General features: G+C 41.9%; 4 protein-coding genes across 4 annotated transcripts; 1 reads left to right on the top strand and 3 right to left on the bottom strand.

Annotated features, from left to right (window-relative positions):
• Positions 1-1415: 1415 nt before the first annotated feature.
• Positions 1416-22737, bottom strand: etnk2 (ethanolamine kinase 2). Its single transcript, XM_030051273.1, has 9 exons — positions 22388-22737; positions 13939-14076; positions 13595-13716; positions 12149-12286; positions 9175-9317; positions 7492-7575; positions 7224-7384; positions 7052-7125; positions 1416-5882 (listed from the first exon to the last, which is right to left on the bottom strand). The coding sequence occupies exons 1-9, from the start codon at positions 22532-22534 to the stop codon at positions 5810-5812; spliced, it is 1080 nt and encodes a 359-aa protein (XP_029907133.1). The 5' UTR covers positions 22535-22737; the 3' UTR covers positions 1416-5809.
• Positions 22738-32841: 10104 nt separating this feature from the next.
• LOC115359043 (EF-hand and coiled-coil domain-containing protein 1) lies at positions 32842-40520 on the top strand. Its single transcript, XM_030051272.1, has 9 exons — positions 32842-33451; positions 34061-34493; positions 34625-34759; positions 35592-35671; positions 36391-36535; positions 37510-37666; positions 37933-38040; positions 40016-40085; positions 40218-40520. The coding sequence occupies exons 1-9, from the start codon at positions 32857-32859 to the stop codon at positions 40385-40387; spliced, it is 1893 nt and encodes a 630-aa protein (XP_029907132.1). The 5' UTR covers positions 32842-32856; the 3' UTR covers positions 40388-40520.
• A 963-nt stretch (positions 40521-41483) lies between these two features.
• slc41a1 (solute carrier family 41 member 1) lies at positions 41484-71872 on the bottom strand. The gene is made up of 11 exons (XM_030051168.1): positions 71567-71872; positions 68115-69299; positions 61273-61380; positions 54007-54078; positions 51720-51864; positions 51154-51300; positions 49200-49347; positions 48596-48675; positions 47652-47786; positions 46627-46775; positions 41484-46483 (listed from the first exon to the last, which is right to left on the bottom strand). The coding sequence occupies exons 2-11, from the start codon at positions 68601-68603 to the stop codon at positions 46298-46300; spliced, it is 1659 nt and encodes a 552-aa protein (XP_029907028.1). The 5' UTR covers positions 68604-69299; positions 71567-71872; the 3' UTR covers positions 41484-46297.
• Positions 71873-83358: 11486 nt separating this feature from the next.
• klhdc8a (kelch domain containing 8A) lies at positions 83359-117146 on the bottom strand. Its single transcript, XM_030050814.1, has 8 exons — positions 116913-117146; positions 100556-100961; positions 98763-98973; positions 95288-95452; positions 94457-94675; positions 87481-87582; positions 85616-85764; positions 83359-84642 (listed from the first exon to the last, which is right to left on the bottom strand). Exons 2-8 carry the CDS (start codon positions 100718-100720, stop codon positions 84589-84591), a joined length of 1065 nt encoding a protein of 354 aa, XP_029906674.1. The 5' UTR covers positions 100721-100961; positions 116913-117146; the 3' UTR covers positions 83359-84588.
• Between the last annotated feature and the right edge of the window lie 27033 nt (positions 117147-144179).

Below are 144179 nucleotides of genomic sequence, written 5' to 3'. Positions count from 1 at the left end.
TCCATGCTGTTTGCTAGTCAAAATATCAAACTGGACTGTATTCATAGGAGAACAATTTACACTCAGCATTTTGTTCTAAATACTTTCATTGCCTCTCCTTAACTAATACGTTTTGCTCTTGGAATGAGGGATGGATGAACTTAACCAGCTCGAAAAACACATTGTTAAATGTAACCCCATTCTTGTTGTGAATTTTCCAACTTTGTCATGTCTGTTATCTAATCCCTGAACCCCAACTCAAACCAACAAGCATTTTCTTTCATAATTCTGTGGTAGGACTGCACGTTTCACTTTCACAACTACAAATGATTTTACATTCATACAAACTCAAGGACTCAAGCGGTTGTGTATTCAACTACCACTATTATCTTTGGTACAGCTGCTGTCATAAATAACTTTTGTTTAAGCCAGTCTGTAGTAGTAGTGGCTCGGTTTCCCAGGACTATTGGTTTAAATGTTCAAACCCACTGTGCTCATACATTATGGATGTGAGATGAGTGTCTAGATCAGCTTGTGTTACTGATATGACCATCGTCTTGTTCCCTGGCTTGTGTTGTGCCTCTTGTAAAATAAACCCTCCCATGAACATATTATTTCAAAGTTAGTTTTTTGATTATCAAAATCTGAGGGAAAATGTTGCAAAGGAAAAATATTTAAACCATTTTGTATTTGCTGTTTATGCACCATTTTAATGAAACAGTCTGAAATTAGTGATGATCTGCAGATGAGTGCAGATTCAGTATATGCCTTATTGTAATATATATAGTATGTATTTTTTCACATTACTGAATGATCAGTTAACTGGGGCTTGGGACTCTAACAGAAAGGTATGTTTGTTGGTGCATTTGTTTGTTTGTTTTTTTTTATATCTGGTACCTGATAGTCATGTTTGCATTTGTACTTCATGTCATGTTGCACTTTGTTCCTTTTTACAGCTAACATTTTTCAGTAGCTCTTTTTTTTTTTTTTTTTTTTTTAAGTTTTTTAAGTTTTTTTATACCCACTTTCAAGCCAGTATTATAAGCTGGTGTTGTGTGTGTTTGGTTAGAAAGGGCCAGATGAGGGCAGAGACCTGAAAACCTCAATGCCCAGGATGTCGAAGTCATTTCAGTGCTCAGAGGCAAGGATGTTGCAGTGGTGTGTGTGTGTGTGTGTGTGTGTGTGTGTGTGTCAGGATATCCCCCAGCAGTGGATTTCCTCTTCCTTCCTTCACTCAGGGCCAGAGACCAGGGTCATCTGGCAGACAGACATGGGAGGAAACTGGAGTGTCAACAGCAGCTAATCCGCCAAAAACTGAAGCTCATCTCAAGACCAAGGCAAATACAGAATAAAAGTCACTAATGATATCACGGATTATAGGAAGTTTTGAAATTTCCCGACAAGTTCACCACACTATATATCCAAGAGACGCAAACTGAAAGCATAATTTTTTATTGTTTTAATTTACACATTTTAATGGAAATTATTTACTGACAAATGTTAAGTCTCCTTGCCACTCCTACGGGGGCGTGAAGGATCACTGTACAGTCAGATTTTCATAGTGTTTCTTACAGTATTTACACCTTCCATCTCTGCTGGCCTTTCTCATTGACACAGCATCCCCTTCTGCAGTGGATGAGTACACAGACAAAGTCACATCTGCACGCCAAATGCTGGGTCCCCTTAGAACCGCTCTCTAAGTTTCAAGTCAAAGCATGTACAAAAAGTAAATATAGGCATAGAAAGGAAAAAAATATAATCAAAGTTATCTGTACAGTGTGTTTTAAAACTGAGTCAAGTTAATACATTCGCAAACACAAAAAAAAAAAAAAAAAAAAGTTAATCTCAAATAAACTGCAATGCAAACTCCATGAAGCTAGCCATTTTGGTACTGAATGCTGATTAGAAAACAGAAGAGAAGGTGGGAGAAATACATTTTCACACAACCAGATTCACTCAATAAATATCCTTATTCAAAACTGCCTTTAAATACTCTAAAAATGCGAACATAAAATGACAGAAATCTTTCACAGCCAGCATGGAATAGGATACTGAGAGGGCCGGTCTGGAGTGATTAATGATCATAAAGTGTTTCCTACACTAGTGCACGCTTGAGTTGCTTCACATGTTGGTCTTTAAAAAAAAAGGGAAAACCTTTCAGTAGCTTGAATGAATATCTTAAAAGGATTACTCCAAAGCTTTGAGAGTTCATCCCACTGCTCTCTGTGCTCCTTCATACATGATAACGACTGGCACCTAAATCACCTCTGTCTCTCCGGTAGAAAGCCCGGTCCTAATGCTAAAACTTTACCATATTGCACGCAAACAGCATTTTCAAAAGTATGAATATACTGTAAGCCTTTTAGTCATCCAATTCTCCTCTGTGGCCTGCAGATTAATAACCTCTGAAAACAAAGAATTCCTTTCATCATCAGTTAAGTCTTTAAGCTTTGTAATGTAAAATTACAAAGTTACATTTAGCGGCCAGAAAGCTTTGTAAGCTCCGTCACAACTTCTGCTACCAGTTGCTACAAGTTCTTGTTTTCTCTCTTTTAGAATAATGTTGAGACACTAACCCTGACTCCACTTGCTGTATGATAAAGCTTTAGCACATGCACAGAACAATCTAGCAGAAACATGGAGAGCTGATTTTGGTGCCAATCCTCTTGTCACATTATTGGGTAAGGTGACCAATGAGCCAAAGTCCATAAGAGCACAATGCAGTCCTTTAAGAGTGCAATATTTTCAGGACAACGTACCACCACAGTACAACTGTTATAACATCATTAAGGTGTGCTATATATCGTCGTGATATAACAAGCAAAATATCCCACGACTAATTTCCACAAAATAGGGACCATTTGGCTTAATCTCAAATCAAAATTGCACTATTGCTGCAAATGTTTTTCAGCATCTCAAGACAATTTCACTGGAAGCTATTTGCTCCTAAGTCCCAACCTGTGCTTTGGTGAACAGACAGTTTACAGCCGCTGAGTCTCGATTCCCACTGATCTGATCATTCAGAACGGCCTACTGTTAAATTTACAGAGCTCTCCTGCAAAAGGGCACTGTTAACACAAAACAGTGCATTTGAAACAGTCACGATCACACGCACATCTCGCACTCGACGGCTCTTCACTGAACCCTTTTAGGCTTGCACAAACCACATGCAGCAGACACTGAACAGGACACATTTTAAAATATGAATCTGAATGTCAACCTTTGATGAGCGCCTGTGTCTGCTCTCAGGTGAACTGTCCTGACTGATTAACAAAGCTCCAGCGAGCATCTGTCTGTCCTGCTCTTCTGAATGGCTGATAGTCTCTCGTGGTAAATTATTAAGCCTGTCAGTTACATGAGACCAACAGCAGAGGACAAAGGTCACAGCTCAGTGTCTCCCCCTGCTGGATGCTCAAGAAGCTAAAAACACTCATATCCTGGCATGAATACATACCTTCTATAGATGTAAACACCAAACAGCAGCTGAGTTTTACTATTTAATTTGTGGAGTTGAGGTTCTCTGAGAGGCTTCAGACTGAGTACCAGTGTCAGAGTATCTTCAGGTTTGAGAGAGACAAATTTAAGACTTTTTAATTCCGACTGGAATAAAATGTAAGAGCAAAATAAAGCAAAAACTCTGGCTAAATGGCACACTTCTGATTGAACATAGCTAATGGAAATTAAAACTAAACTGGCAGGATAACAAAGCAGCATGGCATTCATGGTTAACAAACATGAAATCTTAATGTGTTTAGTACCACAGATAGGATGTATACCATATTACTAACCCTGTTCTGTAGTAATGTAAGAGGGGATAAGCAGCACCAGCAAACCTGGTGAAAAATATTTGGTGTAGGACTTCTGCCAACTAATGTTCAAACTTTTTTCAGATCTGTTAGGGATCTGCAGTTACTTTGAATGTCCTAATAAAGGTTTTCTCCTCCTGACAAGTTTCTAGAGTCTCCACCATCATTTTCCAACACCTAAGTAGTGCAGTAAGTAATCTCAAACACCACTACTACAGCACTGGATAACCCATTCCTGCCTCTTTGAAGCCGAGACTTTCTCTGACTGCAGATTAAATTTATGCAATGTTTGATTATGTAACACAATTTGGCTCCAACTCTGGGATGTTGTGAATGCATTACAGTGTGGGGTGGAGACCAGACTCTGATGTTAGGTGGCAGCAACCTCATGAAATAGGTATTAATGCCATAATCTCAGCAAATGAGGAGATACATGCACAAAACGGGGTGGAAGGAGATCAAGGAAGAGTGACGTGGGAAGGGGAGAGCAGACGGAAAAGTCCAAATATGGGGGAGACTGGGTTGGCAGAGGGTGACCAAGGTTGTGATTTTCCAAGTGGTCTGCAAGGAATGGAAAGTTTAACGGAGCGATTCGCTGTAACCATAAAAGCCAAGAAGGTGGAAAACGGCTTAAGAGATGACAGACACACACTGAGTTTGGAGTGACATTTAGGTCCCTTATTTTTAACCACTTTTATAAATGAGGCTGAACTCAGTTCATCTCTCTCCACCTCTTCAGTATCATTTCCCAGTTCAAGCACTTACTAAAACAACCCAAACTAAGTGGTTTTTCACCTGAGATGTTTAAGTAATAATCAACAACATTTTCATATGCCTAAATGTCCATTTTGCTACTATCACTGAACGCGTTAACACAACACAACCTCTATCCAGTTAATGGAAGCTTTTACTTTTTGTTGTTAAACACTCATTGTCCGGTAGTTCTTTCAAGATGAAAATCCTGTAGAGAACAGGAAATAATGCGTTTTATGTTTCTGGTTTGTCTTGAATAAACAGAGGAAGAATTTGCTAGTTAGCATGAGCAGCAATAGCCACCATGGCTGAACAGATGAAGAAACGTACGCCACGTACAGAAACCCAAACATCATCGCCAGAAAATCCAAAGAGAAAGATGTCACAGTCCCACCCACACTGCTTGATTGACAGGTGATCTCTGGAAGGTGCAGAAACACCAAATGATCCAAGAAGATGGAGACAAAATGAAAATAACCAGGATTAAACTTTTAACAGTTAAAACTGATGCTGGACACAAGTGGGAGATGCGCTTCCAGCACATGCTTTATAAAAATGAGGAATCTCAGGTGAAATGCCTCTCTAGTCAAATCTATAAACACAAGAGTCTGAGCAGTCATGGCCTTGAGACGTCACACACAGGTCAGGACAAACTCTTTCAATGCAGCATCAGACGCTCCTCAATAGTATGGTCCCTATTTTGACCTTCATTACCAGTGTTTTTGAACATTTTGGCGCCACTATGACCGACACTGAAGTAGGTCATAGGAGCTGAGCCCCGTCATGATCAGCTCAGTGAGCTCTATTTTAAAGTCAGACTGCTGTGCTCACTAGACCTTCATATACTCATGTTTCAGCTGCCCAATTAGGGAATGCATAACATTGGGTCAATCATTTCTTCACAAGATAAATTAAGATCAGCACACACACATGTACACATACAAAAAACACACACATAACCCATGGAGGTTTTGGAAATCTTGAGCTAGAGTTGTGAGACAGACATGGACTAAACTGAGGAGGAATGAAATAATAATTGCGCTTGTAAAAGGACATTGAACAGACCGAGCAGTGGTCTGTCCATACCCGGCTCCCTAAGAAGAATTCCCAACCCGCAAGAAGCCCCGGCCCAAAGCCCAGACCCGTTTTACCTTCTCCAGTACTCAACCCAGCCCATGCCCTCAGCTCAAAGTGCATCTACTCCTGTTGTCAGTTGCCAGTGATGAGCCCCCCCACCCTTCTCTCCTCAGTTTATCCACCTTTCTCTCCTATCATTCTGGGATCTGCAGGGCCATGACCGCAGGCTTGGTCTTGAAGTACTGGTTGAAACGCAGCACAGCATACCTGCAAGACAGGAGAGCAAGGATGAAATGATGAGAGAGGCAAGATTTTTTATATACAATCAGTCCAAATACACAGCCTTTTGGTCCAGTAGCAGGCAAAACAAGTGACCAGACAGCGTCCAATTAAACACAATGACACAGGGGGGCGACACATCTGGGAATGGTAAGGTTCTTGGTTCGATCCCCAGCTCCTCCTTGAAGTGTCCTTGAGCAAGACACTCAACCACCAAACTGCTCCTGATGGGCAGCTTGGCACCCTGCATGGTAGCCTCTGCCATTAGTGTGTGAATGGGTGAATGTGAGGCAAAACACTGTAAAGCACTTTGAGTGGTCAGTGGACTAGAAAAGAGCCATAGAAATGCAGTGCATTTGCCATTTACTTATGCCTCTTTTAAAGTGACTTTAAATCCCACAGCCACCTGAAACATAAGCTCAGTGTTAACAGGTTAAAAAGGCATTCCAGTCCCACGCTCTGAACCCTGCAGTAGTGCCAGGCAACTATCAGCTTTGACGATCAGTAGAGGTATGAACAGGCTGCCTGCTAATTTGCACCCCACACAGGAGCAATGCTTCAGGACTTGCTCTACATTTTGGGTAGACAAATCTAACCATAGTCTAATTTTAATCTATATGTAATGATAAATTACCAATAACTCACCATCATTTGCACTCGACTTAATCTGTTAGTGAAATACACGGAACAGGGCTTTTGATGACATCCACCTATTTTTTCTATGAGCTCTGTCTACCAGGTGGAAGTGATTGGGTTACAATGTACAGACCTCCCTTGGTTTGCTTCCTTTCTGTGAAACCCAAGGGGAGGCAGGCCAGGTGTGTGTATACGTGTGTGTGCACATCCCCCTCCCCTAACAGGCCCAGCATTACAACAAATACAATGGGGATCAGCAATATATGTGATGACAACTGGCTGATGGGAGGATGTACATTATCACCCAACTCTAATGGAAACAGAAAAATGAAAAAAAAAAAAAAAACAAAAACCCACACATGCTGGCTTTTGGGGTTTGAGTTTCAGTCATTCGTTACATGCTATTTAACCCACACTGACAGATCCTTTTCAGGCCTATAGTCAAAGCTACCACTTATGTAATACTTTTCAAGGGGGGGGCACCACCCAGCTCGCTCACTATCTCACACACACAAACTTACCCTAGAAAGTCAAAGTCGATGGAGGAGTACTTTGCTTGGATGAGTGACCAAAAGCCCCAGAAGAAGTGCGAAGCCTTGAGAGACGAATCACAGATAAAGTTCAGCAATATGAAACACTGTGTGTGGGCAAAATGTGTGCGTGTGGATGTGCTGCCGGGATGTTCTTCCTCACCAGAGCGAATTTGTTGACCTGTACATAGAGCGTCTCCAGCTCTCGAGCGCTGACCTCCTCAGTTTTCTTGGTGAAGAGTTTGTAGGCCTGCAGGTAAACTCGGAGCCAATCCATCTGCAGCTCTCGGCTTGGGTACAGATTGTAGTCGGGCTCACTCATACCTGAACAAGTGCGCACACACACACAGACTTAAAGCTGGAAAAGGCGTATCATGTGTACATAACATAAACTTTGGCATCATAAGCCTCCTAAGAGTAGTTTCACAAACCTGCAAACTCATTGAAGTGGTTGCCGATATCAAAGGCCTGGTAGTTGTAGCTGGAATATTCATAGTCTATGAAGCGAATGTGACCTACAGGGACAACAGGACACATCATACATATTAGGTATGTAATGGTTTACATGTTTAGGTTTTTTTTTTTTTTTTTTTTTTTTAAACCATCTCCATCCCCAGCAACTCACCAAAAAAATTTAGGTATAAGGCATAGGGTTTAACCAAATTATCAGGCAACTGAATACCTGCCTTTTTTTAATATTCAATATGATATGACATGGTTATCCTCTCGGTCTTTGTATTATTAAAAGACTAATATTGTGTGACATCTTTTTTATTTTGTAATTGCAATATTCTCTTTATTAATTTTGTTTATTTGGACATGTCATTAAAAGATACTTACTCTGGTAATAGTTTTCTTGATTTTTTTTTTTTTAAATAACAGGTATTTTTTTTAAATTTAAAGATATTGAATATTGGCCCAAATATCAGCTATCAGCTGTCTCAGTCAAAAAAAAAAAAAAAAAAAAAAAAAATGTCTGAATGGGTCTTTAAAAATGTCATTTGATAAAATACAGGGAGTTCACAGTTTACAATAGTTGGCAGTAGTGTTGATTTCTAGATAATAAAGATCCTTCAAACTTAAAGCTATCATTGGCTGCCACTCAGGTCTGCCGACATGAGAAGTTGCCCGGTGAAGCTTTAACTGTATATAGCAAACTGCATTCATCAGACACTTTCAAAAGAACTTGATTAGCTACAAAGAGAGACAGGTGAGTTTTAGATGAAGGCAGAGTGATTTTCTGAACTCTAACAGCTCTACCACTCAAAGCATTTCTCAAAAACTGCCTATAATCCTTCTAAAAGCTTCTAAGAAAGAAAAAATGTTTTTAAAGTTTTTTTTTGTTTGTTTTGTTTTTTCCTTGGGAAAATGATTAAACAAAATTCCTTTAGGGGCGGCACGGTGGTGTAGTGGTTAGCACTGGCACCTCACAGTAAGAAGGTCCTGGGTTTGATTCCCACCCAGGGTCCTTTGTGTGTGGAGTTTGCATGTTCTCCCCGTGTCTGCGTGGGTTTCCGCCGCGCACTCCGGTTTCCTCCCACAGTCCAAAGACATGCAGGTTAGGTGAATTGGAGATACTAAATTGCCCCTAGGTGTGACTGTGTGTGTGAATGCCATTGTGTGTGTGTCTGTCTGCCCTGTGATGGACTGGCAACCTGTCAAGGGTGTTTCACTGCCTTCCGCCCAATGAGCGCTGGGATAGGCTCCAGCAACCCCCCGTGACCCTTGTGAGGATAAGCGATTTGGAAAATGAATAAATGAATGAAAATTTCTTTGGCTGGATTTGGCCGCTGGCTCTGTTGCATACAAACAAACTTCAGCGTTAAAACGATATCATGTTTCAGCTATGGAATTTAAGTTTTTGCTGCTTTTTTTTTTTTTTTCTTAAATTTAAGGAGAGTGGGCATTTGACCTCCATTTGTTTTCTCTTAGCTGAGACTGTAGGGAAGCTGAAAGAAACAGGAGGGAAGGCTCTTCTGGGATCTGATCCTAGGCAACCAGGGCCCATGTGGAATCTTAACCACTACACCTAATCTCTGGGCACTATGAAGATGCTTTAGATTTCCCTCTGACTGATCATTTGGGCTGTTGTGGCTGGCTGACGCTCGACCTACCCTCCTTGGTGTTGTGGATGATGTTCTTGCAGAGCAGGTCGTTGTGGCAAAGCACCACAGGGGATCCCAGCGTAGACAGATGCTCCTTCATCCATAGCATCTCCTGCTCCAGCACTGCCTTGCTGGGAACCTCCTGCTGGATCCTGGATAGGGGTAGCCAAAAACAAACAAAAAAAAAAAAACAGAGAAAGACATGGCAAGTCAGAAAGACCAAACGTAAGCTGAGATTCAACACGTTGATTAAAAATTGTCGCTAAAAATAAACAGCACTGGCCATGTATAGACAGTAGAGTGACAGCTAATCTAGTTTTCTTGGGTTGTTATTGGCCAAAACAAGCAGCCTTGCCCTTGTTTTGGTATCATAGGAAAGCAGAATGGGAACATGAGAGAGATAAAAACAACCGAGGCCAACATGCACAGGCAGCACACAGTCATCAGAGGATTGTTGGCCTGCTGGCCCCCTGGGGAACAGAGGTACAGAGAAACAAATTCTCAGCAGACGATCACACAGTCATGGTGCAGCATTGTGTTCCTGAGTCCCTTAGGCTGCAGTTACACGTCTCATTTTGGCCCAAATTTTGATATTTAAATGTTAAAATATTTAAATACCGCTGCAGGCTTTGTGTCATTAGGATATGTCAAACGAGCTTAAAAATTCAGAGCGTGGATAATTTTTTCAACTCTTTAATAAAATTAATCTTGTTATCAAGCACCTAGTCTAGCCAACTAAAGCGCTAGGCTATGTTTTCTTTTTTTATGTGTGCATGACCTCCTTTATTTTATGAGTCATGCAACTGCAGTATGTCCACTCTTCAGCTGAAAACGCTGTCCTGCACCACTTCTGTCTGTATTCACTTGTATCTATATGTTTGTCCATGCTATGTCCATGTCTCTGTTCATTGCTTGTATGTGCCATGTGGCTGAACTATTTCTAATCCACCCTGGATTCCCACTGAATCACTGACTTCCATGAGTTTTGAAAATGTGGAATGATGGTGGCATTAAGAGCGAAATTCACTTTTTTGTCCACCCCAAGACTTGCCACTTAGTGTGTCCTGACTTTACCGGATAACCAATAGCCTTCTGACCGCTCTGTCAGTCTGTTTCAGTGGACAGCACAGAAAAGGTTAAGTCGCTGGGGAAGTGTCTTGACCAATCAGACTGCCTCACTGAGCAGAGACCCCTCTGCTCAAGGTAATGGGCTTACAGGGATAATCTACAGTCAGCCTGATAGCAGGAGATGAGAGAAAGAGAAACAGGGTACTCGAGGGAAACACACACACACACACACACACATCCTCTCACACACCTTTTCTGCTAAGACAGCTGGGTACCTATAGCGAGTCTGTCTTAACCTGCTGCTGCATCTTTTTCAGACTTATTTGCTCAATCTCTGTCTCATATAAACCCCAACTAATAAACCGTGGATCTGTTGCAGGCAGCTTTATTATACCAGCCAGTGTGTTTTTTTTCTGTGTTTACCGAACGGCTCACAGCAGGCAAGCACAGTTTAACAAAACAGCGAGACAGATCTTTCACAATTCTTCAAAGACGGATGTCAACATCTGGGCTTCCCCCCTCTTGTCTGCCTAAGACCACTGTACAAAAAAATGTCTGCTATCCAGGACATTTGAGCTGTCTCTGTTACCGAGGAGGAGAGCAAAGTGACCTGATAAACAGAGCTATGCAAACATCTGTTGGCCCACTGCATGCCTCAGCCTCCCTAATCCAGCCTGCTATTATGGTTACAGTTATATAAGCCACTCGCTGGACTTAACCTAATAGCCATCAGAACAAAGTTATCAGCTGGAGCTGGGCAGCGGGCCAGGTTATGAACAGGCTCATCTTTGATAGCTCTACAACGTCTGGTGCCAAGTCAGAAACTTAGGGCTGTCTTAGGGCTGAACTCCCTTGGCTCCCTTGGTCTATTCTTTGGCCAAACTAAACTGCTTTGCTTGGACAATCAGTTTTCTCTCCATCTTTTCATAAACTTTCTTGCCAGTGGTTTTTGGTGACTTTTCCCTGACTTCGCTATACATTTGAGCTACATTTCCATGCCAAAAAGAATCTTTTTTTTTTTTTTTTTTTTAGAATTGCCACTAAAAAGATCTGTTTTAAATGCTATAAATGTTGTGAAAGTTTGACCAAAAAAGTAGATAAGGTAATAAGCTATTTTCAACTTTTTTCACCAGACAGATAAACTGATGCATAAAACACACACATGAGAAATTCCAAAGCACCACAATGATTCTTTCACCAAGTCATTACTGTTACAGTCATTTTCCTGTAACTTTTCCAGGGCCTGGAAATTATTACTTTACATTGCTGACCCTCACAAAAATCCAACACGTTTCATCTCCAGTGCAATTCCATCTACCCAAATGTCTGCCTGAGCCTAAAGATCAAAAGCTGTCAGACTCATAACATGTTGCCTTTGACACCCTTGGAAGCTAAATCACTTTTCTTGCATTTAGTGTTTTTTAAATGCAAGGAAAAAGGCTTTAAATATTTTTTTAAAAAAACTAACACCACATGTAATGCCTGCATGTCTAAATAAAAAATGCACTATCATTGTCAAACAGATTAGTTTCTTGAGTGCGCAAAAAGAAGGCTGTTTTTGTGCAAAATGCAACTCTACCTTTGTTTGATGTGATGAGCAAGATGTCAATTTTATACAAAGAGCTAGATAAACTAGTACAAAAAAATCAAATGCAAATCCAATGTTTAGATGGAAAAATCAATTTTTACTTGTCAACCTAAGTTCCTGTGTTGTGGAGAGCCCAGTTGTTCAACAATGTCAAAATGCATTGCAGATGATTGATGAAGCCAGCTGACAAAGTGCTCTCAGATCATATCAGGGTCATGGACGGCTGCCTCTATCCAAATGAGGTTGTGCTTGCTGTGCTATTTGCATCTTTATTAATTTGCTTAAAGAGCTAAAGGCAAGAGCACAAACCAAGAAGCCAAATCTCACCTGACATTGGAGGCCTGCTCGGTGAACTCGGTGGCCACTAAGAAGTATTTACGCATCGTGATCCAAAGGCTGGGTTTGGGGATGCAGCCGTTGTGTGCATGGATGGCGTGGATACGAGCCATCTCCGTGGCTATCAGTCTGACAAGACACACACACACAGTCAGAAAGAGTTCACTCTCAGCAACAGACAACACACTGATATCTGACAGAAAGTTAAATACAGTTATAATACTATTACATATAAAATACAGAGACAGACAGTCCTGCTTCAAGGCTAAGACACTTTTATCTCCAAGGTTGGATGAGGAATACAAACTCTCTCAAACTTCCTGGAAAGAGCCTGATGGTAAATTAATATATCACACATATTGTATTACACACTCAGTGCACACAGAGTAAAGTGTTTAAGTACCAAAGCTGATTTCAATTTGCATAAAATGATGAACTGGTAATTAATAAATGTATTATAAATATGTTTACTCTGGTTGCAGACTCAAATTCATTCTGATTGGCTATGACACTGATACTTAACATTGGATTGATGAGTGCCTAGTCAAACCAGTACTTTTTAGCTGCTGTTACTTTGAGAAATGCAGCAATAAAAGTGAAAATACACTCAAAATGGCAATAAAATATATATTTCCCTGAAGTGAAGTCGAGTAATTGAGCTTAATGATTATGATGACATTTATCTAAATGATTGGGAAATGCAGGATGAATCTGAACACGTTAATGCACTGTTCATCCAACACCTCGGCCTGTATTCATAAAAGGCACCAGCACTTTTAATCCCGCTTAAGTGCACACTATCATGATGGCAGATATTCTCCTGATTCATAAAAGGGATTTACCAGCTGTAAGCGATTCATGAAAAGCATGCAGCTGCATAACAAATACTATCAGCTTTGGTCAGACGGTAATCCCAGCTCAAGTTCAGACCTGGAGATGAAGTCAAGTTGGGTATTACTCCAGATAATAATTAATACATGAAAATCAGGGCCATTGATAAAAATAAGGCCTAAACTGAGACCACTGTGTTAGATTTATTATTCATCATACTTTCTATCAATAATAACCGTGATAATAATAATAATATTACTAATTCTAACTGATTTGCTGGTGGAGGAAAGATTCACCAGCAACTTGTCACTTAAAACACAGTATTCTCTTGATGAACATGTTGGTTTTCTTCCTCATTCTGTGCCTCCAGACACAGCTGATTACTACAGATAATAAAATATGTATAAGCTCATTAACGTGTTGATTTTCTTTGGCTTTCACCTGGGACACACCTGACAATGACGCCCAGGTAACACGAATCCACCCAGCTAATCAGCACCACTGTAACTTTATCAATCACACCAAATTAACACACTGTTGGAAAAAAAAAAAGCTGAAAAAAAGGCAAAAACAGACAAAACAGTGAGCAGTGCGATGACCCCTGACCTGAGCAGGAAGGGATCGCTGAGGTCCTGCGTCCTCAGGGCGTCACCCTCCATGAACTCGTAGCAGATACCGTTCTGGAAGGTGCAGTAGAGGCGAGGAGCGCAGCCATTAGCATGCAGCACCTGGATTGTATACAAACACACAGAAAGATTAGAGAGGAGCAGCAAGTCTGGAGCGCCGGCTGATTTTTCCACTGAGACCGTTCTGCTTGTCAGCTGGTCATGCAAGACTAAGTGAGTTTGCCCCAGTGGTCTGTCATGTCTGTTTCACGTCTAAGGGGGAAAAAATTAAACTGATTGATTGAACCCGGCCTTACATTCCAGTTTGATTTCTGTTGTTTTTACCTGGAAGCTCTTGAGCTCATTGTCTCGGTCCACAATGAGCTCCGTCTTGTTCCCGTACACTCGGACTAGCACCATGTCCTCAGGGGTGTCCTCCAGGTAGCAGCCCACCAGCTTGTTGGTGGTCCCATCAGTGAAGAGCTGGGAGGGGAGAAAAGAAGTCACGTCATTCCTGCAGATATCTGAGCTACACAGAGGAAATGATATGATGTCCTTGGCCTCTGTGCAGCAAAGTGACAGTCACAAGAGGAAAGCCCTAGCAGGAAGATTGTTTCATCAGGCCTATCTCTGTTGAGTCTCGCTCACTTTTTTTTCTTTTAAAAATGCAGCTATCAGCTCTGTTTAGGTCAGGAGTATCAGTGCAGATGGCCGACTCTGGAAGTGTAACTGTCAAAATGACATCACCTCTGACCTACATGAGATGAGTGAGTCACACGTTGACACGCATAAGGCCAATGTCCACTGCCTTGATCCGTGTGTTCCTGCTCCATGCCAGTCATGTCACGTTCAGGTCGCTGACGTAATGTCCTCCAGCTATTTTTATAGCACAGATGTCGCAGAGCAGCAACAGTCAGCCTTAACTGGGACTGGGACTGTTTTTAACAGAGCTGAATAATTCATCTAAGCATTATTGAAATCATAATATGGCCAAGTGCATTATCCAAATTGCAGGTGCTGCAATTTTTTGATGAAAAAGGTAAAAAGGACGAGAAAAAACAAACAAACAAACAAACAAAAAAAAACAATTGTAAATGAAGTATTGCGGTGCTGCAGAGATGGCCTGGCCATATTCTCCAGACATTAGAAAATATGTTTGTTTGATATAGACCCAAGCAAAAAAAGACTTGTTTTGTTTGTTTTAGAGAAAATGAAATTAATATTGTGGTGCAAAATCATCATTCCCATATTAACATTCCCATTACCATACTGTTCAGACTGGATGTTTTTGTTTGTTTGTTTGTTTGTTATTTACCTCAGTTACAAGTGAGCCATGCATCTAATGGATTGTATGTCCTTTTAGTATTTTAATTTTTCTATCTTCTCACTTTTTTCCATTTCAGTCAGTAGCTTCAATCGAGAAAGTAAACTCTGGGAAGGCTGGCACAATAAAGATTATTTTTTTATATTAAGTTATAGGCACAGACCTGACCAGCCAGGTAAACTAGGCTACAACAGCGCGATCTAACCCCGAGAAAATAAAGTAGACAAGTGCAACCGATCATTCATTTCAATTGGTAAACTGAAATTTGTTGCTCAGCAAATAATGAGATCATATAACATATTGAGATTTTGTTTATTTATTGTGAATATAAACTCACACTAATCTAAATAGCGTAGTTACACATTTCACAGTGAAGCTGGTTCAGGAAAAAAAAAAAAAAAAAGAAGTATTTTAAAATAGACCAGCCCCAAAACGCGATCAGAGGCAGCCGCAACTGCACCAGTGGATACAAAAACGGTGCATAAAACGGCTCTGTGTCGGCTCGATTACAAGTGCATCTAAAAATGAGATCAATCGTGGGCGCTGGTCTTCAATGAGGGAGTACCAAACATGCTCTCACCCCACAGATATCTGTGTCACTGCCTGGCGGTTTCTCAGTCTACATTTAGCTACACAGCTGTGTCTCAATTCTGATTTTTTTTCCCCCACATTAAATAACACACATCTAAGTTTTTTGACGCACAGTAGATGAAAAAAAAAAAAAAATCTGATGTTTAAATTTTTGGTCTGTGGCCATGAGTCAACAATCATGGCTTTGAATGCATGTTGTCAGTTCCAAATAAATTAACATTCACATACTCATTGTCAATAGGCGTCTTCAAAATTCCTCAAAATAATAACATTCAGTGTGTCAGTCTGTTTCTTAAGTCGGCACTACAACCTGATCCTCAAAGCCTGAAGTGCAGGTTAATTATTGCATTTCAAAGCACATGCAGCAACTACAGACACTGTTAATAATACAGCCTGGTGTATATTTCCTCTCCAGCTCTTTGATTTCAGATTATTAACCTTCATTAAACTTCACTGATCCAGTCATATGACAATTTGAGGTGGCTCTTGAATATTTTGTACTGAACTTACTTAATTTGGTCTAGCATTTGCATCATACATTATGGATGTAAACATTTGGTTCTAGACATTTTCAACTGTGTGAAATAACTCAGTGATTAACTGCATTGGTTCCTTTGCAGTGTATGTGGTTAGTGGACAAACTAATGCAGCTTCACTGATTTGTCAGAAAATGGACAGAATATTTGATCATATTCATCTGTTGATTGATTTAAGAGAATGAAATGGTAAGGAGAAAACATGCCGAGAAGGCATTGCTCATAACAGCACTACCTTACAGAGATATGAAAAAAACTGTACAGTATTTGCAAAAACTGACCTGGATACCCTTTAATTATCCTAAGATTATACCAGGCTTTCACATTTCTAATTGCTTCTATAATCCTTTGATGGTGTACACTGCATTGTTTCAGGGTTCACTACGATTTCCCCCAAAACAAAATAGATGGAGGCAAATCCCTGCATTTTTTTTAAAAAAAAGTTAAACATGACTAAACTTTCTGTTTGTCAAATTGGATGGAAATCTGATGGATGGGACCGATGTGTCATCAGCCCTGTCTGGACAACGGACAGTGCTCTTTGAAAATTAATTGAAATGAATGTACACAGACAGACAAAACAGATCACTGTGGCTACATTTAGGAGCTGTAACATCACATAGATATGTTTTTTTTTTTTTGGAAACTGGCTATTAACTATACATTTGCATTATTTACAATTTACTGGATCTACTTTCCCGATCCTCCAGATTACCAGATCAACTTTCTGGTTGATCCAGTAGTTTATGAAATGTTAGGACCTTTAGAGGTCAACATTCAAAATCTTAGATCACAGCTTCTTTATTTGATGCTCATTGACTCATGTTTTGAACTTGTTCATCTTTTTGGTGAGAATTATGTTGCTGGCATTGAGTCTCCTACAGGGAGATGTTGCGGCATCAAGTCGACAGGTGCAATGACTCTTCTAAAATGAAACATGAGCAAAAAGCAGTCTCGTTCTGGAGCTGGGCTTTCAGTGCCGCGACAGCATCACTCCAGTGGACACCAGTAGCCAGTGGGCTAGTAGATCCCACCGCGGTGAACACAATAACAACATACACACTGCCTGCGTCTCCCCCAGCGCAGTCGCCCATCCACACATTACTGGCATTCCACACGTGGCTGACCACAAAGATGGGCACACAGGCATCCCTGTTATGACTGTACATACACAAGCATACACGCCTTTCCTACCACATGACTGATCCTGTCTACCCGCCACACAATGCACCACTAAGACCAGCGATCAATATGTCGACAGACGGCGATAAGCTCAGACCCAGACAGAGGTAAACATTCAGCCATATACTGCCTGCAGAGGACAATGGCAGTGCCATCATGTTTGTCAATGAAGGACAGTCTGCGCTCTGTGGTGTTCGTGTTTTGCTCTGAATGCACAGTGATGCTTGTCTTTGGCAAAACTCATTCCTTTTGCCTAATGCATGAGACAAAACTGGCTGTAAGAGGACACTGTTGTTGTTAGTATGTTGTGGTGTTTTTTGGAACTGGCTGTGCATACTGAAGATGTTTGGGAAGTGAGCAGTGTGTTTTTACAGTAAATGTCTTCCTGTCCAGGTGGCCAGGCGAGTCAGGTGTTTGTGTGAACAGTGCTGCCCTGCCCATCTTTACCACACTCTGCTCTTAGTATTCCCATCAAAACACGAACCGCGCCGCTCAGTAAGTTTTCATCTCAACCAAATGACCCGGTTCTGCTCTCATCTCACACACGCTCCTCACTCCATCCTCCTCTGTCTACTGGTTTGTGAATACACTGCCAGTGGTGCAGCTGTGCTGGTCTACACGAGGTCTGTTAGACAAAAGGCATCAGCAGTGACAAAGCCTGTTTGGGTGGCAGTCATTGAGAAAAGCCCTGCTGGTCTGGCCTATAGAAAAAGAGATAAACACGGTCACTGTCACGTTCTCAGTCACCACGGGTCTGAGTGGGTGGGGTGTGGGATCCCTTGATGTAAACACACAGTTACCCCAGGTGCGTTTAAAAACAGCTCAATCCTCCGTCTTCGTAAAACGTAATGATGCCATCATATCCGCATACGCAGCCGTCCTAAAGAGTTTGACCTTGCCATGAAACACGAGTCACCTGATCCTATTAGTGGGAATCAATTATGCATTTCCCTTTCCCTGACCGGGTGAATCCCTAAAATGGATTGTTCACCAGCACACTGAGACAAAGTGTAAGTTTGAGAGGGGGTGACAGGTTGCATAGACTCAGTGTTCTGGGAGTTTTACTATGGTTGAAGCTAAGCATAAAACTCTGCAATTTCCATATCTTAGCACAAACACAGAAAAAACAACACTGAACATCTGCATCTAAACCTATGCAGACAACTTTTAAAATCAACAACCTCTATTGTGGCTGAAGAACAGCTATTCAGGATCAAATGGTTACTGGTAACAAAATTTGTGTTTCCCTGTGAACCTCACAGTCTCTATCACCTGAACTAAACGCACACTGCAAACACAAGACGAACTCCAATTTACATCATGCAGGAGCTCAGGCAGGACTCCGGCCGACACACCTGGCGTATCATGTTTAATCCACTGTTTCTATTTTACCACTTGTAAAAACACATTATGCAATAATGCCGCATTTTGGAATAACTTCCCAAAATGTAATAACTTTTGTTAATTTTGTAAAAACACCCCCATTTTTGTAATAACTTGCCACATTTTGTATTAAATGTAATCAAATCAAATGTAATCAATTTTACAGCATTTTGTAATATTATCTGCGGTCTGTCTATTGAGGGCAGGAGACGGGGTGATCATGTATTATAAACACTCCCCTCACTCTTCCCTTACCTTAACCTCTCTCTGGTGGTATGTAAATGAAGACAGCAGTTGTGGCATATTATAAGAAAGAATAGGGCAACTCCCACATGAACCTATGTAGTAACAGCCATAATATGTTTACAACAATATGTGAGGAAATTTATTAAAGCTGGGACTGATCTAGTCCAATATTGGTATTGGGTGGCAATACTGACAAAATTCACCCATCAGATATTGGACTGACATTACTGATCCATTAACGAATCCAGATTTCATAGTCAGATGTTTTTATGAATAATAAATTTGTTATAATGTGTTGTCTCCTATCATGCTATGCGTCAGACGCACAGGCGGAGCTCACAGTGGACCATGAAAGGACTTTTAGGTGGGGGACAAAAAAAAAAAAAAAATTATGTAGCTCCATGCTACCGCTCTGCTGTACTCGCCACGTCCTGGGTCTGCGTGTTGTAACCATAACAACATCCAAAGCGCTTCAGGAGCAAGGAGAAACACCAACAGTAAGCACTTTAAAAAAAAAAAAAAAAAAAAAAGCAAAGTAAAAACTGTAGGTGGTTGTGGGCTGTGGGCGGAAGACCCACGCAACAGGAGGGAGACGACCAGTTTAGTTTTGTTATGATAACAGGGGTACCTCCTGGCTGGCTTCCATACCTGCATTTGGTGAATTTTACCATTTGATGGTACCCCTTGACATGATAGGACACACCGAGTGTTCACTGTCTGGACAAATGGGCGATTTCTGCGCCACAGTAGTCCAGGACTCAGGTTTGTTCGAGGACACGGGTGTGTGAATAGGCGCGGCTTTTTTACGAGGGCCAGCCCACATTCCACTCCGCCCACAAACAACGCTCACCTGCGCTCACCTCTCACTGAAACTGAATTAAGGCCAAGCGATTTTCTTCACCCATTTAAAAAAACCCTTTAGTCTGCAACTGATAGAGCTAGTTACCTAAGAAGAGCTGTGTGGTTTACTACAGTCTCATGTAACCTTAATATAACCTTAACACAATACCACCAACACCAACAACAATAGTTATAATAACACTCAAGAAAAAAGAGCTCTGCTATTGGTATCAGAGATGTAGTGGCTACCAGATACCGCCACAAGTCACTAAGGGGAGAAATAAGGAGATGTCACATGTTGTCGAAAAAACTCATCCCCTTTCCCCTCGCCATACAGGTGAACAGGTGAATATACTGTAGGTGACTGTGCAGTGTGCAATACAAAAGACAATATATACATTTAATAGGATGCTGCATATTGCTCACACAGGCAGATATCAAAATTCAGGTAAGAGAATCTGACTGTAAGTGAACAAGTGTATCAGTGCATCTCTTAAATTTATTACATTCTGCATTCAAGGTTTTTATAACAAAATGCAGCAAGATATTACAAAATGAAGGATTTTTTTTATTACATTTGGTAAGGTTATTACAAAATGCTGCATTACCATATAATGTGTTGCTCTACCACTGTTAAAACTTTTGTTCTGTGACAAGAGAAAATGATTATTTTTTTTCCTTCTTCTTTTCAGCACTAAGTAGGCAGACCAAAGTGATCGGTGAGTCCACTGTCCACTGTAATTTTCAACAGAGTACGTATCTGATCTGGAAAGAATAAGGCCGATCAAGGAATGATTTCAATCAAGGGAAGCCAAATTGTTTCATATCAAAGACGTCTAAATGGATCCAGACTACCCACTCTATTTGATGGGATTGTGTCATGTGGAATCCCATTTGTCAAGATTTTTTAATTTGCTAGATATGGATCAAATACATGACTATTTAACTGTTCATACAATAGGCAGAGAGGACAGTAATTGGGAAATGTGAAACCTATAATAAAAACACTCATCCTCATGCATTATCTTGTGCTAACAACTAGGAAGTGAAATATCAATTTAAGTGATATAATAATTATACTACTCCTTGGTAGACCATAATGCCATGTTGTTATCATATCATATCGTTACATAAATATGGACATGCATGATATTAATATCTCAAAAGCCAATGACATGGATGATATCAAATTTAGGGTTAACCTAAAACTGTGATTAGTCTGTTCTAATCAAAAAAAATATTCTGTGAAGCAACTGCTTTTTCTACATGGATTAGGCATTACTATGTTGTTTTTTTTTGAAGAATGCTCGATTTTCACTGTTGTTACACTTAAAATATTGTCAAAGCATTGTGTTGACACAGAGGTTGCAGCAAAATGTTTTATTTTGTTTTATTATTTTATTTTATTTTATTTTGAATGCAGCCAAAGACAGTGATTGCTCTGATCAATAAACTACTGTGTGAAGTAAGTGCAGTTTGCTTCATTTTCACTGTGGCCACACTTCAAGTAAGTGTGAACCCATAGACCTACCATATCACTATCGAGATATTTGATGTGTATGTATATCAAGGTTTGAAATTTTGTCCATATCCTGCAGGCCTGCTCCTTGGCCTGGTTGAAATCCCTGGAAAACTCTCACTACACCTCTGATGGTCCCCAAACCCCACTTTAGGAAACAGTGTTCACTTCACCATTAAAACTCAGTCCTATTAGCACGGACTCCCAACTCACACTGATGACAAACCGTAGATAGACATCGACTGCAGGACCCAAGGTAATACCAAGGAGTCAGTGTTAGCTGTCTCTTGGCCAGGCTAAGGTGGTTAGGCCTCCCTACAAATTTGATAATATCCTGCACCCCTACTCCCCAGTCTGGTTGAGATCCCTGGAAAATTCTCACGACACCTCTGGTGGTCCCCAAACCCCACTTTAGGAAGCAGTGTTCACTTCACCATTAAAACTTACGTGCTATTATTAGCACGGATTCCCAACTCGCACTGATGACAAACAGTAGAAAGACATTGACTGTAAGACGCAAGGTAACACCAAGGAGTCAGTGTTGTTAGCTGTCTCTTGGCCAGCCGAGGTGGTTCGGCCTCCTTAAAGCTGACAGGTAACATTCACCATCTTTCCACATCGACTTGAAGCTTTTCACCACGTCACACCCATCTGGCAACCCTGTGCCGCTAACCCAGCAGCGTGACTCTCCAGACGCTCACCATTCACGATGAATAAGACGTAACCTTAGCTAGCAAACTACATACATTGCACTAAGGACATGTAGCTAACGCTGCATGCAAGTAGGATACTGAAGCATACGAATAAATACATAATACATGTTTCTGATAACCCTTGGGTGAACGACACCCAGCTTAAGGTGGTGTTAGTTTACCGGCTTCTTAGTTTGTCAGCACCTAGCTAGCTTAATATACACCGAGACGCTTAGTTGGTATAAACTCGTCGTAGCAGAGAATATACATCAATAAATGTAGGTTTCTATTCAGGAAAGTTATCGAAAGCGTCTTATCGTTTGACTCAGTGGAATAAGGCTTGAGCTAATGAGCGGCTAGCTACTTAAGGGCCTCCTCCAGCTGGCAAGTCAGGGCTCAATTGATGCTACCGAGCTGTCAATCTTAGCCTAGCATGATGCTACGGCATAATCTGCACAGCTAGCATGGCGGCTCACGGTACCTTGGTTTTGACGTGGTTCATGTCCCACGCCGGTCTCAGCTCTTTAATAATCTTCATCGCCCCGTCCGTTACGTTGTGCTCGTCCACGAAAATGGGGATTTTTTTAATGACCGGCGACCCGACGGGCACATGTATTTCCGTCTCCATTCCGTGTCTTTTACGGTAATCTTCGTTTTTTTTACGGTTGTTTCTGGGAACTGGAGCATGCAAGTTAAAGTTAACCGTTTTTTTTTTTTGCTGTTTAGGCGAGTGACGGGCCGGTCTTATGGAGACACAGGGCGGACTCGTCGGCTGTCACTGTGACGGTGAAGTGCAGCCGGAGGATGCTGGCATCAGACTGCCGGTGTGGATGCTCGTCGCCGGGTTTCTTCTTTGGCTTCTTCTTCTTCGTCTTTTTATTGGCGGGTGGCTGCCCTTTAACGGAGCATTACCGCCACCATCTGTTAATGTGCAGTATGCGCAGATTCTGGCGGATAAGAAAACATACCTAAAAGGGTATATAAACAAAGAGTAGATTAACCCTCCTGTTATGTTCACATTTTTGAACATCTTTTATGTTTGGGGTCAATTTGACCCCTGAAGTTTAAACCTCCACTAAATTATTATAACTAAAATTGTTATCAAAGTTTATGTGTCAAGTACTTTATGTTTCTTTGTTGACGACCTAAATAGCCCTTTAAATAAAACATAACTCCCCACCACCCCTACTTATACATCCAGTATTCCTATTACACGACAATGGAAAAATATTCAAATCACCATAAAATCTCACTGATTGATCTAAAATTGGAAAGAAATATTAATTCTTGGTGTTTTAATGGCTTTATATTATTTCTAAGTAACGATTTTTGTTATTTATAACCAATGCGTTACAAAGTGTGTACAGGACATTGAAAATATATCATCATGTCAATTTCATGTTTACCTGGTAGTGCCCATTACATTAGGAACACTCATTAAATATGAAGCAAAAAAAAAAAAAATGATGTTAATCATTTATTTAGAGACGTTAAACATTGGCTGGGGTCAAATTGACCCCAAACATAATAGGAGGGTTAATGGCAGTGGTTCAAATCAGGGGAATAGTTGATATTTTGCTGCACTGTTCATAGCTACAAACTTGAATCAGCTTCTGCCTTAATATTCATCTCCTTTTTCTTTTGATATACATATGTTGTAGTACACTGATGCTGAGGCGGATCTACGGGTGGGCCTGGATGGGCGTAGGCCCACCCAGATTGACAGCTTGCCCACCCTATCAGATTCAAGACCAAAAAATAACTAACTAAATAAATAAATGTTTTAACGTCCTTTTTCCAACGTGTATTTTATGTTCGTTTACAACCTCTCGGCTTGTTTACACAAAATGAAATAACACGCCCATCCAGAATTTTTTAGGCCCACCCATTAGCCGTGTTCTGTATCCGCCACTGCACTGATGTCATGTATTTGCCATGGTGGCTGATCCATTTCCTCCTTCTTAGCTCCGCTCACTTGGGGTCATCCAATTTCATCACTGATCGGTGCTTATTTCATTTCTCGATTTCCTGTTTGTGCCTTCTCCTCTCCTCTCTGTCGATCTCAGTGTATCAGACTTTGAAGGATGTCTCATTTCCTAATATACATCTGGAGGTGAGAAGAGTGAGGAAGGAGGAGGCTTGCTGGAGGAGAGAGGAGCGAGGATACACAGGTGGATCCTTTGCAGATGTCTTTTTGTTTTTTCCTGATTGAATAATGTAGGCTGTGATTTCTCCAGCTAAGGCCTTCCTCATTTCTCAGTTGTACATCCTGAAGTTGAACTTCAGTTCTTAAATGATGCAGATCAGTTTGCATTTGGTCCATCACCTGACAATTCAGCTGTATTCTGCAGAATCAGCAGGATATTTTTTGTATTGGAAAAATGATGGGTTGGGCCGGTGACGGGATTAAAACACAGGGTGTTTGTTTGGACCAGAGCTGATTCTGTTCAGGTACAGATATGATGCTTAAGCCCCTAAAAATCTCTGAAGAATAACATCTTGATCTTTGCAGCAAAAAAAAAAAAGAGAGATCCTTAAAGATGGCGCACTGAGATTGATTTCCAGGTCAAGGCAGAAGGACAGAGAGGGGAGGAGACAAAGAGGTACAAAAAAAATCCCTTACTTTAGGAGGCGAGAAATGAAAAAGGCCTTAGGTAGCAGCATAAGTTGGGCCAACATCACTTCCACTGAGCCAATGACAATTTGTTTTCATGTCACATCAGGGTGGGATGCCGCTTTTTAACTGCTTTGTGTCAGTGTAGGTTAAAATGAAATCTGCGTTTTAAAACCACCTGAATGTCAACTGTGCACAAGATATCATTAAATTTAACAAGCTATTTTACTCGACAGGTACATTCATATTCCCCGAAAGATGATCCACTCCACCCGTCATTATTCCTCTGGCACCATCCTCAGGCCTCAATGTCATATTTGCCAGCTCAAAATCTAGTGGCTGGGTTACCATGAGATTTGTTTTGCTATCCAGTGGAAGAAAACTTGTCAGTTTTGGTGAGGTCATGACTTTTCCTCTAGCACCATCTTCAGCCCAAAATGTACAAACCCTGTTCTCCTACAACTTGATTTACCCGCACAGGCACCAGGCACACTTTAACACAACACATCTCTCTTATGCCAAAGTATGCCTTCACTCCTGTGCTCACTTTAGATGGCAGTACCGATTTTCAGCCAACAGGTGGGAGTATAGCAATGAAAATGTCTAATTCTTCTCACTCTGAGTGTGTCCCATGACTGTAGATGCTCCACGAGACAGCTTCTCAAATACAATTATGTCAAGTCAAGAAATTAATACAGTTTAGATCATAGACCCCTGTTTGATACAGGTTTTGTTTCAGGTGTGCCATTTGAGAAGATTTTTTTTTTTTAGATATGAATATGAATTGCAAACATACTAAATAGGTTCATTTTGCCTACAAATTTAACTTAGGTTTATTTTTTCCTTCTAAACAGGCTTAAAGTTTTTGTGTCATACCTTGAAATTTTGACTGCTGTCTCTGCAGTCATCATCAGAAGGGTCACGTGATGTTGCTGTGACGTCTGATAGGTGTGTTAATATCCAGGTTGTCATTCCACCTGAGTGGTGGGATGACTATGCCCCCTGGTGCCAGGTACCAGAGGGCGTTTCTCCCTGCTGTCCATCGGTCCTTCTGCTGACAGGGTGTGGGGCCCCCTGTTGGCTGACGGTCCTCCAGACGGTAGGGTCCGTCTCTGTAGAACTGTGTCCCAGGTGTGGGAAAGTTGGTAGGCTCCTTCATCCCGGGTCATAGTTCTGGGGGCACGCTTTCAGATCTCCACCTCTTCAGCAATCCAACGATGGTATTTGTTGCTTTCTGTGCGGATTATCTTTGCCTCCAGTACATGATGTGGTTCTCCCTCTTGCAGTGATCTAAGATGGCTGACTTCAGATTTTCTTGTTCTGCCTTTTCTTTCGTTGCACGGGTTCACGCTCCAGCTGTTTCCCCTTTCGCATTCTTTTCTATGTTCCTTCTTGCGTGAACTGAATGGCCTCCCTGTTTCTCTGATGTATGTTTTATTGCATGATAGGCGCGGGATCTCATAGATGACATTGCACTTCTTCTCCGGGTCTATCTGGTCCTTGGGATGCACCACTCAGGTGGAATGACAACCTGGATATTAACACACCTATCAGACGTCTCAGCAACATCACGTGACCATTCTGATGATGACTGCAGAGACAGCAGTCGAAACTGTCAAGGTATGACACAAAAACTTTACGCCTGATTAGAAGAAAAAATAAACCTTCATTGCAAACATTTTTACGGAAACATTTTTAATGAGAAAGAAGACACGGAAGACACTAACTAAACTCATGTAAATGTGCATGACAAGGAAAGTTTGTGTTCATGGACACAAAGTAAATTGGTGTCAATGAATATGAAAAAAATGACAATTTGTGTCTGTGGAAAGAAAACTGTAGATTAAATTTCATGACTATTGTACAAACTTCCATGAAACAGGGTTGGATATGCCCCAAGCCAGTGTGGGACCAGCAGCAGAGCAGCAGAAATAGTAAAAACAGCATTAGTAGTGTAAGTAATTTCAGTAGTAGTAGCAGTAGTAGCAGCAACAATATGAGTAGTAATAGAAGTAGCTTTAGCAGCAGTAGTAGTAATAGTCATAGTAGTCGTTGCAGTAGTAGCAGCAATTTCAGCAGCAGTAGTATTTGTAGTAGTACCATTAGCGGTACAGCAGTAAAGCCCTGTTCAGGTAGGATGTGCTGGTGTCTGCGGTCACACCCAGCCGTGTGAACGCAGCAGCTCAGACCTGCCGCTCTGCCTGCAGCCACATGCCTCATCTCCTCTCCCTCCATGCAAACCGGGCTCTTCACTGGCTCTCAGGAATGCAGCTTGCAAATTGATTGTGTGTGTGTGTGTGTGTGTGTGTGTGCATGTGTGGTTGTTTGTGTGTCTTTGTGTGTGTGCAAGTACATGCATGCATGCGTGTGTGTCTCAAGCCATGACCTTGTACACGGGTGGGACAGCTCAAAGGTAGACCAACGCTCCTTCAATATCTGAGGAATGAGGAAATGTTTACTTTGTCACACACTTTTTACAATGTCACACACACACACACACACACACACACACACAGAAAATAACAGATCGTAAATCAACATCTCCACTGAAAAAGTGCACTCCAACCCCCACTGCTCTAACCTAATTTCTCATGTCAAGGTGCGTGTTGACACACACTTCATTTATCACATGTGCTGTGATTAAACTGAATAGGAGTGTTTGGGAAGTCAAACTGCAGCACTCTACCCTGTGAGGAGCTGCTTTCACACACAGGTTCGTAACAACACTCACTGAGAGGTTGCGTCTTGGTTTTAAAGGTGACAGATGTCCTTTGGGTGACTTAACAATGTGCACAGTTGATGATCAGTAACCAAATAACTGGAGTGTGGGTCATTCAAGGACGTCTGACCATCTGGACGCCACAGAAGTGTTTCCACTGAAGGACTTTGAGAAACTGTCCTGTCTGTCTGCTTTGATGTACTTTGCTTTGTCGCTGTCGTCTGTTTTCACTGTGTTGGGTGACGGTTGTCAAATCGAGGCTGCAGATGATAGTGTACTCATGCTCACCCCGTTCATCGTGGCATTAGAGGAGTTAAAACCTCGCAATTAAGCACAAGAAAATGATAATTTTCACTTAAACCAAATTAATAATCTTTAGAAAATATTCTCTTGTGGACTAAAAATCTCATCTTTTTATGAAGTCCCTTGCATTGCTCTATTCCACTGATGATATCCCCTCTGTACTCTCTCTCTCTTCTCTATAAAAATCCTTTATATCTCTCTCTTTAACTCTTGTACTCTTTATTTTTGGTGATCTGCAGGAACTGACACATATTCTACTTTGCAGTTACGGGTGCCATCTAAATCGACTAAAATCTAAAAATCTGTTCTTTCCTCCACACTCCCTGTCCTCTTTTCTGCCTTTGTGTTTTTGTTGCAATTCTTTATTCCTTTTTTTCCCCACCACAGCCTCCCTCTTTTAAACTATGTTACCATCTCCAACATTTTCAACCCGCACCAAGCTTCGGTTCTCCGCTTTGCTGGCTGCCATATTCAAAGCGTAAAGCCTCCTTGATATTTCAGAGTTAAAAGTTTTGCCAGAGATTTAGGTCAGTGATTGTCTCATTCCAGACGCTCTAGATAGCCACACCTGAGCACACAAAGTAGTGAGATCACCCAAACACTCAGGATTTGTGCTCCGCTGGGAATAGCTTTCTTGTTCTATCACAAAATAAAGCGCGGATTACACACTATAGCTTTTATACAGAGGCTCTGAAAAGCATTCAAACCCATTATCTCTCCGCACAGGTACAGACTGTACACTATCACTGATCTTTCTATTCTGTAATTTTAAAGCAAATGTCAATGAGGTAAATGGACAGAAAAAAAATACTGAAAAGAATGCCATTTGTACTTTCATTATATATACTTATGGAATGTGGATAGTTTATTTTTTCCCTTGAAACCACTTGAACTGGAATCAAATACCATGCCACAGGTGTGCCACACTGTGCTGTAAACTACACCCTAAAATCCCAATAAGATCTATTGAAGGGAACAATGATAACCCTTCCATGTAAGAAACATGATAATAGAACAGTCTTTATTAACTTCAATGGAGGGATTAAACGCTTTTATGGATTGAAAAAACTCTACCATCCTTTGGTTTAGGAAATCTGCGGAGACAGAGTCAATAAACTCTATGTTTGTCAAGCTAAATACATGCCTGTTTTACCTAGAATTTGACATTCAAAGTGTTTATCTACTACCATATGTGATGAACTGTTTTAAAACAATGGTTCTTAATTGGTGGGTCACGATCTCAAAGTGGACCGCAGGTTGATTCTCACTGCAGAACCCATAGGTACACTTTGTATTTAAAAAAAAAAAAAAAAAAAAAAAAAATCAACTTAATGTAGAATAGTGGCAAATATCCAGTACAGCATTTTCATAAGATGGGGAGAAAGCTAGCTGTCTCCTCAATCTGGCCAAACACAAATATTACACTGAATGTATAAAGTAATCTATCATGTATATAGTATAATATAAGTAAAACGTATTCCCATGATTGAAGACACCATAACATAACAACATAACAAGCCACAGACAGCATAGCTCAAGAAAAAGTCTCTTTTCTTTATCCTATTCAACTAAATATTTTGCTGTCCTGATGTTGTTCTTATAAGGCCTATTAATGTTTTACTTTTAGAACTTACAAATTTCTGGAGGCCTGAATTAATCCATAGTTGCATTTGCAATGTCTTTTTTTTTTTTTTTATTATTCCACTGAGTTTTAAGTCTTCATAGCACCTTCTGTAGTTTGTCTTTTAAAGGTGTATTGCACTTTTCACTTTTCTCTTTCCAAAATAAAATTGAATTTCTCTGAAGTTAAACTATGTATGTGCTGTGATGTAATGACTTTGGGTAAATATGGACACTAGACCAATTGTGAACCACTGCTTTAAAATTTAGCACAGAATGGGAGTCAATACTTTTATAAACTCTATTTTCCTGTCATTGAATTTTACACATTTTTAATTAATTTTGTAGCATGGCAGCATGCACAGAGAGTCAAGGTGAGTGGATGCTTTGTGTATCCACTGCACCTGAAAGCCACTGCATCACTGTATCTTTGCAAAGGCGGGTTTAACACTATTCAAGAACTATGTAGATGGTTGTGTGCAACCCCCAGTCTGTCCTTGACATGTGACACAGTCCAGAACAACAAGGATGTGGCCACAAATCACTAAACTGAGGATGGGCCAACCAAATGCTGAAAACTGGGTGAGTATCTGCGACCTCACGTTTAGAGACCTTAAGGTCCCAGCAGAGTTAAACTGGGACAAGGCCCCCGCTGAACTGGGCATGGCATATCGGTCAGTGTCACCACTTCAAAGCAGCAGCATGTGTGTGTTTGTGTCAGGAGTGTGTGGCTGCCTTTGTCCAGTGTTGACCCTCGGTGGGCCATATGGCAGCGAACACAAAGCCTCAACCCAAACCCCTATCAGTGCTGATACTGCTTTACTCCTCCTCTCGAAGGTGAACGACAGGCCACCGAGGCACGCATGCATGAGCACACACACACACACACCTCCATTACACCCCCACCCCCAACCCCACTTATTTACCAGCCCTCTGCTTGTTCCTCTCCATCCTTTCATTTTCAGATTAGGCCCTTTCAGCCAGAGCAGGCAGCAGCTGCAGGTTTGGCTCTCAGAGGGAGGCAGGCTGACAGCAGGGCTGAATGAGCTGGCTTTAAGCAACACATTAACTGCTAATTACCCCCCCTTCCCACACACACACACACACACACACACACACACACACTGGAATGCATGTACGCACACAGCAAGAATACACTAAGCGAGCACATATCCTCACCAAAACACACATTATGTCTTTAGCATAAGCCTTTTCCTTCTTTCATGGTGCTCATCATTGAGTCTTCAAGTCTTTAAAAGAAAAAAAAAAGCTTCTGCGCAAAAGAAAATACCAGTGAAGACAGACAGAAGGAGGGTGTCACACAGGATTTGACCCACTGTTGCAGGCTACTTCAGTAAGCACGTTATAACACACACGGCTGCCAGGACAGCATGGTTCTTTATGAAGCCCTCGAGTGACGACTGATCCACTCAACCCATTACCAGCGGTGATATTTCCGGCTGCTATCGGTTGGGATGTGTGGCTACAGGTTTAAAATGACAAAAAACCCCACCCTCTCTCTGACAGCTAATGGTTAACTATAATAACTACACTGAGGGGTGTTCACTGCTCCTTGTGTGTGGGCAATTGTGTGAGTGTATGTATGCAGGTATGTGGTAGAATGAAAATCCACCCCAAACAAAGTTTATTCAGCCAAAGATAAATCTCTGTTGCATAAATTGATGCTATACAACTCATTAAATCTGAAAAAAACAATGGTGATCATCTGGAAGTCAAAGGTCCCCCCTCATTTTAATTTACAACTGCATTACTCTATGTAATAAAGTGTGTATGTTTCCTTGTCCTTAGTGCCCAACCTTGAACAAAAACATGATAATCTTATCGCAAATGTTCCCCTAGAAGCCTGGAGGGAAAAACGTACTTTCCAATACACTGCTTTAGGATTGCAGCTAGATTACTGCTGCTAAGCTTTGCTTGTCTCCACATGTCTGAGAAAAGGGGTCAGTGAAACAGTTGATAGTCTTTTTTATATCTTTTTTTATATGTGTGTGTGTGTGTGTGTGTGTGTGTGTGTGTGTACTGGAAAGGGTAGTGTAATCTTCTGAGAACATCGTACAGCAGGACACACAGAGAGCAGCCACACACCTCTCCAAGTGTAAAACCCCCAGGTGAGTCACTGTAAAACATAAAATTCTCCCTTAAGCGGATGAATCCTGACTACCAAAACAAAGACTAAACAACTTCGGAGGTTTCCCACTGTGAGTGTGTTTGCACTGGGTGACTCACCTTAATGGGCAGTGCATTAAACATACTGTAAGTGTGTGTGATGTGTGTGTTTGGGAAAAAAAGACTAAGCTCTGACAGCGTTACACATTACTAGACAGTCCCTTGATAATTTGGGTATTTTAGCAGTACCATCTTTAGCTTCCCCTTGTGCTTTTATTAAAAAATGTAAGGCTTGTGGAACTTAATTTTTTTTTTTATTATATGTGGGCGTGTACAAAACAATTTTCCATTCATGGACAATAAATAACTTTTTCTTTATTTGCATGTTCAGCTTTTTGTAGTGTAGTGTGGTATAATGCGGTATACTTTAGTTGAGTCTGGTGCATCTGATGTAGCATAGTATTCCTTATAGGGTGTTGTAAAGCAGTGGAGTACAGTACTAGTACATAAAGTGTAATATAGTGTGGTGTAGTGTAGTTCAGTGTGGGAAAGTGCAGCATACTATCAGTTCAGTACAGTGTAGTTCAGTGTTGTGTAGTGTGCTGTATTTTTGGGGGGCTAGTTAAGTGCAGTATACTGTGGACTAATGTACAGCAGTGTCTAGTTTAGTCATGCTTAGGTGAGTGTAATCCTGGACAGGCTCTTTGTTTTGGCTGACAGGTGTGTGAGCAGTGGTGATCTCAGGGTGGGGAAAGGTATTTCCGCTCCAAGCTGCTCAGTTTCCAAACTCTGAATTCACATTTGACTTCTAGGTGAAGGTATGTGTGTGAGAGAGTGGTGGCTGGGAAGGCACTACGTATCAGGTGTCCTCTTGTTTTCTTTTTGTTCCTGTGGCACAGGTGGTGACTCAGAACCACTTAAGATAAATTCCAGTAAAGATGCAAACTGAGACCTGGCATGACTCTGGACCCTTTTGTTGTGTTTTTGTCAATAGATGACAGAGGTGTCACTTCACTAAAGCCCTAAGTTGTGGCAAAACTTTTGAATTTACAAATATGCGTGTATGGAATACATTTCTAATATCTAAGATACAATCTAATAAACAGACTAATAAGTCATCAAACTCTCTGAAAGGGAACAATGGCCTTCAGTGTTTGCCCTCATGTGAATTTAAAGATTTGGTTTCCAGATTGCTTTGTGGCAATTTCTGCTTCATGCTTGATCTCTTTTATAATGGAAATTAAAACACACAAATGACGCTCATGCTGGATAATGTGAAAAACCTCAAACATTGCCAGTGCGCAAAAGGGTGGAGTCGAGAGCGCGCGTCCTTAATTGGGCCGTTTTCAGCAGATGGGATCGGATGTCATTCTTGACTTGATGCGCCGTGGAGGAAGGAATCCAAGGTGAGGTTTCCTGGGAATGACTTGTCATCGGAACTCACCTGAATGTGTTTCCACGTCATTTTGGCTTTTGGCTTCATAATATTCGGTGCATACTTTTGTCATCCCCCAAACCTGCTTGTTTAAAACTTGATAACACTTAAAAAAACATTTTAAATATAGGCATGGAACGAGGCGCGGTGGCTCCATCGTGGCCGCGGGCTGCGCGTAAAAGTGAGTGGCTGCGCGGCACCCTGGCCCACTACCACTGCCCTGATCCCAGCGTGGAGAACGAAATCGTCGTCTTGGCCACCGGGATAGACCAATACTTGCAGGAGGTTTTCCACCACCTGGCCTACACCAACCAGGACGACACGGTGTCGGCGGAGGATTTCACTGCGCTCTGCTCCGTGCTGGGGCTCACCGGAGAGGAAGCGGGAGAGAGCAGGAGGAGAGGAGGACCTGGAGATGGAGAGGAGAAGGAAAATGATGAGGAGTTTAGGGATGTGTGTTCGGGACTTCCTTGTGAGTTGTCCTTTAAAGACTTCCATTCCCGGCTCTGTGGGTATTTCCGTGTGCGCAGCGCGCGTAAAGCCACCGGGGAGAGCGCTTGGCGCTTGCCCGTCACCGAGCAGACCGAGCTGGTGGAGCGCCAGATACGACTCCGGTGGCCACGCGTCCGGCGACGAAAGTGTGTCAGTTTCGACATGACAAAGGAGCAAACCGGCCTGGGGAACAAAAGTGCTAAAAGTAGAATCGGTGCTGGAGACTACGAGACAGGTATTTGTGTGTTTTCTTCTATTGTGTCTATGTTTTTACATCGGAAGCACTCTCATGGTCTCACGGTTATTTTCTATTGCAGGGTAAAACTATATGAGGTATAGTTTAAATGTTAACTATTATCTCACTCCCTAGAGGGTATCTTAATGAAAGAATGCTTAAGGGTGTTTTTGTAGGTGTCACTTTGCTCTGCTGCTGTATGGACAGTTATTAATTACTATAGATTGGTTATTGATTATTATTAACTTGTCAAAATAGGGCCCTTGCTCAAATGTGTATCTATTTGGGGTCCTTGACATGAAATATTTAGGGATTGAGCCTGATCTGTGATGCCTGAACTATGGTCAGGTAGGCTGCCCCTCACTGCTGGATGACTCACTGTAGGAAGGACATCCTATCCACGGGGGACACATGATCTGTTCCCATTTTCACTGGAATGCTGTTGTTTCTCAACCAGGATCAATGTTTAACTGAAAAATGAACCGAGCTGACATTTAAGATAAAAACTTGAGATGCAGCAGCTCTGGAACTACAGTGGTGCTGATTCTCTTTAACAGGTTTAACCTCTCCTTTCCTCTCCTCTCGTCTCCTCTCCCCCTGTGGCTCCAGAAGAGGCAGCAGCTCTCAGGGAGTTGGTAGAGGACCTCCGCTCAGCACTGCAGGGGAGTGATGCTCGTTGCTTGGCCCTGGAGGTCGCACTCCAACGGGAGAGGAACCGCAGCCCCCCAGTTCCTTCTGGCCTTGACACCACGGTAACTCCCAGTTCCCTCATGCTGGGAAAACTGGCAGCAACAAACAGAGTGAAGGGACAGAGGAGTGTAGCAGAAGGAGGAGATGGGGTGAGGAAGGCAACCAAGAGGCGGGACAGCAGGGATCCCCTCCTCAGGGAGCTGAAGCTGATCCGCTCCTCACGTGACGGCCAGCTGGAGGAGGCGATGAAGTTCAATCGGCGGCTGGAGGAGGAGCTGAGTTGGGCCTATCAGCAGGCTCGCAGGCTTGAAGGAGTGGAGTCTGCGCTGCGGAAGGAGAACACTCAAATCAGGTTTATTAGAACTGGAACTATTTTCAGAATTGTCATTATTACGTAGGCAAAAATTGATATGCACACCAGGGGAAAGGTGAGGTCATGGATAGATGGAGGGGACTGATGACATGATGTTGAATGTTGATCAGGAGGCGAGCAGAGGAGGCCAGGGAGGCTCTGAGGCTCGGTTTGCAGAGAGTTCGGCTGATCCAGGAGCAGGCTCAGTCTGTCCCAGAGCTCCAGACCAGGATCACCCAGCTGGAGGCTGAACTGCATCGGTACAGGTACCCAAACCCTGGAGACATATGTTTGTATGTGTGTGTGTGTGTGACTCTGTATGTGTGTGTGTGTGTGTGTGTGTGTGGTCTTGGGTGCATGATGGAAAGTGCATGAGTGTGTTTTTGCATGCATTTACACAGCATTTGCTTCCCCGCCCCACTGATTTGTAATTCAATGTGCTGAAGCTCCCAGGTTAACTTACACAAATTAAACCTGATCTAAATAAAGATGTGGGGTAAAAGCAGTTGGGGTTATTTTTCAACAACACACAACTGAAGAAACATCGAACACAAACATCCATCCCACTTCACATCAACAACTGATGCAAATAAAGCATCCTGAACAGGTGGGATATTAATGTACCTGTCAAAATGGATTGTCAGGTTCCTCATGCATGTGGAACACACAAGTTTTTATCAGTGTTTTTATAGTCAGTTTCAAAGAACTTTACGATAACGAGGGAAAAAATGAGGGCTTCTTTGTAATGTCAGTGATTTGCAGCAATGCCAAACAAACATATGTGCATTAGCCAAGTTTTTGTACTTGCAAAATATGTAGCCTAGAAATAAATAGCACATTGATCAAGTGGGCCTAGATCTCTGTTGGTGTGCGGCAACAATTTTTTACTTGAGCATATTTTGTGTGTGTGCCTTCAGTGTACAGGCCCAAACCTGCTAATGGAGCCTCAGTACAGGCATTCATTAATACATACACTCACACCCACGCCCACGCCCACACACACACACACATTCAAAGAGAGGGAATCTCTGAGAATTGGCTACAATATTAGCTGATTGCCATGGTATTTGAAGTATGTCCCACATTTGCCTGCCTCAGATCCTGCTGCACCTGCATCCCTGACCCCGCCCATCAATCTCGCTACCCAATGGGAGCAGACGACACCTGCAGCAAGACAGGTGAGTGGCAGGAAACCTGACAAATCACTGAAACGAACACAGATCGGCTGCACAGCGCAATGTGAGGTCCAACATGACAACTTTAGGTTTTACTACAGGGGATCTGCTGTATCATTTTTGCACAGTGTGGTCATCAAGAGGCAGAGTTGTGCTAGTCAGTCAAGGTGAACTATATTGCTTTGGTATATCTGGCCACTATTAAAGATACAGTTCACCCAAAAATGAAAGTTTTGTCATCCCTCTGAAGGTTGGGATACAAGTGAAGCATGTTTTTCCCTAAAACACACAGGTAGGTGACTAGCGTAACCTCTTAAAGGATTTCTCTAAAACAACTGAAGTCAATGAGTGGCACTTTTTAGAGTTTCACAAAAGGCAAGAAATTAAAACAAAATTACCCCATACAGCTCGTGCATCACAATCCAAATTTCCCAAAGCCAAACCAATATTTACACTGTTGTCTGTGCAAATCTTCACTACAGCCTTTGATGGCAACAGAGTTAAGCATTCAGGAAAAATACACACATTTTCAGAATATTGTCAGAAGAGTGTAAAATATAAGAGAGTTTGTCACGTCAAGTTCACATTTCAAAAATGAACCTATAGCTGCAAATTCTCTATCACTGCTTCAGTCCTCAACACGTATACCTGGCAATTCTTCACCACTGGATCATTTTTGTCCAGCTAATCAGCTCTGGATATCTATCTCCTCTGTTTTTTAGATGAAGAGTGTCTGCAAAGAGCAGTGGAGGGAAGAGCTGCATCTGATGAAGAGGAGGAGGACAGGGGGAAGAAGAGGGAGGAAGGTCAACACTGCCTGTTGGAGGTGAAGAAGCTCATCAGCCGACTGCATGGCTGTGGCAAAGGGTTAGCTAACACCAAACACACACATATTTGTATTATTGCTGTATACCTGTGAGGACGTCCTGGTGACTGCATACATTTTCTAACACCTCAATCTAACTTTAAAGGACTACATCATTTTTTTTTAGGGATTGGCACCAGATTTGTCTTTGTGTCTCTGAGAGATTGCAGTTTGATGCGCATGATAATGCCTCCTTCAAGCATATGTTTATAATAGAGTAAACAATACTTTTATTGTACAGCTTTTCAAATTTTTTGAACATGAATAAGTGAATTCGGGTAAGTTAGCCTTGACTTCTAAGTTACCAAACATATTCTGTACACACTAATGCAACCAATATTTGTGATGAACAGATGCAATCATGTTTCTTGACAAGACGTCAAAATAGGACCAGTATGGTTTCTGAAGTAATTACAGGATAAGAAGCATTATCCTAAAAATGAGAAAACAATGTTAAATGCCAGAATTCCCTAAACGTCCGTGTAGTGCTTTACCTTCACTATTACACGGTTAAGGTTGTTAACCTTTACATAAACTAAATCTAGTCCTAATTCTAATATTAACCTTAAACCCAAATCCTAATCTTAAAATGTTCCCTTGTGAAAGTGAGAGCCAGCAAAATGTTGAGGTTTTTTTTTTTTTATTATTATTATTATTATTTTTATTTTTCTATCCTTGTGAAGGTATTTCACACATACAATACACACACACACACACACACACACACACTCACACACACTCACACACACTCACACACACACACACACACACACACACACACACACACCGGAATGCATGTACTCACACAGCAAGAATACACTAAGCGAGCACACATCCTCACCAAAACACACATTATGTCTTTAGCATAAGCCCATTCCTTCATTCACACACACACACACACACACACACACACACACACACACACACACACACACACACACACATTCCGCTCCAACGCCTCTTCTTCTTCTTGCAGATGTCAGAAGCCTGGCGTCCACCATCTTCTCTCTCAGGGTCATCTGCATGATAAAAACCGCATCAGCACTTCTCTGGACAGCAGGGGGCGCTGCAGCTGGAGGGGAGAGAACCAAACCCAGCCAGAAGTCACCAACAGAGCCTTTGAACTGGAGAAGGTGAGAGAGCAAACATCACTGGCTCTGCGCATGTAAACTCTATTTACATGCATGAAGAAAATGTTCCTTATCTTGGTTATTCAATAACCTGGCCTTAGGCTCACACATTAACTCTCCAAACATTTGTCAGAGGCAGAATAAATCTCTTTGGCTGAGTTAAACCTCAGAGACGTTTTTGCTGAAACTGAAGTTGTAATACCTAGACGGCTCAAATAAACGTCTTGTAGTTTGTCTGACGTTCCTCCATCCCTCCCGGTGTTTGCCAGAGGCCGGAGGAGGAGGCCAGGCTGGAGGACCAAGAGAGGAGGTGTCTCACCCTGCTGGAGGAGACACTGACAGATGCCCTCACACTCCTGCTGCAGCTCCGCAACAAGGTACACACACACACACACACACACACACACACACACACATACACACACACATAAACACATGCACACCTTTTTAAACGTTCTTTTGTTTCATTGAGATTTAGATTCCAGGTACGTCTTTTCCAAGACAAACCAAAATATAAAAGTGGCATAAAGAAAATACACATAGAATTCAATTAACAACACAGTGGGCATACAGTTACATTCTAAATCAAAGAAAACAGAAAATGTGGTAGTATTGCTTTAGGAGGACAGGACGATTCTTGCATTAAAGTGCTTTGCAGTCTGTTTGAATTACAAAGAGCATACAAATTCAGCTACAGAAGGAGCAACATGAAAATACAAAATGTTTCCATAATCACATACAAACATGCCTGAGGGTTATACAGTGTGCAGAACTTCGTTATTTGAATACACATACAAGGTAGTACAAAGTTCTACCATTAACCTGAACTACGTCGACTCTCAGCTCTTTAGTGCCCTCTAGTGTTTACACTCACATCCGACGTCTCTGTTGTTCTGGGGCCTTTCTGCTTCATCCCTGAGCTGCTGTATTCTGTCCATAAAAGTGGCATATTTAAATGGACTGGACCATCATAAAAGTGCATTGTATTTTGTAATTCTGAAATGTTCCAGTTAGTGGTATCTGAATTCTCTTCCTCATAGAAATAGATTGAAAAAAATAACACACGTGAAAGGATGTGCTGCCACGCCAGAAAAAAACAAACAAACAAACAAACAAAAACAAACAAGACACATCAGTATCATGTTATATTATCAATATAAATATAACATAAATGGTAAATAATAGAAATAATATAAACACATCAATATCAGATTATAATATTCTGTATGATATTTTATTTAAAAAAGGCTGCACCTTCATAGACCAAAGTGACAATTTCAATTTTCAAATATTTTTAAAATAAATATAGTTGCACAGAGGGATTTAAAAAAAAAAATGCATTTCAAAATAAAGATGTGAAGAAGACGAAGACGAAGATGTGAGTGTCTTGTCCTCCTTGACTTGATGAATTGGGATGTGCTACTTTTTCACACTTTGTCAGTAGTGAATTATGACCACAGAAATAATCAGCTTTGCCGATCTTATAAGCCTACACAATATTGGCTGTTGTTGTTAGCTACACCCTGAGACGCTGTGGCTCTATCCATGGTGCTGAACTGTAGTTAATATTAGCGGTATAAAAGCTGTGGCTCTGTCCATGGTGTTGAACTGTAGTTACTGTTAATGGTGTACAAGCTGTGGCTCTGTCCATGGTGCTGAACTGTAGTTACTGTTAGCGGTTTAAAAGCTGTGGCACTGTCCACGGTGCTGAACTGCAGTTACTGTTAGTGTACAAGTTGAGGCGCTGTCCATTGTGCTGAACTATAGTTACTGTTAGTGTACAAGTTGAGATGCTGTCCGTGGTGCTGAACTGTAGTTATTCAATACTGACTTTTGTGTTAAATTAGTGCAACTGTACACTTATACTTACTTCTCTTCTTTCTTTAATATTCAACTTCGTCTTCAACTCCCTCCATGGCGTTCCGGCGTAGTGGATGTCTGAGCAGATTTTTTTAGTATTTGTAGTTTTTTTTTTTTTTTTTTTTTTTTTTTTTTTTTAAATTAATTTTTCAAAAGTATTTTGGCCCTATTAAAGTCAAGCATTTTCAGTGATTTAGAACTGATTCTGCAGATTTGTAAACTTTTTCTCTTCTTTCATACATTTTTGTAGAAGCTCCATTCAGCTTTTCAAATGATCAGCTTATTTTTCTATATTTTGAACTTTTTCAATTTTTTCTTATGTACTTTGTTAAATATTGTTTTACCTGCAATTTTACTAAAAGGCTCTGACTGTATTTTAATGCTGATTGTGTGAATGGAAAGGTTTTTTTTAATGTGATTTTAGATATTTTTGGCCTGTTTTGTTGTCATCTCTCATCAAAAACAATAAGTCATAAATCTCTCTCCTTGCAGAATGAATCTTGCAGGGCTCTGGGGAGGATCCTGATGGACACTCTGGATATGTGCAGCAGGAGTGGACATGGTAGGCCTCGTCTGTAATCTTACAATCCCCAAAATACTCTGATGCACTCATAATTCACTGAATTAAACATCTTATATTATGTGTGCACTACATAGCTTCTCATTCTTGTTCTCCTTTTTTTCACCTATCGAGGTCCGTCGCAGGTCCTGCAGGTGGCCGATGCACTCTGTGTCCAGCTGTCCTCCAGTGATCTGCTTAGAGACCAAGCTGACGATGAAGGCGCAAAGAGGACAGAGAAGCACCTGGCTCCGTCTGCAAGCCGCCAAACCAGCAGCATCAACCCTCTGCTCATCTCCTGCTAATAAACCTACTATCCGGGCTTAGCCATTTGCCACTAATGAAGCACTTATCCTGTACTGTAGATCACCTTGACACTATACACTGCAAGGACCAATCACTGTATTTATCCTGGGCCTTTTTGCACCCATGCATACACATACCACGTGTGTGTTCCAGATTTTGAAACTTGTTTAATGTATTTAAAGATTAATTTTATGTACTTTATTAAAACTAATAGCGGTCTATGCTGTATTTATTTAATTTTAGTAATTAAAATTCTTTTTCCCAATCCAGTGACTCCCTTTATTTAGAAAAAATTATGCTAATACATGGACCAATATTGAGACCATTTTCAGAGTTTACTGTGACTAAAACATGGGGAGTACCATAGCATTATTTGCATTAGTAATAATGCTCATTTATTATCATTATAAAGTTACTAGGTAAGAGATTATCTGATCATATGTTTTCACAAGTGGTGACACCTACTCAAACACACCTCAAACTTTTCAACTGTAGTCACTATCTTTGATTCATCCAGGTTTTGTGCTTTGAGCTTCAGCAGAGGAAACAAACTGAAGGAAAATTACATGAGATCAGGACCAGTATATATAAATGCATAGAACGACACAAATAACTGTTTTGAGTTATCCCTTTCGCTGTATTTCTTCGGCAGAGTTTGAGGCATGAGTTAAGTTTCATTAACAAAAAAAAACAAAAAAAAAAAAACAGAAGCCAATCATTCTATTAATCAAAGGGCAAAAATAGGACTTTAATGTGCATGTAAATGTAGTCAGTGTAGTCTCTGACAAATCCAGAAAAGCATTAATTTATGATTTTTTCCCTTTAACTTTTCCATAATTTCATATACTTACAACAGATGTATACTAATTATGACACTATCAGTTCATGCAGTAAAGATTTATCTCAGCCTGAAAAGGTCAAACTCAGTTCTGGAAAAAAAAAAAATGTAGTGTGAACTGAGCTTTAGCGGGCTTTCCTTCCACAACGTCCCTGTATTTGAAAATGTGTCTGGTGGCTGGTTATATGCTGAAAAAACTGTTGGATCACAGACAAACTAAAAAATAAATCAAAGAAATACACAGTGCTGCAAAGGAATGGTATGAAATAATATAGTCCTTTATTTCCAGCAATTTACAAAGTCCTGCAGGGAGAGAGGCTCCCTCCAGCCTCACAGAGGAAGGGTGTTTACATGAGAACACACAGGGAACGCAAAGAGCTCGGCCTGAGTGGGACGGCACAGGTTTTTACATTATTTTTTTTTGTAAAAGCAGCTGCTGTGAATCCAGAACAGTTGATAGGATGGAGTCCAGGTTTGCTGCCAGACATGCATTATGGGAGTCTGAGGTTTGATTCTGCAAAGTGCTGTGCTGCACATGGAGAGCTGCAGCCTGAGCGTCAGCATGGTTCCCTGTGGGTTCAGGGGTCAGAAGCTTTGAGGTTAACAAGGCAGAAGGTGGGTGATGGGTGGGAAGGCTGGGTGTTACACTGGTAATACAAGGTGCCGGAAGAGTCTGGAATCACAGGGAGCAATGACACAGTGTGTTTTGTCTTGTTGCACATGTTTTCCAGGATTTATGTTCTTCAAAATGTAAGCGTGGCTTCAATTCAGCTTCTTTTTCACATTGGTGGTTAACTTAATTCCAGACTTTTCGAACACCCCGCACATCCAGTCATCAGAACATTTTCAACCTTTGAGTCCTTCACAAACCATGGATCACAGTCAGAGCCCTCTGCTGACGGGACATTTTAGCAAATTCATCTGAACAGAAGGTTGTGACTGCAGGGATCCCCGACCAGCCCCCTCTGCTCCATAACTGCACCTTATAAAGTCATTATTAACATTACAACATCACAATCAATCTACTGTACATCTTTTATTAATCAAAGCTAATTATAGAGATGCTACTCTGTGGTGAGCGTAGCTCCTGATTGGTTACTCTGAGTTGAGCCTGGCTCTGATAGGTTAAGGCCATTCTATGTCTTCTGAGTATGGTTTCCCTGTGACAGGGCGTGTGTGTTTGTGTGTGTGTGTGTGTGTGTGTGAGTGTGTGAGGTGTGTAAGTGTGGTATGTTTTTTTTTGTCTGTTTTTGTTTTTTTTTCTTCTTTTTGAGACTGGTATTAGGCACCATGCCATTCATTAGCCTCGCCACCAACCTATTGTGGCTTGCGCCCAAAAGCTCTACTGGCCTGTTAAAAAAAAAAAATAGCAAGAGAGAGAGAAAAGAAAAGTGACAATTACAAAATACATGGTGACAAAGAAACTGAGCCAAAATGAAATGATAAAATAAACAACCTTATTTATAGAATAAATATCCTATGTACAATTTGCTTTGTGTGCATCTAAAAATAAATAGACAAAGTGTTGCTTGCCCCCACAGAAGTATTCACAACTTTCCATTGACTTAGAGGCAGAACGCCGGCACCTGGTCAGTAAGATAGCAGTGAGACTGAGAGTGAACAGATTTAGGGATGAAACCTTTACAGCAGGATAAAGTCACAGGTTGTAGAGACAAAACAATGCGGATATACGTGGTTTTGAATCCAGAGGTCACAGAGATGCACAGAGAAGTTATACAGTGAACTCCTGCATCACAGTGGCACCCCCTGGTGCTCATTTTATAGATTACAGTACTCTGCATATGACCAGCGCTTTAAAGTTGCTTCATCTTACAGTGGTTGCTTGCTTAAGTCCGTGACACAAAACAATAATCATGAAGGACAAACCATAAAGTTAAAAGGATTAGGGAAAGGAAGAATGTATAAGAAAAAAAAATCACAATTTTAAATGTAAAATCTCACAGATTTGACATAACTTTTCATCGGTGAGACCTAAACATAAGATTTTTTTAAAGGATAAAATAATCAACAAGTTTTGCATATCCATACTATGTGCCCTGCACATGCATTCTGCTGGCCCCTTCAAAACAGAACAAAAGTCTGACAAGCACCGGAAAAATCAACATCACATGCAGGTTTCACTCACAATCACTGGGCTTCGCCTCTGGGCCGACATCTGTACTCGGTACAGTCTGTCAAAAGAGCCGTGTGCTTTTACTCTTTTTATTCTTCATGACTTTCCTCTCCATTCTCACCTTATGACCTTACAGAGAGACTTAGCTGGAGGCCATCAAAGCACAAGTCTGCTGGCAGACACAGTTTATGTGTGTGTGTGTGTGTGTGTGTGTGTGTGTGTGTGTGTGTGTGTGTGTGTGTGTGCTCGAGGGTTGGACTGATACACAGCATCAGGATGATATTGAACTCTGATTACTTATTGGCAGTCAGTGTTGTCCAACTTTGATTTAAAGGAGCTTTCTCTCTGATCGCAGTGAATTAACATGTTTTTTTTTTTTTTAATTTTGTTATTTTATTATTAATTATAATTTTTGTACTGCCAGAGAACTCATTCCATTGTGGCATGGCAGGATTTTACTCAACAGTATCACTACCAACCTTTCGGGAATTTAGCTCACTAGTCACCTTACCTAATATGTGGCAAAAGAGCTGGCAGCTACATCAGCTCTGTGATTTCAGTAATTAGCTCCATTCGCATATTAACGCTTTAGCGTGTTAAGTAATCGTAGCTGATTAGCTTTATCCTGAAAATGAGAATTTGTAGCAGCCCGGAGTCTGGACGACGTGTGTCTAAACCTGCCAGGGTTGTTTGGGGGGATTTGTAAAACATTTAAAAAATTTAACTAAAAATGTTCTTTCAGCGGAAAAGTTTGTGTGTAACTTGTTTCACAAGCAGTGGGCACAGTTGGCCAGACAGCTTAAGGTTTTGGACTGTTGGTGAGTAAATCAAATCCCTGTACATGCCTGCATCATCAAATGAGTTGGCGTCCGTGGCTGATTTGTGGTGCCTGCAGGTCCTAAAAAACTCTGAGTGAGATTTTGTTTTGCTAAAGTGTTAGCACATACTAGGCAGAGCTATCTACCAGACACTAAGAGATGATTTTGGCAACAATTCCCACATCACGTATTGGGTAAGGTGACCAGCGAGCATAAGTTGCCAGATGCCAATGCCAGACAGATTTTGAATATTGAATTATATTGCTCAGAGATATCAGTATCAGTATTAGACTCTGAAAACCTGTGTCAGTCGAACCCTGGAGTGCACATCCTGAGTAAGGCAACTTTACACACTTCTGCAGTCTGAACCGTGTGTGCCAGTGCAGAGTGTCCTGATTGCAATGCCAGTCAGTTAGCTGATCTCTGCAGGCTTGTTCCAGTACACAGCTGAGTGTCGACCTTCTTGTCACTTACTGTAAGCCTGGGTTGGGCAACACAACAGCCTGCCTGTTCCAGTGGATGGTTTCTACTAGGGGACTAGCACTATTCTCACCTGGAATAGCTCGTGGCACAATACGACCCCTCTAACCTTTTGGCTTGGACATGCAAACCCTGGTGAACTCAACAAACAGCGAGGTGTGCGTACGTATGTGAGAGAGGGAGCGTGAGTGTGTGTGTGTGTGCGTGTACCCAACCAGCACTTTATCCAGCCGAACAAACACATACCATTTTCCACTGTCTCTGTGTGTTTGTGTTTGCTCACTGAGTAAACAAGGAAGAAACACAGTCTGACTTTGCACGTTTCATAACCGCAGCACTTAGAGGATGTAGGCAAAAAAAAAAAAAAAAAAAAAAAAAAAAAACTGCAAGGAAGTAGTGCATGTCTAACCTCTGCAGACTCAACAGGAGATTCGAGGGTGGAAAGCAGAGAGACTCTTGGGTGTGAAACTCTGCAAAATCCTCATTAATTGCAATTTTTAGATTTGATGGCCCCTGTTGTGTGTGACTTTTCGAACTGCTGAGGCCATCACGGGGACAGGTGCTACATCCATTTCTGCTGTGGTTAACGTTAGAAGGAAGTGAACCGAGGTCTGAACCCGGATCTGGTGGACGCTTGAGGGCAGCTTCGCACTTCAGAGGCTGGGGATTGTGAAACAGTGAGAGTGGAAGTTACATTCTCAATTGCCTGCCCCTGTCCCGACTAAAGTTAAGCCATCCGGTGATAGAGATGTTGCCGAAAGGGATTAAAGTTGTTACGTTTCTGGTCCGGACCCTTGTTGTACAGCAAAGCCCCTGTTCCTACAGTCACAAGGCCCAAGAGAGACAGAGAGAGAGAAAAAACAGCTCTGCCATAGCCCTATGCACTCAACTAAAGCACATATATTAGATTCACATTTCATATAATTTTCATTCGCTTCTCTATACATAATATAGCACTTGGTGATTAAGCGTTCTAGGCTTCTCTGTGTATGTTTTTTTTTTTTTTTTTTTTTTTTTTTTTGCTGTCTGTGTTTCTATTTGTCTTGGTTTCAAGTGTTAAAAGTTGATCTTTAAAAATGGTCGGGCTTAACGTCCCCATTGAAAATAATGAGGATCGGCCCAGCAGATAGAACAGATATCAATTCATATCAAATGCATTACTTACCAACAATAATAATCATTGTCAAAATAATAATATAATAATAACAAAAGTAGTAGGACTCTGTTATTTAGTAAAATAAAGAAGGAGCAGTGTAGTCCGTGGAGCTGGGGAGGGGGCTTTTTGTGTGCCGGTTCAGTGGTTGAGGTGGCGATATGTTCATTCAGATTGCTCCCGGGTTCAAACACAGATGTTACCCGGATACTGAGATGCTGTCGCAGTGTTTCAGTGTCCTGGCGTCCCGAAGATGAAACATTACTGCCCTAGGACAGCGCTACCGTTGATTGGAGCCTTACACGGGACGGGACGAGGTGTGGTGTATCGTTTGAGATTAGCCCTTGTACATGTTGTCCAGTTTCAGATCACGTTCAGGCGTACAGAAGAGGTTTGTCAATGTGTGTGCGTGCCAGGGTGTTTATTTTTGCCTGTGTGTTTGAGTGTGTCTGTGTGTGTGCGTGTGTGCTTGTGTGTCGAGTGCGTTCAGTCGCCCACATTGGTGTCTCTGTCCCCAATCAACCAGCGCATGTGGAAGCAGAGGGCCAGGAAGCCGGTCCCCAGCAGGTCACCCAGGGCCGTCAGGTACGGTATGGAGAAGTTGTCAGGGTCCATCCCGCGTCCCCACATCCAGTGGACCATCCAGTCTGCCAGGTAGAGCAGGATCATCACCTGGAAAGAGACAAAGCATCGCCACACCTGGTTTATAGGAGGTGCCGAACATCAGACAACACACAGCCTGTGATGAACGGTCTGGAACATCACCACATTTTCGTTTTCAAGATATTTCAATCTCCTCAAGAGTGTTTAGATACCTGTAGTAGTGCAGCAGCCAGGTAAAAGGCGATGAAGATGGGCGTCAGGGTGGTGTGCCCCCCCCTCATGGAGTTGATGGTGTAGAGGAAGACGAGGTGACCCGGGGCGACCAGGAGGAAGAGCACACGGGCCGAACGAGAGTTCACAGCTGCAGAGAGTGAAGGAAAAAGGAGGCACTTTTTAACCCGTCACACATTTACTTCCGCTGTAGCTTCAACAGGTCTAATGTGGCATATTTGAGAAGACTCTGTGTTCGTTTAGGATAAATGCTGAGTTGTTACTGATAATTAAAAACTATTTTGACTTTAAAAACACACGTTCACACCAGGGCTGTGGTGGCACAATGTTTCTGCAACTAAGAGAATGGCTGAACAAAATCTTTAATTCATGCATTCATGCAGCCACTACAGTGAGAAACATCACAGAGCTACTACACCACAGTGCCGCGGTCTGGGCTGTACTCTGTTATCTTTGTTAGCTGGATAGCCTCAGCTGACCCTCCAGGTTCAAACCTTCCTTCATGTAGAACTTAGTCAAATAAGATAAGCAAGTTAGCCAACCTGCTGACTTTCTGAGATGAAGGTCCATGAATGTCATGGTTATAAATGAATGAGAAGTAGAGGTTTTACTATTTTGATTTGTAGGCTATTTGTATTTTGACAAGAGTTCCTTCTTTGGCATTCAAAATTGTCAGTTCCCTAAGTTTTGTGGTTCCTAGGCGCCACCACTGGAGTTTAACTCAACCAATAAGGTTATTTCGGCCTCCAAAGCAGCTCTGCCTCTGAGAAACATCTGTATGACTGAAACTGCAACACACTGTGCTTGATAGGTGGAAATATCTTTTTACAGAAATGCAGCATCTACAATGGCTACCAATTAGAAATACACTATGGTTTCCACATTGATGTGTACTGTGTATCACTCATGGAATTCCTACAGGGAAATAATTGCGGAAAAAAACAATTTATGAGCGAAAACAAAGAGAGAAACAGTGGAATATTCCAAGGTCCACCCAGCAACTCACTGGAACCGAAGAAGGAGGTGCAGGGTGTGGGACACTTCCTAGGCGTTGGGTTTGGATCCCCCATGGGAAGACCGTTCATGTGCAGGTAGGTGGAGATCCTGCTGGCCTGAACTGCAACTAGGTTACCGCCCACACCTGGGACACACACACACACAAACCGTGTAACATAAAACCATGGGCAAAATGACGACTTTGTGGAGCAAAAGTGGAGCAGATACAGTACATGAAGATAGTGAGTAACTAGAATACACATAAACATGTTATTATGATTACGCACATGAAGAGAAAATCATCATGTTTTAACCTCATTTGCAGGATTATATGGTCTTTCAAGAGTTGAGAAAATTCTTTGGTTTACAAAATCTGTCATAAAACTAATAACATAAACTTTAAAAGGCATGGCGGTCAGGCTAAAAGCAATCGCGTCTGTGTTGCTACCTAAAACGCTGACGTTTTGGAGACACAATGTTTTCGGCCAAACACAACAATATGTTAATTCCATCTGCCACGTTTGGATGACGGCTCATGTTGCACATGTGATCATTCTGCACAGATTTCTGCACACATTTGTTGACATTTGCTACATCCATCTGTTAGTTTTCAACACATATTTGCATGTTGGGACACATTTCTCTATATTTGTCCTCCCATCTGTGCGCTGACAATGTGAAGAGGAAGGGGTGCACACTTGTAACATCCACTTCAAAGATGTAAATCTGCCAGTGTAGACGCTGTATTTTCATCCCTGTTAATTTGCTGTATTATAATTTGGCTGTTATAATCTCACTGCTGTAAAATTGTGTTTTATCTTCACAATTCACTATCGGTCTTGTTCTTATCTATGACTTATTCTCCGCTGCTATAGTGACCCAATTTTTGCAAAGCTGTGTTTAAAGTTTAATCAAAATCTACAATCTTATCTCATTTTTTTTATGAATTCTCACCATTGATGACTGGAGTAAAGACAGCCATGCCGGCAAAGTTAGGGTTGGTGACAGTCTTGTCGAGGATCAGACCGCCGACGCTGAAGAACAAACGAGAGCGAAGAAGAAGAAGAAGAAATGAGAGGCAGAGAAACACAAGCTGACGTAAAAGCTTTGTGCACTTCACAGCATGTAAAAGATAAATCATACAGAAAAAGTAAACACAGTAGGTCATTATGTGGTCATTTCAGATAAGTTTTACAGCAGAACAAGACATTTATAAAGACAAATGACAGTTTACACAGGCTGAAAATACTTTATTATGATTCTAGGCAGTCAAACAGTTTTTAAGTTGAAAGCTTTGTGTAGCTTTTTATTTGTTCAACTTTGAAACTAAAGAGAACAAAAAAGATGTTGTCCGATAGTGTTTTTGAATCAGTAAAACCCACTAGGTTATGTTGCCGGATAAAAAAAAAATAATAAAAATTGTCAATTTTCTGAAAGATATTTTGTTCTCAAGTCTCCCTTAAAGTAAGATCTCAATCTCAGTAACACTACCTGATTGCAGTAAGGAGAAATGGGTAAAAAAAAAAAAAAACAAACAAACAAACTGTGTGCACACTACCTGCTAATGGCCATGGCGATGATGACCGGCTCCCAGCCTGAGTAAAGGACCTCCCTGGTCGATGGGATCTTCCTTGCTATCAGCACCCATAGGGGGCACATGGCCACAAACACTGCACACACCAGCGGGTTGGCGTAGTTGTTGTACTCTGCAGACAAACAAAAGACTGGGGTTACACATGTTCACTGAAATCCCCTTAAATGTGGTCTGCTGTTGGTGTGTGTTTTCTTTTCTTTTTTGAATCTTTTTTTGAGGATTTTTTTTTTTTTTAAGGAATGTGTAATGATGATGAACACAGGTGATTTTTTCATGGCTTAATAAATGACTAGAGGGTGATTTTAATCTGAATTATATTAAATGGAATGGATGAATCAAATCAAATCAAATTAAACTGAATCAAATCAAACTGAACTGAACTGAATTAAGCTGAACTGAACCGAGTTGACCTTCCCTGACCTGATCTGGACATGGCCAGACTGTTCTGTACTGTAATTACATGTTATCCTCTGGTTGGGTCTCTCTAGGAGGCAGTGTTACTGCTGAACAGGACAGCAGGCTATATTTACCACAAACATTATATTTAAGTAAACAGCCCACACACACAAGACACAGACATCAACTGTATCTGTGTGTCAGCCAGAGTGACCCAAATCAACACATACAGTATCATCTTAACAGACAGATTGAGTAAGACTCTTGCTGTAGCAGAGGAGCTGAGAAATTATGGGATTACTCCTGGCCACGGACAGAATGGCTTCACTGCCTCTGTCTGTGTCAGTGTGCGACTGTTTGTCCATCTGTCTGTCTGTGGTGTGGAAACTATGGCACTGTGGAGAGCTCAGTAAAGCTGGGTGTGGTGAAGACACTATCACTGAGCTAACAATAGAGCAAATAGCTGTGGGGTTTCTCACCCTAACACGCAGTGAGGTTAGGTGTGGGCGGCTTTCATCAAAAAGCTGCCCTTTTTTTTCCCTCACACACGCCCCACGCCCCGGCCAGAAACCGGTCATGGGGCCAGAGTGTTTCTTAACGGATTTGACATATTTCTGCAAAACAGCCTCAGTTACACTGCAAAAAAAAAAGTGCTTCCTTCTTTTTTAGGTAACATCTTTCTTACAGAAGCCAAACACTGACATCAAAACTACACAAACATCAAAGAAGGCTTTGGAGTTGCATCGCAAAACTGGCACTCTAACCGAGAGAAGCACTGGCACGGACATTAAACGCAGGCAGCTACATCTGAGAGGATGGTGTATGAAAGTTAAGAAATTAGTTGAGTTAAGAAACTCAATGTTGAATGAGAACTTAAGTTTTTGTATTTCTTGAAATGAGATGATATTTTCACCCTGCATTTCATTGTCCTCTACATAATTCCAATCCATGCTCTGCTTAGTAAAAAAAAAAAAAAAAAAAAATCACTTAAAATACACAGACAGTTGGAGCTGAAGCAGAAATGAACATGACAAAGCAAACATGTTTCCTGTGTCAACAACATTTTTTTTTTTTAACTCATGCACCCATTTCAAATGGTGTGTGCAGTTTCATAATTTGTAACAAAAAAAAAAAAAAAAAAAAAAAAGGCAGAATTACTATTGCAACATTTCTACCTCTAAGAAATTAGTGTTTTCTGGGTTAACATTCATTGTGGGTCTTTGTTTGCTGCATTTTACATTTGGACTGCTTGGAAAATACATAGTAAAAAGACTAAGAGGGATATTAGATTTTTATTATTATAATTATTAAGGATTAGCATGGCTGTGTCAACTATTTTGAGAGCACTTTTAGGATGAAACACACATTAAATTAGTTGAGAAAAACAGCAGCATTTGGTACTGTGACCTCATTGAATATCACACATCAGACACTTCTCTATCTATCTATATGCACGACATATACACACATGAACTAGGCAGTATATTTTGTTTATGTATATAATATGATATGCATATCTCACCTAGTTCCTTGTACAGTCCTGTTGAGATGCCTGCCAGCAGAGACAGGGTGATCAGGTCTCCCAGGCTGGCGGCGATGGGAGTGGCCACGTTATCGGGGTTGATGCCCACCTTCCTGGACGCCACGATGACCCCGATCATGATGAGCCCTGACAAGATGAAAGGTGAGGTTTCACATCAAGCAAACACATCAAACACATAACGCTTTGCAGATATGAGACACCTGAAGGCACTTCCTGCACTCCACATTTGCATTTCAGCCGCTTGCAAACATCTGCGGTATTTTTTGACCTGCTAACTTGAAACCTGTGTAAGTCCGTCTGGAGCAAAATGACTATAAATGTTGTGTCTGCGGGTCCAAGAGGATGATTTTTAGGTGAAAGTTTAAAGTTGCCCCAGGTAATGTAACATAATAGATAATTTACTTATTATAACAGATCCTTCACTTATTTTACTTTCAGGTCACTGGTAAAAGGAACTTAGTTACATAAGCTGTGTGTGTTATATATACATGTGGTGAATGGAGCCTAGTTTAACCTAGATGGAGGGGGCTAAATTTAAACTGTACCTAGCAGCAGAGAGGCTATGAAGGCAGTGGCCACACTGGAGGCACACAGCAGCACAGCATGGCCCAGCCTGAAGTGGCCCTCGGGGATCCAGCCGAAGATCACAGCAGCGATGGAGGCCAGGAAGCCCACCACTGTGGCCTGGACCTGGTCACACACACACACACACACACACACACACACAACCACACAAACATTCGATACACAAATTATATTCCATCAAATGAGGAACTTAGTCTTGTTTTTTTTTTTTGTATTGTCATTATATTCACCGCTTAAAATGCACACTATAAATTTGCTTTTGTGTCAACGATTTCATGCTCACCCACATTTAATCTTATTTTTATGGCATTTTTTAAACTCTTAACTTTCTTTTCAGTTCATGTATTGACGCATTTCAGATTATTTCAACCGGCTTTTGTCACGATCCCAGTCTGGTGTAGTGTTTCGCCGCCACCCAGCCTTTTCTTAATCTGTGTGGCGATGGTGTGTGTCCTCATGTCATCGCTACCCGTCTTCTTAAACCCTGCGCCAGCCACCACTCCCTGCCGGATCACTGTGCTGTTTGCTCTGCCACGAAGCCTTCAGCCACGCCAGCCACCTTCCTCACATTCCCGGTGTGTTTACCGTGTTAATAAACCTCACCTGCCTCTTGTGGCACCTCAGCCACGTGACAGCTGTCTCCCCTTTTTGCGTCTACTATCATTTAAGAATAGATTAACCTATGCAGTCGTCAGGCACACTCTGGAAGAGTTCACATAACCTTTAAATATCACAAGTCATATACATTACATCTATATATCTAATCCATTTAAAATATCTACTATGTGGGTGTCCGATAATACCATAAGACCTATAAACCACCATTAGAGCCACTATAAAGTGGCTCTAATGGTGGATTTCACTTATTTTCCAGAGGTATTGATTGATAAATGTCATACAGAACAGGTTTCCAGAGTGTCACATTTTTCACAGTGGTTATCAAATTATCTAAAAGCTTGCAGTCGGCTCCAGGCAGGAGGACGTGGAGCCTCGCAGTATGACCCAGACACGCTGAACCCATATGGCAGGCCGTGTCAGCGCTCAGCACCCCTGTTCAAATGGCAGACGCCCAGTATGTAGGGTGTGCAGCGTTCAACTGGGCCAAATGAGGCGTTTGTTGACAAGGTAGGACGCATCCATTTTGGGAAAAGGAATCGCTACCCCGAGTTTACTATGTTCAAAAGAGAGGATAAAAATAGAGGATCCAGTCTCCATAAAAGCAGCTGTCACACTTACACAGTGTGCATGTTTTGTATGCATTTTGTTTGAATTATTCTATGCGGTTGTCGTTTTGCATTCTTATTTCGAGTTTAACTTCAGGTTTAAGTTTATTTAAAGTCCCAAATCACCAGTCTCAAGGGGTTATTTCTTTCTTATTGTTCAGTATTTATTAAGCAATATTTTATATTTTTAATTATTTTGTAAAGCGCTGTTTTGAAAATTGCTCTACAAATAAAGATTACTATACAATTTCATATTTATTATCATTTCTACTATTAGAATTAGTCTTAGCAATAGCTGTAGTGTTAAATTAGAATTTCTGGTAATTTAATTATGATGATCATCTATTTATCATCTATTTATCATCTGGGTGCTATTTATTTATCATCTGTTTATACTGTGAATTTGCACATTGCCCTCATCTATGCACATTGTATACATCGATGCACACTGGTTTTATTGGTTTTTTTGCACATTGTTTTTTTGCACATTGTTTTTTTGCACATTGGGTACTTAGATCTTCAGATCTCGAGGGTCATCTTTTATTCTTTATTTTTGATTTACTTATTCTTTATTTTTGATTTACTTAATCTTGTACTCTGTGGATACTGCTGAAAACTGTGAATTTCCTTCGGGATGAATAAAGTATCTATCTATCTATCTATCTATCTATCTATCTATCTAATTTAATTCTATTTTATTCCAACTAAGGGCTTCAAATAGTTATACTACGACTCAAGTAACACTAACTAGTATAAAAAAATAAGTATCAAAAGTGCAAAAACTGTGCTCTATTTGTTTTAATTGATCTACTTTATCTTTTTGGAATTTCATGTGATTTGATCTGTTTTTACGATAAAGTGTGCCAAGAAAAGCACTATACCAATAAAATGTATTATTATCATCATTATTATTGTTATTTTTAAATCTTGCGCTGTCACTCATAGCAGGTGTGTGTGTGTGTGTGTGTGTGTGTATGTGTGTGTGTGTGCTGATGGGACACTGGTGTTCAGGTGTTTCGTGTACCTGGATGAGGGCCAGGTTCCCCATGATCATCTTCCACATGTCCTTGGCTGTGTCCATCTGACCAATATTGGCCTGCAGGAGAGAGCACAACACACATTGTTAGGCCAGTAAAGCTCCACACATTATCATCTGGGTGTGAGTGTGTGAGTGTGTGTGCGCGCATGTGTGTGAGCATCTGTGCATGCTGTTGCCTGTTCATCCCATCAGAACAAAAGGCTGTCAGTTCTGCAGACAAAGACACTCTGATCTCTGATCCCCAACCCTGCGGCCGACTCCATTTATCTCATCTCTCTCTCTTTCACACACACACACACCCACACACACACACACTCATGGTCTCAAGCGTCAAGTGGCTGCGGCTACAGTGGGCCACTGTGTGTGCGGGGCTATGATCCTGGTGCTCATCCACAGTGAGAGGACACAAACAGAGGATCTCCTCTTCCTTCCTGTCCTCGCAGCTCTATAGGCTGCAGGAGACCCGAGGAACATCTGGACACACAAAACAACACACATGCAAGTCTCTGCGTGAAAACGCTTCATTTTCACGTCAGGCACCAGTTACCACCTGGCTTTAACTGATCAGTGTCGGCTGACCTAAATGAGGTGGACGTGGAGTCTGTGGAAAAAGACTAAGTTCAATGTAAAAAATCAAAATCTTCCAGAATGTTGGCTGCAGGTTTTAATTCCCGGTTTGAACACTGAAGTCCATAACCTGCAAAATACAGCCTGCTTCTTAAAAAAAGGATTATAATGCATTATTACTGATGCTTGTATAGGCCTCTATAGGAACTTAATATTGATGTCCAAGTATCAATTATAATCTAACATCTAACATTGCATGAATTCCACAGAATTGACAATTTGAATCATATTTTTTTTTTTTTTTTTTTTTGAGAACAAACTGGGATTGTGACATAATTTGTGCAGGAACTAGAAATACCACATTCGTGTCAAACAGCGCAATTCAGTTTATCTTGGCCGGAACAGGATTTCCTTAATAGAATAAAGGTAAAATAATAATACAGTACTAGATTTCTATGCACTGATAAATGCTCCAAAAGTTGGATGTTGTAAGCTCATTTTGGAATTACAACATGCCTTCAAAATCTAATACCAAGAAAGAGAGAGACAGTTTCTGGTTTTCAGTTCCTGCTGTGGGTAGTAATGGTAATGTTTTGTGTTCTCTCTCTCTCTCACTCTCTCCCTCTTTATCTCTCTCTCACTATGTGTGTGTGTGTGTGTGTGTGTGTGTGTGTGTGTGACTGTGACTTCCGTCGAACGTCTTCCTAGTCAGCTTGCAACTCAAAACACAGACAACATCTGCTGTTCCTGGCAGTGGCACTTGAGAAACCCGCAAGCCTGACTGATGTAGAAAGTGTGTGTGCATGTGTGAGAAAAGTGTTTCAGCGTACGTCACGGTTTCTTGTATTTCTGACATCAGCAAAGCGTCACGGTGGAAAAAAGCAGCTCCTCGCCCACCGGGGCCATGTAAGCAAGCGCACGAGGCCGCATCACAACAGTCATGTTGCAGATCAGCGAGGGGCAGACTGCCACAAACGGTGATAAGAGGGTTTAGGGTGGACAGATAAGAGGAGAAGCTCAAACATCTGGGAGGGCTTCTCACACACACACACACACACACACACACACACACATACACACACACACACACATAGCACACTCCCTAGGAGATGAATATCATTGCTGATGGATGAAAAACCTTGTACACTGCAAAAATATCCACGTTGGCAAGCTGTTTCATATTCAGGCCTCATATTCAGTGTTAAAATCATGTTTTTCTTATAACAATTTCTGAAATTGACCAGTGGGATGAGATAATCCCACTTGCTTCCAATGCTAATTAACTTGTTTCCAGCATTTTTTGCACTAGATCATGGTCTCGATCTGGTGATCTAGTGTGCTGATCTGCCTTATTCTGCCTCGTTTCAACATATAAAAATCCCTGAAACAAGTGAAATTGCACTGGAAACAAGTGGGATTATCTCATCCCAGTGGCAGTTTATTTTTATTTATTTTTTTTTACCTTGTTTGAAGAAAAACAAGATTTTAAGGCTGAATATATGACTGAATCACTTATTTAAAAGGGGGATATTTTTAGCAGTGCATATCCAAAATGTCAGGAAAAGCAGCCTTGTTTTTAGCTTAATGGCGGTGCATTTATGACATTATCCAGCGGCGTTCTGAAAGGATTTCATAAGCCCAAGATGTCAGGGAATTTTCCCAACCCATAGAGGACCGTGTAATCCTTTAATTGAGGCTAAAAACCTGAAAATCACCAAAAATTGAAGCTGCAAGATTTTCACACGAAAGCAGCGCCATGCAAAGCGGCGCGCTGCACAGATGACGCTTGAAAGATGATCGACTGCTGTTACGTGATGATGTGTGATTATGGTTTAAAGACTCAAATTTGGACGTGTGCGTGGGTGGCTGGATTAGTACCGTCTGGCACATCAGAGAGAGATGAATGTTATGAAAGTGTCATGAATCATGGATGATATAAGATGCTGGCTACATGACAGCCCGAGAAACCTTGAGTGTGTAAACTTTGGTTCATGTTTCTGTTGAAAACACAAACAGAAACTGATTTTGAGTACATTTTTGAGTTGTTTTTTTTTTTTTTTTTTGACTTTCCACTTTCACCACACTACATTTCAGAGGGAAATCTTTACTTTGCAGAATAAACTTGACATGCCAAATGTCAAACGTGACGCACTGTTACGGTTTAAACTAGACAAAATGATATGGAAGTTAAAACTAAACATTAAAGTACTTAATTCATAAATAATTCAACACTTTGAAAGGAATTGCTCTTCACAATGACTACATTCACTTTTCATACTTCACATTTGATTGCCAATATGTCTATACTTTCAGTTGAGTAACATTTTGAGTGCAGAACTTTTACTTTTACTGGAGTATTTTTCCATAATGACATTGCAACGTTTACATAAGCAAAGGATTTGAGGATTTTTTGCACTGCTGGTTGATTAATAGTGGACTTTCTCTTCATCTTGTTAACTACAAAGTAAATCTGTTTTATTTATTTATTTTTTTTTGACTAAATTTGAACCTGAACATAAATTAGTTGAGTGTGTGTTGAGACTCTTCACATGCAGTGAGCATAAAGCAGGCTTGGGCACAAACTGTTAATCTGTGATTATAGTGCATTTCACGCAATGTGGATTGCGTTGCATAGGTGCTGCCAAGTTTGAGTAATATATCTAAATATATACACTCAATTAGGATCAACGGCACACAGGGAATTTGAAACAACCATTTTTTAAGTGAGATAAAAGTGAAAAAAGAGGAAAAACTAGCATTTAATACTCAAAGACAAAGAGGTCAACCAGACTCAAAAAAAAAGGAAAAAAGAAAAAAAAAAAAAAAAAACGAGCGACAGAGTGAAGTCATGTGAAGTGAAAACTCCCATAGCCAGCCGCTGCCGGGGGATTATATTATTTTTTCTCAGTAATAAGCGCATTAGGAAACTTACAGTGGTCCTAATCTGCACATAATTAGTGGCGGCATGGAAAGAAACGTGGTGCAGTGGGGCCAGCCAAGAGAGGGGAACAGAGCCACCAGACTCTGGCCTACTTGGTGATGGTGGATGTGAGAATCCCTTCATACTAATCTGAAAAACATGCATGCTGACAGATGATTTTGGGACCACGGCGAAAAAAACACCCATTCTGGGGGTGCTCCGGAGGCACGGCATGTACCACATACTGCTGAGGCGAGTTCTGTCCCGGGCCCTTTGCTGCGTGTCATCCCCCCTCTCTGCCATGCCTGTCCTGTCTCCCTCCACTGCACCTGCCTAATAAACCAGAGCCATTCATTTTGAACAAATCAATTAGTCTGGTATTAAAACCACATTTTCCTTGACATCATCAGCGACCCCCATCTTAAAAAAAAGAAAAAAAAAAGATGTTTTTGGTCACTCGTTCCCAATGAAACAAGAGTTTCCATGGAAAATCAAGACTTAGTGTTATTGATTCCAGTGGACTGATCTGTCATTTTCTGCCTCATATTCACACTTACTGGGCATGGCACTGTGCCACATCTTAGCTTAAGTTAATCAAAGCTTGCTTTTAAAGATTTAATGATTATAATTGAGTGCAGACATCAGGCAGAACTTGCCTACTTGCCAGGACGAGTAAAAGAGAAAAATTACATCCAGGGAGAAATAATGCTCCCACTAAGTTGCGTGTTGATCTGCTCAAGGTTAATGTCTTTAATTTATCACATTCACCAAATGATCCATGTTCCACTTCCTCTCTTGTAATTTAGTTGACATAAGCAACTTTAGTTGATATAAGGAGACATTTTGGTGGTAAAGCATATCTGACGTCAGGACCTGGGTTTGCTCAGCTGACTCCACTGATGACAGTGACACTTGTTCCCATATTCTCACAGACAAGTGCACTAGAAAAAGAGTATTTTAAGGGAGTAAATGACTTGTTAAGACATATTAAAACCTGAACCCCGGCTCTCCATGCTGGGTGGGCCGCTGCTTGCGATGCTAATCAGCTTCGTCACTTGTTTCCCACAAGGCAATGGAAAGAATGTGAGGATTGGTGCGCTTAAGAGCAATACTGGTCTAATTCTCTTCTAATACATAACTGTAGGGTGAGCCACTGTGGCAGCCTGTCCTGCTGGATAGCAATGCTGCCGGGTCAATGACCTCTGGGTCTATACAATGGACAATGGTACTGTTAGCAGTTAGCTCGCGGTGAAGTGTTAGCAAAGAGCTCAGCGGAGATAGAAAATCAAAGGCCGAGGACTTAAAGATCAAGATAATAAACAACCTATTCCTGCCGATGGAAACAGTCGTGTGACGATCTAAATAGGAATGTCAATTAACTGTCAGCTATTTGGACAACTTGTAATTTTGTGAAAGGAGCACGGCGTCTTAAGGTGCACACACAAAAAAGGTGCACAACAAGTGGGTGAAATAAATGTGGGTCGAGGTGCCATTGTCAGTCTGGTGGATGGGTAAAAACCTCAAACTCAATTCCCAACTCGTGTTGGCCTAAATAGTTTTTTTTTTTTTTTTTTTTTTTTTTTTGTGGTTTTTGTGGTGAGTTAAATTTGAATTTAAAGTGTTTTTATTTAACGATGACCAAACACTGCCAAAACATTAATTAACTTGTTTTGCCTCACAAATTTGCCTCACATAACTAACCTTAACCTTAATCATTACCGAAGTCGCTTTCAAACTAAAACTAAGTTACTTTAAGGCTAAAATTAACTGCTAGCTAATCTTTGCACATGACACATAAGAGAAAGTGGCGTGTCCTCTTGCAACATAATCCAGTTTGCGCTGGAGGATTGTAACATTCACTTCATTCACATGCACAGCAGGTAATGTGTGCATCACAGGTTGTGCTCATTTCGTAACATTTGACTGCTGGCCAGCAGGATAGCTGAGCAAAGAGCACAGAAACAAAACAAAACAAGAACTTTCATGTATTTTCACACGGACACATATCAGACACATGCAGGAGACACGTGCGAATTTAAAAACTACATCAGACGTGTATGGATCTTAAAAGTCCATCAGAAGTGCAGGCCTGCAGTTTTACCCTGTTTGGCACAATCCCATATGACAAGGTACTCAAAGAGAGAAAACATTGGAATGAAAGTGAGATATTCTCATTAACTCCCGGCCAAAAAGTAGCAATCTAATCTACCGAACAGGATTTTGCTTTGCCTCTGCCTTCTGAATAAACACTGGAGTCAGGTGCAACAATGCCAAGGCCTTTGGTTTGGCTTTTTGGCCAAACGAGCAAAGCAAACAGCAATCTGCCGCTCTGTCACGCAGCCAAGCTGATGTAGGAGGCAGCCAAGACAGAAAATCTATAGCAGACTGATGACTGGAACTTTCCACCAATTTTACCTTTACCTCAAAATATACAGAGGGGTGTATTTCAAAATATTTAAAAAAATGCACTATACATGTAGTAATATATTCTGCACAGAAGAAATATACATTTTTTTATATGCATTGTTGTCAAATTTACAAGTGCACACAAAATATACATTTGATTATTCAAAATATGATTTAGATGAGTATCCAGAATTTCCAGAATTTCCCTGAATTTCCAGAATTTCCCTGGTTGGGATCAATAAAGTATATCTATCTATCTATCTATTTATATATGCAAATACATTTTTCTTATATTTCAAAGCATACGTTAATGTGTGAAAAGTCTTTCCGCAAGAGTTGAACAAAATATGCTTGGTTGATGTTGCCAAGTGTTATGTCAGAGAGATAACAGAAATAATAAATTAAGAAAAAAAAAAAAAAACTAAAACAATTTGAGTCACCCATTGTTTCACTGAGGCTAGAGGAGATGATATGAAATCAGTTTTTGGGGAATGAACAGGAGAAAAAAACGACGTGTGTGGTGACCAGGTGACGCAGGCCGGGCAGGGTCATTAAGGATGTTATAACCCAGAGAGGAGAGAAGGAATGCTGCTATCAGTGCCTCCAAAACACAGGTCATGTTTGGCAATGCGACCTCTGACCCCGGAAACAACCGGTCACCTTGGTCAATCAGTTTCAGGGCTGCCAGGAAACTAGACTGAATAGATTGGGCAACTTTTGAGGGGGAAACACTTGACAGAAACCCGAGGCAAAACCCGAGACTTAAAATCAGCCTAAGTAGGATGATGAAACAGATTAGAATAGAGAAAACAGCATTTAATATATGCAAAAATGGAAACATCTCAACAAGTCATCTGAGTATTAAATTTATGCTAGTGGGGTGAGATAATCCCACTTGTTCCCAGTGCAGTATATCCTAGAATATCTTTAAACAAGCCGGAATAAGGGAAATCATTACCCGAGTAACAAGAAAATGACTCAAAATGGCTAATTTAATTTGTTCAGAGAAATCAAACACAATTTCATTGTTCAGCGCTTGATAAAAGGATTTTTATGACTGAATTTTTTTAGTTTTTTAGATAGTTAATAGTTATATTGTCTTTTGTTTCGGTCAGAGGACTTAGCACAGATAATTAGTATTTATAGACAGGACTGCTAGAATAGAATAGAATAGAATAGAATAGAATAGAATAGGGCAGAATGCAACTGAACAGAACCACATCCCGTACCTGTGTGAATTTATTGGTTCACAGTGATGAAATGTAGCCAGTATAATAATAAGGCCACTTTCACATACACACATACACACACACACACATACACATTTAGAAACACAAAGTCACGAGTGTGTGTCTTACCGCTGTGGAGAGTCTGGAGGCTAGTGTCATCTCCAGGTTGCCTTTGAGCCCGAGGAGAGCTGGAACCAGGATGAAAACCTCTGTCACCTCCGTGAACACCGTCCAGTGCTGCAACACCCAGCAGACACACAACATCACGTTAACGAACACGCCGCCACACACACACACATCAGATTCACGCTGTCCCCTCCTCAGATGTGTATTATCACAGCTGGGGAGCGGGGCGTCTCTCTGGGTCTCGCTGACCTTGTTCTCTGTCCATGGCTTATCGATTTGGTGTTGAAACCAGACCTGTTTGATGGGCCAGATTCTCTGTCTCTACAGACCTTTCATATATAATAACGGCTCTCCTTCAGCAGGGACAAGGTCACCGGGACTTCATGCCGCAATGATTTATCATCCCCCTCCGATCCCTGCCCCTCTCCTGGCCTCCCCATTCTTCTGTTCTTCCCTTTAATTCCCCTCCACTGCCTTCACCTACTTTTATTGTTCCATCTACTGCAGCTTTAAACAACAGCTATCTTGTACCTTGTATGCATAATGAGTCCATTAATTAAGCTAATTAATGCGGTAATTAACAGATGTTTCTATGTCAACATCTTATTTTCACAAAACCACATGGGTGGTATTAATTTGCAACTTACAGCATTATGCAGTTAGAGTAATTTCTAGAAACTCCGTTTTTTTTTTCTTCTCACTAATATGAAGGTGCTCCAAAATCTACTGATGGAATGATGGAAAACTGTGGTGTAAGTATGTATTGTTCCTGAGTTATGGTATTCATAAGGATGTGGCTACACATAGAAACACAGAGATATGTTTTTGGAGTGCAACAGGGATATTTAATTTGATATCAACCTATTTCTCTGGCATTTTCTTTTCTAAAATTATTCATTCATTCATTTTTCTGGGGTGGACTTTGATTTGTTATGACTACCTTGTGAAATACATGATGGACTGAGAGTTCACATAAGAAATGTAGAGATGGTTGTGTTTATGTATAATGGGGTGGCTCTACTTTACATTATTCATTCTATTGGATAGTATAAGACAGTATAGTATTGGTATGGTAGAATGAGGGGCTTTTGAATATCAAAAGCTGATGAGGTTGGCTTCATTGGTGTAGAGTTCTTTGTTTTTATGCATGCTGAAACACCTGCACCTAAAAATCATTTTTAAGACCCGATGAGAGGGCTGTCCTCCTTGAATTATGAAGTTTTGTTAGGATTTGGTTACCAAACAGTAATGTCCTACACCATGAACCATGGTAGCAGCACAGAAAAAAAACAAGTCATAAATTAAAGGTACTGTATGTCAAACTGTACATTACTGTTCGGCATGCCAACGATCTGCCTCAAAATGCTTCAGCGTGAGTGCAATTGCCGTGCCCATTCTGCCCAGCCTTGACGTCAGCATTAAAAAAAAAATTTGCTGTGCCAATTATCTCCAGAGCCAGTGATGTAGTAAGAAACGGAGTCAGCCAGGATTTAGCTGGGCCAGCTAAATCTGAAGGACAATTTGGGCTGGTAGTGGGGCATAAGAGTCACTCGAGATATATGTAATAAATCTAAATCATATAAAGCACGTGCGAGAGGATGTGTGCATGCGCTCACATACACATCCGGATCCAAGTAAATTGCCCCTAATGAAATTTGCAGTTGGTGATTGTGTTATTAGGTATGACCTCAATAACCTTCCTCCCTGGCTGTCATCCAGTCCTTGAGAGGCAGCTTTCCTGTGAGTCTCCGAGTCCCTGGGCTTGTCACTGTAGTGAAGTGCCTCTCTCTGCTGCGTCTCCATTAGAGCCCGTGCAGCAGAAGCAGTTTTGTGGTCTAGCGTGGCCAAAAACAGAGCTATGGCTGAGGCTGAGGCAGAGGCTGTGGCTCGGGCCATCGATCTATATCCAGTAAAAGTGCTTATCTTTGGAGCCTGTCCCACAGGCCCCTAGCACTTACAGTCCAGTCCGCCCAGAACTAAATCAATACTCATCGAGGCTGACACAGAAAAGAAAAGAGGAGAGGTTGTGGGTGAGGAAAAGAGAAGAGAAGAGAAGAGAAGAGAAGAGAAAAATAGACTTGGGAGAAAACAGCAGAGAGGAGAGGAGGAAAACAGAGAAGGAAAAATAGACAAGAGGGGGGTAGAAGAGAGGAAAGAGCAGGAGAAGAAGAAAACAGAGGTGAGGAGGAAAACAGAGCAGAGGAGAAAAAAAACAGAGGTGAGGATGGGAGTGGAGAGGAGAGGAGGAAAATAAAGGAAAGAGAATCGGGAACAGGATGTGAGAACAGAGGAGAGTGAAGTGCAGTGTTCCTCCAAGCAGAGAAGAGCGCACATTTATTGAAAACTTGTCTGCAGGCACTTCTCAAACTAACTATCTCTCATTTCTGCTTAACCCTGTCGCTCCAGATGTACAGGAATGATAAGAGGTGTCACCCACAGTGCAGTATCTATTCAATCAGTAGGTGTGGCACCAAGAACCCAGCATGGGTAAAACTACTGCTGTCTAGCCCCTTCTTGTCAGCGGGCCAAGCCGAGCTCCTTTCAAACGAGCAGCGCCTCGGCTTGGCTCGCTGCCCCCCTGCCAGCCCAGCAGCCCTTGTGAGCACCTCTGTGAGCGCTGCGAGCCCCGAAAGCACTCCTCTCTGCTTTCACAGCCGCATGTTTTCATGCTTTCCCTCTCTGTACTTCTGTCCCGCTCCCCTATCTCCCTCCTCTCCTCCCCTGCGGTGATATATGTTGTTGTCTCCATGGAACATTGGCCCCTAGCCAAACAAGCGCTCCCTCCCCTCTATCTCCCTCTCCTCCCCATCGCTGCCTCCTTGGTTCTGGGAACTCCACTGGACAGTCCCAGTATCTCGGCCTACAGGCCTGTAGGCTCTCTGGTATGTGATCCCTGGAAGGCTCAGGTTGCCCAGTTGAGTAACATGCACCCGTTTATTTGAGAGCACTGTACTTGCTGTATATGGACAGCAGGCAGGAGGCCGAGCGCAATGGCATTCAGCAACGGCATTCAGCCATGCAACGCTTGCAATGCCTGCAACATCACAGCAGTGACATAACAGAAGTCCGTTTGGTGTTTGTGGGGTTGCACCAGAATGCTCGACATGAAGTCTGACTGACAACTGACATCTATAGGACTCCAGGTCCCCTGGCATACTGGGACCAGAGGACTGTGTATGGTGGTTCGGTGCTGAACTGTGAACTATATGACTGGTGGGAGTGCAAACATGTAGCCTGGGACCTTCCATAGGATTCCTGAGGATCCTGGACATAGTGAAAGATTAGCCAGAGCTTAGAGACACACAAAAGCAGGCTAACCCACTAATCCTTTCAAACCCAATCACTCAGACACTAACCAGGTAGTTGTCTCGGCTATTGTCAGGTGTTAATAGCCAAGTGCTGATACGACGTTAATGATTGGCCGTGATGCAACTTTGCCGTCTGACAGAAATGGCTGTGCGATATGAATAGAGGTCCTGAAATAAATGAGCACTTCAGGACCACAGTGTGCCAGAAAGGGAGCATCATTACATCTAAAACAAATGATCCTCTTTCAGCCATGGGTGCAATAAGGAAGAACTGTTGAGGCTGAGAACGGAAGCAGTAGGAGGCCGTGAATGCAATGAGTTTAAAAAGCACCCAGTGAAATGGTTCCTGGTTCGGGCTCTGTGATCGCGCTATTCCCTCTTTTGGTGGCATTAACGGGCAGGAGACAGTTTTCTCCCTCCTCCATTGCAGGGCTCTGGAATTGAAAGTCAGTTACTAGATGATGAGTCAGTGCGAGTGAATGAGCCCACGCTTTGGTTTTTACGGTAGTTACAATGAAATCCAGGCAACCGGATGTGGCTGGACCGAAGTGGTGTCTAGTGGGCAGAGAGGGCTAAGCTGGTGTCAGAACTTTGTGTCAGTTGTGTTTTCCTGTTTACTCGTGCTTGTATTTTTAGACTGTTTGTTTTTGAGGCTGAAGCCTTGTCCCACATCTTTGCGTTATTTTGGTGTTGGGGATGTCTACTGACACCACAGTGTGGGACAGACGACTAGACTCTGAGGCAGACACATGGTAAGAACGAGGCAGGTTTTCTTGCATTCCTTCAGTCTGACTGCGTAGAGGGGACATGAACACGTCTGATAAAATCTGAAACGGCTCCTTGTGACTGATAGTCATGCAAAAGTCACGTTTAGCCTCTGACACTGGCGTTCAAAAGAAAAAGAATACTCGGTGACGTTGATAAACTACGCATAACCTTTGCCTTGGCTGAGTGGTCACCCTGCGAATCCTAAGCTTCTGGCTCGTTGGCAAGAGATTGACAGTTTCAGGCCATTCTGCTGCCAGGTCACTTAGCTGAACTATGCAGATCTTTCACTCCTCCATACCAGCCTGGACTGTCCGCTCTTGGACAGTCATGGGAATGAGGCCAGAAGCACTGTGAGTGTGCATGTGTGTGTGTGTGTGTGTCCCTGTGCAGTAGAGAGGCAAAGTAACCAAAGTTAAAGAGGTCACATTTCAAAAAAACCTTATGGAGAACGGTGCAGAGAGCCAAGTCATGCACCAATCCAATCCGCAACTTCTAAAACCAGGCCAGCCAGACACATTAACTACAGGCTCAGGCACTTTACAGTTTTCAACTGTTCTGGCTTACTTTTAACAGAGGAACTGGTGCACTCTAACCAAACCAGAGAGACATCAAGACAGAGAGACAGAGATAGAGAGAGAGAAAGAGGGAGAGAGAGAGTCAGACAATTACCTTCCTGCAAGGACAGGGGAGGATTAGCTGAGTTAGCGTTTCACGGTGTCAGGGAAGAGGAATTAGACAGAGAGGGAACCTGCTAGACGCTCAGCCAAACTTGCTAGAACGCTTCACTTCACTGCAGCCTCAGATCACATCTCCCTGCCATCCTTTCTTCCTGTAGGGCTATCTTCCGAAAGGTTTGTGTTCACATTTGCCACAATCTTTGGCTAAAGATTGGGCACGTCTGAACACAGGGGAATGATACAGCCTTTCTTCCTTTCTGTCTCCTCTTTCTCTGACTCACCTCTGATGGAATGGTGCGCCCAGTGTTTTGGAAAATGGAGAAACCACAGCAGCATGGTGCCTAACTTGAGGCACTGCAAAAACTTTTGACCTCAAACCTCTGCATTCCTGGTTCGGTGAGAACACCTAACCACACAGTAAAAGAGGCTTTGACACCATATAGCATTGTTTTTTTTTTTTGCCCCATGTATTTGCAGGATGGTACTGTCACTACCATTCTGCGTGCTCAATTAACAGAAAGTACACTTTCCCTCCATTCTCCTGCCCCCTCTTGCCCATTCTAAGTCCCTGGGGTCCACCATGCTGGCAACAATGTGGGTAATGTGTGCCAGGCCTTGTCTCCTGGCAGCCAGACACCTCGAGCTTTATCTGCACCAGAATCTGACCTTAAAGAAATATATGACCTGTCAGCTTGGGCTTGACTTTGGCCTGCATTTCCACACTGACACCACTGCATTGCATATACATATAAGGCAGGTAAATGAAGATATATAAGGCACACAGTAAAATACACACACGCACACACACACACACCAGATACACTCACATAAAGACAGACAGCAGCTACAGCAAGTCAACAGGAAAGGAAGAAGAGTAATTATAACTTGAGTTATTTTCTTTTGTGGGAGGCAGCGTGGACTCAGCTGTACTCTGACTGCATGCTGTTCACTTATTCCACACTAGAATTACTCTTCTATTGTATTCTATTGTATTGTTTTCTACTCTACTCTGAGTACTACCTCTTTACTTGCAGGGCTGACACAATGAGTAAAAACAATGTCTGAGGCCAATGTGCATCTCCCTGTGTAAGCATGTCAGAAAATCAAATGGAGGGGTGTGAGTATGATCATCAAAGTGCACAGTGTGTACCAGCATGTGCCAGCCCTGGGGACAGGCGGGTGCTGGAGGAAAAACAGGTTATGTAAACACCCCCATGGTCTCTGACCGCCCCTTTAGCCCATCCTCGAAGATGAACCATTAGGATAGGCCCCCAGGAGGATGACTGACACATGCCAGGGCAAACAGGGCTCACTAAACCGGTTCATTCAAACACTCCCGAGGCAAGCCCATCCCTAAGCATATAGGTACACATGGCCTGCCTTTAGCATGCGACACCGGCTGTGTGGCCACAGCTCTGCTCAAAAGGATAGCGGTCAGTCTTAATGAGTGCCAAAGGCTTTTTTGACAGCAATCCATTGGTCTGTCATTTTAAACTGCATCCATGAGTGTGGACTATTACCCTGCAGGTGATGTGGTTGAATGCTACGGGGTGTGTAAACAAGGCTTAACTTCTTTTAGTTTACAAAGGAAGCTGGCTTATGACTAAAGGAGGTTGAGTGGAGTTCAGGTGAAAACACAACCTCTGTTGTGCAGGTACTCTTGTACTGAATGCTTGAGTGATGTGTCCAGGCAATCCTGTGATCATACATTAAGGCTCAAATAAAGCCAGTGTCAGTGCCAAACTTTTTTGTGTGCCACCAAACTAACATTCACTGACAGCTCAAAATATTTAGGTCATAATGTCCATAAATGTTTCATAAACATATGTTATATATATATATGAAGGGTTCTATATAGTATCACAAAATGTTTTTGGGGCTTGCACAAAGGCAGCTGAATCAATGAAACATTCAAAAAGGTAATACTGCAAGATCCTTTGTTTGAGTTTTCAAAATTAGAATTAATTTCTAAACCAACCACAGAAGCCCTGAAGCCTTTGCAAACAGCTGACCAGGATACATTTTGCATAAAATCATATGACCTGTAGTGTGTGTGCTCTCATTATGGGTGGGAAGTGGCGGGATACCTCACCTGGACAATGTCCAGCACCATGCCTGCCGCTACTGTCCCGAACCCGGCCAGCAGGAAGGGGAAGACCACCTGCAGGCCGATGGAGAAGGAGGTCTCCTTGAGGGGCGCCGGCGGCTCGGGGCTCTGGTCAGTGCTGGTGTCGTCGCTCTCGTTGCTCTGGCTGGCGTTTTCCAGGAGCGCATCCTCCTCCCGCTGTCCTTTGGCGTTGGCCCGGCAGTCAATCACCGCCACGATCTCCGGGCGCTCCTCTTCCTCCCCGGGCTCGTTGGTCCTGTCTGTGAAGGAGGTGACCTCCGTGAGCTCGTACTCGCCCCCGGCCTCCGGTCTCGCCTCCTCGAGGCCTTCGGTGAGGATCACCGGATGGACGGAGCCGTTGGAGTTGATGAAGGTCGGGGAAGGCAGGGAGCCTCCCTCCTTCTTCATCTCAATCGCCCCGGAGGACATGTCGATGTTGGGGAGTTTGTCTTGCTCTTTCGACCAAAGTACCATGCGGAGGCCTTGGGAAGACAGCGGGCTCGACGAGAAAATGTCAGGTTGCCTCAGCCTAACAGTTTTGGGGAAGTCAGAATGGATGTGACCACCTGATCTGGTTTTGCACCTGGTCAGTCCAACTGATTTATCCCATTAAAGAAAGTTAAAGGGAGCGGTGGTCACTATTAAAGACCGAGTGAACACAGCTGCTCTGTGGGAAGAAACCTGCAGCAGGGCGCATCTAGCCGTACGTCTGCAGAGTCCGTGTTCCTGTCGGTGCTTCGGGAGCAGAACCAGTATGTTCTCCATTCACTGCACGGTGCTCACGGTAAGCAGGTGAAAAACAGAAGAAAGCATACTGGTTTGAAGTAGAGGAAAAAGAAAATGTTGTATTGATAGAAGCTCTGGGGGACTCACCAAAGCAATCCCCTTCAGGAAAATGTCAGTCACTTGGAAATAGTCCTCTAAATGTTATTATAAAGAGAAAAATGAAGAGTTTGAAGCGCGCAGATTGCTATCCCCGGCACAGACCGGTCATGCTCTCACTCCACTGATAATGTCAGACTGGCTGGTGTACCGGGATGGGAAAGTCTCACCTTACACCACGTGGCTGCTGGGAGTTTTTTTCAGAGGAGATATTTAAAGGTCTGCAGTGCGCGGATTGAGTTACAGGACTGCGGGAAAAGTACCTTTCCAACTGAAGCGCACAGTCACCTGGAAAAAAAAGAGTGGGTACAGTGATTACGCACAGCACAGGCTTACAGAAATAGCTTACTTAATGGCATTAAATTCTCAGATTGCAACAAAACGGGACATAATATGCGTGTTCAGATCCAAATGCACAGCAGCTTTGCGCACTGAAACGCAGGGTTTTTTGTTTTCTTTTCTTTCTTTTAAACTATCAGGTGTGGTGTGCCACAGGTTCCACAAGAGCGACAGCTTTCATGCTGCACAGAATATTGCTTTGAATCTTCACCGAATAACTATGAAAACGCACTAATGGATATTATAATGATCGACACAATATAAAGTTTGATAGGTTCACTATAAACTCGCCATTGAGTATCACAGCCATACAATAAGCATAATGCACTATAATCGTGAGATCAGAGGAGACTTAAACAGCAAAGCATCACTACGCACAGTGAGGTGACTCTAAACTTATTACTGAGCACCACCGACATACTGTCAAGTCCCTGTAGGAATGTTATAGGCTATTCTAGTTTTTCAGTGCTTTGAACCCACCATGCAGCTCTCTCCACTGGTGTTATGGCGGAGGTGAGGAGTGACCAACTGTGCGTTTAAAACAGTTTCATCCAGCGCCAAACATGTAATTTCCTCCCGGCAGCTATAAATATTCTGCCATTAGCAGAGGTGCTGTGTACATCCTCTGGAAACGGACTCACACCACCGTCAAGTTACCCCGAATGTAAAAACAAGACTTCCTGTTGCAACTTTCAAAATAAAACACCATGTTGAAGAGCCTCCAGTGAGTGAACCCGTACAACAGACGTTGTTACCTTGTCTGTTTCCACAGCATGTAAACCATCCACAGCCATACTGCCTTTGCAAAATTCCACTTCACTCCAAGCAAACTTTATGACAGGACATGAAAAAAATGTGTTTCTAACAGTCATGTATGTTCTTTATAGAACAGTAAAAACCGAGAGAACTAAAAGTTGTGGAAATTTCCTAAGAATTATGAATCTTCACATCATAGCAGCCAATGTCTATATCCCACTAACATCTTTATAAAATAGACTAAATAGGGATAGACCTATATGCCAGACAAGACATGTCTGTGTCATATTTATTGTTGTAATACGGGAAAGGCCATAAAAGCTTCAGTGGAGACAGGCAGGAAGTCTTAATATTAATGAGTAATCTCCTCCATATGGTGAATTTCTTCCAGTTAATTCTGGTTGCTTTCTTCTCCTTGTGTTTAAACCTATGTGCTGTGAGACTGAACACAGCTACAGTAATGTCCCATTCATGTGATAAGTCCATATTTGCCACCAATAGCCTACTTCCAAGAATAATTATACATAAATAATTGATGATTTCAGATTCAATAGGTGGTGCAAATTGGAGCAGTGTATGATGGCTGGTAAAACTTTGGTTAGTGTGATTAATAATCAGACATAAGTCACCAAACTCAATTACTGGAAATGCTGGCTGCTTGTATTAACTTCCAAATAGATTAAAATTTTCCTTGACATTTGATATCAGTTGTATGAATCATGAAAACTAGCCTACATGGTCAAAATCTGACGTTTTCCAGCTATTTCCAGCTATAGCAGGCCTATGGCAAACACACGTTTCCACACCAAATGACAAAACACAATCTACATCTGCGTTTCCCCAAAATTAATGAACTCTAAATAAATACATAAATCAATGAACACTTTAATTTTGAAGGCCAAATCCCCTTGCTTCCACTATTGCCCTTGATAGCTCTGGTTGACTTGACACTACTTTCCTCCGCCTGCATGTTGCGACATCCGCAGACAGACTTTGGTTTTCCCCACTGAAACAATCCTCTGTTTAGTAGTCAGGACCAATACCCCCCGAACCCAACATGGCAAAGGCGTAAATTAGTGCTCCCCTGGTCATGGTTGAATAGGGGAACCCTCCTATTCTATTCTACTGCTCACTTAGACAAGGGCAGAGGTTTTCTATTCCAACACCGGGCTGGAGCCTATATGTCAGTGCCACTATGACCACTATAACCTGATAATAATTCATGAAAACGCACAATGGTGCGGCAGCCTTTGTCAAAAAATCCTGACCAACAGCAAGAGTTTTACATTAAAAAACGGGGGTTTCGCAGTTGGAGCCGTCAAGTGACAAATTCCGTTAGGTAAAGGCATTACATGACTCACCAGTCGCTTTCACCGTCATATCAAATTACATCTCAAACCTCCAGCAAGTGGCATGGTAAAATAAAATAAATGAAAAGAAAAGCTCCTGGAAGTATTTACCTTTTTATTTCGGAGGTCCAGAGAGGATCAATAGTAGTGAAGAGCTCCGTGTGGCTGGATGGTTGCTATCCTCCGCCTTCTGGCAATGCGCTCTGGCTGAGGCGTGGACGCCGGTGCGCACGGCTTATGTACGGTACCGGCCCCGCACAGCCGCCTCAGTGGTTAATGATGGTTAATGGTTAACCCGCCCCCGCACGGTTAAAGGCTGTGTGCCAGTCCCTCCCGTCCCGTCACATTGTCCCGTCCAGTCGCCCCCGCTGCCCGGCTGCGTGGATGCGCGTCTACAGTGTAATACACCCAGTCCGGTGCAGGGGGCCAGGAAGCCACAAGGCGGGACCTGCGCACACACGGGGCTGACGATACAGCGATGTGCCCCCCCCGCCCCCCCAACAACCTCTCCTCCACACCCGCCTCCCGCCCCCACAACCATCTCCATCTCCATCCCCATTGCGCGCAGCCAACCCTCCTCCCTCTACCATGCGCTCACTCACTGTGTGTGTGCGTGTGTGCGCGCGCGCTCGTGCGCGTGAATTTGTGCCCATGCGGTGCCAGTCTCCTCCACAAGCCTACTAATTTACCAACAGTGGGCCGAAATGGAAGTTTTAATTTAACAACAAACAGTTGGGTCTCAGGTTAGAATGGGTGAACACGCGCGCGCGCGCGCGCACACACACACACACACACACACACACACACACACACACACACACACACACACACAGTATAATTTCAGTACAGTGTAACTAACTGGACAGGGGTGGTTTTTTGGTCACTGATCCACCACCGCAGAAAAATAAATAAATGCAGGTCTTATATAAGTGACTGAGATAAGAGTAACCTTACTGGGAAAACGAGAGGGAGGTGGAGAAACCCAAACGAAAAGTCACTAGTCCTGTAATATTGTTACAGGGGCCTTAAATGCGTGTTTTGGCCTCAGTATAAAGTTTACAGTGACATGGTGTACTGTGTGGCATTTTTTTTACCACGATATTTCTATAGAAAAAGAGAGAGAAACACTTGAAAAATAACTTTAATATTACTGTAGTGCACCTACAGGGACATGTGACTGAATAGTGAGTGGTGAGTTAATATAGTGGTGTCCTGACTACATTATTTCCTATGCTATCATTAATGTATTCCTATGCAGTAGTGAGTTTATAGTGGCCTTATCCAACTTTATGGTATTTTTTATATCTTATGGTAGGCTTATCACTATGATGCTCTTATAATAAACCCATACAGTGTTTTTGTATGTCTGTATATTCAGTAGTGAATATGGCATTCTTTATCTGGTATAGGATCCTTTATAAACGCCTATAAAGGCTCCTATACGTGTAAGTCCTTTAAGTCTAGTACTGTGTCTGAGGTGTAAAAACTCACAGAGAACATGAGTGCCTTTTGGACATGTTAGTTTTCGTATATGATTTATTTATTTCACGCTGTATTCTGACATCATCCATTTCAGATGTGAGCCTGTTGTCATCTGCAATTACATATGACAACCTTTGTTTGACAACTATTTCACATGCACAGAGACAATTCATGGGTAAAAATGCTTTTAGATTGGATGGCTCTTTTTCATTAGAGAGGAATGGGGGTGTGTTGGGGCGTGGGGTGTTCTTTGCTTGACAGATAGATTGGATGCTACATCAGCCTCCTCATGCTCCTTTGAGAGCAGCTCTATAACAACATCCCTGGAGGACCTGCAGCTTGTTGTGTTTTTTTTTTTTTTTTTTTTTTTGCCTGTTGCTATACAGCAGCTTTGCTCAGCATCAGCAGTCGCAGCATCACTGAGAGAGCAGGAGGCTACTATACAGCACATCCACAGCCCCCATGTTGGCCCTGGTGACCAGTTTGTACACAGCAAAACAGCCCGTAATGACAAGAGGGAGTGAGAGGACAGACTCTGCATGACGCAACCCGTCATGCCACGGCACTTTGTGGCCTGTGGCTGTCCATGTTTTGGTATGAGTGTGCGTCCCCAGACTCGTGGGTGGACAGGAAGTTGTGATTTTCTGGTGCTTCTTGGAACGCTCCGTGGTCGTGTTACTCACCGTGTAATTGGGTATTTGTTATTTTGCATTCTCACTTGCATACAAAAATGCCTTTCACAAGAGCTTTCAGAGCGCAGGGGCGGCCGGGAGCGAGTTGGGAGCTTGGTTTCTTGCAGAAAGGCACTTGGGCAGAGATGGTTTCGGGGATTTAACTTGTTACTTTCCAGATGGGGGGATGTTCTCTCCAACCAGCAGGCAACTCTGGCCTGTCCCGGGACCATATATGGTTTGTCTGACTTGACATATAGCTGTGCTAAAATTAATTTGTCCTTCAGATGATGTTGTATATTGCTGTGTTGCTATGTCCTTATGTATGCATGGATATGTATATTAGTTACAGTGGAATTTCAATAGATTAGAACTCAACCAAAGATAAGGTAATTGAGATTTTATTGATCCCTGTGAGGAAAAGAGTCCTTCAGTTGCATCAGGAGCTGCAAAGCATCAGGATTCAGTGGTGGAAATTGAAACAGATTATAAGCACCCTAAAAATAGAAGTAGGAAAAAAAGAAACCCATTAAACAATATACAACCAATGAATTGGGGCATACACAGTAATGGGGAATTTTAACTTTGTGTGAGGCTTTAGTGGACATTATTTTTCTCATCTGTTTATGTCATCACTCCAGAATTTATTATAATGTTTCCGATATACGACATTGCCTTAAAGACAAAATTATTTTAGCACTGCATCTCTCTATAGCTCTCAAACAAAATCAATTTGGAGTGACATTTTACACCTGTGGGCTTTCACCATGTGATACATCATCCTCATTCAAGAAAAAATAGTTCTCGAAACCTGTATTCCACACTGTCCAATCCTTCTCTATTCTTTACTGAGTCTCGAAGGTGCTGATCAATAAGGCTGAGGCTATTTGATGTTATCTTGAACTCATTCACACATTTTTTTTTTTTTTTTGCATAACTATATTAACTTATGCAGACACACTCAGACATTTAACACATATATTTCAGCTGATGTAATGCTGTCATTCATTCATTGCACATGATATTCTTTTGGCAGTGTATCAGCAAAATCGTATTGTTTTACACAAGAATTAGTTATTGTTTACATGCACCGGCAATCACTCAAAGTCTAACTGCATTTTGTAATTCTGTCCTCTCAAACAGCAGTAGCACAGAGCTGAATAAATTTATAACTAGATAAGAACATGCTGACCAGGACACTTACGGCGGTTTTTGATCAGCGGCATCTTAAAAGGTCAAACCAGTAAAGTAATGATGGAAACAGTATGGGAGCTATGGAAAAAAAAAAAAAAAAAAAAAAAAAAAAAAACTGCTGTCTTTGGCTGTTTCATCTTTTACCTCACCTGTGTGTGTGTGTGTGTGTGTGTGTGTGTGAACACAGAAGGCTGAAGAAGGCTAAAGAATATGTAAAGCATTAACACAATACTATTTATTACAATAGTCAAATAACTACAACATGCTGTATGTTTTACTGCCACTTGTCAGCTTGCAGCATCATCGGTTTTGATGTCTCACGATACCGAGAAATACCGTGTTTATCACATTTCAGTCATGAGTTGTAACTATAAGGCATTTTATAGTTGTGGTCAAAGAAATATTTGGCATTTAGAGAGAGTTTTGGTTGTGGAATTCTTAAGATTTTACAAGAAGACGTGGTTTTAGGGAGGAAGAAAGAAGAGATTTGACATACTCAAGGACCACACCAGTGATTTTGATTGTTTGGCCTATGTAATATAATTCACCTACATTTTATGTTGCAACAAACAGTTTTGCAAATCATGTGGGGGTACTAAAGGTTTCCCAGCACATAATCAAAATCCATCCCACATGCCTTGTAATGTTGCTTAGTCGCCATTCCCATAATTCGCCGTGTAAAGCAAATGTTTCCCCAGGGATTATTTTACGGTGGAGGGACCGTTTCACTCCGCCCAACCTCAAGTCATCAAAACTTAACAATGCTGCTTCTTTTAGGGAAACTAATGTGGACGGCTTTATTTCAGTGATGGAACACTGCTGTGAAGAAAGTTTGAAGTCTCTGAAAATTAATTTTCATATTGTGAATGGAAACCAGTGGCTGGATAGATAATATGAGAATGATATATATATAATGATATATATGACTGCTTGCTTTGGCAAAAGATTAGCAGAAACCTGAAGTATACACATTTTGTAGATATGCAAAATGTGGCCCTTAAGTTTAAAGCGGCATTGGCCAAGATTTGATGTAAAAATACAGCTATCTTCTCAAGCCAGACTCCCACATACTCTTCCAGTTTAGATGCTATAGAGTCTGAGTCACCTTGCCAGAATGAAATGTTTTTGCTGGGTGGGGACGCTGGCAGAAAATATTTCTTTGCCCGCAGGAAGTGGCTCGACACATAAAAGCGAAACTCAAACTCAAACAGCAACTCCGTCCTGAGAAAGTTGCACGTCCTGATGGTAAAGCCGAATTTCTTCACAACCTCCACCCACACCATTCGGAGGAAGACTTTTATTTTAGCGACCTCATTTAGGGGTTTCTAGGAAATGAAACTCTTCAAACTCAAAAATTCAGTTTCCACCCGCTGCTACCTGATGCGGCCAAAGTGCAACGTTGTGTGCAGCTTTAAAGAGGTCCTCATCGCCAGTCATGATCTTATTTGTCCGTCACAAATATTGGTTGCATAAGTGTGTACAAAATATGCTTTGGTAGCTTAAGTCAAAGCTAACAGACCCTAAATGAGACGTCTCATCATCATCATGTTCAAAAGATGTGAGAAACATCTCCATGGTGCTTGGAAGTTGCTACATATATGGTGGTGTGATGGCACACTTTTGGTAAAACTACTGCTTTATTCTATTAGAATCGATTAGAGTCACTTCTTCTCTGCGTTCAAAGCTTGAAGACATGTTTGGGCTGCTTGTTGTTAATCCTGAGATGTAATAGCTGCTTAGTTTAAGGTGCATGCCAGGGTGAATATTAAGTGCTCCCTCTGTTTCTAGTTTGCATGACAGGGACCTTTGAATGCAACATTTGGTACGAATGCAAAACTTTTAGGTGACTGTTTGATAAAGCAGTAATTTTATTGAACATACAAGCATACAATCCATTTTTTTCAACATGGTTGGGAGTGAATTAGAGTAAGTTAGCATTGACTCCTAAACCGCCAAAGCACATGTACACATTTACATGCAAATCGATATTTGTGATGGATAGATATGGTTATGACTGTTAACAAGAGGTCAAAATAGAACCGATTTGGCCCGTACAGTGACAATATTTATCACTCCTCTGATAATAAATGTATACTAATTCAGAAATTTATACAATTTTAATGGTCCCGAAATTGCTGTGTATTAAATGGGTTTGGGTGGCCATTCGATAAATCAGTAGTAACGTTTATGGAGAGTTAATGCAATTAGTTACTTTGACTATTGTTATTATTGTTATGTAATTACTGAAGTGTATCCAAATGCTTTGATGGCTTGGTGCTGCACAGCCATCGCAGCTTTGCAGGGATGCAGCCGCCGACAATAGACACTCACCGGTTGTCGTTAAGAGGATTCACCGGCTAAGAGGATTCATTCCTAGATTCAGTGCGCATGATTCAGTATTTCATAGAGGCGATGTGAGTGTTGTCATGCTGATTGTGTAATTTGCATCCATTACGAGACATTTTTAGCCTCTGCATAAACCAAGTAGATCTGCGCGAGTGTCGTGGGTGTATTCTGAGGTATGGGCCTCTGCGGTAATTGGCAGCAGATTTGTAGAAGCCCTAAGCCACACAAGACACAAATCCTCGTGCATGTTTGAACACATGGGTTCATGCCATATACGTTTTGTTGTGGCTTTGGTTTGGTTGGTACCCTGAAGTTGCAATTTTCTCAGAAATCCTGTAACACTGTGACATTTCCAGAGTAAGCGTTGGAAACTGGGGCAAGCTTAGTGTTTTCCAGAGATTTGTTGGGACAGCAGGGCGCCTGACTTCAAATCTGGACACATTAACACAGGAAAAACGGTTACAAAGGCACATGTTAACATTTATCCATCTTATCTCACAGGAGACGAGCATTGGAGAAATCAAGGAAATCCGTGAAACTGTGGCACTTAAAAGCACTCAAAAGTTGAAAATCTTGGTATTTCTCAGAGATTCATTGAGCAAATGCCATCAAATTAAAACGTCTCCCAGTCTCCACCCAGTAAAAATGTTGCAAAGGTATCCTCTGCTGGAGGAAGCATTTTTAATGCAAAGGTTATACTGTAAGCTCTGGACAAAGACAAAGGGCATGGAACAGTTTGGCCTCAGTCATTTTGTCAACCGGCCTGTGTAACTACTTCAGATATGAATAATCTTTACTTCAGGTTTAAAAAAAAAAAAAAAAAAAAAAAAAAAAGACACTGTCCCTTGTATCTGCCTGGCGACAGTGCTTGATGGATGTTTGTTTTATGAAGAAAAAAAGCATGGGAGTGGGTGCCAGCGGAGACAGAAATAGGTAACTGAATGGAGGTACTGAGGCGGAGGCTTGTCCTGAGGTCTGGTTGGACGTGGACATACAGTAAGGGCTGCTCTGGTGGTTAATGATCCTCCAACCTCTTTTTCCAAACCAGGAAGTGAGGTGAGGAAGGGACACAAAACAGCGCTGGGCCCCAGCAACGCCTCGGCAGAGTGGCTGTCCCTGGCAACGCCGAGGCGGTCTGTGCCAGTTCTGGGCCACTTCTGTCCCGGGGCTTCTTTGAGCCCAGAAGAATGTCAGGGGGGAGATTTGGAAACCTTCCCTGAGCTCAGGATGAATGGCTGTCCACTGAACACACTCGCCCCTCTCTCTCCCCTCTCTCTGCCCCTCCATCCCCACCATCCTCCTTTACACACAGAAAGAACGAGCAGAAAGCAACTGCGACAAGCCTAGGTTTGGGCGTTTGCTTCTTCTACTCTCCGTCCCCCTGTAAAAGCTCTGTTTCGACACTGCTGGCCAGTACTTCCTGCTGTTTCTTCTAAACATCATCCAATCACGTGACTCCATCACATGAATTAGCAGCATACTTCAAAGCGAGGACCATCAGCACAAAATAACAGCTAGCAGACTTCACCTCACCTTAAAGCGAAACTCATTTATTGTGTGCATGCAACGTTGAACATACTCGCGTGAATTTATTTGTTTAAAGTTATTGAGAGCCAACTGGAGGACACTCAGTTCATGTTGTGTTAAATTTGGATCAGTGCCATGATGAAAATGAAAAAAAGTGGCGTTTGCAAGTTGTTTTATCTTCTTAATTCAGCAAATAGTACTTCATAGGATTTCAAACGAAAAGGAGAAAGCGCATACTCCTGCCAACACTATTCAAATGTCAAGATATTTCCCCATTCCACATGTTGGATATCCCCCAACCCCACCTCCTTTGGCCAATCAGTGTGAAAAGTTAATCAGTTCTTCCTTGCCCCATGGCCAACCTTTACACCAAGTTTCATGCAAATCTGTTCATATCTTTCGAGATGTCCTGCAAACCAACAAACAGACAGAAAAACAGAATAGGACAAAAACATGACCTACGTGCATTTTGTTGGCAGAGGCAACACAGCAACCTCAACCAGTTCATGAGTGATTACTACTATACTACTGCTGCTGGCTCACAACTATGACTGTAATGTTACCAGCACCACCACTACTACTACTACTACTACTACTACTACAATTAGGCCTACTTCTGTCAATACAGTATTACTCTCACTCATTCATATAGTATTTTTCTACATTCCTTGTTTATAATGTTTATATTGCTCTTTGGTACTTATTATCTGCATATACTGTTTATAGTGTAAATTATGCTTCATATCTTGCTATCCACTTTGCTGTTGTAATACGTGAAATTTCCCCACCGTGGGACTAATAAAGGAATATCTTATCTTATCTTATCTTATCTTACTACAGTGTGTACACTATTTTTCCAATGTAACAGTCCCATGTTCCCTCAATTGTATATTCTCAATATAAAAAGAATAATTTCCATACTTTTAATATGTTTCATGAGGAAAGCTCCTAATCTGACAGCATGTGTTCAGTAAATAATATCTGAAATGGTTTTAATGGTTGCCACTGGTGTGAACGTTAACCAACATGCCCAACATTAAACATTACATAAAAAGATAATATCCATAATCTCCATGTCCTTTGTGATATTAATAAGAATGCATAAAGTGATGGTATATAGTGTTGAGTAATAAATGAGGGACAATAGGACCAAGGAAACGTTGATGCACTGCCACTGCCACTGCTACTGCTACTGTGTTGGACCTAATTCTCCTGAGATGGAGCACATGTTGTAGAGCTCAGATGGATTATGGCTGAATTTCCGCCTCGGAAAATGTCATTCCTGTCCTGTGACTCCTCTCTCTTATAATGAATGAGCGGAGACCTTTCAAACGGCTGTACCATTAGTGAATTACAACATGCAGCCGGTGTTCCAGGTGGTATAATCACCTATAGAGGGGCCGGAGAGAAGTTACTTATTTAGATCGGAACTCAGCGGCGGAGACTTCGTTTTGAATGAAAGATACTTCAACCAACGTCTTGCGAGGCGTTTAGAGAGTAACAAACAGCCTCACCAATTAACCACTCTGCCTCCCTGTGTGTGTGTGTGTGTGTGCATGAGTGTGTGTGTGGGTGGGTGAACAGTAACCTCCTGCAGGCAGCGCATGGGTCACCCATTAATCAAAACAGACATCATCCTGGAGTGATGGAAAAATGTGAAAGGACGACAAAAATAGACAGTTTGTTTCAGGAATAAAGAGACGGGCACGGACCTGCGTATGAGGACAGAGATCATTTGTGGCAAGTGTGTATGTGTGTGTGTGTGTGTGTGTGTGTGGATTTTCCATGAGGTTTATGCATTCTCCCAAAGTTGTTGCACCCCTTTGCACTCGTCACCATGCATGAAGTCAGATTGGTATGCATGCTTGGCCCGGCTTAAATTGTTCCAGGTTGGCCGGCTTTCCTGTTGTACAATAAAACTAAATCATTATTTGGTGATGTTGTGGAGCAATTTCAATAAAATATCTGAAATGGGAGTTGCTGAATCAGTAACCCAAATGACATACTGCCCCCAACATCCACATACCTGTATTTTGAGGATTAGCAGCAATCACATTTAGCACGATTATGGAGGTCCATTGTGCAATTGGCTGTGGATGAAGGAAAAATGAACAAATGCTGTCTATATAACTAGGCTAGGAAGAGAGAAATACCTGATTTCTGGCTGTTGCAGTGTGTTTGTCCATAGGTAAAAGTGAAGAGCATGGTAAGGCGGATTTATTTCGAAAATGAGGCTTTTCTGCATCACAGTTTGAGAAGAGTCAGCTCAGTTGTCCTGAACAAACAGCCTGTTTTTTGGCTTTGTTCGTTATCTAACAAGCTTAATTTAGCAAAGCATGTTAATATGACTTTGACTTGTTCCTATATGTCAACTAATTCTAGATACTGAAGCTTGTGCACAACTCAGACATGTTAACAAATCAATGTGCCACTGAAGTATTTATTTTAGTATTTATTCTGAATGTCCCAAAATCCTTGTTTCAGTTGAAATAAGATCTCACTGAGGACAGGATTTTTTTTTTTTTTTTTTTTTTTGCATTTGACAGATAACACAATAACTCCCATCAAAGTTAAACAAAAAGTAGCTTTAGATAACAGATTAGTTCTTACATAACTCTTACTAGAGCAGCTTGGTGCTATGCCAGAGGGCCAGTGACAGCAATTAGTGATATATGAAGTAAAAATAAGTAAAAGAACGTCGCTGCTTTACATCCCAAGATTTTTAGGCTCATGGACGTGACTCACTATCTCAAAAATACAAACTAAATGGATTTCAATCATTACATATCCTTCTAATATAACAGTATTTTTTATTTTGGTGCATCTGGTGATAGACATCTGGGAGTTTTTGTGGTGAAGTTATGAAGTCATCTCTATAATTCTGTATATCATGCTATAGGAGGGGACAGAGCCAGCTTTATCACAGCATGGCCTGGACTTTGACCAGTTAGACTATACCCTGACACACACACACACACACACACACACACACACACAGAGTGAATTTCCCTGCTAAGGTAACATCTCACTGTTCAAATACATTCGTTCCCACAAATTATGTAATAGGTTTAGGAAACCTTGAGGTCTGATCAAATATGACCCTGAGGACCAGACGAGATTGAAAAAAAAAAAAAAAAAAAAAAAAAAGCTTGTTCAGGAGGAGGCAAAACACTATGAGTTGGCATTTACATGTTTTAAATTTGTCCCTTTATGTGCTATGTAACTAATAATTCTTTAATTTCACGTCATTATTAACACAATAACTTGTAATGAATGTAACTTTTCATTACATTGTTGACTGGGTAAACATGTAGTTGGATTATGTAATAATTCTCTGAAATCTCATTTGGTGTCTCTTTTTAGATCATGCAAGAAAAAAAGCTAAAAAAAAAAAAAATGAAATCTCCATACATTTATCAGCTGCTTCAGCATCATTAATTAACCGCACATCTACTACAATGCAGAAAATATACTTTGATTAACTGGTGAACAATATTGGTATATGCTGTGTTTATAAGCCTCTGCACTTGTGCTATCATTTAGTCTGCCTTAGCTTTAACTACCTCCTGCTTACAGGTTTCAGAGTGGATGACAGTTTGTTTTAAATTACATTAAAATTATTTGAAGCCTCACCCACAAATCAATAATTGTTCTCTGAAATCAGGTGTTACCAAATGGTAATGAGGTTTCACCAGTTATTACTATTATTGTGAATGGATCTTTTTTTTAATGCTGTTTATTATGTTGGAATATCCCCTGTATCTAACCGGGACCCATTACAGACATATTCTTGTTTTCTCAAAGTCATGTCGGTGTACCTTCCTCTCACCTGAACTGACGAATGACGAATTAATGTGGAATGTGGAGGAGTTAATGTGGAAAAAACACAGAGAGGAATACAGCGGTCGCAAAGAGCAGCCACAAACATGCAGCCGGCCTCTCTTGAATGCAATCAACCCACTTAGGACTGGAGTGTGTGTGTGTGTGTGTGTGTGTAAGTCCCTGGGGTTGTAGGGGGGGGGGTCACAGCACAAATTTAGATCCTCGGTTGACAGCAGAAAATGCGGCGCAGAGGAAATCAGTGTAAATGCACAGTAAGCAGCCAGTAGAAATGATCTAAAGTGACTTACCCAAACCTGGCTGTGGTTGTCATTTTGAAAGCAGCAGCCACTGCTGTATCCCAAAAAACTGAGAATCAATCACTTCTGTACATCTAACTAGTGCCAAATGTCTGTTATCTGCATAGGTTTGATTACAAGTTACACTGAAAAATCCCAAATCCTGGAATTTCAAAATAAAGAACTAGCTATACATTACACACAGTGATAATGTTAAATAAAAAGGACCCTCAGTTGATAACAATAACTTGAGAAAAGATACATTTTCATGTCTTTCTCCATAAAAGACCTTATTCTCTTACACCTTATATCAGTTTAATACCTCGTGCTATTAAGTGAACTATAACTAAATTAAGATTGATTAAGATTCAACTTAAAAAAGATCTATATTCATTGAATAAAAAGATAGGAAAATTGAGTTTCCCAATCATGCTGTCATGCTGCAATGTGTTAATATGGAGAGTGTGGGACAAGTGAGAAGTGATGGGTGGCTGCTCAGAAATCAGGCCTGAGCAACTCGTTCATGTGTGCAATCACTGCCATCCAGTGGAAAGCAACGGGAATGCAAATTACAGATTACATTTAATCCATACCATGGCTCATATCCTCAACATCATATTACATATTAGAGTGAAGGACACTGCAGGGACGAAAAATAAAAGATCCAGAAGATATGAACTCTCAACATGCTGAAAAGTAAGAGATCAGTCACATCAATCTGTAAACAAACGGCCGGGAACCAAATAGACAATATTTTTGGTTTTTAGGCCACGAGGACAGCAAATAGTCAGTAGAATATCTCCAAAGTCACACAAACAAACGAATAATAATTCTGTGCATTCACAACCTGAGAATAGTGCTATTAAATTAAAATGAAGTTGAACCAATTATTATTATCATTGTCGTACAGTATGTCGTTTACAAATGGACAGCACTGAAAAAAAGAAAAGAAACTGTATTGCTGCAGTTATAGAAGGTGAACAATCAGTGCGAGTCCAACTGCGTCCTTTTCTTTGCCTAGAAAAGCAGACGAGTGCAGATTTAACAAACATCATGTTGTAATTTAATATACAGCATTTGATCTCGGCTAGTCTCTAAATCAAAATCTATGGAAATATGCAGAAGTGTGATATCATAGCATTCTCAGTATAGCACTGTTATACATTACATTAGATATTACTGATGGTAAATTCAACCCAATCCTGCTGACTGCCTTAGTGCAAATGTTGTTACAGTGTCATTTACTAACCCAGCTACTAGTACCTTTCTTTTCCTACGCATGCCCTGCAGTCAGCTCCACAGCACGCTACAAATGCTCCGTTAAATGTAAAAAAAAAAGAAACAAACAAAACCAAACAACATGAAATGCATATGCAGCAGTATGTGATAACAGAGGTCTTTTTTTTTTCGTCTTCAGTACTAGACATAAAAGCTACAAAATGTTTTCCTCTCCAAATATGCACTACAACGTACAATGCAGAAGTGCAACATACTAAAAATATCAAGAAATGTAAAGAAAGAGCCAGCTCCTCCATTGCACGAGTGTATGTGCATGTATGTGTGTGTGTGTGTGTGTTTGTGTATGTGTGTGTGTGTGTGTGTAGTATCAGTGTCATCAATGCCCAGCAGGGGGCAGTGTTTTCTATTACATTACACTGCACTATAAGGGACATTACTCACACTCCATCCCTCCGTCTTCTACATATTGCACTACGGTCTGATTGTTGTAGAGAAAATACAAAATCACTGGAATCACTGATCTCTGATTTCAATCTGGTGGAAATCGCTGCAGATACTACAGATACTCCTCTTCCTTCACATACAGGATCTCATGGGCCGAGCTGGGAACCTGAGAGACAGACAAGACAGACAGAAAAGACGGACGGTCACGGGGCTGAAATTTTTCCGTATGCATCCGACATTTTAAATCAAACAGTTTGTAAAATGCAATACCTTAAAAACCTTTAGCACTGACCGGATGAATACCTCGCCAGGGCAGTTTTCTGTGAATTCACCGCAGTTGCTTTAAGGTTTCCAGAATAATATTTAAGCCATTCATGACAAAAAATGCTCACAAACTGGTAGAGACCTTGAGATCTCTTTCATATTATCGCTGCGACTCCGGCAGGCATTGTCTCATCGGTGCTCGGCCCTAAATAGCAGATAGCAGCGGAGAGCCGCTCTCCCTCCTGGCCTTGATTGTGATTATTTTAAGTTTGCAGAATCAATATACGCAGGCCTTCGCTCGAGCATTTTCTCCCCTGTGCTACCCTCAAGATGTGTTTTCAACTTAAGCTGCGAAATAAAGGCTGTGTAAAAGGGAAAATGGAAAGTTAGATTTGTAGCAGACTACGATGTGGCCGCGTTGCCTTGAGAAACGAATAAAAGATAAAAAAAAAAATAAAAACTGACTATAAAATCTACAGACAAGACAAGTGTGGGACTTGTTATTAAAAATGGTATAACATTAGATTATCTGATTAACTTTTTGCATATTATTTGTTAACCTCTTGGAGTTCTGTGGGCTCAGTTCTTTGTATAAGATGCAAAATTACACCCTGCCCATGTTGCTGTAAGGTTATTTTTCAAGCTGTAGAAGTAAACTGCTATTGGTGATTAGATTTCTTTTCATTATTATATTTTCATTTGCTGAGAAACTCAAAGGTGGCAGACGTGCAACTTGCATCCAGCTATGTATTTTTTCATGTGTTTAGGAAGGTTTGTAGCTGAAGCTGAAGCAGTGAGCGGTTCTTACGCGCTTTGCTATTCAGACAAATAACAACATAAACACGTAACACATTCGTCACCTCTCGGCCGTTTACCTGGTTGACTCCTCCCACCACCAGGAGGCGATCTCTGATGACAATGGAGGAGGCAGAGCATCGGGGGACGGACATGGGAGCCAGTCTCTCCCACTTCTTCCTCTGAGGATGGAAGGCCTCCACGGTATCCAGAGCTGAGGGCTCATGACCTGGGCAACACACACGCACACACACACACACACACACACACACACATACAGATGAGGTTCAAACATCATTATGGATCTACATGAGCGACTGTTGTACTGTCTCCTCTGGAATCTCACACTAGATATTTACTAGTACACAGCCTCTGATTATGACTTTGCTTTCTTTAGGAGAAACCCGAGCTACGTGGGAGACATCAGACACTATAAATACTCCCTTGCGTCCTACTTGGAGGCTGATATGAACAGTTTTTCTCAGTCGGTGGCTTGTGTTTACAGTAAATACGGTGTGACATGAGCATAAACTGCACTAGTATACACAGCAGTGCACTCGATAATTCCCAACCTCACTATCAGTCTCAATAATGGTGCACTATGTTAGTTTGAAAGCTGAAGCTGCTTAGTGAAGGTGTCACCTGGAGATTTGTGCTTCATTCATGTCTCATGGGAAAGACAAGAGGCTAGAAAGCACTGTCCACTTCAGTGTCCAGCTGCTAGGACTTGGCAATGGAGCCCAGTTTCTCTTCATTTCTAAATACGGACATCACCAGCAAGTAAATACCTGTGGTTAAGTGTGCGGAATGATTTCCGATTTAAATTCAACAAAGAAAGCATTTTGTGATCGCATCTAATGAGCGCATTTTTCAAAATGTCAATCGAGGACGTGACTACTTGCTGGATTTACATCGGCGGGTGCCATGGCGATGGCTGTTTTTTTGCTGTAAAACGTGAACTCGGTATCGCTCGCTAAGTGCATGTGTGGCAAGTGTAGAAACGCTGATTGGGAGCAACCGAAGTCTACACACTGCAAAAACTCAAAATCTTACCAAGATTATTTGTCTTATTTCAACTCAAAAATGTCTTATTACTAGTCAAAATATCTCATTACACTTAAAATAAGACATGATCACCTCAGTAAGTAACTTGTTTTTAGACAATCGTGTCTTGTTTCGAGTGAAAATTTGCTTGAAACAAGTGAAAATTTGCTTGTTTCATTGGCAAAATTTGTTTCTTGTTTCTAGCTAATTTTCACTTATTTCAAGTGAATTTTCACTTGAAACAAGTGTAAACTGTCTAAAAACAATTTACTTCTGAGGTGATCATGTCTTATTTTAAGTGTAATGAGATATTTTGACTAGAAATTAGACATTTTTGACTTGAAATAAGACAAATAATCTTTGTAAGATTTTGCGTTTTTGCAGTGCAAAAAAACCCCACTTCAACCACAACGTGATGATGAGCTCGGACACATTCAGCGGCGTGAACGCTTACATCCAAGCCGCTGCTTTTTAAAGACGCAGTTCACCCATTGTCGAGCTATAAATCCAGAAGAGTTTGTGTGATTTGGTGAGGTTTCCAGTCCGCTGCGATCCTCCCTGTTTCCCTTCATCCCACTACAACGGAGCTAGTTGGGTATTCTTTTGTGGGCCTGAAAAAAATCTGTATCTGTCGAAGATGAATTTGTATCCCTTAGGTGTGTCTGTGGATTATGTCGGGAAACTGTATCACAGTTTTCTGCTGCTGTCGAGTTTTTCACATGTACATTTTTGATGGTCTGAGCTCCACATTTTGTGCTCCGTTCCTTTGAGCCGTTCATCCGGTTATTCCCGATTGATGTGAACAAAGCACATGGATCCCAGACTGACGAACCTCCATAACCCCACATCGTACGCTGGCAGAGAGGGGAAGCAGCTTCGGCTTGCAGTGCGATGCTCTTACCCAAACCTCCCGCCACTATCATCCGGCCGCGGAGGAAAGCAGCGGCGAAGTCAGCTCTCTTTGTTTTCATCGCCACCGTCTCCTCCGACTTCAGCCAAACACCTAGAGGGAGGAACGAAAGCTAGCGTGAGGATGTGTGCTTCTCTCTCTGTGTGTGTGTGTGTGTGTGGGTGTGTGTATAAAGTAGCTGAGGCTAAAACAGTGGCACTTTTTTTCCACCTCCGGATGGACAGGATGCTGTTGAACTTATTTTGAGTCTGTGAACTGCGCTAATGTCAGGGGTCACCGGCAAGGCAGCTGCAGGCAGCATGTGCTCAACCACGCATACACACACACACACACATACACACACACACCTGCTGCAAGGACAATCGGAGGTTGCAACAAACAGGCTAAAACAGGCGAAAAGAGAGGGAGGGAAGTGGGGGAGGGAGGGAAGACACACGAAGATTGGAATTAAGGTTAAACGAGTATAAGGGGCCCAAATGTTCCTTTAATTGAAAGTAAATCATCAGACAGTCACTGATGTTATTATGGTTATTATTAAACTGGGTTTCAATGGGGAGTTTTAGTGCCTCACGGTGGTCGAAATGCCGTTTCAAAGGCTCTTTCACCTTGAAGAGAAGACGATTCGGAGCTAAACACTGAATCCTTTATCACTTGTTGGATCTTTGTCTCATTTATTGGCACAAAATATAACCTATCTGCAACCTCAATTAAAAAAAAAATACTGGTCCTGATCCTCAAAAATCGATCAAACTCCGGTTGGAGACAGCAGTGCAGTTTCTCTTTCCGTTGTAGCACTTACAACGGAAAATAAGGATAATGTCCTCCGAAACCCACCAGGTCGGAGTGGAGGGGGCATTTTCACTCTGCCGCTTCATTTACACTCGCAGCTTAAGTGCCGCAGACAATAAAGAGCGCTAAACCACTCCAGAGTAGGGAAATAAACACACAGGGCAGGAAATAAAACACAGCCATAAAAACAATTTCTCTCTCTGTTTCCCCAGCAGACTTTCCAAAATAGTGAGGGGGTTTTCTTTTATATTATAAGGCTCTGCTGCTGCCAGGGCTTGTTTATCTGAAGGAAACCCAGACCGGAGAGAGTCGTGACTGAGGAGGAAGAGAGATAACTACATTAGGTGGAGAGAGAGAGAGAGGGAGAAAGAGCAAGAGAACAAGAGAGAGAAATAAGAAAGAACGAGGGAGAGAAAGTAGGAGAAAGAGCAATAGTTTGTTGATCTTTTTTTGTCTCTTCTTGTTCTGTCTCATTCTCTTTTGTTTTCTGTTGTATGCCTGTTTTTTGCTCTTTATCACTGTCCTTGCTTCTCTGTCCCTTGTTTTCTTTCTCTCCTTCTCTCTCTCTCTCATTCCCTCCAGGACTCTCCATCTCTTTCTGACTCTCTCCTAACGTTTCTACCTGTCTCTCTCTCTCTCTCTCTCTGTCCTCCTCCTCAACTCGCTCTATCTGCCTTTTGCTCAGTGGAGAGAGGAAGAGAGAGAGCCCGACTGCCCGGCAGCCCTGCACACTGCAGCAGAGTGAAATGAGGTGTTGTGTTTTCCAGTCGAGCCGGGTTACGTTAAAGACAACAGAGCAGAGAGCACAGCTGCCCGTCCTCTGTTCTCTTCTCTTAAAGGGACATTTCACCTTCAAATCCTCTCACACTTTAGGTCTTTTGCGCACCAAGGACGTGAGGAACAAACGACACAGAAGTGCAAAGTGCCCACCTGCGAAGTATTTTGCAGCGAAACGATTCACGCCGGCAGCGATGCAAATTCGCGACAGTCGCAGCATGTGTTCAATAAAAGGATCGGAAAAGATTTGCACCAGCTCACGCGTCAGAAAATCAATACATAAGTATTGTGTCATCAATTTCTGACCTCCACTGCATCCATTTATTCAAGCTTCAATTCAGCTAATTATCAATACTACTAGTTCATTATTATGTAATGATGAGGAACATAATTTGTTTTATTCTAATGCCTTTTGTAAACCTCCAAGGAACTCACCTGGACTTGTCACATCCAGCCAGTTTCATGTGTAGGATGTGAAAGTGATAATGATATGGGCTGTGATGAGATGTGCACTTTGCATTCTGGTCTATCGACGCTGCTCTACGTGGAGATATTGGTCTCTCTTCCCTTCTTACGATGGATTTCTCCCTGCTGATGGCCGAGCACTGTTGCAAAATTTAAAATCAATTAAGCTCTTACTATTTGATTGTGAGGGACTGGAATGTGCTGGAAACAAATCAAAAACTCAAAATATATATATATAAAAATCAAAATATTGTCTACGCTTGGTCAGTTATCAACAGCAATAAAAAAAAAAATCCAGCAACAAACAACAAAATCTGAGGACGCTCTGTGCCAATAAATGTTTTTTTGAACAGTGTTGAAATAAATGTGTTCGGGTGGATATTTCCTTTATACTATAGGGATTTGAACACATCATACTGCACAGGCATGAAGACAGAGACGCGGGCCTGATTCATATTCGCTTTAGAGGGATTACACGAATGTTCGCTCAAAAGATTTGCTTTGTAGGATGCAGTGCAAACAACCACCGCGCATTATTCTTCTTTGGGGGAACCGGCACAAGAGAATAAAGAGAGAGAGAGAGAGAGAGAATAGCAACCAAATCAAAGAGATGAGACGATTCTCTGAAGACTGGGCTTTGTACTCTGCATGGTGGTAATTTCATCCACGGCTCCTTTGTAATTGTCCCTCATGATGAAAAAGAGGGAGGGAGGGAGAGCGCCGCTAATCAGATTTTGATGAAATTTGGGAAAAAGTTGCATCTTGACGCTGCAGTTCGGCATGTTTAAAATTACACTGATATGCCCAAAGGCGCACTGCTGGTACAGGTCAAAACAAGGCAATACTTGTTTTATTCACTTGGCGGCCATGTTTGATACATGGGGACTCGTAGTCGGGATGGGAAACCCTCGCCAGACGACAACAAAAGCAGACGGAAAGAGAGGCAAAGCCCACTGATCTCTGGGTGAAAAAAAAGAAACGATAACATAACAGCAGAATTATCCTCTGCGGCACCATGAGGCAAGAGCGTTCGAATCAAAGACTACGACAACAAGAGCGATGCTGATCTGTAAAACTAGCTGATGTGAGCAGGCAGCTCCTTCAACAGCGTGTTAAATTAAATTCAAATCTCCAAACCAAATGGGCTTAAATGTGCACGCTGTGGCCAAGAACAACTTTTAACAGCAGAAAATGAGCTCAAACCATTGTCTGTTAAAGATATGAGTCATAATATTAGCGCATTATGAATCAGCCTTCTTGGTTTAGAGATAAAAATGATACTAACATGAAAAAGCCGACTGCCGGGTTAAAACAAAGAGTGACTTTTTAATCTATGCCTTTTTTTCAGTGGACATTTTTGCTAAACGTTATATGCGGCATGCCTTCAGTCCTGCACACGTCCTCTGCTGAACTCGCCTGCAGAAACTCAGCGGACTAAATTACACGTTTTAAACGAACGAACGAACAAGCGAGCGCGATCAATTCCCGAGGCAGACGTCTTCAGATCAATTTTGTATATCACATTATTGTATATTGTATATTATATGCATGTTTAAGCTGTACAATTGGCATTGTAACTGATATCTCCTTCGCCGAATTGATATGGAGTCCAATTGAATCATGGTATTGAACCGAATTGGGACCTCGTGGAATTGGGATCAATCGGGAAATCGATGCTAATACCCGCCCCCCCCCCGGCTACGACTAATTAATGTTATGTATCAGCATGATGGCTGTTCCCTCTGACTGGCTGCTGTAAGTGTTTGATTTGAGGATCTGCTCGTCTCTCCATGATACATAAGGGATAATGCACAGCCAGACTTCACAAAACAAGTCCAGACGAGGTGATGTAAGATGCCGATAATTGATAATAATAATAATAATAATAATAATAATAAATTTTATCATCAACATCAGAACACATTTAAAAACATCAGGACATATTTTAAAAAACAAACAAACAAACAAACAAAAAAAAAAAACAGCAGCAATAAGAATAAAGAATAAAACACCAGAAAGAGGCAGAGAAATTAACATCAGGTGAGGTAAGCAGTTTTGAACAGATGCGTTTTGAGTTGTGACTTGAAATGGGTGAATGAGTCAATGTTTCTGAGTTGGGGTGGTAATGAATTCCAGAGCCTTGATCAAACTGAAGCGGCTTTTGTTGCCGTCCAGACCGGCAACTCACCCAAAACATAAGGCGCAGGATTGACTTGAGTCTTGCAGAGTGACATCATTACGTGTGAAACGCCTCTTGTTATTCAGAAACAAGAGAATAATCACAAGTAGATGCCTGCTAACTTTAGTAACGTTAACGATCGACGTTAGTCTTGTCTTTCTTTTTATAATGACTTGACAAAGCGCAGAAGGAGTACACACAAAGCACAATAATAAATAATAACTTTTGGTTTTTTGGCAAAGTTTGACGTTCCCTCAGCTTCCATCTGCTTCACTTTTCTTTAGGTACAGACTCCCACCTCGGATATGATGTAAATCAAATATGAGCGGTTGAGGCAAATATTTTTTTTTTTTTACTGCTGGGCCCAGAGGAGGAGCTGCACCATTTATAGGGGGAGTGAAATGTTTACTGTTGCCTGATTTCAACTTGCTTCTCAGGGATTCAAAAAGTGCTCCCTCTGTTTATTCGGATGCAGGGAAAGCACTGCTGCCCATTATTCTACTTAAGTGCATTCTGGAAGGAGAAGAGGAGAGCAGCTGAATCAAAGATTTAAGGCAATCCTCTGAAGTCTAGGTGCGGGCGTTTTGTGTGCTGAATTCATCCCCAACTTCATCATCCGTGATTTGTTGTCCTTGTCGCCGCTTGCACGCCGATCTGCCGACATTGTCGAAACTCTTGCAGGAATGCGAGCTGACAGGCGTGCATCTTAATACTGACGATATGGAAAGCAACGGTAATGGAACATCATTCTGTGACAGCAAATTGCGTGACTGTGTGTGTGAAAGAGATATTGCAGAAGATGGATAATAAAGCAATCTGTTTCTGGATCTTGTAATTTAAAGCGCGCCTCGTCCCCGGCCCTGCCTCCCCAGCTCATCTCCCATCTCATCTCCACCAAAATTAGATTGGAGAGAGGGGGTACGCTGCCTTGTGTGTGTGGATATGCATCAGTATATGAGATAGTGAGTGCTTGCACTTGTGTGTGTGTGTTTCTCTTTCTCCCTCTCTCACACACACACACACACATACACACCTTCTCCCCATTGTCATATTAACATTAACACTGCCACTTCTCTGCTTTATTTGGCTTTCGTTCGACCAATCCCAATGTGTGACCGCATATCCCACTGCCTAAAATGACTTATTGATTTTTGCTCGAGGATTTCTCTTTCCGGTCCCCTCGCAATTTGTTCACCTGTTACTCTGCGGTGTCTTTGCAGGGTAGATGGATAAGTCATTTCCCTGCCACGTGGGACACAGTATGTGTGCAGAATTCAAGTGCCGAGGGGGGGATAAGCCTTTTTGACTGGAAAATGATTCGTCTTTGCGGTGAAGTCGATGCTTTGTACAACAGGAGAGAGTCTGTCAGTGCCGAGGAGGCGACGGGATAAATGACGCAGAGGGGACTGGTAACAGCTGTGGTCGGGTGGAAGCCTCTTCAACAGCTCTTAACCTGGTGATTTTCATGTGCGGATCGAATTAAAGGGCGACAGAAAGGGCTTGTGAGGGTCGCAACGTAAGAAATCAAACTCTGTCACATGATCTTGAACATGCAGAACAATTTTCACATTGTTTTGATGCCAGAGAATGTATAGAGATGAAGATTTTCACCTGAAAGCATGCTGAGCAACAACTGGCATCAACAAAGTTTTGCATATTTCTGCAGATGCACCAGTGAGTTTTTTTGAGGACTGATATCAGATGTCTTTACCCATGATGGCCGATACTGATGTGCATATTTGTAAGAATCATAGTGCAAATACAGGCACAAAACCGATTAATCCTTCCGGACAGGCATGTCTTAAGATATTTAGTGTTTTTTCAGCAGTTTTATTGTGTTACAAAGATGACATTCTGCCAAATATAAGCCGTTAGAATAATGTTGGTCCGATACAGATATTCTCTTTTAAAGATGAGATAAGCTCATGCCAACAGTCTGCTGATATATCAATACACCCAGGACAAAAGGAGGGCGATATGGCCAAAAATGGAAAATATATTGTGATAATTATTGTTAATGTTTTCTTGCCCAGCCCTATCCCGCGCCTTTTCATGAAGTATTCAGTTGCCATGAATTGTCCACATTTGTCGGTGTCACAGTCTGAATTCAAAATGGTTAAAAATGGGATTTGTCATCTCCAGTTTACAAACTCAGTGATTTTTTTTTTAATACAAAATAATTAAAAACAAATGAAGCTGTATTTTTTGGACTCGGTATTCTACTTCTATGTAAAACTGACTTTAAGAGCATCCCAGTTCCTCTGAATGTCCTTGAGATCTGTTTACAGTGTGACTGGAATGAAGCTGTTGGCACACTGGAGGCTGATCAGAGCCATTAACAACATAATTGGGCATCCAGACGATGAGGAGGGGAATCCCCTCTTGGTTGGGACTGACTGGCAGAGCAGATTATCTGCTGACGTGAAGAGTTTACAGATTCGGTCTGAAAACATATTGATCATTCCTATTCATTTATTCGCCGTGCAACTTTCAGCACATATTGTTGTTATCATTTCTCAGTGAAGTTGTTGCGTCTTCTCTTTGTTATCACTTCGCAGTAATTATCTGTTGTATCTTCTTCTCTGCTGCCGCGCTAACCCAATCTCCGGAATCATTAAAGTTTCATCTAAGATAATCTCCACAACTGTTTTCAAATTATTTGCATCGGCAAGGAAAAAGTTTGCAGCCCGACAGGCATGTGTGTCTGTGTGTGTGTGTGTCTGTGTGTGTGTGTGTGTCTCGTCCGCCTCTTCGTACCTTGGTTCGTGTCAAAAATGTTGACGTTCTTGGTGAATTTGGAGCTCTGGTGTCCCCCGCCGTGACGCAGACCCCCCAGCAGACACAGCCTCCCGGCGCCGTCCCACACCACGCCGGCGTACGAACGTTTGCACGGCATCATGGGGAGCGCGGCCCAAGCGCGTGTCTCTGAGTCGTACAGCTCGAAGGCCTTCACCGGCCGCTTGCAGTGACGGCCCCCTGAAGGAGAGGAGAATAATAACATAGCTAATAATCATCTTTATTCATAGAGCAATTATCAAAACCGCTGCAAAGTGCTTCACAAGAGAGTTAAAAAAAACATGAATAATAAATGAGGGGAAATTAAAACAGAAAATGGCAAATGCACATAATAATTAACTCGACAATAAATAGGGTGAGGGAGAAGCATAAAGAGAAAAATTCTGTCAGATCTGCTGCAGTCGACAGAAGTCTCAGATTACTTAACGCCCCCCTTAAAATAAGAATTAAAAACAAACTGCAGACTGCGGATCAAGTAAATTCTGCTCTAAAAAGTGTATTTTTTTCATTCCCGGGGCAAGAAATCTCCATCATCTTTACACGGTACACTACACTGTACAGAGCAGACTATCAGTCATCTCAGTCCTCATTCTGGACCGTTAAAGATCTAATCGGGGGGTTAAAGGCTCTCGGCTGAAAAATGCCTTAAAGGTGATCAATGCTCTTTTCAAATCAATCCGCAATTATACCATTAGCCAATAAAGTGATGCTAAAACCGGGGTAATGTCCTCTCCCTTGTTAGTTCCTGTCAGGAGTCTGGATGCGGCATCTCGTACACGGGTCTCTGTGTACCTGCGACGTAGATCTTGTTGCCCAGCAGATGTGTGGTGGCGTCGTAGCGAGGGGTTGGCATGGGGGGCAGCTGCGCCCAGACGTCCTTTCGAAGGTCGTACTGCTGCAGGACACTTCGGGGGAGCAGGTCAGCACCCATTCCCCCCACCGCCAGAGCCCGGCCATCTGCAGACAGACAGGAACACAACGACATGCGGCAGCACACTCACAGCCCAGCAGTTTGCTGCAGGTTATCATCGGATTGGAAGCTGAATACAAACGGGAAACTTAAAATAAACTGGCAACGGCAAATGCGGCAATTGGATTATAATACCCTGTTAAATGGTTAATAAATAATAAAAGGTCTAATTTGTAAATCATCTGCAAACTATTCTATTATTTGGATGCTATTATAAAGTTGCAATGGCTGCTTAGTGAATGAATAAAGCTGCAAGCGACGACTCCAGGGTTCAAGTCGACGTAGGCGGTTAAAAATATCCAACATTATAAAGGCCATCCAAATAATCTTTAAATATGCACTACAGCCCTCAACATAAATGAATAGTAGATGTTTATCAAACAACTCCTTAAAGGCTTACAAATTTAGTATTCATTAACACATACTTAATACAGTATTTAAAATATTATAATGTATGCCACAATAAGCTGTGCATCTGCAGTTTACAATGTAATAAGTGAACATTATTAAGCACCATTTCATTGTTTGTGGACTGTAAATAACTGTAAATGAAAATTTAATGAAAGCTCAATTTGCCATTTGTTAATGATGGCAACTTAAGTGTAGCCAAACAATTTCCTTAAATGCTTTTTTTTCTGCAACATCTATCTGTAAAATATCTGTCCATCACAATTTCCAAGAAGTGTAATTTGTGCTTTTTGTCACATGTGTGTCCCTGCTGTTGCATCAACATGTGTTATGCAATTGCCAAGCAGCTGATACCAAAGAACAACACCAGCTTGTCCAATTATAATCAGTTCCTGAAGGACTTATCCTATTTCTCTGGTGGATATGTTTTTCCTTTTTCTTTTTTTTCTTTTTGAGTAGTTCTACATTCAGGAAATCAATTTAGCCTCTTCAACCCATCCGACGGAAACAACTAATTTGCATTTTATTTTGCACCGCCGTTTCAAAAGTTTGCCTAAAATTCACTTGAGAGTCGGATGGAAAGTTAGCGAGTGACAAGGCGAGATAGTGTGAGCGACAGGGGAAGGACAGGGAGTAAAACGTGGAATAAAGATGCAAGAGGGCTCCTCTGGCACTTTGGCATGACACCTCCAGCATAGGAATAGGAGTGGGAGAGAGAGCTGAAACGAGGGGAGGAGAAGACAGAACGGAGGGGGGAGGCAAAAATGAGCTGGAGAGACACAGTGACTTATTCCGTCAAAATCTGTGGTTCTGACGCATTTTTATTTTATTCATATTTCCAGTTTTCAGATATGTCAACAGTGTCCCTAAACCCTAAACTTCCACCATCAATGGCCATAACTAATAGGAGAAAAAAGAAAGTCTTTGTCATGACAAATACAAGTGTCACGTTTTCACGACAGAGACATCTCGGGCAATGTCGACTTTGCAGGGAAATTGACATAATTGACCGTATGACACTTTATGACAACAGTCATAAATATTCATTAATATTCATGAGAGCTGTCGCGGTAATGACACGGTAATGAGAGTGTTATGTCAGTCCTTTGAACACCCCTTCAAATAAAGTGTTACTGAAATAAAGACGTGCTGCAGAAAGAACAGCAACAATAGGAACTATGATAACAATATAATATCATAGCTGACTATACATTTGAGGGGAAATTGCCTAAAGTTTATTATTAAGAATTAGAACAAAACATAGAGTCTAGAAAATCAGTAACAGCATTATTATTTTGTTGAATAAGGAATTCAATTACCTATTATGCCGTCGTCGAAATGCCACATTTATTTTAATTTGGCACAATTGATCATTTGTCAAACTATTTGGCTCTTTGTTCAAATTGTTGAGATGAATTCTGGGGTGAAACTGCGGCGACAAAGCGCTGGTGATCGAACGCTGGTCAGGAAGATGGAGAGAGGCAGCACAATGAGCTCTAGTTGCACCCAATAAATCTCCATGTATACAGCATCTATCTGTGTTTCGATAGATGCTGACAGATGAACTGCTACACTGAACCTGAAGTTGCCAAGGCTGAAGAGATGCTCCGTGAAAAGGCGATTTATTTATATAGACTGCTGGACTGATTCCCAAAAGGGAAACTAGAGTCTTGGTGCTGAAATAACGCTGCATTCACATCATATGGGAATAACAACCTGCATTTTTTTAATGTTAGAATTTTTTTGTGATCAAGGACAAAATGAGAAAGTAATATTCATCTTTTAGAGCAAACCAACTGTTGAAAAATCCAGGGAAGTCATTGGCCCCCACGTGAACTGTAATTAAAACATGACTTCCATGATGGAAATAGTTCATTTAGCTCATTTAACTTGATATGATATGAATATATCAGTAGATGTCAGAATTCAAGAGGATGGATGAATCCTCTGAGTTCCCAAATGGAACATGGCAGATGAAAGCTGAGGTGAACAGCACTTTCTAGCAGGAAACTTCAATCTAATCTTTCTCATATGGAGTGAATGCAGGTATAAAATGCACAGACAGGTTGCATTTACATTGCAGACATCTTGGTTGATGGATTGCTCTATTGTGCATCGGGCAAAAAGGTCTGACTGCATTTACATAGCAGCAAAGTTTTCATTCTGTCACTGCTTGGGTATTGCCTTTCATAACATTACGTCATTTTGATGACTTAACATATCTAGGTGGCAAGTGCTAACGTTAATCAACAATTAACAGAAGAATATATATAGTTCAGAGATGACCATCAACTCCAATGATGGATGCAGTGGTTCTAAATACACAATTTTTGAGACTTTTATTTTTGTAGCTTTATTCTTGTAGTTTTTCAAAGAGGTTGGCTGCAGAATACCTATAACCAACCTCTCTCCCATTTTGTATTGGCCTGACAGAGCTATTGTGCTTGAACCAAAATCACATCGATAGAGAAACTGGGCAGCACAGCGATCTGCTGACAGTCACTGACTATGAGAAGTTCAACTGTGGCCAGCGGGTCTCGGCTAACAAGCTTGTTGAGCCGTTCCATTTCTAGTGTCCTTGCTTCCACTCGAGTGTAATATCATCGCTGTTTATACCTAATCCCTCATGGACTACACAGTAGGGGTGAACTGGATAGTGAGAAAATCCAACTATTGGTTATGGATAATGTGTTTCATTACAATAATGACTGCCGGCTGACTAGTATGGACCCAGTAACCGTGATCCTTAAAGCACAAGCTAGACAGGGTGACAGTGTTTCTTAAATTCTTTTTTCTTTCTGTTTTTTTTCCCTGGAAAATTCCCTTGAAAATGTTTATGACTTGAGAGTTCCCCAAGTTCTTAATTACTGGGCTTCATTTAAAAAGTACCTTTCACAGTGACAGCAACACCCATCAGTGCCTCCCGCAGAGCACTCCTCTTCTTCCACCTCCCTTCTTCTGTGTTGTACATCTCCACCACTTTCAGTGGGCTCTGGTCCTCTCCGACTCCTCCAACCACCAGGATCTGCTTCCCCAGGACCGCCACCGCAGCCCCGGCACGAGGGGTGGGCATCGGGGGCAGGCTTATCCAGCGGTCTCCCTGCAGAAGATCGAAGAAAAGCAGCAATCGAGTCAGGAGACGGATTAGGAACCGGGCCAACGGGCTTCATCAGATCACGATCCGAACTCCATTAGAGCTCAGAATGCACTCATTTTCGAGAGTTTGATGAGGAACCAGTTCACCTTCAAAACATTTTGGTTTAAATGAATCCACTTCACTGCAAGCAGATAGATTTTAGACAACTCAGTGTCCTTGTTTAAAACACTTACAAAGTACTTTTGTAGGTTTGCTCTTACTTGAATCAGGCTTAGACTGATAGATGATGCTGATAGTGGCCATGCATTACGAGTCAGACATGAAGGTATTTCCCCACTGAAATGATCTGAGCATAATAAATGGATTTGTACTTCCAAAGAACTATTTTCAAAAGTATAACAAATGCCTTGTCAAAAAACATCTGAGCAAGAAAAATGGCTTTGAATCTTCAAATTGCTCCTTTCAAAAGGGGCAAGTAATGACTTGTGAAAATGGATTGTAAACACGACAAACAAATAAACAGCAGCGGTACACAACTTGACTCAGGATTTGCAAGGAGTAATTACATTTACACACTTGCCCATTTCAATTTCACATGTTGCAGACCTTTGGCAGGGTTTCAACACCTGACCTGATCTAAAAGGATGTTCAGGTATGTCAGCGAGGATTTGTGAGTGTGTGGTTGGTAATCTGCAGAGAATAAAGGGGGTTGGGCTTGAAAAAGAAATCTCAAAATCTCATTATTCTGATTCTGGTGGGTCTTTTTTTCTTTGACCAATCATATTAGGCTTTCTTTGGCCAGCATACTCTGCATTGATTGGTCTGAGAATGCGTCTGTGGCCACTGTGGGACATAGGTTTGTATTTATGTGAGACTAAGTTCCCTTACAATTCACTGCATGTTGGAATATAAATTATCGTCATGCCATTCTGATGTCATTCACTTGCATAGTTTTATTCATAACGGTAATTAGCTCCTTCTCATATCTGGCTGGGTGTAGCTACTCATCACAATCACAAGATAGCATTGCTAAAATAATTATTTGGTCAGGACCATGGTACAAAACGTTGGTCTCAGCACAACAGTGACTCAGTAAAATATGTGCATTAGCATATTCAACAGACTCGCCAAACTGTGATGCTTGTGTTTGCTAGACAGATTAGTAAGGGGAATCTTTGTCAAAGATTGCAACACTTCCTTGATCAAGTTCTACAGTGCAAAATGGAAATCAGCTCGTGACACGGATAAAGGAGATATGCTTCTCAGAGCCGATTTAATCCGAGCTGTGTGAACAGGCTAATGGTCCCAAGATCAGCTAAGATCTTGTTTATGTGTATGTGTGCATATGTCTGCCTGATGAATGTGCTGAATGCTTCTTTTTTTGGTTTTTATTTGATCATGAAATACTAAAAAAAAAACTGTTACTGAAGATCTAATCTTTTTTATAGACATGGCTACTGTTTTAAAGTGAACATATTTTTCTTTTGGCACTGGCGTCAACACTCTGTTCACTTAGTGATGCATCTTTCCATTTCGGGGAATATTTAATTTCAGATCCAGTATCTTATTTGTACTTGCAGCCTACCTCAGGGGAGTAGAGCTCCAGGGTCGGGCAGGGCCTCCCGGCAGCATCACAGCCCCCCAGCATGTACATCTGACCCCCCACCTCCGACAGTGTGTGGTAGACGCGACCACTGGGCAGCCGTGCCAGGCTCTGCCAGTGAAACTCGTGGGCTGAGGGCACCGCCATGGCCTCAGCACCCCAGGGGGGAGTCAAAAAAAGAACAAGCAGGAGGACCTGGGGGGTCAACAGGAGTAGAGATGGAAGTGCTTCGGTGTCGAGCGGTCAAGAGCAAGGCGGCAGAGAGGAGTACTGTAAAGATCCCAGGATGAGGGGGTGAAGGAGAGGTGAGGCCTGGGAGGGTAGTGTGAGTTAAAGGCCAGGCGGTACACTCTTCCCCTGGGGACGGTCCACCAGCTCGCACCGAGCCCTGGAGGAAACAGGAGGTGAAAATAAATTTATCAGTGTAACAGGCTGCAGACTACACTGTGAAAAAAAAAAAAAAAAAAAAAAAAGCGAATCACATTTGAAGCCCTTCAGAGAGGAGCAGTGAGGGCACTTTCCTTTGAGTTGTAAGCGAATATTTACAAGATGCTAAAACCCAGAGCCACGTCTAAAGCGAAGATAAGGACGTTGTGCAGGATGCCGTTTATAGGGCGTCTGCAATTTTTATCATCATGAAGGCATTTTAAGACCTTTTTAGTGCCAGCGAGAATGAACTTTAAGACCAATATCACACCTGAAACTAGAAGAATGCACCATGTAGAGTGCTGCTCTCCACCAGGCATATCTATCCTATGTGCTGAGCAAAACTCAGCAAAAAAAAAAAAAACAACTCAGAAAACAGACTCAGTACAAACCAACTGTACAGTCAAATGCTTTTCAAATTACAAATTAAGTTACTGTATGATTCAAATATAACGCAGTACAATATAGAAAACATACCGTAAAACTCCAAAAGTATCTTGAGTTTAGCTGTTTCTTATTCGCTCTGTATTTGTTTCACTTTCTCACAGACATTATACCAGTGGTTGGGAACCTATGGCATTTCTAGCTCTTTGCCACAGATCTATTCACTTTTTATTATTTGAACGCCGCCATATTTACCTTAATAAACCGGGCTGGCCCAAGGTTTTTGGCGGGACTAAACAAAAATCCACATTAAGTCTTTATTTTCATTCAACCAGGAAATTAAAGACTTACTATAGTCTCCGAGCCTAACCTATAATATGCTAAAATTACAACAGATGGTCTTTTTCCTGCCATCTAGTGGTCATTTGGTAGTACTACAGATGTGGGGCAAGTGACTTTCTCACCCTTGCTTCATATTGTAAACAATTATAATTTCAAAATGTCCTATCGTCACTTAAACCTGAAGCAATTAGGGAGGTTGACTCTGTTGAGCCTGAAAAAAAAAAAAAAAAAAAATCGCACATTTCTCAGTAGCCCATAATATGCCCTAAACTGGTTACTTAAAAATAAACTGCTTTATTAAAAATGTCTGCTTCCCTCCAGTCTTTTATTGATTCCCTGATGTTTATTTTAATGCATTCTGTGCATGTGCTGTGTATCTGTACCATGTTATTATTATTATTTATTATCTTAGTTTATTGATCTTAATTTTTGCTCTTGCTGCTGAATGCAAATACTTGAATTGTGCTTCTACACAACAAATAACACATTTTAATGGAATGAACATTACAATTAAGATTATGAAAACGTTATAAATTACATTTTCTGCACCCACACACTGTGATACATTTTAGGCATGTTCAGTCATGTTGAGTCTGTCTTGTCCCACTCGACATTTCACCGTGAAAATGTGGGCAAACACATCATTTTTCAAATAGGTGAAAATATCACATTAGTCATGCAAAAAAAAAAACTGGCATGGTTTTGGCCCCAAAACTGCATGGGCAGAGCGGAGCTGCTAATTTACTGTCCAAGGCGAGATGACACGGTGGCACGCCACTCATCTTTTCTCCTATTTCTGTTATTAGTTACACCCATAAAAGGTAGAATTTGGGGTTCAAGGAGAATGTTGACATATCTGAAATCTGGAAATATTAATAAAATAAAAATGTTGCCCTATCCCACTGAGATGTGCTGACCTCTCTACTTATCGGCTGCACCCATCTCCCCACCCTAAGCCGGGTATGATATGATATGACCCTTAACTTCTCCTTCAGGTACTCGGTGGGCCATTAGCACCTGGAAACTGACCACAACAGCCCCACTGAGGTGCAACCAAAGACTGGAAGTGACAATGGAAATGGAAATGGCCTTGGCACGTACAAGCTTGCCTGTGTTTGACCTGATAGAGGAAAGGCGGCCAATGCATGCATGGGACTAGTGGAACTTGGCCATGGATGTAAAGGGAAGACCTCTGAGTATCCATTAAGTCCTTTAGATTCAGTTATCAGGTTACGAAACCACAAACACAATATGGTTTGTACCGGGTCCGGTACAGACCAAAATTGGATAGTCGAATTACGATTAACAGATCGTATTACATTTTTGACTTCTACAAAAACAGATCTTGTACTGACATTTTGTACATTCAAAAAACTTTACCATCATTTATGTTTATTATGAGATTCTACTGTTTATTATGGCAGAAAAGAAGCCAGATTCGCTAACTAAGTTCAAGCAACGGCATATGAAACCACGGGTGAAATACCTGCTTGCAAATGTTACCTATTTCTCAATTTCTTTTTTCCTGCTGAATTTTCTTGCAACCTCTTTTTTGCCACCCAAATGGGTATTTGTATTTTTAGGCTTTGTAGAGCCATTAAAGCCATTTTCATTTTCTCAATTTTACAATAATGCTAGTCATCAACTGCTACTTATTATAACATAGGCTACTGTGTGTTAAAGTTGAAGCAGTTGCATGCGCATCGGACAGAGGTATCTACTGGAGACACAGAAGTGATGCAGTCCCAAGTCCTCTTGTTTAATACTAGGTGAGGTGACACTGAGCCAAACGCGCCAAAAGTTGGTGCAGTCCTTCAAAGTTCCCTTGAAAAGTTCTCTACTAATAAAAAAAAAAAAACTATTTGAGGATGTTTGACTTCTAAAGATCACTGACTAAAGGTTTATCACAGTTTCTATTTAATTTCACATTTGTTTGTTTGTGTGTGTGTGTGTGTGTGTGTGTCTGAACATGATCCTCTTCCATGCGCTCCTCAGATGAGTAAACAGTATCACACAGCTGCAGGCTGGTGGAAGCGAACTGACACCGCATCTCTTATTTTTAACTTTCCTTCCTTGTCTTTCTCATCTCGGGCGCCTCTGTTTTCCTCTGTCATGCCTCTCCAGCTCCTGGTTTCCTGCCTGTAACCCAGTTCCACTGCCTACATAATGTTTCCACTGAGGAACGGGGGAGGAAGTCAGCTCGTGACGTGGGAAGAGGCATCCAAAATAAACCCGGTTTCGCACTGCAGACCTAATTTTTTTTTACTAAACAAGCGTCCAAGTCACCCTACGTGCACTTTAAAATATGTGTCATTCTGGGAGAGATAGCACCAGCTATCATTGGCAAACCAGGTGTGTGCATATGGTAGGCAGCTGAGAGCATGCTAGGGAGGAGATTATGTGAAAATATGACTGTGGTTAAAATGACAGGCTGGATTGGCAAGCTCAGTGATTTAACAAGCAGTCTCTCAGAAGCTTATCCTTTAAAGCTCTACATCTCTCTTTAGTCGTTCCCCCCCGCCCCTCCTCATTTGCTCTTTCTCTTCCTCCATTTTACTGCCACCTTTTATCTGCCTGTCAAACCTTTGATCACCTCCCAGACAGAGGAATAAAGGACAGAGTGAAAAGATAGAGGACTGCCCTTCAGAATAACATCTCCCCATTTTTAGCGTGCACGGCTGGGTTACCATAGCAACAGTGATACCGTCTGGAGTTGCGGCCTTTTTTTTTTTTTTTTTTTTTTTGTTTACTGCTTGATTGCTTAGGTTATCGCTTGGTTTGGTGTTAATAAAGGCTTATGAAAAAGGATGAAAAACAAATAAAAGCGGTTGTTTTTCTATAGGCTGACCCCGGCAGGCGTGCACTTGCTAACGAGGCAGGATAGTCCTCTCCCGGCCTGACTCACAGCGCGCATTAATTGCAATCTGTAACCGATTTGGTTCGCCACATCTCTCCCTTTTTTTTTTTTTTTTTTAATTAACTGCTTGAACAGCTTGAGATCAACAGTAAGCCCACCAGCATCAACTGAAGTCATTTACAATCAGCATGCCTCCAACTTGAAACTTTTAATTAGGTTGCCTAGTTGCGCTCCCCAGCTCCCCCTGTACAGGGACAGGCTCCTCAACTTAAAGCCATAGAAAGTTGAACTTCATTAAATTACGTCTAATTAAGTGCTTGTTAATTTCATATCTTGTCTTATCACTGATGAGTATCTTATTATCCATCCAGCCAGGTTTGAATGACAACAAACCGTTTACGATAATTAAACAGTTTCCTTTGGAGGAAGAGTATCTTCTCAACTCGGTCTGCTGGCTGCTGTGGTCATGGACCTTAAACTCATGAATATGCAAATAAATATTGAGATTGCAAGAACCAGCCTGAAGCCACGGCACAAATCCAGCCAGTAATAAAGCCTCATGCAACAAATTGGAATATTTCCGATGACTCAAATGATCTAACTGCACTGTCACCCCAAGGTAATCCCCTTAATCAGGCCCGTTACAAGAAACCAGGCATTAACCTGGTCCCCGGTAAAATCTGACATCAGGGAATCTAATTGAGAGTCACTGTCATTTCAATTGCAGATTTTATTTCAAATTTACAGTGGCATGGGATGACGGTAATGTTACTCATGACGCAGTGAAATTAACTTGTTGAGTTAAAAGCTGAACTAGTTTCACTGTATCCCGGAAATTCTGCTGTGTGTCACTTTTTTATTTGTTTATTTTATGTGCCCTGAGTGAAATTTCACCAAATGAGCGGGACTAATGCTGCGTTCATTCCAACTCAAAAAAAAAAAAAAAAGAACTCTGACAGTCCAATCCAACTCAGAATTACAAGTTAGAAATTCAGGCAAATCATTTCAGAGCTCCGGTTTCTCCATTTTCAGTTCAAGTGAGTCAGAAAAAAAATATTACCGTTTATTATTTATGTTGATAATTAAATCATAATGACTGTTTGTTTACTGTGTACGCATACTCTTTTGGCGTTCCCTCAGGAAGAAAACACAGAGTTTCTTCTTGCTTTTTCCTTGACACTATGAATGCAATGTTGGCACATGTCAAATATTTACAAGTGGAAAATGATGAGCTCTGAGTTTAAATGAGCGCAGCATAACCTAAGGCACATAGGAGGAGACAAAGCAGGAATATAACTGCCTCACTGTGCTTGTTTGCAAGGAACATGTAAGGAAGATATTGAGCAATATATCACAGCTTTCCAAATCTGCACTGGCGCCAGACTGTGGTGACACTAATATGGAAGTCAATGGGACAGGCAGAGAAAATCCCTTTATAAACCACCTCTGCTGTTTGCACTTTGACAGGACAAAGATTACGCTCGAACAAAACACAATTTACATAATGCAGATTGGTGTTTTTTTCATCCAGTGTGCACATTAGTTGCCCTTCTTTCTGGGCTGAAAACATCAGGAGGCTGTCCAACGGCTGCATGAAGCCTAGCGTGATGCCCAGCTCTGGTGAAGCGTTGGCCAAATGCTAGTTACTCAGCAATAGACAAATGACTAACAACTTCAACACCTGGCTGGGGCACTGACCTGCTAAGCTTAGTGACAGAGTGGTGGCAAACTTATTCAAAAGCACATTTTGTCCACACTTGGCACCAATTTGAGCTCATGTGCTACTCAATGACATTTTGTGCCTTCCCTCTATATACGTTTCTTGCTTGTTTGTAGGCCATGGTGCACCTGCATGCATCCATTATTTTGCAAAAATCAACTCAAAATGGCTACTTTACATGATCAATATTAGTTAACCCCTTCAGACCTGCATTTTTTCTGCTGGGCAAAAAAAAAAAAAACTGATTCTGACTCCTCTCCAACATAAAAACAAAGTGGAAAAAACACATTTTTGCTAACTCATATTTTTAATAGTATTTTTTCATGTCCATTGCAGTGGACATCAGACTTTGAAAAAATCCTGTAAATTAACCATATGATGTATGTTCAAAATTACTTAAAATATTATCACTTGTAACAGTTACAATTATGCGGACAGAAAATGTGTTTGGCCATCATGAACATAAATTTATATTTTTGATTGAAAATGGGCACTTACTCCTCCCTCTCTGCAGTCGCTCAGCCATGCTTGTCTTGTCCGATGTCTGTCACTCTCTCAGAGCGTGCTCAAAGTCATAACATGATTATGTTTGGATAATCAGGATCCAACCAGTAACCAGCATTACTGACGTCATTCAATTACCCAGTATTTATTGGTTTAGAGACAGAAATATGTCATGTCCATTCCAATGGACGCAGGGTCTGAAGGGGTTAAATTAAGAGATTTGCTAAAAAATTTGTAATATGTAAATGTAATATTTTTTACATGGATAGATGATCAACTATGATACAACTTTGACAAGGGTCACTTTGGCATTTCATGGTTGTACACAGACTGAAAAGCTGCAGCCTGGACGTGAACTGTGCATGTGTCTGTCGCAGGTCGCCCATGTGTGTGTGAGTGATCACAATTTGCCAAGCATAGCCCACAGCGGCGGTACTGTGCACTGTGGGAAAAATACAACCAAAATACCCCATGGGCCAAATACCCCTTTTCCAACCTAACCAGACTGAGACCTGATGTTTGATACTGTTTTCAGCTCTCTACGTCCACCAGTTTGGTTCCTATGGGGAGCATTTTGTGTTTACTGTGCATAAAGAATTGAAGTCTGCTGCTTGAAGATGTCTGAAATACACATATCCTTCTGTCTAGCCCACCTCTGAAAGTACATGTGGATCCGGCAGAAATCAATGAAATACTACCCACAGGAACTTGGAGTCGGAAAGTCGGAAAAAGGGTATTTTGCCCAAAACATTGGAATATTCCATAAATAATAAGGATAACCGCATCATTAACTCGACACTTTGGCGGCTACGCTCCAGTGGATTCGCTGTAATTCATTCCTGTTTGCCTAAACATTTCACTGGCATCGGCCACACTTCATAAATTCCACATCTGCTACACAAAACTGCTTTACCAGCACCATGTAGTTTTGTGTAAAATACTCACTGGCAAAAAATATTTTTTGCCAGATTAGTCACTGCGCTAATAAAGCCGAGGAAGACCGTAACACCTGGAGAGTGAGCGTCTCCAAATGTGAGGAAAGGGTGCCGTTTGACAGATGGACTGACCTTTACACTGCTTTAAGCAAGTCTGTTTCATTTATCTTTCGCAGGACTGTGCAATGCTGAGTTCTGATTGGTCAGTGCAGGCAGACGATATTTCTGAATATGACTGTTATTAATAAATGACTATAGACAGTACCTTCTGGCACATTTTATTCATCACTCTGCTCAGAAAACCTGCTCCGTTTGCTGCACTTAATCAAACTACTGAACAACAACAGCAGCTGGATATCGCTGTTAATTTATTTGGGGGAACTGATGATCGATTCAAGGTTGGAGACTGAACTACCAACAGAAAAAGAAAAGAGAACCAGAAGAAAACACCAAGGACGACACAGAAGAAGGGAGACTGTGAGGAGTAAATGGCTAAGACAGCAGAAATGTTATTAAATCATGTCTAGCACATTCTTGACGGCAAATAAAAGAATTTTAAAATGAATATTCTAGGTATTCTAACTTCATGCTTTCTTCCATACATAACTGTGTAATAAGCAGGATAATGTGCAGCCAGCGAGTCGTAATCGCAAAACAAATCCCTTCAGGGTGACACGAGAAGGATCGCTGTCAGGGTTTATTTTGCGATTATGATCGGTTATCCCTTACTTATTATTTCGTTTACATTAGTCTGACGTCACGTTTTCAATATATCTGATTGACTTATTTGTCTTCTAATGATGTAAAGCTCTACCACGAAAGTCCTCGAGTTGCTTAAGTGAGTAAGTTTGAGATTCTACTGGAAACCGACTTTAATCGCACACTTTATTACATTATGACCAATACTGTGGCAGCCACGAGCTTTCAATAAGCTTTTGTTCTGAATGACTTAGCGGCGGCACATTTCTCCCCAACTTTTCTTTACACCTGCCTAATCTCCGGTGGCTTAACAGTGACTTCACCTCCATCCTTTTCGTAGGCTCCTTTGTTTAATCGCTCTCTCTTTTGGTGAAGTTTGCCCTGCAAGTCGGCGTGTGATTTGAGAGCAAGGGCTTCGGTAAACTCTTGTAACTTTCTGCTGCTGGAGGTAAGATAAAATACTCGGTGCAAAGGTGCCCTGCTCTAAAAGTAACTCCCTCTGTTTGAGTTCAAGGTTCATGTTCTACATCCAAGTTGCCTTTTCTTATCGGCCGCAACCCTCTGTAGTCTCTCTGCTCCCATGTTTCCTCTCTCTCTCTCTCTTTCTCTGTCTCACTCTCTCTCTGTCTTTCTCCCGCTCTCTCCCGTGGGGTGCAAACAGCTCAGCAAGGAATCGTTTATCGACTTATATTTAATTAGTCTGCAGTATTCAAATTGTGCATCTGTGCTGCAGTCTGTAGCTGACCTCAGTATACTGCCAAACTTGCCAAGATGTGTGTGTGTGTGTGCGAGACAGAGGGAATGCATGCATGTGTGTGTGTGTGTGTGTGTTCGTATAAAAATGCCAAAGATGGTGCCCGGGCTTTATCAGTCTAACAGCTTTTCACACTGGGCTGGTTTTAACAATGCTGAATTCGTCCCTCAGAGCCCCAATACCAGTTCCAGTTCCATGAGCGAGATGCAATCAGCACTGTTTTGGCTCAAACAAGTCTTATCTGGTGAAGTTCTGCACAGGCCAGCTACTTCACGGCAACAGTCTGCCACTGATACTGATCCATTCGACTTCAGGAGCAGGAGAAACTGTTGGCGCTCCTCGGGGGCAAAGATGCAATATGGAAGACTGTCAGTTCCCATTTTATCATTAAGGGCTGCAACATTCTGATATATATAAATGTCGACTTTGGTGCTCTCTCTCTCTCGCTGATTTCTATACCACAACCTACAGCTCTCAGTTCATCACAGCTTTTACATGCCTTTTCGTGAATAAGGCGGTGACTAATTATCATTTTCATCGTTGATTAATTTATCATTTTTTCAGTAATTGGTTAATCTTACGTCTTAAAATAATGGCTACTGCTCAAAGTGTTGTCAGTTTGCTTTCTTATTTTGACCAGCAGCCAGCTCTGCTTTATTAAACTGCACGATACGAGCAGATAAAGCGTCTCAGCGATATTAAAGAAGCTGTGATTATAACATGACTGATGTTTTTGCTTTATAAATGAATGAAAGGCTGAATCGGTTATTAAAATTCGAATCAATTCACTCAGTTGAATAATTGGTTAACTGACTTGCTCTAAATGCTCGGCGTCTGGCAGCTCTTTCCTGGGAAAAAAATGCTGCTGGCACACAGAAAGTGGTGCGTTTTATGTCTCTGCTTGGTTTGTAATTAACAGAGGAACAACATGAGCACAGTTAGCCGCCGTGGTTGCACAGACAAAGAAAAGAGCGCCACCTACAAAAACTCAAACTGCATCAATAGATAATCCAGGGGAAAAAAAAAAAAAAAAAAAAATCATCACAGTACCACCCAGACTGTTTGACTGACAGGTGATTGACAGCGAGTGCAGCGCAGAAGCGGCACAGCAATGAGAGTTAAGCATCAAAAAATGAGACCAGGAAAACAAGAGCTTCAGTCGGAAAGCAGAGCTTGCATTCTCCGCTTTGTTTCAAATCGACACAACAGCGGCAGCCCATGTGCATGTTTGTAATTCTGCTGTAACAGCTCCAGGCGACAGCCCTCCTTCACCACGTGAACGTACATTAGAGCGCGAGCATCATATTCAGCCTCTTGCTGACAGGCAGCTCAGCTCATCTCAGCCAGCTGAATCACCATCTTGTTCCCAGCAGCAGCTGCAGACGCCCCGCCGCCAGTCAGCCTGAAGATTAGATGAAGCTCCGGGCTACCTGGCTGCCGAGCTCCAACAGAACTAATGGTTCAGATAGGATTAGGGGAATGTGCTGCCGACACAGAACGGGGCGGAAAAGCTAAAGTCTGGGGGTTTCTGGGCTGCGCAGAGTTGCTCATCCACGACACTCCTTTGAGTCTGAGAGCTGACCTCTGGATCAATAGGCCAGTGGGAGAGACAGCATCCCTCATCCTCCAGAGAGCAGAGGGATCCAATAGCTGCTCTCTTTGTTAGCCTTAACTAACTATTGTACAAACATAAATGACCCCTGCCTCACCTGTAATAAATCATGTGCTTAAGATAAAGACACTCCACAGAGAGACGTCGCAATGCCGCGTTTTGTTATCGTTACAACTCCACCACAGGAAAAATACCTGCTGATGTCACCAGAAGTTTTTTTTTTTTTTTAATTGTTTTTTGGCGCTGCCACCGGCCACTGTGCTCCGAACATCATCATTTACATATCCAACAGAAGATTGAAATGGCAAAATGCTTCAGCCCAGCTGTTCCTGGGTCTGTATTGGTACTGATGAAGTGATTTAGCGGGCTAAATCTGGCCGTGCGAGGGGCCTGGTCCTATAATGAGAGAGCTGCTGCTAAATCAGTTGTGGCTGATTGTTGGCTGCCGGTGTTAGGGAGCAGTTGGCGTTTCTCTTATCTGCCTTAAAAGGTAAACAGCTCTCTCTGCTTTCTCCTGGCTTGGCGTAGAGCTGTCTCTGTGTGTTTGTGTGTGTATGTGTGTGCGTGTGTGTGTGTCTGTTTTAGTCAGCAGCCACTGTAAAAGTGAGCACAGCGTCTCCGTAGCAACTCGAGTACGGCAAGAGAAAGAACAGACTGCCTATGTTGTTTTACTGCTCTTGCTTTTCTGTCAGTCTATTAGTCCATTAGCTGGCCTCAATGACCATCTATTAACCTGTGTGAGAAGAGTCCCAATGGGGTCCAGTGCACACATGCACAAATACACGCTTACACACACACACTTACACACAGGCAGCCTTGTAGCAGAGGGTAAACACACCTAAACTCAATCTACCCGTCTTTCCATTTGCAGAATTGAGGTTACCCACCTTTTCAGAGGCTAACGAGAAATCTATGAGCTGGATTCACAGTATACATCATAATAATGAGTATCAATAGTATTTAGATTGGGTCATTTTTGTAGAAGAACATGATTAATGCATGCTTTACTGAAAACAGAACCGATATGTCCGAATATTGATATGCATTTGCCCGATGACGACCTGCAAGAGGAGGTCATAGTTTGCCCATCTTCTGATTTACAGCTGCATCCACACACACACACACACACACACACACAGCGCACTCGCCCATGCCTGCGCACACACCTTGAGATCTGAATCGAAACAGGCAGATGAGGCAATAGAGGAGCTAATCAAAAGGAGGAGTAGCTGCATTCCACGTCTGGCCAGGACCAGGAGCCATGGAGACGGGACAGAAATAGACGCTGACACTTCGGGAAAAAAAGCAAACATTAGCGGAGCCGAGAAAACGAGGGCCGATGTATGCATGAACATGATGTGCATGCACCAAAAAAAGAGCGATTGGTTACATAAGGGCCTTTGTATACTCAGTTTCCTACTATGCTGCACTGTATCCCCGAGGCGTAGCCCCTCCCGAGCGCACACACTCGCTCACATATACTAGTGTTTTCAAGGCATAGTGGCTCTGTTCCCTTTCACTGACTGCCGTGTAGGAGTCAAATTAGAGCGAGCTGATCCAGTGTGGCAGCGCTGTGAAGGCTCGAGCGGAGAAAAGAGCAGAGAAGCAGGAGGAAAAGGAAAAGTGTGAGGGAAGAGGGGGAGCGCAGAGGCAAGAAGGAGCGACTTGGAGGCAGGAAAAATGGAGGAGGAGAAGGGGAAAGATGATGAGGAGGAGTAGGAGAAGATGGCTAAGTTAATGGATGGTGGATATTATGTCGGGGGGATAATGAGAGGGGGATAATCGAGGGAGGGACAGCTTAATGAAGATAGAGACTCGGTGGCAAAGCTAAAGGGTTATATGGAGCACAAGCTCTATTACAGAGGGGAGTTGGGGACATGGTAATCCCTGTGGCCTTATAAGTAATTACTACGAGAGAGAGAGAGAGAAAGAGAGAGACAGAGGGAGAGAGAGAGCGATGCAGGACCTATCTACTGTCAGCAGAATTGGACTTTCAATCCCCAAGGGTTCTCTCTCTCCGTGCAGTGCTCTCTGTGTGTGTGTGTGTGTGAGTGAGTGAGTGTGTGTTCTTTCACTTCCATGCTTGCAAGAAACAGTTTGTGCTGTACACTTGCAGACTGAGGACATTTTTTTTTTTTTTTTTTCCCAAAGTGAGGTCATTTTTGTTGTTGCGCCTCACTTCTACAAAGGGGTGAGTTTAAGGTTAAGACTCCAGTTGCGGGATAAAGCAACTCAAGGTCTTTTTTTTTTTTTTTTTTGCTTCCCCTCCTCTGTCTTTGGGCTGTTAAAGCGGCAGGCTGTCTGGACAGTGTGCTCTGGGCCGTCGCAGCAGGCAGGCTGGCTTTCATCTACCTGTCTTACAGATACGCAGCAGCCAGGCGGGGTCATCTGCACTCTGGTGTGAAAGCACATTTAGATTTAAAGGAATACACCCAGGTTTTTGGAGCCTGGCGTGTAATCTTAGCCGTTAAGTGACAATAGAAAATAGACACTAAAATCAATCATCCCACATTCCACAAAAAAAAAAAAAAAAAAAAACTCTACAGTGGATTATAACTCATACTTGCACTACAATAAGTGCAGTTGTCATCCAGAGGCCATTATCATTTACATGTTTTAGTTTAAGTTGCTGTGGCAAGTTTTTCAAGTTCAATGCTTTGTTGTAACTAAATGCATGAAAAGAGAACACAAACAGGTTTTAAGAAAAAAAAAAAAAAAAAAAACGGCTAGAAGGTAGGATGACTTAAGTTTTTATGATAGCATACACCTTTTTGAGTGGCATCGGGCACCTAACATGAGCCAAAGTAGGAAGACTGACCTTTTTATTAATTGAAAGATGTTTGTTTTTTGTCTAAAAAGGTCTGTTCATTCATGCATTTTTAACATGGCTCCGTCTAGCCGGGTTTATTTTTGCCCCGATTTCAGGTAAGCCACATCTTCATCAGCTGTGCACTGATGTTGAGCTGCATATACATTCTCCCACCAGCCAATTTCACTTTACAGCTGCCACCAAATAATGATAGTAGGATCACCAACACAGTGCATGCTGGTTTGTTTTAGCATGGCGTAAAGGCGCCAATGATCTACTGGATGTCTTCGGTGTCTATTTTCTCATAACTCAACAGTTTGACCAATGGGACAAGCTCAAAAAAAAGTTAGTGTATTCCTTTAAGATTAAAGTTAGAATTGGATTTGGGTAGAAGTTACACTTTGGCTGGTTTCAAATCTAAATTTGTTTTGGTTGGGTGTAAATAAGGTCATCACAAGTATAGTCTGAGAAAACCGTGTGTGTAAGTGTTAGTCTGTGTGTGTGTGTGTGTGTGTGTGCGTACTCGCCTTGTCAGACAGAGACGGCCCAGCGTCCCAACAGCACTGACAGTCGGCCCCATATCGGCTCCAAGCTTCCCCCAAACCCTTCCAACTCTGACAGGAAGACGGTCCATGCTCTGTTTGTCTTATGAGGAAATGAGCAGGCTAATGTTACACTGTGGCCAGCATCGACCGGCACCAGCCCGACACAAACCACTGCACAGTACACAACCCGATTGATTTAAATGCTATTTATGAGCGTGTATGTGTGTGCGAGGGGAAGTAATCAATGGTTGCTGAAATAAGAAAAGAGGGGGGTGAGGAAACTTGGTGAGGAGAGGAGAGGGGGGCACGGAGGAGGAGGTGAAGAGAGAAGGGGAGGATCGACGAGATGAAATGACAGTGCTGAAGTGAGAAATCTCGCTCCCTCCTGGGAAAAACGCGATGGCGTAACCCTTCAGAACTCAGGATTCTGCATCGGAAACTCCTGGTAATTGAGCATGATTCCTCAACTCCCAGGTTTTGAGACATGCAGCTGTTCTACCTGTCATCAAAATAGCAGCATGCAGTGTGTAAACATAATTTTTTTTTTTAAGATGCTTACAGTGCACATCAGCGTTGTGGTGAGAAGGAACGCTTCACCGAGACAACATTCCTCTCCGGTAAACAATACAATCTGGAGTTTGCTTTTTTTTTTTTTCCAGCCGCTCATTTCTGTATCACAACAGCCTCATCTCCTGGGTGCTGAGGCGTAGTGATACCGAAGCAAAGTAGTTCCACCGGTTAGCAAGCAAGGGCGGCAGGGAAAGAGCGTCGACAATGAATCCTAATCAAAACACTCGTATAGAGTAGCAATTACTCCAGCTGGACCACTGAAGCACTGAGGTCGTAATTACAGCCGACAAGTTGGGAATTTATGCCTTTGAAAAGCGGCGTATAATGAGTACCTGCATTATATGAACCTGCACTATCACTCTGAATTCATCAAAACACCCGAGATACATGTTAAATTGCTCTTAAAGCTGGTAACAGTCTGATCTGACGAGCTGCCAAATAATCAATAAAGGAATAGTTCAACCATTGTGTTTTGACTGACTTGACGATGATGGCCAAATTTTTATTTTGGGGCGAACTGTTCCTTTTGTGGTGAACCACATTAGAAAGCAGTGTACGGCAAAGTGTAAAACAGACTTCCCAAAGGTTAAATATGTTTTCTGCTGTTGCTGACACCAGAATACAATACTGAAATGCATTGCAAGTTACCTGTATGTATAGTTAGCCTTGATATTTGTGCCTCAATTGTATGTAAAAGCTGTTTAAGGTACATCTTTAAAGGCTGTGATAAATACATTTTTCCTTTAACATAACAGCTGCTGCATGGGCAACATTATTTTACACTGAGCACAGAAAATTGTCGTGTTTCTCGTCCCGTTTTTCTGAGCCGGTCCCACTGAAGCACCGAGGTCGTAATTACAGCCGACAAGTTGGGAATTTATGCCTTTGAAAAGCGGCATTAAAGGAGAGGAGAGTGTCAGTCTCCCTCTTAATTTTCAGCGATTTTACGGTATAAGAAGAGGAGGGCAGGGAGGAGGAGGGGAGAGAGGAGGAGAAATGTCACTCTTCCTTCTGTGGGTCCGTGTTCAGTCTGAGCGTGGACAGACTGAAGACAGACAGCCAGGGAGAATGTCAAATAAATGACCTTTCAGATAATGTCACAGCCTTTATATTCACTTCATTATCATGAGAACGATATCAATAGGCGTTATATCAATTGTCCATTTATCCAGCATGAATAATATTTGGGTTGAGCAGAAAGTTTGAAGACCGACTGGATAAACACATACCCAAACAAAAGTCACTAAAATAGTATTCCAATAGTGACTTATGTGCTACTCAATAGTAGTACTGTCACCGCAGGGTAACTTTTTATCTTTGTACTACTATAATAATGCAAGTTATACTTCAAGGTACTTTTTTCTTACTCTCATTTTCCTAAAGTGGCCCTCTCCATCACATCCTTATTTATAATGTAATAGATATGATATGATTACTATGCCTCTTTGTTCACAAAGAAAAAAAACACACTTAGGACACTGCACCTTGTGTTTTTTTTTTCCCCCCTTAACCTTCATAATGGAGGCTTGCAGGCTGCCAAGTATTCTGAGGCACATTAGGCTGCATCACTATCTCTACCGTCACAGATCAAAACAGCTGAATAATTTACCTAATGATAAACCATGAACCAAACACCATTTCAGTGCAATAATAATGTCAAGGAGCCCTGCTGATGCGGCTCCGGCAAGCGATGCAGTAATGCAACTGTTTTATGTGAATCATTAGTGCCATTTCCCTGGTAGATACCAATCAGGGTAAACAAACAAACAAACAAACCAAACAAACAAACTTCCTGCAGGGCTCAAGCTTAATTATGCAGAGACAGCATAGCCCACTACCAAACAAAATGACAACTGATGTATTCTCAATTAGTTTAGATGGTAAAATTGTAGAAAGTTGTCCAGCACTACTTTGATTTTCTCTGATCAATCGAATAAGGGCACGGAGCGTCAGCTGTTTGCTTTCCTGAGATGTAACGGGAGAGCCAAATGTAACGAGCAGGCCTACCCTAACGAAATCTACTCGAGTAATAAGTCAAGTGGCAACATCACTTTTGAACTGAGCTACGAGTCATGAGGAATACATCATCGCCTTCCTGGAGTAACACCGCTCTGAAGTGACTCACCTCGCAGAAACAGCGACTGCGTTTCCCTGAAATTTCCTCTCTCTCTCTCTTACTTACTTTCCCCCCCGATCGTTCCTCTCCGCTCCGCTCCGCTCCTCCGTCGGCGTCTGTCGCTTCGCCCTCTCCTCCCTCTGGAAGCGAGATGGAGAGGAAGAGGAGCGGATCCGGGCGGATGTGAACAAGAAGAAGAAGAAGGAGAAGAAGAAGATGTGAAGGAGCAGAAGGGAGGCGAGGCGCGCCGATAAAAGCGCCAGCCGCACCGGGAGCGCACACCGGAGGAACGGGCGACGAAACGACACAGCTCCCCTCACCGAGCCAGCCGCCCAGATATATCGTCATTATATGGGTCAAAGATGAAGTATTTATCGCCTTGTTTCATTACACAACTTAAAATTCATCCAGTCAATGGTACAATCCGGAGAGAGAGAGAGGTGGAGAGCGAGGCTGAATTGTGCCGATAACCTACATAAAGTGGAACGGCTGACTGACACACTTTTACTTATTTGAATTGAAAGTGATTTTTTTTTTTTTTTTTTTTTTTTTTTATAAATATATGTATAAAAAAGCCAGATGATGTTTATCGCACTTTCAATTGACTGGCTCAGTTGTAGCATGAATATTTAATAAGTCTCATGTTTGCATGAATACTAAAGTAAGCCAAAGCCATATTAGGAGTTGGGTTGAAATGTGATTTTTTTTTTTTTTTTTTTTTTTAAACCTTTATTTATCCGCGGGAGGTTGACAGCGCACATTACTCTTTTTGCAGCAGCACCATTCTTCATGTTTTTACAGCTCATCACTTTCTCAGTGGTTGTTTAGTGCTTTGTTCAAGGCCATTTCAGCTGTAGTCACTGATATAAGGGAGATCATTCTTTCACATTCACTTTCCCTGCCATGTTTTCCAGCTGGGAATTCAACCAGCAGCCTCTCCTGCCACACCAGCTGTGCTCTGTGGTATAAAATTACCAGTTTATCCCAAGTGAATTTTTATCCCATTTCTAACTGAATAATGGCAAGCAGTTGCACCTGATAATATGGCAGCTGCCTGTTACAGGATGACCAGAAATGACATTTTTGTTGTCATTTAAATCTGCAGACATAAAGCTGCTCATGTAGGTCACATTAAACATAAAATTATAAAACTAGCTATATAACAAAACATAAAAACAGACTTTTAGAAAATAGGCCTCCTCTAGAAGTAGATTATAATGAAGTATAGCATTTTCCTTGTGATGTTATGGGGCCCAAACATGGGGCCAGTTCTGTTTCATCATCATTTCAATCTCTTTAAAAATTGTAGGCCATATCCAGGTGTACAATGAAGAGGCAAACACCAAACAAGAAGCGAGAAATTCTTGCTTTGTCATCTTATGTTAAGCAACAAGCTTTAGTTCATTTATAATGGCCTGAAAAGATCTGCATCAATGCTTATAACCAATTGGGTTATATTAAGAGTCAATATAGATATATATTTGGCTCTTTTTTCATGCATCCTAGGAATGGGAAGGAATAGTCTCCTCATTTTCTTTTCTTTTCAAGGATGTTTTGGGTTACCAACAAACATACAGAGCCTGTCTAGCTCTGCTGGCATACATATTCATACAGCATGAGTGTGGTGGAGGTGGGGATCCACATGAATTTTGTGCCTGAGGGCCCCATGGTCCAGTGGTCTGGCCTTGTCCTGATATGCTGTGTGTGTGTTATTTTTCAGTTATTAATTAAATCAGCTTCAGTATTTTCATTGGCACGAGGCAGCTTCGCACACCGGCAGCCCCAGTGGCAGCAAAGGGTAAGTGCCTGGACTGTGAGAAATCATGAAACATGTTTAGCATAGAGCTGGGCAATATATCAATACTGTATCGATATTGTGATATGAAACTGGATATCATCTTTGATTTTAGACATCGTTATATTGTGATACAGGGTATGTGTAAGCTTCATAACAGCCCACGGATGCAATTTATTTCAACTTATTGGACTGTTCTAGTTGTTCTGTTAATTTGCTTCTCACTGTTTTGTATTCATATTCATGTCACTAACTTTTTAGCAAAAATCTCTTGTGTAAACATTTTGTGAAAGCACCAACAGTCGCCCCCACAATATCGATATCAAGGTATTTGAGCACATATATTGTGATATTTGATTTTGAAGTAAATGTCTCCTTCCCGGTGTGAGGTGTGGGAGGAGGTGGTGGACGGAGCAGCCACTCACTGCCGTTCACGACACATTTTTGGATTTTATTTATTTATTTATTTAGAGAGGACAGTGCACATTAATTAACATTGTTGTAAATGTGCCAGTGTTAGCCAGAGGCTAGTTTACAACCGCAGTCCTCCGGCATGATGTTAAAGAACCATTCAAATATACAAAAAGGGACACAAGGGTCATAATACATAAAAACAGGGACACAGGAGACATAAAATTTAGGGTAAGAATACAACATATCCAATGTGGGAAACAGAGACCGGCAGACAATGACATTAACCATATTAATTCATGGATGTTTCCTGCAACTGAACCGGGATAAAACTGAGGTACTTCTCATTGGTGCCAAAGAAATGCACTCTCACTTTAATTCTCATTTACAAAAGCTTGCTATGAACAAAAGCTTGCTATGAACACAAAGCATGAAATAAGAAACCTTGGAGTTACTTTTGACTCTGATCTGTCCTTTGAACCCCAAGTGAGAAATATCACCAAAAATGCATTTTACCATTTCAGAAATATTGCTCGTGTGCAACCTTTTATATCTAAAAAGGACACAGAAACACTTATTCATGCTTTTATTTCAAGCAGGCTTGATTATTGTAATGCCTTGTTATCTGGTCTCCCAAAGAAATCCCTGCACAAACTGCAGATGATACAAAATGCAGCAGCATGACTACTCACTAAGACAAAATGCAGAGAACACATTACTCCAGTTCTGAAAGCTCTTCATTGGCTTCCTGTTCATTTCAGAATCCATTTTAAGATTTTGCTCCTAGTTTTTAAATCCCTCAACGGACTGGCACCTGTGTATTTATCCGACATGCTGATCAGATACACTCCCTCTAGATCCTTAAGATCCTCCACCTCTGGTCTACTGATGATCCCCCAGAGTAGAACTAAGAAGTGCGGTGATGCTGCTTTCTGTATCATTGGCCCTCGTCTCTGGAATAGCCTCCCAGACGAGGTCAGGCTCTCTGGCTCAGTGGCCAGCTTCAAAAAAAATCTCAAAACCCATCTCTATCGACTTGCATTTGCTTAATTGTTGTGCCTATGTATATGCATATGTACGTATGTTTGAGTGTGTGAATGTCTGTGTGCATTTATGTGTGTGTGTATGTGTGCGTGTGTGCTGGTGGATGTGGAAGGATTGGGGGAGGAGGGGCAGTTTTACTTTACTTATTTATCTATTATTCTGCTTTTCTTTTATTTGCCTCTGTCTCCACTTTATTGATGTAAAGCACTTTGAGTTGCACCTGCTGTATGAACTGTGCTATATAAATAAAGTTATTAAAGTTATTAAAAGAGAGACAATCAATTATGCAATTAAATAAAATTGGCCAAGATGGGCTGTCAGGGATGGATAAGTGAGATGGAGGTGCAGCAATGCAAAGACCAGAGCAGGGTTTCTTGTTGGAGTTGTGCTAAGATGGATTGAGAAACACAACGAAACCAAAGACCTACAGTGTAATAAAGTGCTACAGTGCTCATGGAAAGTGCTGCAGTGCTCATAAAAGCTGTTGAGGTTAAGGGTTAGCTGTCAGAGGTGAGTAGAAGGGATGGAGGTGCAACAATGCAAAAGACCAGAACACGATTTCTTGTTGGGAGTTGTGCTAAAGAGGTAATACATTTGTAAGGTGCTGCAGTGCTGTTTACCCATGTCACTGCGCATGTCCGTGAGGGAACATGTGCAGCGACATGGGGAGCCATGTACATTCAGTTAACAATGATTACAGGTCTGGTTGGACTTGAGCCAGTCTTTTAAATGGCTTTTAAAAATAAGAAAAGTAGAGCAGTCTCTTATGGAAGTTGGCAGGCCGTTCCAGATTTTGCTGCCTCTGACTGCACCTAAATGGAATCGCACAGTCTCCTCTTGTAGTTACTCTAGTATTGGTACCGCTGGTGGATTTACGTTCAAGAAACTGACTCAGGGGTGGAGGTGCAAGTCCGTTCAAAATCTTATACACACAACATGCAAGTTTAAAGGCGATAAGGCTGTCAAAACTCAGTAGATGATGGCGTGTAAGGAAGTCACAGCGATGACAAGAGAATGATTTTTTTGTCAAAAGCTTTCAGTTTGCGTTTCAGAGTTTGCGTTCATCACTTCCTGTGGACAAAGATTTGCATTTAAGCCTCTTAGCAGGGTGAATCGAACGGGGCTGAAGGCACATATATTTATTTATTTATTTTTTTGAAGTTGTTGATGGCCAATACTAAAAAGTCAATATCTTAGAGTGTGACTGTGTCTGTGTGTGTGTGTGTGCGTGTGTGTGTGTGCTGAAAAATAAATACATAAATAACTAAATAAATAAATAGGTGAATAAATAAATAAGGACAAGAATGTGGAAAAGCCTCTGAAACAGTTCTAGGATACTTTTTTTTTTTTTTTTGCTGTGAAATGAAGAATTAATTTATAACTTTAATGAAAAATTAAATGACTAAATAAAATATGAAAAGAAAATCTGATTCCATTGCAGCATTAACAGCTTTTTTATGCCACTGTAGTCAAGGTGGAGCTTGCATCAGGTAGATGAGACGATTAAATGGAATATATTTAATGAAGGGCCCGATATCTGTCATGGTAAGCCTGCGATCTACAATGCCTAAATTGGAAGAATCGTGTGCTGTTCTTCGTCGAGTGATTCGGGCTGATAAGTCGGCTGTGTTTTCACTTTAACACGTTCGCCTTGTGCAGCTTCAGGCGCATCCTCCATGTTTCTGTCAGTACCTGTAAGCTCAGGAAAATCAGGCTCTCCCCAGTCTCGCTCCTTTGTTTTCATCGTACAGGTCTTTTTTTTTTTCTTCCCCTCATCCTCTGCCTTCCTCCCGTTTTCTTAAGCAGGACAGAGGGACTGTGGCCCAGAAATCCTGCGCTGAAGACGGGGACCAACTCTCTGTCAGCACTGCTGTCTGGCCTCGAGGGAGCTAGCCTGATTACAGTGCCATCATTCTCTCGCTTTCTCTCTCTATCACTTTATCTCTCTCTCTCTCTCTCTTAGCTCTGGACGAACACACACACACACACACTTGTGCACACTGCTCACTATGCACATCTGTAGTTTGCAGCTCATTGAATATGCCCTTTCAAGGCAAACTTACCGCATTATTATTTTCCAAGAGCCTTGAATCCGCGTGGTTTCCTGCCGCCATGTTTTCTGGTTCTCTGAAGCTGTCGAATCTGAGATGGAGCCGGCTGACTGAGACTTTGGCGTGAATGACAGCTGGGCAGTCATATTATTGGCTTGTCGGCATGTCTGTCTCCATCACTGATGTTTCCCATTGAAGCTGAACGCTGGTTTTGTGGAGAAGGAAGGCTCCACAGCCACATCTATAATTCAGCTTAGACTCAAACTGTCGACATCCAGCAGTTTTTACTTGGCAAAACTTAAAGGTTATAATACTTGGCACAGGTATGGGAATTGCCAAGAGCTGTCACTGTGAGGTTTGTTACTGCAGGGTTTGGTTCATCTCAGGTCAACAGTCATATGAGCTGTGGGCCTGGGTGCTGTTTCAAACTGCAAACCAAATCCATAGTCCTCACTTAAGGAATAAGTGGAGTTTGTTCCATTAGTTTATCTATTAAAAGATGAGAACATCGCCTTCAAACAGAATATTGACCAATAGACCAATTTCCTAAACTTTTGTGTCTTCCTTTTAGACAGTGACCAGAATGCATAATCTACTGTGGGAATTATTCTAATACACTTTCGACATCTGTTTGGTGAAACTTCTTGCCATTAGAATGAATGCAAATCATATTATAGATTGACTAATGAGCACTGTGTGCATGCAAGTGACTGTTTACATGCGACACACACACACACACAAAATACTGCACGTTTGGCAAGTCTTGGCCTGTCAAAAGGAGGCTTGGTGCAACATCAAAGTCTTGTAGCTCTTTGAGATCTGCCATTGTTCCCACGATTCACCACAGGCATTGGCCTATTTACACTAAGGCGCACAGCATCCAATTATCCAATACTGTGCCCTGTGTCCCAGTGTGCTGTATCCAAATTGGCTATTTATTCTGACTTTGATGCAAAAGAAGAAAAAAAAAGAAAAGAAAAGATCAACAGTAAGTGTTGAATAGTATGTCAAAACTTGGCAACTTATGGCAAAAAAACCATGATGATGATTATTATTATTATTATTTTAATATTCTGTATTTCCAGTAGTTTTGCATATGCAGTGTAGATATATAGTTATTTGAAATCAGTGCACACATTTTCCAAACAGACATGGGTTTGATCTCAGGTCCAGGAAAAAGATGAGATGGATCATTATCAACATTTGCGGTGAAATACACATAAACTTTGAGGGCAAAGATTTGATAAAAAGCGATGCTCTCATGCGAACACATAAAAAAGAAGCAGGTCTCAGAGATGTTTATGTCATGGACCCTCAGACAGACGCACATTAGACTGTGACTGGATAAATCGTTTTACCTTTGGAGCTCCACATGGGAAGATTTTGTTATTGGTTTTGGTACAGCGTTGAGCTGTAAACAGTAAATGTCTCCATCAGTGTCACTCAGTGTCTTGAAAGGTTTTATTTCAGCTCTACTCATCCACACCTGATCCACTTCATACTGACTGCTTCAGCAGGAGAAACAGACCTACCTGAAAGTGAAAATGTTCTTGTTAATCCGTGTGTCATAGACATTAAGTTTAATTATGACACCACATGAAAATAAAAAAATTCAGTTGATCTGAATTTTATTCCATCCATAGAGACAACATGCAAAGCAACAAAAGACTTTGAGGGTTCAGCGGTAAAGATGATTAGTCTTGAACTCAGGCGGTGTTGGTTTGCTCTGCACACCTGGATGTATACAGCACATTTGATGGATTCTGCCTTGTCTGCCTTATCCTTGATAGTTTTCTCGTGTTTTGTCTCAAAATGGTGTTTAACACCAGACATTCAGCAAACAACATTTTCGAAACATTAAATACACAAGGCCCCTCATTCTTCAGTCCACGAGGGCTGGAACGCTCAGATCTTTAGCTCTCTCAGCTAGCAGGGCTGCCATCGTCTCCTGAGCCCGAACCGGCACCGCTGACACTTTTTCAAGAGGAGGTTCTGTCCTTGAATCACACTAAATAACAAACCAGCTGATGGCTGTGCAAGAGGTACGCAGACTTAGGCATAGAAAAGAGAGGGCGCTCAACATTTCCCTATGAAATTCCTTTTGCACACTTAACGTGCCAGCGGTTAACCTGCAACGTGGAAATGGTGCCAATCGTGCCTAAGGTTGCTGACCCCTGTATTAAACTAATGCATGCATTGCGCTGCTTCCACAGTGCAATGCGTTTTCACCCGAATGCTAATTTGTTCTGCTCAGCCATCCATCACAGAGGGTTGCTGTGTATAATCTCTCCTTGTGTGCAGCCTCATAACTAATATATTATACTTTCAACAACTCGTCTCAACACCCAGTGGAAGTGAAGATGGAGCGAGGGAAGGCGGCACATGTGCGAGCTATAGATACATATAGAGTGACGTGTGCGGCACGGAGGAGTCTTTCCCCATCCGCTGAACAGAGTTCGCCCCAGGCAGAGCTTCACTTCTGGTGGCGTCTTGCTAACCGACTGCCTTCATCCACTTTGATCACTGACGAGCTGAGGAAATTCAGGAGAGCTCGACTTCAATCAGGCAGCGGAGCTCCGTCTGTGAAGAGATTCGGTGTAGAGTAGTGTCGTGTGCTGGGAGACTTTTGTATGGTAATTTGTTATGGAGGTGGGGGCGCGGGAGGGTTGTTTTTCAAAAGGAGCCCTTTGAAGTTTTTTCAGAAGTATATATGGATGCACAGTGAGATTAGAATATACGGTGGTAATTGTTCTGTCCAAGGCAGAGATGAAAGAATGAATAAATTTCTCAGTTATGACCTTCAAGTTTGAGTCAAACAGCTTTTGTTCCAATGCGACTTGAGAGAGGAATCAGACAGTCAAGACTGCTCTGCCGTGCGTGGTGCGGCCTGAGTGACAGGGCAGAGTCGTATCTGATGTCCTTACAGCCACAGTGGCGCTCTGGGTGTGTAGACCTCTCTGAGCCATCACACACAGGAGACATCTCAGGAGCAATTTTCCTCTAAGTGGTGCTTAGGCATCATAAGCTCATTAGGAGCACACTACGAGCACATGATAATTGTCATAATCAGAGCTTGATATACTGTAATAAACACATTCAAGTTTATGTATTTAAACAGAGCGTCATCACAACCATGTTTCCAAGGACTTTAACCCTCCTGCTATGTTCAAATTTACGAACATCTTTTATGTTTGGGATCAATTTGACCCCAGCAGTTTAAACCTCAACAAAATTATTAGAACTAAAATTGTTACCAAAGTTTATGTGTCAAGTATTTTATGTTTCTTTGTTGACTACCTAAATAGCCCTTTAAATAAAACATAACTCCCCCCACTGCTACTTATACATCCAGTATTCCTATTAGGCGACTATGGAAAAATATGCAAATCACCATAACATCTCACTGACTGACCTAAAATTGAAAAGAAATGTGTTTTAATGGCTTCATATTATTTTTAAGTACAGATTTTTGTTATTTATAACCGATGCATTACAAAGTGTGTACAGGACAGTGAAAACATAACATCATGTGAATTTCATGTTTACCCAGTAGTACCCATTAAATTAGGAAAACTCATTAAATATTAAGCAAAAAAAAAATGATGTTAATCATTTATTTAGAGACGTTAAACATTGGCTGGGGTCAAATTGACCCCAAACGTAATAGGAGGGTTAAGAAGAATAATCCTACCTATATCTAACATAATCAATAATCAGCCGTAAAACAGAATATTATAACAGAAAAACAAGGAAGCAAAACAAAAGCATAAGTCTAGAAATGGCAGGTTCTGGCAGGACATAGCAAGCATATGCCTAAGAATGCTTAGGGTTGAATACTTTATGAGGTAGGTGCTTTGTGAATAAGTACGCTAAAGCTTCATTCACAACTTGTTCCTCTCTGCTCACGGAGAAGAATTTCAGTCCAGCATATGTGAGGGCCACAGGAGGGCCCCAAGTCCCTTACAGTCAGTCCGATTATCCTCCATGCAAATGAAAGACTTGTGGTCCCAGGCAACATGTCGTTCCTTCAGGGTGTGAATGAAGGTTGAGGCTACGCTTCAGGCAGAGCTGTGTGTGAATGCCCTCATCTTATCTGCAACAGTCTCATCTGTGGCAACCCCCCTATTTGTCCAGATGAAATTCTGGTGTTTTGCATGGTGGTCACCAATGGGAAATCTAAATTATGTTGGTTATGAACTGAAGTAATTATGAATTTAAATTTTAGAGCAAAATGCAACTCCTAAAGGGATTGAGTACTCTGTCCGCTGGAAAAAAAAAAAAAAAAAAAAAGATCTTTACCATTTCCTTTCCCTTTGGACTGCTTTGGTATGAAGCATCACAGACTAGCAAACATGAGCAAACTGTGTGAACTTTACTGACATCACATGACACGATTTCTGGGAACTAAAATTCAGCTTTGTCAAAACAAAACAACAACAACAACAAAAAACAAACTTATTTTGCTAGTCGGGGCCACTGATATGATGCAAGGTCCCTGCTACTATTAAAATAAATATAATTTTCTGATATTTCTCTGATGAAAGAAAGAATAGTTTCCCTCCATTATAAGAATGTTATAATGTGCTATTAATGCATCACAGTGCACATTAGGTGAAGTGTGCTTTCATATGAAGTGAAATTTTATATGAAAGGTTTAATTACAAAAGGCTACATATGATTTTGCAAATAAAGCTGAGACAAGATGTTCAATACCATTTTCACCTCTGCACGTCCAGCAGAGAGTTGAGTTGATATTTTAAAAAGCACTTATGAAAACAAATATTTAATATGGAGAGTACTTATTCAAACAATCTTTTTTTTTCAGCAGCTAGAATGAATATTCAGCACCCTCTTTTTTTGGTTGAGAGTTGCGGATATTCTGTCTATATTTAACGAAACGTGTTCTTATTTATAAATGCATGCATGAGCCAGGAGCCTCTCTTGTTTTGTAAAACACACTTTCACTTGAATTCACAAGTTCAGGTTTATAGAAACAGACATTTTAACAACCTGCGCCTTCACTGCTTCAGGACCACCTGCTGTCTGTTCACTGTAACATCCCCACGCTCGCGCTCTCTGTCTCGCTCCCACACACACACACACACACTAACTTCCCCTATGATATCATCGTCATTATCTCTGTCAGGGTTATTCTAATTTGTTTACATCCATAAAAGTAAAACTTTTTTAAGGGTACAAAAGGGCACACAACTCATACATGACTAATGCATGAATTAACGCAACGTTGCATCATCAGCCCCCGTGGCTCAATGATAATAAATGATGGAGTCACTATTAGTTTATATGATTAGGCTACTTAACACTTAATGGATGAATCAGTTTATGAGCCTCGCAGTAAATCACAGTTCAGTCAAACATCAATTAATGTCATCAAATTAGCCGTAAACCGGTTAGATGAACCAAAGCTTCTCAGATTAGCGCATTTCACCAGCTTCTCTGAGAGCAAAGCGGTGCCTGATTCTTCTCATCCTGCACAGAGTGTGAAGCAAAATGCGAATGAAAATCTCTGCGTGATTTGGTGAAGTTTCCAGTCTGCCACAATCGTCCGTTTCTCGCTTCTCCTCGGTTCCGTGGGGCTGGATAGATATTGTTTTGCAGACCTCAAACCGTCCAAAATTTCAATGTGATAAACAGCGGCTCTTTCCGAAAAACAATGACACGGATATCCACCATAATCCATAGCCTCTGGGGCTCAAACTCTTCACCCATGTAGGAACTATTTCCTGCAGCAGAACACCGGCACACCACAGCCAAAAGTATATCTCATTATGTGAAAGTATGAAAATGCAGTATCCTCCAGAATGTCAGCGTAATATTAATACTGGTTCAGTTGGTTCACCAGGAGCTGCTCAGAGGGCAAATAAGTAACAAGAATTTCATGAAAACTAAAAATAAACCAGAATATCGGTTGAGATACATGTTTGTTTGTTTGTTTGTGTATTGATATTTGAAGCTGGAAGGTGGTAGAAGACGTGGACGCGTTGCATAATATCCAGCTAGTTATACACAGTGTAGCATGCTGAATTTCTATTACACTAATTGCCAAAACAGTATGGAGACAAGGAGTATGTATTGTTCAGAAGTGGTATTTAATATACTTTACAGACATGGTATAGCTATCTGGACCTAATTTGTACTCATTGAGGGTGGATAGTTACAGTTTGCTGGTGTTCTTTGACAAAAAATAGGGCCAACAAAACTTATCTGTTGGCTTGTTTTTGAAAAAAAAAAAAAAAAAAGTGGCTGTTCTTGGGTTTTTCACTGCACATTTTTAAATGTTTGAGCTCCACAACCCCATTATGTTGTGATGCCAGGAGGCAGGGAGGAGCACAGCAGACTGGAAACCTCACCAAATCAAAGAAACTGGATGGATAGTCCATGCCAGTTTTTATTTTATTTTATTTTATTTTATTTTATTTGTATTATGGTTGAACTGTTCCTTTAATGCTCCACTGGCTGTTAATGGGAAACCCTTAACCTGAACTGACTCTAGTTAGACATTTTGATCAGATTCCAACCCAATGCAAAGCATGAACATGTTTACTGCTATCATTGCTGTTATTATTATTTTCAGTGGAGAGTTTTAGATTCCCTATAAAATAATTTCTCTGATGCTTTTTTTTTTTTTTTTTTTAAGTCTGGTGGAAACAAAGGTCAAATTTAAAGATGCTGTCAGTCGCCACAAAATAAAAACAACTTCAGTCCAAAACTATTAGCTTTCTGAAAAACCCACGTCCATGTGCACTTTAACTTCTGTTTTTTCTTCGTACCATTTCCTCTCTGTTTTCAGTGTTTTTATCTTTTGTGCAAGAAAGCAAGACCTAGACCTAATATGTGCCTCACCTTCATACCAGAAAGCATTTGATCAGAGCAGACGTTGCTTTTCCTCTGATTTCATTTGGAAACAGATAAACCTGCCGATGTGTCTCCACATCATCGGTGGATGTGGATGTTCTGTAATCCCCAGGATGCAGAGCCTATCACTGCATGTCACGCCTCCCTCCCTCATCTCCTCATCACCTTGCCTCCTCGTCTCCTCGCCTCCTTGTCTCCTCTCTTTTCATCAGATCGGATTTCTGTCCTGACCCTCCCGCCCCGAGCGCTTCACCCATTTCCATTGAAAAGCAGCCGTGATGAGGTTTAGCTTGCCAGGGGCCGGGCTAATCACTAAACAAGTAAACAAGTGGAAAGGTGAAGTGAGTGCAGCACAATCAATAATGGTGCTGTGGTTGATTGGTGTGGCAGTAGGGAGCGTGCGCGCACACACACACACACACACACACACAGCCACAGAGGTCAGACTGAACAAGGCAATGAGGAGCTGGGATCAGAGTTAAATGGTGGTTGCTTGACATTAACAAACAAACAGGAATCTCTTAAAGTAGGTCTGCACCTCCTGTGACCTCGATTTCCCCATTTCCTCAGGCCAGTGCATGTACACACACACACACACACACACACACACACACACACACACACACAGTTAACAATTTCCTACACACACATGCACGCACACAGACACAAATGCACGCCTAGGTACACAACAAACACAGATACACACAACTGCATGCTCATTTATGCGTGCACAGAGACATGCACCTATGCACTCTGCCACACGTACACACACACATACACACACACACACAGAGTTATTAACGGTTTCTCTCCATTAGGGAGTACAGCTGCTGTTGTCGCGCATTTCGGCTGCTTTACTTGATCAGTTAATGGCGCTAATTTCCCAGCGAGAGCCTCCACCTGGCTTTCACGCCACTCCATCAGCCCCTGATTAAAAGCTGAGCTCTAATGCCATCACTCTGGTGATCTGAAGCAGGGACCTCCTGTGTAAAATAGAGCCTCGGAGCAGAACGGGGGAAGCATTTGAGCTGAATATTTTGGGAAAGCAACTGTTGGTAACGTGGCACGGTAATGAAGGAGGCGGCGATGCAGTTACTGCTCTCAGAAGTGTCTTAAAGAAGTGGAGGGATACACTGGGTGATCTGAAAACGCCGCGAGGAGCCAGATAGTGACAAGGTAACAAGACAAGCGAGAGAGACTTGTCGCGGTGCATTGTGGGGGCCGACAGCTTGGCGGTGTGACTCCCCCCTTTTTATAGAATTGGCGTTGATGTGGCGTGTACGTGATCGCCAGAGTCGCACCTCGCCCATCGTACCTGGATGATGCGGCTCCGGTGGCATTATCAAGGTCACCCTGCAACATTTCAAAGCTTCTTCATTACTTCTGTCGGCCCTCTGTCGTTCCCATAGCAACCCCGCCGAGCTGACAGATGAGAGGCGCGGGAGTCGGCCTCCCACATAGTTGGAAACACACACACACACAAGCATTGCATACACACATACAAACACATGCACGCACGCACACACACACACACACACTGATAATTACACGTCTGGGGAGCCATACGCTGCATTGTTTAAAATAAACCAGGCGTCAGAGGCGAGGTGCTGGAGTGAGATTGTCGTACACAAATAGGCCATTATGCCAAAAGTGGGACACAAGTAGTCTCCTATGAAAACAGGGTTCTCTCTCCACTCTCCGACTCGCTCGCTTTCCCTCTCTGTCTGTGTCTCTCGATCGCTCTCTCTGTGGGCAGGATGCGAGCGCCTCTATGCTCGTTATCAGAACAAACAGAGATGAGGGCGGAAGAATGGAGTACACACCATGTACCAGAGAGGGGAGGATGAAAGCCAAAAAAAAAAAAAGAAGAGAGAGAGAGAGAGAGAAAACCAAATGCTCGGCGTGAGGGGAAACACCAGGGAATTGTTCCTATCAGCGCCATGTACACACCTACTTCCATAGGGAGCTTTACCATTTTAACGATTTTAAAAGCCTGCCAAGCCACACCAAAGACGAGGGATATTGGGTTCCCGAAAAACGTACAAAAAATGTCATTCCAATTCCAATCCAGATCAGAAGTACATTTCCCTGGAGGAGACAAGAAAAAAAAAAAAAAAAAGACTCTCCGAAGGCTGCAACAGGCTTGTAATGAATAAGACATTGCATCAGAACTGGAAAGACAGTGAAATCTCCTTCCTGTCTCCTCGCTGTGAAACGAGGGACGTTATCATTACTGGCTTTCTCTCTTTCATGTCCTTGGAAGTGGACGAATCCACAGTGTAATGCGTGGTGAAACATTTCAATGCATGTGCCCGGGCTTAGCGCCGGCGTGTGTACACAGTGAGAGCGATTACATGCACATTAGTATGCCGAGTATGAGCCTTATCCCGGCTAAGGTCTTGGTCAGGATCTGGCATTTACGTGCGGCAATCAGCAACCAGTTGTTTTTATTCAGATAGCCTACCTGCACACTTGAAGATAGGGTAATGTCCTGTAATTTTCCTGCTGTGTTCCTCAATAGAGGCACATTATTTTGATGCTTGTGACCGACTCCGTGGAAACTCACCAGTAAAGGATGTACGTTGTTTACATGCCAGAATGTACTTGTTTATTTGGCATATCACAGCTACGGTAGCTATTTGAGATTACAGCAGTTATCTTGGTTATTATAGGACATGCGGCGACTCATAAATGGAATGTCTGAAAATCAAACATGAACAGAAAGTAAATATTGATGTAAATGTATTAAGCGTGAAGTCAAAAAAACAATGTAAAAGAAAGCAATATATCAGCGGTGAATCTATCTGTATAGCAGCGAGAGGGCGTTGTCCGAAAAGAAAGGTCAAATAATATAAACATTGCTCAGAACTTGTACAAGTCAGTCACATTTTGATTAAATCTTACTTTTTGGTTCGATGCCGCAGTATTTTTTGACCTTCAGCCGAGCGCATGGACAGCGACATGCGGCCCAAGCCGGCGCTTTATCCCGGGCTGGAGACTGGTGTCTGCCACGCCGTGATGCGGTCACCCATACAGCTTTCCTTATCTCCCAAGGGAAACACCCTCAGTCCGATGTCTAGCTATCTAACAACACTGTCAGCCCCGAATCCCAAGTGGGTGACACAGCCTGCAGAGAACACAGACAGCCCGGTCTGAAATCGGACTTCTGATAACAGTCAAAGAGGCTAAAGCTTTGATAGAAGCCATTGAAACACACACACATACACAGACACACACACACACACACACACACACACACGCGCACACACACAGACAGCTTGTGTATGTCGTTTTTGGCTCGACTCATCCGACCTCAATCACGAGGGATTTTAATCAGACCGACTGCATCAGTGTCAAAGTGTGTGTCCTGCGTCTGAGGCAGCTGCAGTACTGCTTGCGGCCAGCGGGTGTCCCTGTTCCATCAGTAACATGGACGGGGTGTCTGTGGGCTCTGCTGCTGAACTTCTCTCTGCCTCCTCCTTGCATGCCTGGGGAACAGGTGGATGGACTCCACCGTTAACTGGTGGTGTAAATAAAATGCAGCTGCTCTCCTTTCAATTTATTTTCCTATTTTCTGTGTGTGTGTGCGTGTGTGTGTGTGTACGTGGTTGCATTGCTATGCAGTGTTTCTATCCTTATGAGGACAAAAGCCCCAACAAGAAGAGAAAAAAAAGAGAAAAACATCGCCGTGAGGTAAAATCTTGGTAGTCCTCATTTTTAAAACCTCTGTAGGGTTAAGATTAGAATTAGGCTTAGGTTTAGGCTGGAAGGGCTAAAATTAAGGCTATTTGGGGTTAAGATTAAGATTAGGATTAGGTGAGTGAGGATCATTTTGTGTCCTTTCTGTCCAGTGTCTTGTCTGGTGTAATGAACATCTTCTACCAGTAGGCGGCTAAAACGTCCTCTCCTGTTCATTTCTATGTCTTGTCCTATGTAATATGTCTCCCTTACCATTAGGTGGATACTTCACTGCCATTTTACATATTTTGATACATTTACTGAAAGCATTTTTTTAGAATCAACATATTATTTTCATATTTGGAGGCGTAACACGTGTTAGCTGGCTTTCCACTGTGGCGTGAGCTAAGGCTAGTTGCATTTCCACTCCAGTCATTTCCGGTCTATGATCGTGCCTCGGTAGGGGTCCGTCGGAGCCAGTTTCTAGGTGGCCAGCTGAATACCCATCAGCCTGACTGGGTTAACTGAGGTCTGAGGCGGAGTTCAGGGTCATAAGTGGGGAGACGAGTGCAGCTGATTGGTACAGATGTCAGCGAATGAGCTTGTTTTTGTAGCAGATAAACAACCGGCAGTCCTGGTCAAACGAGGACATTCGGGATCTGTCCGCTATCCGGGTAGAGGAGAATGTCCAACATTGAATTGACAGTGTTTGCCCAAATGAGGGTGTTATTTGATATAGAGAGAGCACAACATGACAGGTTGGTGAAAAACTGAAAAAAAAAACATCCAACAGTGGCATCCAAAAAAAAAAAAGTCCTGTGGTACGTAGTTCTGCAGTAGTGAGTTGGTGCCGGGGATCCTTTAACCACTCACTTCCTACCTGCTCATGTTCATGGACGGGATGTGTGATGTTAACTCCGAGGCGGCATGAGATGAGCAGGTTATAGGGCAAGACCGCAGGGCGACTGGCACAACATTCGTGGAAACACGAATGGTTTTCCTTCTTGCAGCGCGAGGCCCACAGCCTTTAACACGGTCTGGCCTGAAGATAGCCCTGGTGGAAACAAGACAGTGGAAAAACGACTATGGGAAACATAAATTGGAAGAAATCACACAGAGCGACTACGCTAAACAACAGCATCATGCTACAGACAGCTGCATTTTTTATTACCTCCTCTGTTCAGTCGCCTGTTTGTTGCCTGCAGCCACAATTTTCCCCTTTTGCTTTGAAAAGAATGAGATCCTGATGGAGTCTGTTAGAACTGCACATCATTTGTGGGACGTATACCGATTTTGGCAGCCGTACGCACAACTGATCTAAAACTTGGCCAAAATATAATGTGAGCGCACTAACTAACTGCCCGCTGTACCAACCTCCACAATAATACAACTTCCATTGCCAATATGCACATATTTTCTTAATGACATCAACCCGGAATCTGTAATGTTTTGTCCAGGTTTGTACATGGAGTCAAGTTGGTAGACTTGAGAGCCTACACATAACTTCTCAACATACAGAAACACCAATGGACCAACCAACCTATGTCTGAATTCCAGTGCTTTTTGATGATTATTTAATATATCTTTTAGCAGAATTCATTTGTAAAATAAAAATAATGATTAAAAAAAAAAACATTAAACCTGGTCACCATGTGAGATTTGACATTCATAGTGACATAAATTCTCAATGAGTCCTCCAATCTTGACTGCAGAAGGGATTGAAATCGAAAGGGTCGCCTCCTACAAGTATTCAGGCATCACAGTGGATGAGAACCTAACATTTAAGTCACACATTGACAAACTTGTTTCGAAACTGATGCTTAAACTCGGTTTCTTTTTTAGAAACAGGTCCTGCTTTTCACTTCAGGTTAGGAGTCACCTGATCGCGACCACATTCCTCCCCCTACTGGATTACGGTGATTTACTCTACATGCATGCACCTGATCAGTACCTTAGAAAGCAGGACACTGTGTACAATTCTGCATTTATGCTTTGTTACCAGATGTGGCAATCGAGTGCATCATTGCACTCTTTATGCTACTGCAAATTGCCCATCTCTTCCCACACGCAGATTCACGCGATGGCTCTGTCTCTTGCACAGAGCTCTGATTGGGCTGGTACCCTCTTACTTAAGCGTATTTTTGTGCATCAAGCAGGACCAGCATGCCCTTCCATCCCAAGATGCCCTTCAGCTGGTTGTCCCCAAAGTGCGAACAGAATTTAAAAAAAGGGCTTTTAGTAATGCTGGTCCATCGGCCTGGAACGAGCTACAAAAGGACCTCAAATTGCCGGGACTAGTTACGCTAGGAGAATTTAAAACTATTTTAAAAGACTACGAAGCCAATTCTCTTGGACAATGCAACTGTGTCTGATAACCTGCCTATAATCTGAACTTTGTTGTGAATGTCATGTTTTTTTTTTTTTTTCCTGTTGGAATGTTTTTAGTGTTGTAACTCTGTCTTTTGCTGCCTTGCTTGGCCAGATCGCTCTTGTAAAAGAGGTTTTAAATCTCAATTATGCGTATCTGGTTAAATAAAGGATTTGATTGATTGATTGATTGCCGTCTATGGGACCAGATAGATTGTTTGTTCCTGCCCTCTAATAAAACCCACAGGAGGGTTTCCTCAATTAGTAGCACATGCTACACCGTTAACTAATGAAGGTAGCCAGCTCACTTGCTTGCTGGCTAGCTCGTGAGCTCACAAGCTGCAAAAAATGATTTGATTATGGTTAGAAAAAGGCTCTACCTCACGGTTAAGGTTAGGAAATGTTAGCTAATATTAGGTATGTAAAAATGAACACCACTCTTGCTTGACAGAAGCATCAAACTCCGGTCTTCCAAGTTAAAGTCCTGTTGACTGAACCATCTGCAAACTCACCTACTTCTTGAAACTTGTTCACTCTATTTGTCCTACACCAGACAGCCATGATTCACAGGACCACTAGAAGTCTCTAAACTTTAAAATGTAACTATAGGCTGTAATACGCTGCTTGCACAAATGACCAATGGGGTTATTTTTTTTTTGCCAGAGGACAGTCTCTAGGTTCTTGTCCGTGTCTTGGCCAAGACAGAGAAAGGCCAACCTGCATGTTTAACCTGAACCAAGCTTGACATTCCACTGTGAATGCAGGAATGAATTATTGATGCTAAAACCCAGGTAGCACCTTTAAAAGTTAGTGCCTGGGGTCAGAGAGTGAATATAATTGATGGTCAGTGCATGTCATACAGTGTGTGTGTGTGAGAGAGGAAAACTGACAGGTAGAGACAAGGTAAGACAAAGCCAGATCGAGGGAGGGAACAGATTCCCCGCTGCTCGTGTAGCTCCATTTCATCTCTGACGTTTGGATTGTCAAAGTGAGTGAGCAACTTTTTCTCGTCGTTCCCCGCTTCGGAAATGTCAGAAGAGTCGGCGCTGCTGCGGCTGAGCCACACTATGTGTCTTCACTAGCAGAGAAATAGGGGGAGTGTCACTGTAATTGTAGTATGAAGTGTACTATTCCTCTCCCCCTCTCTCTCTGTTCCCCCTTCACATCTGAGTTTACAGAGACTTCGGCAAGCTGAGGAGGAATTTTCCTCCTCATTAAAAAGCCTGTATGAAGAGCTGAGTCTGGCAGGTGCACACACACACACACACACACACACACACACAAACACACACATGAATACACAGGGATATATACACGGAGCTACACTGAAGGTTCACTCAAGCTAACGCAACCTGACAGAGTAATCATAGTCATATACACGCTTTCCTCTCCCTCTCTTCTCTTTGTTATCTCATCTCCATTTCATCTCCCCTCCCTCTTTTTTCCCCACCTCACATCTCCGTTACCTTCTTCAACCTCTCCTCTTCACCATCAAATTCCAGATTTTTTTTTTCTTTTCACCAAACATCCCTGATACTACTTCGAACCCTTCTTCCCCCCCCACCCCTCCCTCCTTGCTCCTGCTCTCCATTTTCCCCGGTTGGCAGTTTATCCTGGGTTTCTTATTTTGTTTTATTTTATTACTGCTCCGGTCTCTTCCATCTGTCTGTTTGAGCAAAAGGAGTCATAAACGACTTGACTTTTAAAGGAAAACATCAAGGTTTCGGGAGATTGGCCCGTCAGTCAGCTTAACCATTAAATGATGAGACGCAGACACTAAAATCATTCACGTGTCCCTGGTAGATCGTCGGTGCCCACATTAGCATGCGCCATGTGGAGTCGACTGTAGACAAAAATATTTAAAGTCTACAGTAATGGTGAATGCTAGACAACAATTTTCACCATAACACTTTATGTATTTAAGTTTCTTTAGGTTACGGCAGCTGGCAGTGTAATAACAACTTTGGCTCTAATTCACCCAGCACCTTAACTGTTTATTTATTATTTATTATCTATATATTACATCCTCAGTTAATATACATTCACACTGTTTTTCAGACTGGAGGGGAAGTGGTGATTCCTTAAGAGGCCGAATCAAGTCGGTTAGTTCCTGAATCCCAGTACCAGGCGTCGGGTTCTGCCACTTGGTTCTTGTTTTCGGGGTTTCATGCTAACTCTCTTTATCTATACAATCATGTATATACTTCAATTCCATCTGTATATTTCATTTCATATTCATAACCATCTGTATATTTCACATCCCATATCTCTTTTTCTTAGGTTAGCCCTTATTGTATATTTTTAGATTTTAGTCTTTATAGTCTTTATTGTAAATATTTAGTTAGTCTTTATAGTCTTAAAATTAGCCTATTTAGCCTTTATTCTGTTTTATTTAACTTTATTATATGTTTCTACTGTTGCTGCTGGAACACCAGAATTTCCCTGGTTGGGATCAATAAAGTATATCTATCTATCTATCTAATTCTAAAGAAGCCGTGTCTTCTCGTGCCGCGTGACGCTGAGGCGAGGGTTCGAGTGTTGCCCTTGACATTTGTTGCATGTTATCTCCTCTATCTGCCATCGGCCCGGTGTCATTCCCAGGTCGTAAAATACCGCAGCTTGGTGATGCCCCTGCACTCTTCGGCGTCTGAAACTGAAGTAAAATAAAAGGCACCCATCAAAAGCCACAAAAGACACTTTTGGTTTTAGTATGAGAAGGAGGGGATGGTGGTATAAAGAGTGAGAGAGTCTGCAAAGGGTGGTGGCTGGGGTGGACAGCAGGCATGTAAGCCACAGGATCTTCATGCACGGGGCCCGAGCTCCATTTCCGATTCAGATTCAGATTCAGATTCAGATTTGTTACTCAAAGACCACAATTGTGGTGTGGAGTACAAGTTACATTATGTCTCAACAACTTAGTGGTAAAGACAAGGAAAAAAAAAAAAAAAAAAGGGGGTTAATCAGCAATGGGCATTTTCAGTTGAACAATGGAAATACATTACAGAGAAAAGAGCCAAGTTTATACAATAGCTGTTGTTTGTTTGTAAAAGATCTATACATTTGACCATAGAAGGGTATTTAACATAATACTTAGGCAGGAATATTTTTCTGTAAGAGGAAATGGTTGGATGTTTACATTTAAAAAGTAAATGGGATTCATCTCCTAGAAGGTCCCCTGTACACAAATTGCAGAACCGCCTTTTTCTCTCTATACCTTTACACCTCCCAATTACCTTTGGTATTCTGTGATACCATTTGTATGTGACCGAGACCATGTCCAGGTTCAGTTTCGTTGCCTAAACTTAAAGTGATTTTGTTGCCTTAAGCCTAACTACATTTGTCTGCCGCTCTCCACTGTGCCAGTATAATGAAGCAGAGATACCCCTCCCCAAAAAATAAATCAATAATATAGAATGAAGAATATACCACAGGATGGCTTTAGATGCCTGTTGGATTAGCTTGCTGTGTACGTTTTGTTTCCAGAGCCTTTCACTGGAACGCATTTACATCGGGGTTTTGGAGACGCCGATTTGGAAGTTTCTGACCGGAAACCTGCGGAAACCTTACCCTGCTTGTTGTTTGACAGGTTTGTATTCCCCGCATCCCAATCGCCTCCCTCCATTTTGCCTTCACAGGTCACCAGGCTGCTGGTCTTGACGTGGGCAAGGCAAGCATCGGAATGCAATCAGGGACAACTTTCAGCCTGCGAAAACAACAACAACAAAACAACAAAACAAAAAACCCTGTGAATTATATTGTGCTTGCCAGCAAACTTCAATAAAACATCCTGCCCATATCCTCTGCAGGTCCCGGGGGTCCACCTGCCCCGTGCAGACCTGTGTCTCCAACTTCTGAGTGCAACGGATCACAGCAGAACTTATTATTTAGCTTTACAGCTGCACCAAGTTTTCATTTTCCCACTTTTGAGAGACTTCCAGTGGCTTACACTCAACATTGTGCAGCTTATACTCAATATGCAGTTTTACATAGGTACCCCTCTCTCCTTCCGTGCCACCAAAAGCTTCAGTACGGAGGCCAGCCGAGGACAAACTTTGCTTCGCCGTGTGCCTGCGGGCTAACAGCTAAGCCAAACTGACCGAGGTCTATTTCGTCACGTCTGCTATCACGTTCCCTTTTTCGACTCGCAACCTCTTCGGCTGAGTGCCCACCGCTCGCCTCGCCGGTTGCGCTCACTCGCCTCGTGGATTCGTCCATTGTGAATTTTTTTTTTTTTTTTTTTTTTCTCAGGAACGGGAGGGGGGGGCGAGTGCTTCTTTTAAACAGCAGGGGAAGCAGCGGGAGCAGCTTGAGTTGAGCGCAGATTTTGGCAACAAAGTTTGCAGAGGAGGAGAGAAGAGCTGGAAACACAAACATAGCCGGTGTGCGTGACTTAGCGCAGGTTTATGTCGTTATGTTTCAGAAAGTTTCGCAATATTGCATTGTGTAGATTCAAGGGTTAGCTTGGAGCTCATTCAGTATATCCAAAAAAAAAAAAACTATCACATAGGCCTATGGATGATTCTCTCATCACTAACAGGATGTTTACCAGCTGTCTCCCAAAATATATGTGTATAGTAAAAGTATTCCTTCAAGTGAACACAGAGGCCATTTAGCTGCTACAACACTCTCATTGGCTGTCTTTGATGTTTTTTCTTTTCTTGCCTCCCTGTCTGTAGTGCCGGGTGGGTGGAGGTGGAGAGGTAATGTGATGCAGAGAGGCGACTGGAGCGAGACGGAGCTTCGAGAGAAAGCCCAGGTTCACACCAGGGTGGCTTACACCCCTGCCTCACTCTCTGTTCTCTCTCTCACACACACACACACACACACACGCACACACACACGCACATGCACAGACATGCTTACAAGCTCGCATATGACCACATGCTTGCACATACACAGACACAAGCAGACACACAATCTCACACAAGCATGCATATTCACGCATGTGCACGCGCGTACAGGCAGATGCACACACACTGACTCACTCAAGCACACACACACACACACACACACACAGCAGCTTATGAGTTGTGCACCTCAATACCAGCCGCAGTATAGCCCATCTGTGAAAAGGTAAATTGAATTTTACAGGCACAAAGCCGACTCCCCTGCGGTCTTTTGAAAAAAGCCCCACTTTGTGAGTCTAAAGCTTTTCTGAAGCTTTCGTCTCTTCATCGCTTTTTCCCCTTATCCTTTTCTTCTCCTCCTTCCCTTTTTTCTTCCCTCTCTCTTGCACACACACACACACTCTCTCTCTCTCTCTCTCTCTATGGGGGAAATGAAGGTGTGAGAAACACTGATCGATATGCTCATTAAAGAGTTGTGTCTTTGGGAGGCCTGCAGAGGGTCTGCACAACGCTGCACACAAAGAGCACCGAGGCAAACGGCGCGCTGAAACACCCTCCCGTATCGCCACAACACCGCCCAAAATGAACAGCCCCACTTGTCAAAACCACAAAGAGACGAGGGAAAGAGTTAAAAAACAAACCCGTTCCGTCTCTTTCCCTCCCTCTTCCTCCATTTTTCTCAGCCTCGCCTCCCCCGACTCTCTCCCACCGCCGCTTTGCTTACCCAGAGATGTAGTTAGAGCACTTTTATTTTGCTTGTGCAGAGGCTTTTCCAATCTGTCTGTGTCTCTATTATTAGAAACTCCCATACATAGCCTGTGTTTCTGTATTGAGTAAAGACAAACAACTATGCAGCTCGTCATTCTGCCCACACAATTAACCCCCACAAACACACTGTGGTGCTGAGAAAACACAGTTTGATATGTTAGATTCTAATTAACTACAGCACAACCGCCTCCACAGCTCTACCACGTGCATGTGTCTGTGTGTGTGTTTTTGTGTGAAAATCTGTGTGTGTGTGTGTGTGTTTGTGTCAGGCAGGTACGACAGACACTGACAGGAGGAATAAAATTGCCGGTGCAAGGTATCCATCTGTGCAGGATCCACCATATGTATTTCAAAAAACTCTGCAAGGTTCCGATGCCAAATGATGGAGAGTGACTTACACCGTTCCATCTGCCAGCGCGGAGTCTATACTTGAGGTGCACGGGCATAAAAGGAAATCATCAAAACATCTCACTCAATTTGAAGTGCTGTTACTTTGCTTGAAATGCTGCTTGAGAGGAGGTAAAATACTGGTGTAAAAAATGTGCCTGGGAAAAGTTAAATGTGCCTCCAAAAAAAAAAAAAAAAAAGAAAGAAATCTAGCGGGAGTAAAAGTTAGCCACTTGCTCATAACAAAACAATGTATCTCTCCCACCGATTGCAAGAAAGATGAGAGCAGAGATTGCATACGCGGTTTTCTTAATTAAAGGAAAACCTCAGCAAAACAAAGGGACTAAAGAAAAGAAACCGTCCCCTTTTTTCTTGACGAACATTTTCAAAAAGTGTCAGATCTGCAACTCTAAACGGAGACGGATGAGGATCTGATCACATTTACTTACTTTCCTCAAGTTTCGGCTTTCTTATGGCCAGCCCACACAAACTGGACTACAATGGGTGATTATTTTAAAATCCCGCAAATTATAATAGGGTAGGATGGTGTGTTTGTGACTGCTGATGAGCCGGTGGTTTTGAAAGCAAAGCTCCAGTCAGAAAATACGCTTGGATTTGGACACGATCTACTATAACTTTCAGAGACGTTATGTTTAAAGAGAACGGCTCTTGGATTCACGCGACAGCACCGTGAGGCTCAATCAGCGATCCGACCCCCAAAGCATCTAAAATCCTCCACGTTTCCAGACTTGTGATGGTTTTCACCGTGCTATCCTTAACAACAGAGGTAATTGCGAGGGGATACCATGAGAGAAAAGCGAGTTAGCTCATTTAGTTACACTAGCAGGGTTGGAGAGCAAAATTAAGTCCAAAACACTGAGGTTTTACTGGCTCTGTGGTCTTTAGATTGTGACTGTAGTCTACTAGCATTGCTGTGAAAAAATACTGAAGGAATAGGAAACCCAGTTAAAATGTGGATTTTCTTATTTAGAATCATTATTGAGCATTACCTTAATAATAAAAATTAATGAATTAATAACATGGAGTTTTAGGCGTTGCATGCCCTACTGTGATATATTCACGCAGGGATTTGCGGGCTTTAGCTTCCCTATTACCATGGTGTGGGTGAATGCCCTTTTCTGATTGGTCAGCAGATGTGTGTTAAAGCCATGTATGGCCATGTGTTTCTTCCTCTTTCCTTTACACTGTTGGAAAATGGCCGAGGTATAAGCAGGATAAGTAGGTGTGAGCTGAACGGTTTTAAGGCGGTTTCTTTGCCTCCACGCCATGTCTTAAAATTGTTTAACGCACATTGACTCATTGATTATCCCCTAGTTGCATATCATAGAGTAACGATATTATCTGGACCTCAGTAAGACCAACTGACTGACCAGCAAAGTGAAAATATCCCACTTCTTGGAACTGAAAGAGCTACAGCTTGTGCCAGCACCGCAACAACAACAACATGTTACCTAATGTTTGCCTAGGTAGCATTGCGCTCATTTGTTCCAAAAAAAAAAAAATAATAAATAAAAAAATAAAAAAAAAAAGTGTGAAAGTGCAGGTATTTTTCTTTCTTTTCTTCTTTTTCTATATGTGATAATCATGGATACTTAGTTATGAACGTAATAATTGTTGTGGCCCAACCTTAATTAGTTTTTTTTCTTTTTTCTTTTTTTTTTTTTCATTATTTTGTTGATGAGCAGATGTCTGCTATTGACTGTATAGAGGCTGCTTTCGAATGTATACCTGCTTTCTATGTTGAACTAACTAATAAAAAAAAAAGTAAAAAAAAAAAAAACTAAATCTCCATGTTAGATTGAAGGTCTTGCCTCTGATAAAACATTCAATTAAATAATTAAAAATTATTAAATAATCATCGGTAAAATAGTGGATTTGTATCCAGGAACAGCACAAAATCAATGCGCCATGAGTCAATTAAAAAAGGGAGGTGGTGTGACTGGATTGCTCCTCTCTTTCCTGTGAAGGCAACTTTAAACCCTCTTGGAAAACTGCATAGAAAGGACTTAAGACTCTTGCAGTTTCATAATGGTTTCTACATATATATGTTGTAAAGCAATATTACAATAAATATTGTCATCACTGGGTGTATATATATTTATATCTCCAAGGTGTCAGTGGAAAACTACAAATCTCTAGCAGGAGTGAAAGTGAGAAATGGTGGTGATGACTGGGGACATTGGCTTCCAGCAGAAAAGCCTAATTACTGCCTCCAAACCAGAAAAGTAGCAGTGCTCTAAATAAAAAGCTGCTCAGTTCAAGTAACAGGAGTGATTGTGAGTCATTACCTCCACCCCTTGGGTATAAATGTTTGCAGCATGTTGGTCGGGCCTCAGCCAACACCAGCAAGTGCTGCTACAGTGGGATGGAGACTGGGAGGGCTTCGCTTGTGACTCTGGTTCCCATAGTTGGACTGGCCAGCTCCGGTTGCCTGGGTTACCGTATCCCTTGTGGATGGTCAGCTCTCTGTTGCTATGCTAATGAGAGTATATCAAAGCCACGAGTGGCACCGGCTGCCTGTCAAGTGTGTGTGTGTGTGTGTGTGTGTGTGCGTGTGTGTTTGTGTTTTATTTACAGTCCACTTACTTAATCCGACACCACAGGGTCAGAGAGAGGCCAGAGCTTTTAACTGAAAATGTCACACCAATTAAGAATTTGTGAAATTAAGCGGGCGATATCAAACTTAGCATTTTATTCATTAGGCATGGAGTTCGTCCTAATGGGACTTTCTCTCCCCATCTCCCTCGCTGTCTGTCTCCACTGTCGCCCCCCCCCCACCATCCCTCCACCCCCACCCATCCTCCTCTCACCTTCCCTATCGACTGACTGTTTCTTTTATGTGTGCCTCTTCCATTATTTACATCCCCTTCCCTCTCTTTTTTGGTGCAATTTATCAGTTTAATCAGCCTGCATGGGGAGAGAGGAGGAGGAGGAGGAGGTGGAGGAAGGGGGAGGGAGATGGGGGGGGGTGGAGGGTGGAGGGGGGGGGGCACGATCTGCATCATTCTCACAGCCTGGTAGTAATGCATCTTTATTAGGCTCCCAACATCAGCCCAGGAGACGAGTCTCTGCTATCACTGTCAATTAG

This window comes from Myripristis murdjan, chromosome 5 (assembly GCF_902150065.1).
Source record: "Myripristis murdjan chromosome 5, fMyrMur1.1, whole genome shotgun sequence".
In the NCBI taxonomy this organism is placed as follows: Eukaryota; Metazoa; Chordata; class Actinopteri; order Holocentriformes; family Holocentridae; genus Myripristis; species Myripristis murdjan.
This window is presented reverse-complemented; position numbering and strand designations above follow the sequence as displayed.

What these genes read in the sequence shown, in the direction of transcription:
- etnk2 (XM_030051273.1), bottom strand. Translation starts at nt 22,534, where the DNA reads ATGGAGACGGAAATACATGTGCCCGTCGGGTCGCCGGTCATTAAAAAA. An exon ending in CCACTTCAATGAGTTTGCAG is followed by an intron (nt 7,385 to 7,491) that starts GTTTGTGAAACT and finishes GCACTTGTTCAG; the next exon opens with GTATGAGTGAGCCCGACTAC. An exon ending in AGGTCAACAAATTCGCTCTG is followed by an intron (nt 7,126 to 7,223) that starts GTGAGGAAGAAC and finishes TCGTCTCTCAAG; the next exon opens with GCTTCGCACTTCTTCTGGGG.
- LOC115359043 (XM_030051272.1), top strand. Translation starts at nt 32,857, where the DNA reads ATGGAACGAGGCGCGGTGGCTCCATCGTGGCCGCGGGCTGCGCGTAAA. An exon ending in TGCTGGAGACTACGAGACAG is followed by an intron (nt 33,452 to 34,060) that starts GTATTTGTGTGT and finishes CTGTGGCTCCAG; the next exon opens with AAGAGGCAGCAGCTCTCAGG. An exon ending in TGCTGCAGCTCCGCAACAAG is followed by an intron (nt 38,041 to 40,015) that starts GTACACACACAC and finishes CTCTCCTTGCAG; the next exon opens with AATGAATCTTGCAGGGCTCT.
- slc41a1 (XM_030051168.1), bottom strand. Translation starts at nt 68,603, where the DNA reads ATGGTACTTTGGTCGAAAGAGCAAGACAAACTCCCCAACATCGACATG. An exon ending in AGGACTGTACAAGGAACTAG is followed by an intron (nt 49,348 to 51,153) that starts GTGAGATATGCA and finishes GTTTGTCTGCAG; the next exon opens with AGTACAACAACTACGCCAAC. An exon ending in TGGCTGCTGCACTACTACAG is followed by an intron (nt 46,484 to 46,626) that starts GTATCTAAACAC and finishes GTCTCTTTCCAG; the next exon opens with GTGATGATCCTGCTCTACCT.
- klhdc8a (XM_030050814.1), bottom strand. Translation starts at nt 100,720, where the DNA reads ATGGCGGTGCCCTCAGCCCACGAGTTTCACTGGCAGAGCCTGGCACGG. An exon ending in CAACAAGATCTACGTCGCAG is followed by an intron (nt 94,676 to 95,287) that starts GTACACAGAGAC and finishes CCTCTCCTTCAG; the next exon opens with GGGGCCGTCACTGCAAGCGG. An exon ending in TGGTGGGAGGAGTCAACCAG is followed by an intron (nt 84,643 to 85,615) that starts GTAAACGGCCGA and finishes TCTGTCTCTCAG; the next exon opens with GTTCCCAGCTCGGCCCATGA.